Consider the following 142,066-nt stretch of genomic DNA (forward strand, 5'->3'; position numbering starts at 1 on the left):
AACCTGTTTCAGGAGAATGTCTTTGTCTCTCGTAAATCTTCACTAACGGGCATCGGCATTGACAGGGCATTGCACGCCATCCACGCCAGCAACGGAATTCCGCTTCGGCCGCGCGCAGCACAAGTCTTTCGAACATGCATGCAAAATGTTATTCATTTATTGCATTTAAAAACAAAAAACAATAGGATGAAATTTTTTTTTTTATATCAAGCCAAGCATTTTCTGTGGGAGGAGAGGTTCCGGAAAAGACTAACACACAGGCCTATAGCGCTGTGAACAACAGTCGTTGTGGAAGCAAACTGCAGTGTGTTGGCACAGGCACAGATAACCAGAAAATAAACAGTTGCTCTGTGAATCCATTTTCATTCTGCCAGAGCTGGCGATTCAAACGTTTTAATGAATTTGTGTTTTTTTTTTTTTTGTTTTTGTTTTTTTTTCCAAAAACCACTAAAAGCGGATACCCTGCTTGAGAGACTGGAAATCTCTCTCGATGGCTATCTGGATTCCATCTCTTTGTGTGATTAAGTGCGTGGTAATGTTAAAACCGAGTTTTATGCATTTATAGCGGTCTTTATTTCTATATAAGTAGTCCTTTTTTTGTTTCCTGTTTCTTCAGCGTCTTCTCTCTCTCTCTCTGTTAAACGTGGCAGGCCGTAGAGACAGTTACGTCTCACAAATTAGAAACAGTTTCCTGGTGAATGAGCTTTTTGGAGTTTATTAATGATTTTATGAGATGTGTCATCCATGTGTTTCATGCAAAGCCTGTGTATTATAATAATTATCTGATGTGCATAATTCATAGCATCCCCGAAGCAAAGGGTTTCAGCTGGCTTTTCAGGTCGCTTCGGGGCGGTAGTCCAAAGCGGGGTGGGGGGTTTTGGCAGGGGGGGGTTTTGAGGGGGGAATCACTTAGCTCGGCTCTTTAAACTCGTGCCCTTCAACCGCCACCACCCCCGCTCCCGCCCCAGTTTAACCCCTTCCCCAGCGCCCCTCCCTCTGTATCCCTAGCATGTCAAAATGGATGTGCATGAAAATCAGATTACAAGACAAATCAAAACATTGAAAAGACCTCTTATCATCCTACCTCACAAAACAGAATTACCCCTCCATGACTCCAGCCGAGCCGAATAAATCGCCTGAACCGACACCGGAGGGGGAAAAAAAACCAAACAAACAAAAAAAAAAACCTCGTTTTCGCTGGCAGTATTTACAGTAATAGGACAGTCGTTTGGACAGGGACTGAGGGAAAGCAAATATTTCCCTTTAAGAAAAAAAAATACTTGTTTCAGCTGTAATTGCTTACATATAATTGTGGCATTTGTACTAGAGATTAGCAATAAAAAAAAAAAGAAAGGAAAAAAAAAAGAAGCGTCATTAGAATGAACTGATCTCATTTATGGAAATGTGAGGCAGCGAGGGAGTCTGCAGCGGGCAAGGCTAAGGCTGTAATTTGTGTGAGAGTATTTCACGGTCAGGGGAAGAGAAGATTGCTTCATTAAGTTCCTGTTCTGATAACTGTTGCCATGCTGCTATAATGGAAAAAATCTTAACTGAATGAATATGCAATTAGGCAGAAGAGCTGGAGGGACACGGCTGGGGAAATGGAGAAACAACACGGAGAACTGTTTAAAAAAAACAAAACAAAAAAAAAGGCCCCCCCCCCCCCCTCTCACAGAAGAACATAAAATCACAAAGGCAAACAACGTCCCTTTACGAGAAAACGACAGGCCTGTGCTAACATTCCTATCCTAAGCACCGGGTTGATCAAAGTCTTACCTAACGTTGACTTTTCACGCCATTTTAAGTAGTTTGTCGACTCTTACAGACACCTGGCAAGGGTGAACGTCGTCAGATAAAACACTGGGTTTTCTGCCTTGGCATCCTGCTTTTTTTTTTTCTTAGTCATAAATATATTTCGAGCGAATTATTTTTGCGCGGTGACGGTTTTCCTGACCTCACCCCTCACGCACAGTTACGGCACGTTCGGCCTCCTTCAAAACAGTAAATTTGAAAAAAAGGTAGAACGAACCACTCGGATGAATTTGAATGAGACTTGCCATTTCTGAATGACGCTTTTTTTCCCCCAGTCGGGAACCGCTAGACTGTGTCTTCTGAACAAACGATTTCCTTACAGTACCGGACTTACAGCAGTCTCACCGTCTAAGTGTGGTGTATTTCATTGAGTTCCTGTCCAGCAGTGAATTACTCCTGTAATAATTGTTAGGGACAAACATAAAGTCAAGGTGCTTAAGATTTCAGTCGACTCTCTGTTCCTCCGTGGCCTTTGGAGCCACGCATTCGCAAATGTTTTGTTTTCACCCTTATTTTGTTAAGTCGGTTTTGTCGAGACGAGCTGCGTTTACTCGTGTCGTGCCTACATAGCCCGCATTGTACGTTATATAGTGTATTTGTTTAAAGAGGCCATCTGCTTTAACGCGGGGACATTAATGGCGCTCTCAGAGGACGGTTGATGGAGAAATCTCACAGACACCCACCCACTAATGCATCCCAGATTTTTTTTTTCCTTTTCTTTTTTCTTTCTTTTTTTTTTTTTTTTTTTGGAACAAACGAGTTGTGTTCTCCTTGTCTCCAAGACTCTGCTCTTCCAGCTTATGCACCATGAAAGCAAAATTTTTTTTTGTCTGAAATCGCAGTCACTCGCCACACTCCATGTCTGACATGATCAACTCTGCATTGATCTTTATGTTAAAACAAAGGGTTTTTTTTTTCTTTTTTTCTTTTTTAAGGCACAGGGAAGATGTGTGAAGGACCATTAAAAGCTTCTGGTCTCGGTGACTAATAGTCTGAGAATTGGAAGGAGTGGTGTGTTTGGCTTAAAGCAGTAAGAGACTGTAAAGACAGCAGCAAAAAACTCCAAAGACAGTCAGGGGCAGGCTGAGTTTCCCTCACATTCCGCACGATTACAGGATTCTGTCGGAAATAGAGGTGATGAAGTTTTCCTTCCTTCCTTCCTTTCTCTCTCTCTCTCTTTCTCTCTCTCTCTTTCTCTGCCAAAAAAAAAAAACAGTTTACAAGTTGCTGTCTGTGATTCTGCTCTGACAGCTCTGACGGTGCCGTTGAGTCGTTGCAAACGCCGCACACTCATTAGGAGACATTCCACTGTGTGTGTGTGTGTGTGTGCCCTTGTTTGTGTGAGTGCAAGATCTATAGCCAATCAGGTGAGGGTTTGGCCTCCTAGGGTCAGAGCAGACCTCCCAAGAAATTCTTCATCAACAGATTAAAACAAATGATTAATCCACAGGTCTGCTGTTTTTTTTTTTTGTTTTGTTTTGTTTTTTTCCCCCTCCTTCTTCTGTTTGTAGGTGGAGTTGACATAACTTATACTGGCATTATGCAGGCTATAAACTTCTCACATATACAAATACAAATAAATTTTGATTCTTGACATCCGTGTGTGTGTGTGTATATGTGTGTGTGTGTGTGTGTGTGTGTGTGTGTGGCGGGGCCGGGGGGGGGGGGGGGGGGGGGGGGCATTATTCATTAGCGAGTTAAACAAAAGGCGTACGCGTTTGCCTTGTGGGCAGTAGATCACTGTTTCTGGAGCCACAATAAATCCTTTTGTCTCTTGTGCATTATCGGCATAGCATAAAGTCTGTTTTTTGTGTGTGTGTGCTGATCGGAGGATGAAATCATAGTGTTTATTTAGTTATGACTGCCTAACTTTCCCTGTTTCTCCCTGTTCTCATTTGCATTACAGAAGTGAGGAAGTTGTGAAGCCTGTTTCGTAGAATAAGGACACAGTATTGGTCTCTGTGAGCCTTGTTACTGATGTGTGTTTTGCAGAGTTTGACTATGTTCAGAGTAAATTCTGTCTGCGTTCTTCAGAGGGCAATGAAGTCAAACAGATTTATGACGATACGTCTAGCATTTTAAACAATATTTTGCAGAGTTTAAGGATTGTGTGTGTGCGTGTGAACGTGTGTGTGTGTGTGTGTTCATCTGCCAGTTAATCTCAAGGGCTTTTTGACTCTGTCTCTTCACTTGATCTTCTTGAATGGGTAAATCTGTTGAGGGTGAGTAACTGTGTAGCTGCAGTCTCGGGAACAGTTTAAACTTCTTGCTTATGGGGGGGTAGGGGGAGTGGAAAGGGGGTGGAGGGGAGTTGCCAAGCAACAGCCAGTCCTGGCATGTACTTTAAACTATTGACTTAGCATTTACCCAGAGGTCAGTTCTTGTCAGATCTACATGCAGGCTTTGGGAAGATAGTCTTTTTCTCCTCTCTCTTCTGTCTTTTTAGATGTTGCCTTACCGTCGAACAACAATCCGTGCTAACTTCACGTGGACTTCAGCGCACCCACATAAATACGTGGAGTACTTTAAAGCTGATGGAAATTGCAAGTGACAAAATGCATATGTTGGGGGTGTTGACTCGAATCATATTTAATGCGTTTTAGCGTCATCGCCAATTGCCTAGATCGCGTCTCGCTAACGTTTTCATCTTTCTCATTTTTTTTGTAAACTAAGCCTCGACAGTCCACCCGTTTCCCCCACCTCCCCATAATCTCAGCGCAAATTTATCCTCGGCCGAATTTACGACTGCTACAGCACCTGTCCGTCTCCCGGCGTATAATTGGCCGTTAAACACTCAGCAGCTTTTCGATACCGTTGGAACTCGGTTGTCGGCTCACGTTGCCGTCCAGATGTTTTGCCGCTAATTTTACACAGAGCTGCGTTACCAATAGAACGCGACTGTGATCTTTTTTTTTTTTTTTGTCTCTCTCTCCATCGGAAAAGAAGCTGCTGGAAAGAAGAGCTCCCTGGAGAGACTGTGATAATAATCTTGATATGTAAAGTGAGGCCTAGAGGGGGTTCTCCTGAAGTCCTCTTACATTTATTCCAGCGCATGTTCAGAGATAAACTGAGGCGCCTTGCCACTCATTTGATGTTGACATATTTTATCTTTGATGCTACCGTGACTACAGATATTTGGAATGTAGCAACAAAGGCATAAAATTTCTAAGTGTGTGTGTGTGTGTCTGTGCATTTAGCACTCGAATGTAAAGAAAATCTAACCAGTCAGTTGGCATGTTCAGAATGCCCCATAATATATTCTAACAGAGCCCTGTGTTTTGTGTTGTGTTCTCTTCTCCTGGAGTGGCAATTTCTTTTGACAACCCCCTATTAACTGTGTTTTTGAAATAGAAAAATTCACGTTGTCAAACGCCGCGTTCGGGAGACATATTTATCAAACTCCCTGTTGCCTTTTGCTTCGCTTTAGCGCGGTAAAGCTTTGCTCCTTGAGGGAACGCGCAGTCCTCCTAATCTAACACACTTTACTTTACAATTCAGAGACTCATCAGGAGCCTGATGAGCTCAATCTTAGCGCTTGTGTAGAGTTAAAAAAAAAAAATCAGCACCTACACAATGTCTATTAACACCCCCCCCCCCCAAAAAAAAACGCTCAGTGGATTTTTTTTTTCCCTTTTTTTTTCCAACTGTAGTTCCCCAGCGGGGTTAAATCGTGAGGGAAGACGTTTCGGAACCTTTTCCTGAAAAAAGAAAAAAGAAAGTGTAGCACCATTCAGATCTGTCATTTGATTGATGTTTATTGTTGATTGATTTGTATATGAAGGCAGAAATTACAGCTAGACCACAGTCACTGTAGGCTGTAGTTTGGGTTTAGCCACATCTGATATGCTTTTTGTGTGTAGTCTGTCTGTGTGTACAATTGCCTGTCTGTGTTTCAGCCATGACAGCTTGTGTGTTAGTGTGTGTGTGTGTGTTTTTATGTGTGTTTGTGTGTGTTTTTATGTGTGTGTGTTCTGAAAATACCCAATAATTACATCAAATCCAGGGATTGTTTATTATCCCGGGCTTTCAGAACTGGATGTTGTCCCAAACCGCTCCTGGCAGTGGTCCAACAAGGACCTCATTGAAGGCAGCAGCGAACAAGGGGGCGGGGGAGTCCCATAAATCCCAGCTATCGCACTAAGCACGAGGGACTTCAGCAGATGTGACTGCCTTTTGATACCAAATAACCTTTTAACAGGAACCTTTTGAACAACAGTGCGCTCACATGTTTGTATTAGATTCTCTTGCTAATTCCTTCATCTGTCCAAGCCATTATTTTGGATATAGGACTAAATATAAACTTTTTTTATTTTAATTCTTGGTCCGTGTTTAAAAAAAAGAAAAAAAAAACGGCAGCTATACAATAGCTCATGTGATGAAGGCTAAGAGCTGGTTGTGTGCACAGGAGCAGTTTTGTTTTGCGGAGTTTAGGTGGTGAAATGAATCGCTTGATTTACCTCCTGCCACCGCCTGCCTAGTTCAACATGGATTAGATTGCTTTTGGGTCACTGGAACTTATGTTCTCTCTCTCTCTCTCTCTCTCTCTCTCTCTCTCACTCTCTCTCTCCCTCTCTCTCTTTCTTTCCTTCTCAGATATATCAACAGTCTATGTTTTGGCCTCATAAAGTTTTGTGTATGTTTAAGAATGGGATCTTGCATTCAGACAAAAATAAGTAACGTGACGCGTAGATAGACGTTAACATTTCCTGAAAGATGCCGTACTGCTATGTTCATGGCACGGCAGATTCTAATATGAGTTGTAGCCTTCTGCTACAGAGTAAGAATTAAACAAGTTCAAAGATTTTTCGAGCCGAGTTACTATCTCGTGTACATTTTGTACAAGCACGGGTTTGTACTCAGTAACATCTCATCTGTCCGACATAACCAATCCTGAAGGGCTTTGGTTATCTACCGAGTCTTCCTGGAATTACTTTTGGAATTTTTTTTTTCCCACTCACGTGCAGAAGTCTACCTCAGAAAAGTCCTGAGACTTCCTTACGTACACTGCACATTTTAGGTCTCTCCTCACATTTTCAGTAATATATCAAGTCTGTGAACTAGCACAAACTTTCCAAACCTATCATCATCTTTACCTGTCTGTAAATACACATGTATTTATAAGGGGGGGGGGGGGCGGCGTTGCTGAAATATACAAGCTCAGTCCAGCTTTGATTCTTTGACTCAAAGCGGGAAACAAACTTGTACGATTTCTCAGTATCTAGGCGAATCTGTACAGTATTTCCTGTTTCTCTGGCGGCCGCAGAGCCCGCAACACTGTCGATCCAGCCCCTCTGCTAAACGACAAGCACAGTGTTTGAAGGTTTTCTTTAGCATTTAGACTTTAAAAAAAAAAAGAAAAAGAAAAGAAAAAACCTCCGCAATTATGTGTATCGCTGTCTGAAGAACCCTGCATCGTGACGTTGTAAACAGTCACTCCGGTTTTGGCTGAACTTGTATGCTGGTCCTTTTGCATCCAGCCGCTGGCTCTGTTTCGCAGATCTGACTTTTTTTTTACCCCGATCTTTCACTGACATGACGGTTCTGTTTAATTGCTATCTCCTGACCACTTTTCTGACAGTTGAAATTGTTCGCTGAAGGCATCAAGAGAGTTGTCTCTGGCCTTCCAGTCAGTCATATGGCTTTTCAAGCTCTCAGACAACTGCCTAGAGAAACCCCAGGCAGTTAAAACAAGACAGGAGCCAAATTTTGACAGATTAGAAGGCATAAAACCACTTAACAGCTCAGCCCTGAAACTGTCTTCCTTGGATTAATCCCACTCTTAACAACTTCATCAGTTTTTAGGGTCTTAATAATTAACTTTTTAAAACGTAATGAGCAGTAATCTAGAAATTTGGCCAAACATTTACACTGCCAAATTTACTTCATTTCTTTTACTTCATTTGTAAAACTATTTATATATATATACGCATCTCTCTCTCTCTATATATATATATATATATACTTATTAAATATATAATTTTCAAAAATATATTTAAATGTCATTTTGCATTTTTAATTTACAATGGCCAAAGACCTATAGCATTGGGATACATGGTAAGAGATACATGGTAATGTTCATTTAGACATTTAGACAAGGCAGCCTAAATTTACTTCATATACCTCTTGTAAATTAGCAACACACTTACATATCAGAACTAACGTGATTCTGATGTGTCTTTTTTTTCTCATCAGCTTTTTAATGTGTTGGGTTTGGATATTTTTTTTTAAAATTGTGTTAAACAGAGCTCATTCTTTCAGTTAAAGACTACAGATCATAAACTCTTGAACTCAGGACATTTCTCTAAGGAGTTGGAGAGTCTTTCAGATATGAAGTGCTCTTACAACACCTCTGATGAATTCTTAATGGCAGCACTAACGATACAGCCTTCAGTAATGCACATTTCCACAACTAGACTCCAGACAACTCATTAGTGTGATATAACAACAAGGTCAGGTCTCAGCGGCCTGCTACTTATTGAGCCTATAACACTGTTAGTCCACACGTGCGTTACTGTTTTGTCCATCTTTAATGGTTTTTATCAGTCAAAGTGTCAGTGATGGTTATGGTTATTATCGGTCAAAGTGTCCCAGACCCCAGTCCTTCACTGTTAGGAACATAAATCTTAGTCGCCACTCATCCCTACCCAAGCAGTGTTTCTTAGTCATACATTAGGTCAGAGTCATTTTTCTGGCACAGCGTTCGTGCCAACGTGTCGAAGAACATTTTCATCACTGTATTTGTGGGAGCCATGTTAAATGCCATCAGACAATCTGAATCCCCGACTGATGCAACAAAGAGGCCTTGCTCACAACACAGAGCCGAAATTAAGAATTCGTAAGCCTGCCTGTGTCTGCTGGCCTGTTGACACCTGGAACGGATTTCACGAGCCTGTCCCCGCAGCCGACTGACATATCTTTAAGTTCAGCTCTGCATTTAGTCACTAGAAACAATCTAACTTGGCGTGTTTTTGCGATAATAAAACAACTGAGGTGTGCTGGATTACGAGAGAACACTCTAGAAGCTGTGTAATCGATGCCGTTTGGTCTGGTGGAAACAAACAGTCCTAGATCAATACACCTTGAGTTATATTCTGAGTGATTGCTCTGTTTGTCTGATTACTTATTAGATGTTTCTGTCTTACTTTCAGGGTCCAATATGTCTTTTGCCCTCTCTAACGCTGATCTGCAGTTACAGTAGTACATCAATTCATTTATTCACTTCTTCTGTCTTTCTTTTAATAACAGTGCCGGTCCAAAAGGAGACAACATCTACGAGTGGAGGTCAACGATTTTGGGACCACCTGGGTCTGTCTATGAAGGGGGGGTCTTTTTCCTCGACATCGCCTTCACGCCAGATTACCCATTCAAACCACCTAAAGTAAGACTTAAACCACTTCCGATTTTTCACATTTAAAATTCCTCATTCTTTTCAAGGTCCGTTTCCAAGGTCTATTAACTGTCAACCCCAAGCATATTGCAAAAAAAAAAAACGGTAATTATTTGCAAAATACCTGTCCTAAAATCTAAAACGATTATATCATGTATGGTTTTTTTTTTTTAAGCGCGAATATGTATCTTTTCTGCGTAAAAAGGCAGGGATTTGTGTGTTCAGATAGCAGATGCACGCGTCTGCCGTTCAGATGGCGTGAAGCTGGTTATCTGGCTCCTTTTATCCCTGCTCGGAGCACTGAGGGAGCAGTGTGAGGTGGAATAGAGTAGACCTCCTTGTTCTGTGTCTGGAATGAGCTTACGCTGCTGTTCTGTTCCTCCCTGGAGGCACACTCCTCGCCCTCCTCTCCTCTCCGCTTCTCCCCCCTCCCCTCCACTTTCTCTCTCTCTCTCTCTCTCTCTCTCTCTCTCTCTCTCTCTCTGCTTGGTGTGCTGCTGCAGCTCTTGTCAGCCCTGTGGACTGAAAACTGGCTCGCACACAAACAAAACCAGCAGGCTCCATCAACGCAGCCTCACTCAAGTGCCCCTGTGTTTTTTGGGGGGTTTTTTTTGTCCCTACCTCAGTCATCCTTCTCTCTCTCTCTCTCTCTCTCTCTCTCTCTCGCTCTCTCTCGCTCTCTCCCTCTCTCTCTCTGTCTCCCTCTCACTTTCTCTTGCTCTCTCTCTCTCTATTTCTTTCTTTCTCTCTCTCTCTCTCTCTCTCTCTCTCTATCTTGGGTTCCAGGGTAAGAGAAAAATGTGTGATTTCTGCAAACAGCTTGCCTTTAATCCTCATATTAGCGGGGAGAGATTGAGTCTTATTAGGCAGAGATGAAGAGAAGTCTATTCTGGTACCAATTACGTCCTCATATGTTTAATGAGTATGAAGAATGCCAAGGACCATTAAAGGCTTCCTCCCAAAGGTCGGGGTCAGGCTACCATGTTGGAGGAACCGGGGGAGGGCTTGGGCTTGGGGTGGGGGCTGGGGGCTGGTGGAGTGGGGGGGGGTGGGGTTCTGTGTGAGAGCTCTTGGTGAACAGCTTGCAAAAAGCTGTCTGCTTGATTCTTCCCTTGCTCTAAAAAGAAGATGTCCAGTCCTTTCCTCATGCGGAAGTTTGAAGCACAAGGAATGTTTTTCTTTTTTCTTTCTATTTTGCTTTTTTTTTTTTTTTTTTCTTTCGAGTGTAAAACCACCCCCTCTAGCTGCTGTCTGGCAAATGTCAACCAAATTGGAAAAAGGATTCCGTAATAAGAGGAGTATAAGAGACTGTTAGTTCTCATTCGAAAAGGAGGGAGGGGGGGGGGGGGATCAAAGCAGACACAAAACGGAATAGATTGATTAGTTCATTCTATCAAGAGCAGGTACTGAGGCCTTTGGTATCTGCAAACGGGGCGTTTTCACGTCAAAAGGGGTGGGGGGAAAAAACTAGATCGAGTTAAGAGGCGGCATCTCTTTTTTTTTTTTTTTTTTTTTCCCCCCCCAGGTAACGTTTCGTACAAGGATCTATCACTGTAACATAAACAGTCAGGGAGTGATCTGCCTGGACATCCTAAAGGACAACTGGAGCCCGGCTCTAACTATCTCCAAGGTCCTGCTGTCTATCTGCTCCCTCCTCACAGACTGTAACCCAGGTAAGACCCAGCTTACGTCACAACCAAAGCACTTCTATGTGTTTTTTTTTATCTCTATGTTGAAATTTTGTTTAATGAATCCGTCCAATGCGTACAGTTTGAAACATAAAAGATTGTTTTGACTCAGCGAAGCTCATCGTTATAGGCTTTACTGTGACATAATTCCTCAGGTGGTTTGATCTAATTGTAATTTAAGTGCAAAAGAGCAGTGAATTCACCTTCGGATATGGTTTGACGTTCATCACGCCATGCGCGACTGTTCCCGCAAAAAGAAAAACCTGTGGCACTGAGAACTGTAGGCACTTAAAACTGACTTATCTTTTTAGCTTTAAACATCGCTGTCAAATTCAACCGATCTCTCATCCACTTACCATAAATTCCTTCAGCAGCATCTAAAACCCTTACCTCTGGCTGGAACTGTCTTGTCTCTGAGTTCACTTCAGTTCACTTCGGAACTTCAATTCATTTCAGAGCTTCAGTTCACGTTAAAATGCACGAGGTTGACTAACCTGTCCTTTCACTTTATTCAGTTTTCAGTTAGGGACCGGGTTAAAAACAAAGCAGATTTTCCTAGAAGAGCTTTTAATGGTAAATGTTGAATTGAGTTGAAGATGTGACTGGAGTGTGCTTCTGTCCTGGGCCGGTTTGTTAAAGTGGCCAATCGCTGGGCTGAAATCCCAGGCCATGTTAGGACACAGCCATTCAGAGTCGAGGTGATGCCCAGAGGACACGTCAGGACTTGCCTCTGCCTTCTGTTTGAGACTTTGTCCTCACACTGGTTCAGTTTTTTTTTTTTTTTTCAATTGCTAAATGTTAAAAGAAACAAAAGGTTTACAACCTTTTAGCTGTAACTTGTTGGTGGCTGTGAATCATCCCTTCGAAAATACATGAAAATGAATGGCTTCACCCAAATATGTACAGTGAAATGTATACTGAAGCATCTGCAGGTACAACATAGAAGGAGTTTCCAATATTTAAAAATCTCGTGATGTGTTTTCTTTTTTTTTTTTTTACCGCTCTCTGTTACACCATGTATTTGTTCTGCTCCATGCCTTAGCTTTTTACAAACCTCACATACACACACACGTGCACACACACACACACACACACACATGCACACATATAGGGACGCTGACATGCATGTACTTGCGTGTATACACACATACACACACACACACAATTGTACGTATAAACGGTATGTATGAATGCACTGTATTAGTGTCTGTATTAGTTGTGTGTGATGTTTTCTCACAGTGCCTGTGCTCATTTATGCGTTTTTATCTCCGTTTACAGCTGACCCTCTGGTTGGGAGCATCGCCACGCAGTACTTGACAAACAGAACAGAACATGATAGAATAGCCAAACAGTGGACGAAAAGATACGCCACATAAAACCCACCCTCAGTGCCCCGCCCCTGCCCCCCGATCGCCCCGCCCACCTTCGCCAAGACCGCCCCCCCCCCCCCCAAAAAAACGACACTTCACCCCTCACACAACACCCCCTTTTCCTCAACCCGCCATACTTCTCTACCTCTCTTTCTCTCTGTCTCTCTCTCCGTCTCTCTCTCCACCCTGTCAAAGCACACTCACTCAAAGTGCAGCAGTCAAATCAGGCCCCCCACCCCCCCTCCCCCCCCATTCAAACCCTCTGTCCACCCTTTTTTCTGTAAGGAGACCTGTCCTTTGTTCCTTGTTGACTTGAAAGCTTCTTTTTTATACAAAGAGTAGATTGGGATTTTATTTTCCAATTATCTGAATGTTTGAATTATCCTAGGAGGTAAAAAAAATATGATTATTGCTATTATTGTTATAATTATTACTGTTGTTGTTATTATTATTATTATTATTATTATTATTATTGTCCTTCACCTAAATGTATGTATATCTTTACTTTTGAAGTGGCTACAGGAACAAATGCTGATTATATTATACCCTTTTATTCATCATAGTGTTTTGTTCTTTTTTTTTTACTTTTTAATTTTGATAGAAGTCAGTCATGTTATTTGCATGTAATAGGATGGAGGTTCGTCTCCATGGAAACCCAATATGCTCTACCCTCTTCTTTTCCTTTGTATGTATTTTTTAAACACACTGTTTTGAAAGCAGCCACTGGACAGAAAGGTCTGCATATAGATAGTACTGGTAAAAAAAGAAATACAGTTAAAAAAAAACAACAAAAAAACAAAAACAGACATGCCCATGAACTAGTTACTCACCACCTCTGACCCTGTGCGGAGTGGTTTTTGTTGTACACTTGCTTTGTGTAAAACACTTAATAATAAAAAAAAAACACTGTGGCTGAACTGTAAAAAAAAAAAAAAAAACCTGAAGTGTCTGATTCGTCTTCATAAATCAACTCTACGAGCGTTTTTTTTTTTTTTTTTTTCCGCTCGGTTCCTCTTTAAGTAAACATGCTTTTATCGCATGGGTAATCTCAATGCTTTTCACATCACAATCTGACCACTTCCTGACGTAGCTTCCTTCCCCCATTTACATACTACTGTGCATTACTTTTGTCTTCTAGATCTTCACACATGTTCGTGTATTCGTGCATGTGTTAAATGGACGTATAAAATTGAAATCCACATATGCTGTTTACAGCAGCAATGAGCTTTCCTGTGTGGAAGTATATTGGTTAATCAATTCTTTTAATGTGTGTCTCTGAGGCCCCGAGATAGTCGTCCCTCTTGGAAAAAAAAAAAAGGAACAGTGAATTACTCTTTGCATTGCAGCCAGTTCTAACAGAGAATAGGATTGTCCAGAGGGGGTCTTCTGTTAGGCTAGGACATGGATCCTGACTTGTATGGAGCTTCATCATTTTCCACAGAATAATGCATTAACCCCGAACGGGCTTTCTCCTAACGTTTCGCTTCCCTTGTGTGGGACGTGTGACTAGAAAACATGCACTGTTTTCTTATCTTGTTTTCCTTAGTACCAGATATATTCTGAAGTGCACAGACCTTATTAGAGGGTTTTTTGTTTGTTTGTTTGTTGTTTTTTCTGCCTTCTTTTGACTTTGCTTTTATGTACTCCAAGCCATTTCCCTGCTACACACTGCACAAGAACTTCCAAAACTGCCTGGAGGGGGGTAAGGATGACTCCAGGGGCCCAGCACTGACAGGGGACCCTCATAGAACACTATTATTATTATTATTATAAGTATATTATATTCTTTCATAGGGCCCAAGATTTCTAGCAGTGCCCCTGTGTGTGTGTGTGTGTGTGTGTGTGTGTGTGTGTGTGTGTGTGTGTGAGAGAGAGAGAGCAAGAGAGAGAGCAAGCTCGTAGATAAAACTGGTGACCTAGAGTGACTAATTCAGTCTCGGGTTGTTAAAGGTACATGTACAATCCGCATATCTGTGTACAAAATGACACCCATGTCAGCCGACAAATTACCTGAATGAGACATAAATGAAACAGTATTCCCTGGAAGAATTTAAATAAGCACAGTTTTTCATTCGTAATCGTAATAAATAATATGTCAGTAAAAAGCTACTGAATCACATTGTGGCATGACGCAAACGTCGGAATGCAAATTAAAAAGTTTTACCCCCCCCCCCCTTTTTTTTTTTTTTTTTTTGAAAGAGCAACACTGTTGCCTCGACATCAGCATTACTTCCGCTCAGTGCCTTGGCAGACAAAAACACCACGGCTGGCGAATTCTGGGGCTAGAATACGGTGACGTAAGCTGTTGAGGACAGATCTCCAGAGAACACGAAAGAAAATACGAGTTCAGTCCTTTTCTTCCATTGCATAGAATATCCGTCTAATTATACGGATCAAGGATGCCGGTTTTGGTAAATAAAGATGTATGAACCCTGTATGAATTTTGTTTGTGGATGTTACATTTAGCCTTCAAGTCTGTGTGGGCTTTGCACCATATTATTATTATTATTATTATTAAAACATACTCACTTCAGCCATGACCCCCGCAGATAAATGCTCCGATATCGCAGTCTGTTTAGTGTCCGTTGTGTCGCCTCCTGCACTGATATTCTAGTCTGTGATACACATATGTTACAGAAAACTAATGTGCGGTGTATATTACCATTTCTCAGTTCCCAAGACCTGAATACGTTTATTTTTGCACAAGTTTATTCATAATGAATAAAAAGAGATTGCAAGGTGTACGCTATAAGGGGGCTATTTGTGTTGGAAACTGGAACACTAGCTCTCTGTTATTTATTTATTTATTTATTTATTTATTTATTTATTTATTTAAACAAGCAATCTTAAACTATTTAAAAACACCATGCAAATCAATTTGTTCAGGCTACGCGGGTGTCCCTTGCAATTATAAATGAGCCCATGTATGCCGTCTGCTGGAATCAATTGTATATTTCCTCCGAAGGGACAAATCGAATCGCAGCAGACCTATACACAGTCAGAAGTTGGACAGAGAGATGAACTAATTTTTCATTTTCTTCGTCTCCTCATGACAGAAAACGTGGATACAAGGAGAAGACAACAAATTTATGGTACACTTATTACAGCTTCATTGCAACGCTGTGGAAATTTGTGGGGAATAAAAAAATAAATAAATACAAATTCGCTGGCTGGTATAGCAGTCGTCGTCATTTGACTGGTGTGTTTGACTTGGACCGTTTGGTTAATGTCTTCTGGCTGACATTTAGCGAATGACTGATGTGTTTGTATTATAACCTGTTTTCCTGCCTTTCTTGGGAAAACTAGGAAAAGTTGTTAAGAAAACTGAAATATCACAGTGTTTTTGAAGCCATGGTCACAGACAGCCACAAATACCACCTGTTGGTGGAGGTGGAGTGTCTCTTTTTTATTTTTGAAGTCTTTTCCCTTTTGAATGCCTTTATTATTATTATTTGTTTCTTTTTTTTGTTTGTTTGTTTTCAGCAGGATTGAGCGTCAGCCGATGTATTGCTCGACCCACACAAAATGCAGATGGCCTTTGTGATTTGGATTTAAATCTGTTCAGTGTAATTACCTTTTCCCAGTAAATTATAGTTTAGCTCATTCTAAACAGAAGTGCAATCCACTTTTTCCTTCAAGCCTTTTATTTTACCTACATTAAGTAACCATCTTCAGTACAATATACACCATGTTAGACGTTTTGACATATTCTATTTTTGGAATGATTAATGACTTGCTTGAAGCACAGTCTAAAAATTCGTTTTCCTCTTACCCATTACGGTTAAATTAGTTCCAGTGTCTAAACAGTATTTTTACTCACTTCACTGGCCCTGTGACCTCAAATGACCTCATCTCTTCAGTGCTAGTCCAAAAAGGAGAGTGACTGTGAATGAAGTTCGGCGATTTTGGGACTGTCTGTGAAAGAAGGGCTTTCCCCTCACACTCACCTTGATTACTCCTTCAACCCGCCAAAAAATCTGAATCATTTTTCAAATATTTTGCCGCAAAGAAAGGTACACGTGCCTTTCACCCAGGTAGCATTTACTGATATCTCCACTAGAGGGTAGTATTTCCCCCTTTACTCAACGTCACCAAATTGAGTACTCCGTTAACGACGGTACTAAAGCTATCTATAATAAAAGAGGGAATCTGTCAGCATTGCGGAAGGCTTTGTGATAAATAAGATCTTAGATGATATGGGTTTCAGGTCAGGTCATGATTCATGGAGGGATCAGATAAAACTATAACCCCAGTAGTCGTGGTGTATAGTGTCTAGATGAATCTGAAGAACGTGAGAAATCTGCCCCTAACAATTTCCATGGTTCTGCTGTGGATCTGTGCTTTACTTGGAGACTGGTTTCAGAGACTGAGCTAAAACAGAGCCTAAAAGAACACCACATTTCTGTCCTTCAAATAGAGTCTCTGTGGACTTTGCATATCCGGAATTCCTAAGGAACATATTAAGGGGGAAAAAACAGAGGCAAACAAATAAGTCCAAAGGTGATGAGAAAATAAAAAAAAAAAAATCTCTCAAGTGAATTTAACGTTCTAACTAAATGCACCGTTTTTACCGTTTGTGTGATATATAACATGCCTCAGTTACGAATAAGCAGGAGACTGATCTACAATTTGTCCATTCAGTCTCAGGTTTCTTAACTTAGCTTTATTTACCATCGGATGGAATGCCTTTCGTGCCATGCCATAGGGTCAATGTGACCCAGTTATTTTTGCGTGGTATTCTCAGAGGTCGTGCCAGTTTAGGGGATCGTCGATAAAAGCACGCACGTGCCACGAGAAGCAATGTAACGTGCATTGTCTTGTGTCAGCAGCAGAATGTATGAGAACGGAAACCACAGGGTACTGGCTGGGCATTGCAGTACAGAACTGCGGTATGTAGGCTTGTAAATGTCTTACTTGGCACATGACCTATATGACTGCTCCACTTAGCTGTTCTGTGGTTTCCCTGGCACTGCGAGAGACACCATAAAGATCTCAGAAGATATTCACAAATCTTACTGAAGTACCAATCAGGTCATGATTATGTGTGTAAACATGATTGTTGCTGTAAAATACTTGTATGAAAGGGCTCAGTGCGAGTACTGTGTGTCCTAACCTGACACTGGCAGTCGACCGACATTGCTCAACTTCATCTGCGCACCTTGTCTTAAACTTGGAATGAATACAAGAACATTGTGACAATGGAACATTTGACCATTGTTGATCTTTGAGTATGGCATCTCCTGTTCTTTTCTGACATCATTGCTCGTGAAACACCAGCTAAACAAGTTAATTTCAACACCTGCAGTCTTCTTGATGTTTCTCTCTTATGGCCATAAGATAATCAAAAACCAGATTAGACTAAACACGTAATTTTCTTCTCTAATCCTATATACGGTCTGGGATTTCACTGGCGTACTTTGTCTGTGCCTTAATGTGCCAAGTTGTCCCAGTGTCTCTGTACTCTACCTGTTAAAATTCAAATGGAGTCATTTTTCTCGAATATGGTTTTTATGCAAATTTTGCGATCGACCAGCAGATATGCACAATATATATATATTTACTCCTTGTTTGACTGTGCTCTTGTAGAAAGGAGGAGGGAAAGAAATGTTTTCCAGAGCACCTCTAATGAACTGGGACTTATCTCTTTGTTCCCCTCTCATCGTACCCCCTTGTTAAGAGCGTTGCGACCCAGCATACCACAAACAGAACAAAGCGTGACATGACCGCATGACCAAACAGAGAACCACACGTCATGTTATGAACCGTTACTTGAGTTAGGGGAATGGCTCTCCGGACTCCATTATTCTTAAGACTTACGGACAATATATCTTTCCGTTTTTCCCCTTTACTGTGAATGTACTGGCTATCGATGTCATAGTGTAAATAATATAAAATATATATATTAAAAAAATAAAAGTCAGTCATATTTTATTGTCAGGTGTGAACTGATAACTGGTAGTTGGCCTTGCTGATATCGCAATACTTTATCAATATTCAGCCACTGAACCGCTAAACTCCCTCCACCCTAGATTAAAAAAGGGGTGTTGATACGGGTTCAGTAATAAATTACATTTTCACGTTCAAAAGTTTGAGATCTGTTAAAGTCAAAGCCAAATCTCTCTATTGTCATGTATGCAGAGTTGCCTACAATGAAATTTATACTTATGTTTTTCCCACAGACTTGATTATAAACCAACAACAATAAACTCAAAACGAAACAACACTCAAAACAATAAAATGTCAATAAAATAAATAAATAAATAATAAACACAACCAAAACAATCGATCGTGAGCGTGACAATATAGCAGTAACAGTAGGTAGCATTCGTATATACTGTACATGCAGTAGCCTATATATGAACACATGCAGCTTGTTCAAATGGTAACCGTGATGAAATTAAATGACCAGCGACAAGATAGAGTGACAAGTGACTTACGAATAAAATTACCATTAGACAGGGGTATACAGACTGACACAGTATCTCTGTGGAAGCCACACAACCTGTTTTGTTTCGTTTTATTTACCTTTAAAGGTCTTTCTGGGTAACGGAACAAATACTTGTCATTGTCATAGTGTTGTGTTACGTTGGTCTATATACTCAGACTTTGGTGTCGGCCAAATCCAAAAACACTTGAGGAGGAATACAGAGAAAAACTTCATAGCTGACACCTTGCTACGTAATGCTATATCAGAATAACAAATATATATTGGAACCTGTGTGAATGTAAGCTCAAAGAAGAAGATTTTAGTTTCACATGTGGAAAAAGTGAAGAAATTAAACTGTGTAACCAGTGAATGATTTACTATATGAGAAAATCATTGTATGCGTTTGCAAAATTCATTATATAAAAACCTTTACTAGTACAATATAAACTAATATTAAGATTAACATTAACTAACTAGCCCTTTTGATAGGCCTATTGAAAATGTGACGTCGCTATACGTCGCATCTACAGTTACAGTATTACGGCAGGATTTTATTTCCTATTGTCTTTCTTTTTCAAGGGCATTTTCTCATGATTTAGGCCTACAAATCTATCTGACATTACTAAAGAAAAACCAGTGAAAAACGTGTTTTCTCTCATTGTTATTTCCAAAACGCTCACCAGTAATCAAAGTATTTAAATACTATGGATGTTCAAAGGCAGTAGATTTCACGTTGACTGCTACAACGTGACCACAAAAGGAACGTATCACTAAGTTGAAAACTCCGCCTCCGGTCTGTGAAAGTGTGTCACTGGGTTAAAGTGACTCAAGCTATGGGCCAGGGGAGGAGTGGCCGACAAATGGGTCACATGGTAACACACAACTTAGAACATTCAGTCCTGAACAGCCTCACGCAAGTAGGGAGTTCCGCTGTGGAACGACAATTGACTTGTCAGTAACAGTATATGATAGAGAATCGGACCCACGAACTATTCCAGTTGGTGGTAACCAAGGAGAAGCTGGACAAACGGAATTTTCCTCGGAACGTAGATGTCCTGAAGAGAGTACAGAGATTTCACTAACCGACGCGAAAATCTGCAACAATGTTTCGCCTCTTTTAAACTCGAGTAGCTCAGCTGAATTGACATCACCTGTACATTTAAACTGAATGTCTCTGCTGAGGCTAAGTAGTTAGATATCTTGCATACAGGAAATAGTGCGGTCAAACCAACGCCTTTGCTTTAAAGCATTATATTTGCAAGTTATCGTACTCTGTACGCTGCCACCAGTCTATTCCTTTAAAAGCAACTGAAGAAACATGGAATCAACAAAACCAGGTAAGATCATCATGTGTTGTGCTTTCCTATTAAATACAGAGTAGTACTTTCTAATATTTCGTTTATTTCCCAACAAAATGTTAGCTGAGTGATGACAGTTAATGTCGAGGGACATCTAAATGAATGTATGATTTGCTGTGGTACCCCTGTGGTGTCCTAACGTTACAATACGGTCTATGCTCCAAACAAATATGAATTAAAAGTTGTAAGCAGAATAAGGTATTTACTCTTTTTTTAACGATTGTGTATCCGCATGAAGGAACTCGGTGATTTTGGGGCGTGATTCTGCTATTTTCGTCAGAGAAATGTCCAGCCCCTATATGTGGGTTAGGAGTGCCTGTTGTGTTACGAACGTAGTGTACTTTTTAGTGTCTGGGTTCCTCAAACTCACATGGACTGGCCAGCCTAGCCACGTGCCTCTGTGTACACGCTTGCACTTTCTATTCTCTGATTGGCCGAAACGAGTCGTGACGTACCTATTACATAATGCTGCACGGTGTCCTGGCGAAGGGGCTGACTGCAGTACCACGTGAGGAGGACTCAGACAGTTGTGGTGACCTAGATTTTGTTCTCCGAGAAAACATGACAGATCCACGTGTGGGTGGGTCTGGGAATGGAACTCGTAGATTGTTAAGTAACCTCCTGTACGCTTTAAAGATTCATGACCTACCGAATGATTTTACATAGTTGAAAAATAGCAAACATTGGGTCTTGACCGAATGACCGAATGAATTAAATTTATTTAGCACTGCAATGAATGAATTAAGTTATTCAACAATATTTAGTTACTTACGTAGAAACTCTCAAACTAAAGACATAACTGGAATTAACACATATTTCACTGACACATCTAACAAAAACTGACAGCAAAGAAATGGGACCCTGTCCGTGTTTGAAAAAGTGAATGACCGAATCATAAACAAAGAGAGCGAAAATAGAAAAGAATAGAAAACAAACAATAAAACGAAACATGTGGCTCACATGTAAGGTACAAGTACAAGAACTGTCGAAGCAGGTGTCCAGCAGATTTTCTGTTACTCTGACCTCCATCCCCGGTTTGTTTACTGTATGAAACTTATGCCTAAGAGAGTCAGGGATGTGGAGCACCCACCTACTGAAAATGTGATTATATAATAACCTTATCTGTTATGGGAAGTAATGAATGAGGTCAGTCAGAGTGATGAAATGGGAAAAAGGCATGCAGCCTTACCCACTGTTAAGTAAGTAGCCTCGAAAGACCTAGTTATTCTATACCCTGTGGAAGGGAGCTCCATTGTTGTTAGTCTGCAGTTTCTCACAATTAAGCTATGTCTTAATCTGCACAATATAGGGAGGTAAAAGGGCACAGACCTTTTCATCAAGTTATGTATCTGTATGTTCATGTGTGTTTTTTTAATCGTCTGTGTCCTGTTTAAATCCTCTTAAAAATGTCGATCTAGTTATCGATTCAATAAATAGCACGGTGTTAGTTTCTCTCTCTCTCTAACTCTCAGAAATCCTTAGAGTACTCTGGTGAACACTATGTCCTATCTGGTTATCTTTTAGGGGGTGTAATAGCTTACATCTCAGGCCCTGCCTGCAGTCCCTCCTCCTGTTTGAGTGACAGCTCTAACAGCCGGAGTCCATCTTCATCCCCTCCTCTGTCCACCATCCAGAGCCGGAGGGCGGAGCTGCCGGCGGTTGGCCCTGTTCCTACGCCAAAACAGAGCCACCCTCGCGGCCACGCCTCCAACAGGACAGGCGCAGCTGTGCCCGCTGCCAAGAGTGGCATCACAAGTGAGTTTGGAAAAGATGTGCCTTTTACACTTTCATACAGATCAGGAAAGATAAAACGATAGATACATACGAAGCTGACCTACAACTTCAAACAAAGTTTATTTTAACCTGTAAATGGAAAAGACGATGTTGTGAAGCGTGAGTGATACTATGGCATTTTAGGCATATTAATCTCTTTAAATGTAGTGGGAAGTTGAATGAATATATGATACCAGTTTTGTTATCAGTTACCAATGCTGTTACTCACCGCCATGCAGAATAGGTGACAGTGATAATACACAGTGGCAGAACCAAGCCTAACGCAATTTGACATTTTCCAGAACTCAACGGAATGGTGCTGCTGTGTAAGGTGTGTGGAGACGTTGCATCGGGCTTCCACTACGGAGTTCACGCCTGTGAGGGCTGTAAGGTAAGAAAACCTCACATTTAAAAAACATATTCATAAACTTTCTTACGGCTCTGGATTCTTTTCCCCATGTCTGAAATTAACAGCTGCTTTACATAATAATATAAATGTTTTTTTTAGGGTTTCTTCAGGAGGAGCATCCAGCAGAACATTCAATATAAGAAGTGTCTGAAGACGGAGAGCTGTACCATTGTTCGCATTAACCGAAACCGATGTCAGCAGTGCAGGTTTAAGAAGTGTTTAGCCGTTGGCATGTCAAGAGATGGTGAGTTTCGCTCCTGATTCCTTCATTTTTATCATTTTATCATTTTTCATCGACTATACTGAGATGAAATGATTGCTCGACCTTTGTGCAAGCAATCCCAGGATAAAAGGCTAGGGAGCGTTTGAGACGTATTGGGGTTTCACCGAAATTGTTTCTTCCCTCAGCGGTCCGCTTCGGACGTATCCCGAAACGAGAGAAGCAGCGGATGCTTCTTGAGATGCAGACTGCCATGAACAACATGATGAACAACAGTCAGCTACAGCACATGCTCCATGGAAACCAGGCCACGCTACGTGCTGTCGAAACTATGTCCAATGACTCTAGCTCCTCCGCTTCCTCCACCTCCTCGGCTCCTTCTTCACCCCAGTGTCCTCAAGACCTCACCCAAGACTCTGAGTCGGTGGTTGCCATGGATACATCGATGAGCTCCGCCTCCTCTTGTTCATCGGATAGCGGAGAGGAGGACAGTCTTGGCAGCGCTACCCAGATGCGGCAGGAAACCTTCATGCACAGTCGGCCAGTGAGGTCACCCTCCGGAAGGTCGCTTTCTCCCGGGATCACAGAGCGGCTGAGCAGCAGCAGCATGGAAGACCAGCGAGAGAAATGGAACCACTGGAACGACAGCGCCATCGTCAGCGGTAACCAGCACTGCGTCCGTGACGGCAGTCAGCTAGTGACCGGTGAGCCATATAGGGAACAAGTGACTGGCTATCATCCAACCCAGCAGCTCAAAGGCTCACCAGTGGGTTACTATGTGGAACACACTGACAATGGACACAGCGTGAACCATCTGTCAACACCCGGAGGAAACAGAGGACACCTGGTGAGTGGAACCCACTGATCTCATACTGAAGGACAGGTCTCATACTGCAGGACAAGATTGTCTCTTAAAGGACATTTGAGTAAAGTTCTTCTGAAGGACCTTTGGACCTCCATTTTAGACTGAGAATAGAATATTTTGCTTCTTTCTTTTTAGGTTGAGTGTCTTGATCCCACTGTTTTTAATCTCTCCTTACAGGTGTGCCCAATGAACACCTCTCCCATTGTGGATCCAGGAAAACCCAGCCACGAGATATGGGAGGAGTTTTCCATGAGTTTCACTCCCGCCGTGAGGGAAGTTGTCGAGTTTGCCAAGCGGATCCCTGGATTTCAAGAGCTCTCACAGCATGATCAGGTCAACCTCCTGAAAGCAGGGACCTTTGAGGTAAGTGTCAAAACCACGAAAAAAAACCACATTTGATGTCAAACCGTGGAAGGATGGTCCTGTTCAGACTCGTTTGAGATATGCACATTTCAGACAAACTATTTCTTGACCAGTAGCGTAGCGTAGACTCTTTTGAAAGACACACTATCCCAAACAAGAGGCATAAGATCCTACGTCTTAAATGAACACGCCCTTAAATAAACTCACGTAATCCTCAACTTGTAGTGTTGTGGATGATTTCCACTTTGCATGTTACATAGCCTCTAACATGCTGGCTCATGTCCACCCAGGTGCTTATGGTGCGGTTCGCGTCACTTTTTGACGTGAAGGAGCGTACCGTGACTTTCCTGAGTGGGAAGAAATACAGCATGGAGACGCTGCGCTCCATGGGTGCTGGAGAACTCCTCACCTCCATGTTCGAGTTCAGCGAGAAGCTTAGCGCTCTGCAGCTGAGCGAGGAGGAGACGAGCCTCTTCACTGCCGTCGTCCTGGTCTCAGCCGGTAAGCCCCGGATATCTCCGAAAACCCCATAAGTTTGGTTTCGCGCTATAGTTTTTCGGGTTAAATTGGAATTTGAATAGTTCGGATTTAGAAACATCTTGACATGTGATCTCAGATGACGGCGTGCAAACCCAGAAATCAAATTCGGAGCACATTTATTGTTCGGAGTGAAATTGCCCTTATGGTACACCTTATCAGGATTTATACTCTCCTGTAATTATAGCAATAGGCAGTCAGGACACATGAATATATGTACCCATTTTTCTTTTATGAGGGGTGATAAAATGGCTGTGGGGATGTTGTATTCCGCTAATGTTTAACTAACCTAATGATCGTTTTGTGTGTTGGCAGACCGTTCTGGCATTGAGAACTTAAACTCTGTGGAAGCTTTGCAAGACTCTCTGATCAGAGCTCTTAGAAACCTCATCATGAAGAACCATTCCAACGAAGCGGCCGTCTTCACCAAGCTGCTGCTCAAGCTGGCAGACCTGCGTTCGCTCAACAACATGCACTCTGAGGAGCTGTTAGCATTTAAAGTGCACTAATGTGCCGGGACGCGGTTTTCCAGCTAACCTTGAGACTGACCAACCAAACTGTAAATTTCATTTGAATGTATTTACCATAATATGTTTCTTTTTTTTTTTTTTTACGTCTGTGTTTTTATAACCGTGGCGTGTGGAAAAATACTGTATTTTGTTGAGAGTTGTTGCGTTACACTGAGATGTTTGCGGTAATGCAAACGCAGAGGTTTAAGACACAGAGCGAGTAGCACGGAGCATTTTGAGTGATCCACCAAACCAGTTGGTATGTTATCATGGAGTATTACTCTTAACTGTGTATATGTAAGCTGCTTGCTCAAACCCTGTTTAAAAAAAAAAATCTTAAAAAAAAAAAAAAAAAAATGAAAGACTCGTATTTTACAGAGTCACTGCTAGTGCATGGCTATTGATATTATATCAATTTGATGCCACGGCATGTGTAACATCATGAGACATTATCCTGTTACACTCAGTCATTTTCCCGCCACTGGTCTGTGTCCCGTGTATAAAGTCTTTTATTTTTTTTTTTTTTAATTTCTGAATGTATGACGCTTGCTAGCGTTAGCTAGCAGCTCAGATGCACATTAGCATTGTTTTAACCTGCTTTCTTTCTTTCTTTTTTTTTTTTTTCTTAGATGGCACTACTTCTTTTTTGCACGTTTTTTTTTTTTTTTTTCTCGAGGGAGCAGCAAGCACAAACGTTAATGTTTTACACATGCCTTTGTGTATACCTATGTTTAACTCCAACGCCACCGCTGTAAAATGTAATGTGTTTTAAATGAAGTGACCTGTCTGACTGCAGTCAGAGAGAGAGAGAGAGGGAGACTCTGACCGGATGAAGACTAGTATTTATTACAGCACTGCCGTCGCGACGTAGAGTCTGAGGTGTCTTGACTCCTTGTAACTGTCTTCCACAACACAAACGCAAACGCAAGCAGACATTTCTTAAAGTACTGGACACAATGAACATTTGCACCTTTTGCCGGCATAAAGGGAAGAAGACGACGAAAAAAAAAAAAAAATGACGTGAATGAAAGTCTACGGACGGCCTTTCAGCCTTACATAAGAGTTACCCTGATGGACATGGAGACTGTTTGTTTGTTTGTTTTTGTTTTCAGTTTTTCTCTTTCTCGTTCGTCGCCAGGATAGTGGAGGCAGTGTTAGTTTAAAAAAAAAAAAAAAAAAAGAAACTTTTTTTTAAGAGGGACACTGTTTTCTGTCTCCACAATACTGGAACATTCTATGCAGAAAAAAAAAAAAAGCAGCTGGACAGGACAATTAAGTTTTTTTCTGTTCTTTATTCATGACAAAGACTCCATTGCTCTGATGTACAGTATCTTAGATCTTGTCTATGTTTCATTGGCAGCAGTGCAGTATGTATAGTTGTGTACATCTATTTCAAATATATATATATATATATATATAAATATATAAATATATGATAGAATACCAATAAATATATGCAACTCATTTTTTACACACTCTCTTTATTCTTGTATGTGACAGTTTCACAGAATGCCTCTATCAGCCATGTAAAAAGAAGCAGAGTGAAGGAAAGATAAAAGATTGACTGTCACACTCAAAGGATTATGCTGACTGTACACAGAATGGGAAAAAAAGCTCTTACTGTAGGCAACAGAGCTGGAGGCAGCAGGCAGAACCGTATTGCATGTCAGTTTCAATCAAATTAGTTGTCCCGTGTTGTCTAGGGCCTGTCTTTGAATTACAAAACTATGGCCAGAATATGCTAAAAGAAAACAGCATGGCATTCTTATGGATCTACAGTCTAGCCTGGCGGTGTGTTGACAGATTTAGGAACATGCTATACCAAATTGTCCACAAGGGGGAGCTGTCAACATATAACCAATCTCTGACTGGCCTCAAAAGAAGTTCAAAAGAAAGATCAAAGATTAAGAAAAAAAAATTAAACAACAGTTTGAAAACAAAAGGTATTGAAGTTCTGAGAGCATACTTTTTTTTCAGTGGATCTGAATTTTCCACCTGCATCAAAGCCACATAAAGTGCAAGTGCCGTAACATTTCTGAAAAAAAAAACACTCAAAGATCTGTTAAAAGTCCTAAAAATTACTCAGTAGATACATGTTGATATGCTTGTGCTTAACAGAAAGTGCTGAGGTCACCCTGAGGAGTGGGATAAAGATAAATTTGATTGAAAAACAAAAGACTCCCTGCGGGGCAAAATTACACCCCATTCCATCGACATTGAAAGAACACAATGTGCAGTGAACAACTTCAGACATACAGTCTTAAACAGAGGGAAAAAAACAACAACAACGTGACATACCGCAAAAGGAGCCCCCTGGGAAAATAAGCATGTTGAAAATGCAGACATCATGGGAGTGTTCATTATATCCCATAAAATGCCTTCCCGTAAAAAATTGCACACTGAGTTACACAGAGGTTAAAATAGGAGTCAAACAAGAGAGCAAAGAAGTACATTCAAAATCGCTTCATTCAGGGGTTGTTTGTTTGTTTGTTTGCTTGAAGGCATGTTTGTTTCTTTGTATTTGCTAGAGATAAGAAGTAGAATGCTTTTTGTTTACAGTTATAAACACACTTTAGCAGCACCCTTAGTGCTTCACCATATCCAGTTGTGTTTGTGTCTCCTTTGTCCCATCACACTGTTACACTCTATGTATCAGTATTCAGCACTCAGTACTGAGTATTCAGTATTCAGTAACTGTGAGTCCGGGTACAAGTGCAGAGTAACTACGAGCAGTTTGCTCATGATTACTCACCCAGACTATCTTTGTCAGACCTGAGCACAGGACCAATGAAACGTTTCCTATTTTTAACGATCAAAAATCATTAAAAATACATTTCAAACTGCTGCAATAGCGTAATGCTTATTATAAACCTGTTTGAGTAATTACAGCATTTATTACACTATACATATATCATAATATAATTTATCAAAACCATTACAAAGCACCTGGGGCACTGTAGGGTAAAATGAATGAAAATAAATGAATGGAGAAAGTTCCTGAGTCACTGGTATGGACCAGTGCATCTCTATTGTTCTAATAGTTACAAATGTGCATCTTTTCTTATGAAGTAGGCGGCCTACTGTGTCCTCCGGAGGCATCTTGTTCTTTCCTGAAATGTGTTTTAAGAGAGGCAGTGAAAGGAATGCTAATAAGAAATGTTAACAAAACCTTTTTTTTTGTTGTTGTTTTCTTCAGAATAGCCCAATGCCAAATGGTACCTGGCCAACGATGAGTCATAATATCCATGTTCTTCCAAAACTTCCTCTATCATTCCCTGAAATGGAAGGAAAAGAGACCAAACATTATTGGTCTGTTTGCAATCAAAGATCAAATCACCTGAGGTTTCATTCAGGGAATCAACTTTACAGGTACAGACCTGCATCTGCTCATACGTTATCCCCTCCTGCAGAGCTGAGTAACCAGAGTCACCTGTATAAAACGATACATTGGCACAAAATCAAATCCAGTTCAACTCCTGTGTTAGCTACATTATGGCACTGTTTTATATACTGCACGTAATATATCGCATATAACACTGTATGTGTGTATTGTATGTGTGTAATATATACTGTATGTATGTAATACATATTGTAAGTAATATCCTTTACTATGTATAACAACAGACTAAATGAAATATGACAATACCTGGCAACAGCACTGAATGTGTTAACATGCAAATACGCTTTTATGTTTTGGGACCTAACCAAACAGGGTCACAACTATGATGAAAAAACAAACAAACAAAAAAAATAACCCAAACAAACAAACAAACAAAAAAAATGTCACAGCTACTGAACCATGGTTCTCAGCGGAGCGGAGGTCTCCGCCGAAAGAATGGAGCAATGACCACCACTCTCTGCTCGAAGAGGCTGACTCCACCTGATCTACACTGCCCTGGAGCACCTGGACCAGACAGGTGGAGAGAAAGAAACAGAACGGGCTTGCGTGAATTTACTCAAACGGATTGGAATGGATTTCTGGGCAGCAAACACCGAAGAATGTTTTCCACTACATTGTGTGATAGTGCTGTTAAATTTAGTCCATCTGTTGGTTCATCAACTAACCATAAAACCTTATTGGATGGACATCTGTACCTCCTGAGCTAAGGGAAAAAATATTTAATTAAATTGGGTTAAAAAAGAAAAAAAAAAGCATCTACCCTCCCCACTGAACAGTTGATAGACACCCCCCCCTCAACACACACACAATTATCTTTCTTTTCTGACTTCCAGCTGAGTACAAATTTAAACCTGGACACAAGACTTACACGCTTACACCCTTACATACTGAGCATAGACACAAACCTTGTTCAGCTCCACTTTTAAATGAGACGGACTGCTTCCATAGTGGAAGAGAGCTTTCTTAAACCTTTCTATCGCACGACGTCTGACATCCTGATGAGGAGCAGGAGGAAGCTGATAAAAAAAAAAAAAAAGAAGTTGTTTGTAATGGCTTTAATGGCTTTAATTTAATAGTTGGCCCATAATCCAACTATTATTTATCCCTTTAAACTTGTCCCTCACTTTATCACGTTACGTTACGGTAATCATTTTTCCATTAGCAAGCATAACACGAGAGCACATTAACTCATTCCCCCCCCGTTTTGTTTCATTTTACTAACTGCTCGGGTGGTAACACATTAATCCAAATGGCTTATCTCGTTTAACTATTATGACCCCTGTTCTTACCTGGCATATGAAAAGAATTTTATGAAGCAGTCCCAAGAGTCTTTGGACTGGATCATCGATCTGTCGAACTTTCTTTTGGGATACGCAGATTCCAGCTGACGCTGTGGGACAGAGCGAGAGAAGAGCAAGCTGTAAAAATGCAGGGGTGGCCTGCAGCGTCTCCACCAACCCTAACTAACATGTCCAGAAACACATCAGACACCAGTCCTAAGCCAACAAGAGAAAAACCTCATAGTCTACACTACACCTGAAAACAGGCCGGTAAGGATGAATGTTTTTAAGTGGTGATTTTTTTTTTGTTGTTGTTGTTTTTGTTGTTGTCTGTAAACGACTTCAAAATTTTGGCCTTTACCTGGACGAGTTTTGGGCCTCTGAAAATCCCCACTTTGAAATAAGACAGAAGGTAGGAGCAGATTTATGTGAGAGTAAAAAAAAACCAGGATGAGTTAAGACCCAATTGCAAACATTTACCTTGAATCGCTTGAATCAATAACAGAACTGATCTACTTCCACTTCTGCATTTCCTCCACCTCTACATACTTAGTATTTGTTTGTTGTTCTCTGCATTTACAGGCATAACTCAGTAACATACACTGATATGGTATATGGTATTTCTGAAATGATCAATAACCATAAAACATTTCAGTCAGAGTCATTTGACTCTGACTGAACTCACCATGCTAAGTTTTGTTCACATTTCACAGAACAGTTAACAATGTTCTTGGCTGACCCTGAATATAAATGAGAAAAAAACAATACTGTGTGTTACTGACTGAAAGATACATTAATAATCAATGACAGATCAACATGAGCCTGTTTCATTATGGGTATGAGTTAATGGATAACTTACTGAGTTTGTTACATTGGTTGGGTTGAGCTGAAGCTGAGGTAATAGTTTCAAGAGAATCTGGATCATCGTCAAATTCAACATCTGCGCAAAAATAGCCGAAAAGTCAAGCTCCGATTGAAAAAAAGAAGAGAAAAAAAAAAAAGACAGTCTACAGGGGGTTGCAACACACACTTCGCACAATCAAATTCCACAACATGAAAGTGCAAGAAACCTGACTCGCATATCGGCACTGCATCAACGAGAGTACCTCCCTGTCAATCTGAAAACATATTCTCCACAAACAAAAGCAATACCCAAACAACCAAAGCACAAAAACATTCAAATCATGTCTCCTGCTGAATCTCTGTTATCTCCCATACTAAACTTGATGTTTTGATGTTACAGTTAATGGTTTTTTTTTTGTTTTCTTTTGTTTTTTACCGTCACCCACCGTCCATACTAAACTTGATGTTATATATGGGTTTTTTTGTTTGTTTGTTTGTTTGTTTTGCCATCGTTAGGTCTCTGAGCACCTCCGTCTGTCCCGGGGGTGGGAATGGCCTTCGAGCTGTGAGACGCGGTGCTTTCCGGAAGGGCGGCCTCGTGCTCTCTCACGCCCATTCCCTAAAGCAGAGCAACATATGTGAGAGTCCTTCTCGGCGCAAATTCAGAGCTATAGTAAATGCCGGGCTACTGTAAAACAGCTGCCTTTCAGAAACAGTACATCACTATAGCTGAGTGCCACACTTCAGCTTTTTTATGGAGCAAGTCTTAATGGATCTTTGATTTGCCCTTGACTCAAGTTCAGTGGGAGCATAGTCTAAGTGCAATGACAGTGGCTGAGTTATAAAAATATATTTTTGAAGTATTTATTTATACACGTATTTTTTCCAGAGAGGATGATGTCCCTACTTAACTGAAAAATAAAGGGGTAAGCAGATAATCGTCAACTATGGCGTTACTTACACACTTTGGTTAAAGAGTTGGTAATGAGTGGCCATTCTCTAACCATGATAGCCACGCTCACCTGAACTGTTACTGAGGAAGTCAGTCTGACCCTGTTGCTTTCCAGGAAGTACTTCTGTGCCCGTTTCCTGTCACGTTCTGCCCTTCGCTCCAGTGCATTCTGGGATGTGCACAGACTGTCCATGAACTTCATCATGATGTCAGAGATTTTAGAGCCAACCTCCACGATATCGGGGCGCTTGTCTGCCTCTGGGGTCAAACACCTGAAAAGGTCACGGCGGAACATCCGTGTCATTATTAAAACGTTTAAAATGTTTCCACCTCAGAGAAGAAGAAAAGCAAGTTCACAATCTCACCATCTAATCATATCAGTGACTCTCTGCGAGAAGTTGCCATCTTCCACCGGATCGTAAACAGCCTCCACAATCTATAATAACACCGTAAAGACCTTAACAATTCTGAGATTTAAAGAGAAACTGAAAAACTGAACAGGCAAGGCTAAGGAGTGAGAGTAACATATACAGGTCACATACTATTAATCACATTAAAAAGCGGTGTTATGTAAACCTGAAAAATGAGATTATTCAGGACTGTCAGCTATTGTTGACTGACGTGTTAGGAGACATTGATAGAGATCAGAGGAACAGAGACTGAAATGCGTACTGGAACCAAGACGTTTACAAAATAAGAGATGTGGCCAAAAGCAAAAGATTAGGACCTTAACGTGAGTGTTCGCCTCAGTGCAGATATCCATCCTCTGTCTTACCTTTGTGGCCAGAGAGAGCATGTTGGTGCTGTAGAAAGGCGGCCTGAGGGTGATCATCTGATAAAGGATGCAGCCAATGGCCCAGATGTCTGCCTTTTCCCCATACGGTTCACTCTTCACTATCTCTGGGCTGAGACAGACAAACCCATTTACAATCAGTTACAGTGATGACTACACATTCATTCAGTTCAGTTCAGTTCAGTGCAGTTCAGTGCAGTTCAATTCAATTCAATTCAATTCAATTCAATTCAGTTTAGTTTAGTTTAGTTTAGTTTAGTTTAGTTTAGTTTAGTTTAGTTTAGCTTAGTTCAGTTCAGTTCAGTCCAGTTCAGTTCAATTCAATTCAATTCAATTCAATTCAATTCAATTCAATTCAATTCAATTCAATTCAGTTCAATTCAATTCAATTCAATTCAATTCAATTCAATTCTACTGTTTGTAACAGCAGAAAATTTCACAACGTTTCTTTATACAATGTCCACTTCAGAGAACTAAAACATAACTATGCATGGTCTATTATCTTTATTATCTCTAATATCTATTTCAATATTTGGCCTGCACAATACTGATTAATTGTCAGTTAGATTTTAATGTCCCACTCAGAATACTACATGTCAGTATTTTCCTTTGTCTCTAATTTGATTTTTCCAGTAGTAGTATATCAAAAATTATCCAAAACAATACACACCAGGAATACAATATTGTTCCAACAACCGACATCAGCTTACTGTTCTCCTGTTTCTGTTTGGCAAGACCAAAATCCGCTGGGAAAAAAAGATACATTCGAGTTTCTTTATTTGAAAAGCCATGACAAGTAAACCAGATATAAATTTCATATGAGTTACTGGTAGTCAAAACATTGGCTCTTTGGAAGGACGACTGATAAGTTTACTGTTTTTATTATTAGGGAACGAGATGATGGAAATCATAAAAAGAGCGTGAGGAACCATTTCACTGACTGATTGTGACTTTATCTCTCTCTCCAAGCATGATATTGTTGGGCGTGAGATCTCGATGGATGATCCTTTTCTCCTTGTGCAGGTACCTCAGTGCAAGACAAACCTGCACAGGTATCAATTGTAACAACACTTAACACCGTCGTACAATGGTGGGCATTAAGCTGAGACTTTTTTTTAAAGTTCCCGTAGAGAATGCATGGCACTGTTATGTGATGTCACCTGTACGAATATGTTCCAGACTCTCTCCTCTGTGAATTGCTGCTGTTTTTCTCTGAGGGAATTAAAATGGTCGGCCAGTGTGGCTCCCTCTATAAGCTCCATGACGATATAAAGTCTGTCACCTGAAACAGAACGCATCCATACAGCCACAGAACCTCATCAAATCCATCGAACGGCTGACATTCATAGTTCTAATGGAACTCAAGACTAGACAAAGAGCTTACATTCTAAGAACGTCTTGAAGTACCTGACAATGTTTGGATGTGCCATCTGGAATGACAAAGCAGGGTCATTTAGAGGTCAAACGACAAAATTTCCTGCTATAATTTCTTTCATGCTATCAGTTATTAGTGCCTGAACTGATGTCAATGACCACATTAAGTAATAGTTTCACAGGACAAACATATTTTATAACTGTGTGATTCTGCATTAATGAAATTATATGATGTGACATATATTTAGGGTACAGCTAATGAAACCTTATCAGAGAGGCAAAACAATACATGAAAAGGTATGGTACCTGTTCCTTTATGATGGTGAGTTCGGAAACTATCCTCTCTACACTACTGTCTCTAGCCTTCTTATCTTTGCCAAAAGCCGGATTGTGAAGGTTCACCTCCTTCAGAGCCAGAAAGTTCTGCCCATTCTGCTTACGAACCTTTCAAAAAGACCCAGAGGAAGACAACAACCTTCTAATTTCACCTTTTCTTTAAATAGAAAGAGCTAAATAAAAGGAATGTAGGCCAAACGGAGGGACTCTACCTTGTACACACTACCAAAGGCACCACTGCCAAGATGGTCTAGAATGGCATAGCCGTTGATCAGTTTAAGAGGAGACCTGTTCTGGTTAACAGTCTCAATACCTTCCCTCAGACCGGCCAGTTCCTCGTCCTATGAAAAGACACATTTAGAGCTGCGAGAAGTCTTTCCTTTCCTATTTTCTGAGCTTTCTCTACCGTATAGGCCTGATATTCCCACGAATTAATCCATGTCTATGTAGCAGGTGAGGTAAAAGCATCAGAACAAGGTGAGGTAAAAGCATCAGAACACGGTAGAAAAAAAGTTCTTGAATTATGTTGTGATTTAGCATGTGCTACATTAACCAAATTCACATAGTAATCTTCTGTTCTTTATCACGTATGCTCATTTTCAATTGTTTTGCCAGACGTTTAGTTATATCTTCATCAGCTGAGTAATCAAATAGTTTAAATGTTGATAGAAGGAAACTGCCTGTTTATTTTAAGAATAACTAGCTCAACAATGGAGCAGTATTTCAAAGGAAAGTGTTTACTGTCGAGAAGAAAAGTCTAAAGTGTTGGAAAGACTCAAACTGAGGTCTGATTTACCGAGAGGAGAGACACTTTTTCCTGCAGTGCCTCATAAGCGGTGATGTCTCGAACGTAATGTCCCACATCGATAAACATCTCAAAGAGCTCTGTAGAAAACACTCTAAAGGAACAAGAACCAACTGTAAACTTTAAACATTCATTACATTGACATTTACACACTGTTGTTTACTGACAATATGATCAAAGAGGATCACGAAATATCCCACTCGTGTACCGTTTAAAAAGATGTCTGTTTCGTTCCATACTGAAAAGAAAGCGTAAGGTCCTGAAAGCATAACACTAAGAAAACGAAAAGAAAAAAAAGGTCCAGTTAAACTAAAATGAAAACACAACATGTCAGCGCATCAGTGTGTGACATTTATGTCTCAAACAATGTGATAACTACGTTATAACTACGTTATCAAATGTTCACAGATTAATATACCTGTAAAGATTTAGCTTTTGGTCCAGTATGTGAGCTTTGTGGCAAGACCAATTTTCCTATGATGTAGACCCCATTTTCCTTTGAGAAAAGGAGAGAGAGTCAATTTCAAGCAATTGTATCATGAACAGAACAGAATGAACAGAGAGACGTATAATTCTGTTAGAGGGCCAATCTTCAGGGCGAGAGCACAAAATGACGGACCTGAACCACATGATGTGCCGTGGTGTCATCAAGAACAAGCTCTGTTATTGCTGCACAGCACGCTGGGGGAAAAAAAAGTGAAGGACGTCGACAAAAATGAGAAGAAATTACAGGTAATTGAATGAGGTCAAAAACAGTCATATCAACCATGCATGGCATTCTAAGTGGCATTCAGATAGAAGGTACTTGAATTTTATCATATTCTGAATCTGCACTCATCTGTGCAGACTGATTTGCTTGTTATGTTCTGGTAATTGAATCACGGTGTATGTAATTGAAGGTAAGATTTTATGGGGGCGCCCACCAGCCTGTAATGACATCGTATCCTCCAGTTTATCCTGCAGGCTCACGTCCCCAGACACATGCTGTCTCTGCACGCGACCAGAAGCATTAGCACTCGAGAGTGTGTCGATGGAGGAGCGGTCGGACACGTACGCCCTCTCGCTGAAGAAAGTAAACACACACACACAAACACACACACACACACACACACACACACACACACAAGAGTATGAAGTCTTTCAAAAAACAGCCAAAAGGAAAAAAAAAAAAACTTAGGCTCTTGAGAATGAGCAAAATGTCTTCGTTTGACAAAAATCACAAGTGCATCACAATCACAAGTTGACGTTAAGAACTACTTCCCCTAGCAATTTTTTTTGCAGTTATCTTTGATAGCAAGCTGGTAGCACTGTGTTCTCAACTGTATAATCCTGAATTACAACTAAACCAAAATAATGTTCTTTTGGCTTGAGGTGGGGATTTAGTGCCGCATCTACAAAGCTTTCTTTAGACTATACTGTCATGCTTTATGACAGATGATCTTATAATGTAAAGGTCATCACCATAAAACTGCCAACATCTAGGACACACGAAATTAATCATAGCACCACCGTAGCCTTGTCTATTATCTATTAAACCGTGAGCATACATAAAGATGAACCCTGAGGAAAGCGAAACTGGTGTTGCAAACGACGGTGGGTGTAGACTCACGTGTGAAGGATGCGAAGGAGCTGTTGTACACCTCCCCAGGCCCGGATCTCGGAGCTGGTGTCCGGATCCTGACAGAGCTGAACCAAGACCCAAACGACGCTCCACAGCAGCTTCAGATGGTCCGCATGCAAGAGACTGAGCAACACTGGGACCCCGTCACATGCCCTCACCTGTTCCCGTACCTGCCGAACTGGACAGAGCAACCGCAGTAGCTCCGCACTTATCCTGATGAACACACACACACACACACACACACACACACAAGCACGAACACACACACACACACACACACACACACACACACACACAGAGTCGTGAATGAACATGAATCAAATGTAAATGATAACAAACACAATATACTAACATTTACTCTATCGCCAAATAAATGTGCCGTTTACCTCTTTGACAGCATATCATATTCCTGCAAGACGACAAGAAGACTTTCTACCACTGAAAGCTCTCCAATGCTCTCCTTACATTCTGGACTACAGAGATGAAACATGATTGTGACCTTCAGATCAAACGATTAAATAACCTGGACTGAATGATTGACCTTTTGGTTAAAATGGGAGACGTACCTCTCAGCCAGAGTGGTGAGGGCCAGGAGAGATCCTAACAGCACACTGCTGTCTCGTGTCGACAGGAGCCTCACCAGAGTCTGGGAGGAGAAGCAGGAGAAGCATATAGACATACTTATAAACACACTCACACACGGTCCTAGAGTTCATAGACAGAACTGCTCTAGGCCACTCAGTTGAAATGCTGCTGTTCCATGATAATGGCAAATAAACAACACTTTCATATTTATTTTTCATTTTGATTAAAACTCAGTATTGCAATGGGTATTGCAAATGAACACAAGCTGTAAATGTGATAAAATGCCTCTGTTTCTTTCACAGAGCCAATCATAAAAATAACAACAACAACAACAATGACAACAACAAAAACAACATAAAATTCCACCTTATGTGCTCCACATTCAATAACCCTCTGTCTCTGCTCCTCAACAGCAGATAATTTCTGAAACATATCTGTTGAGAGAAGTAATGAGAGTGTGATACAAGTCAGGCTTGATCACCCTAACTATAGTCACTATTTAAATCTAAATACAATGAAAACATACAATAAAGTGGGACTCACATGTCATTGTGACCAATTGTTCTGTTGCTAATGTTTGTTCTCCACATTCCAAGTACTGTTTGGAGACTTCACTCATGTACTGTGGGCAACAATAAATAAGGTTGAGAGCCATCAGATTAAATGTTGACTTTCTCTATAACTGAAAGTGAGCAGATATTTACCGTTGAGAGATGCTCAAAACCTCGAAGCTCATGGAAAACTTTCTGTAAAAATATTAAAACACAAAACGTAAAAAGACATACTATAATAGTAAATATTATAATATAATAAAATTATAATATAATGAATACAATTCATCATACTAATCCATGAAAAATGCAACCTATCCTTGACTGTTTTTCACTTTCAGCTTAACACATTCTTGAGTGAAAAGAAGGCAAAGAGGCCCTACTAAAAAAAGCTTACCTGATAAAGTGGTTCTCGTATTAACAACCGCAAACAGATAAGTATCCTTAGAATGTTCTCTGGTGAAGAATGTTCCATCCATTCACTGTCAGAAGGTTAAAATGACAAACAACATGGTTAAACAAACAAAAACAGTTCAGTCTTTGTGTGATTGTTCTGAGCATTCCATCACTGATTCTATCACTATTCACCTTTTACCTACCTTTGGCTAAGTCTGTTTCTTACTATACAAGTGAAGATGTCCAAGAAGAGCTTGTGATGAAGGTGATTGCTAAAACATCTCTGGTTTCTGTAGGTCACACTAAGATTTAACAAAAAAAGTGCGTTTCATACAGAGGACACAATGAACTGACACTCATAATGAACACAATGAACTGAAACTCATTATTTTCAGTAGATTTACTTATACAATACTTTACCTGAAATTCTCTAGTTCAGTGGCCTCTGTATCAATGTACCTCATAGTTTTTCTGCTGCTCTCATTTAAACTGAGGGGTTTCTGAGGCTTGTTTGCCTTGGATGGGCCAAGGACTGTAACCTTAAATAATAAAACAGACACCTGTAAATTATTACAGGCACCACGGAAACTCAGACATACCAGACTACCACAACAATCCTACACAGCTTTAAGCTTGGGTGTATAAAGAGTGTATGGAAAACTAGTTTGATTTTACCTGATGTGTGGACACAGGAGGTGTGATGAGGGACAAAAGTCTCCTAAGGTCCTGCATCTCCCTGAGAATATTAATTGAAAATCTATTTTATGTCCAAGCTACTGGTATACAGAGAGCTGACTTCATTGATAATTTAATTACTTTGTTCAAGATCTCCAGGAACAAACTTACTTGTCAGCTCCTTTTGGCTTAGGCGGTATTCGGTCCGTTCTTCTCACCTTTCTGTCAGGGTAGGGCATTGTAACAGCTTTCTTCTGTTGATATAGGTCATGCCTACAGACGTACAAATTAAGGAATTTCACTTAATGAAAAGTTTTCTTCTATCTAAATCCATGCTTAACAAAACTGACAACTATAATAAGAGCCCAAATTAAAAAAAAAAAAACAGGCGAGAACAAAAATAGGTCTAAATAATTTATGGCTGTTGTGGGCTATCGTTTCACGCTGGAAAGTTAATTACGTAAAGACAAATGGGTAACGAGCATGAAATTAGAAATTGAGCCATGTTTTACCGTACTTTCTTACCTTTTCTTGGCTAGAGGATGGATTCCTGCTCCTTCGTTATATGACCTCAGTGTTTCAGTTTTGGCCAAACATGAAAATGGTAAATTAGAGGGTTTGTCCGAATCAGAAAACGTTATGTAGAGGGCTGACATGAAATAAACCAATGGCAAGGGGAGTTGTTAATGTGCAACCAGTTACCATAGCTACGCTTGACGCTGGATTTTTGTCCGAAGGGGGTTCTAAAAAGTACCCAGTAAAATTGATTAAAAATTAATATGACCTAACATTGATGTAAATGATGGGTATAACTAAGAATAGCATGAATTTAGTTGAATATGAGTCGGTCGCAACCAGAGGGCTGATTGAACGAGAATGACTCCAAACCGTGGTCAAGAAATTTGGATTGGTTTGCTCATGAGTTTTCATTTAAATGTTGGATTATATGGACATAACATGACTTCACCATTCGCTCGAAACAATGAAAACGACACTGGTATCTTTGGGGTCAAGAAATTGTTATTTTAATTTTTATTTCACCGAACTTGTCCTGAGAAACGAGTCACTTTTGAAATATCGCGAGAGAAGTCTTTTTTAATTTGGTCATTCGCCAAACTTTCGAAACGCCGTTCACGCAGCTACCATCAATAGAACAGTACTCCTCTACGCTAACAACGCAGCAATTTTACGGAAGAGGTATCAAGGGGAATGTCGGGCAGTGAATGATCGGTTTCTGAAGCGGCTCAAACGTTAACAATATGGGTAAGTTTGTGATCAGTAATAGAAGTAATTCTGCTAAAATGTCGTTGGATGATTCCTTATTCTAGGTAACTAATGAGACGTACACGTAAACGAACAGAATCTGCCAACGCCCACTCGGTGTTTTTACACAAAATTTGCTACCGAGAGAGCGCGAGAGAGGCATTTCCTGTAGATTTTTTTCCTCATGTGTCATTGCTACCTGCACTTGACATGCATTTAGCTGGTTAAATCGCCGAAAAAGATTTAGATGCGATTTAAGAATGCTTGGCTATCGAAGAAGTAATCGACTATCGATAGGCAATCATCAGTTCCGTGTAACTCCAATAGCCAATGTACATTTTCCACTTTTAAGTAGCTAGCTCGTAGCTAGCTCTCAGTCATACACAAGTAGCCTGCTAGCAGGAAAGAGTTGTTATTTAGCTAGCAAGCTAGAAAATATAACCGGTTAAAGATTTTAGTCATTATCAGCTCATATTAACAACAGTTTTAGGAGCCATCTTTTGCCCCGTGCTTAGTTGACCATTCATTAGAGTGTACATTACTAAGCGAGAAAGAAGTTAGGAAACTAGGCTAGGTTGGTATGTCTAGCTGAACACTTAGGAAGCGTTTTTTTTCTGGTGGTATCAGTCGGCAATTTAACGTATTCTTTGTAAAAGTGTGAGCCGAACTTGATCACACTCTATACACTTTTTTATGTTATTTATGTTTGTATAGAGACATCATTCATTCAATGTAATAGGCTAGTTGTTCTAGACTAGGTTCTTATGTCACTCAACATAGTGGGGACACCTTAAATTAGTTTCGTCTAGAGCCGTGAAATTAGTCGAAGTAAACGGTCTAGATCAAATGCAGTGGACGTGCCGTTTTTAACTATGCGCAAATGTTCAGTGCATAAAAAGGAACATTAGATGTTTTGAAAGGTACAGTTAGTGGATTTGTCATGCGACAGTGATAGAAGCCATTTCAAAGGAAGAAGAACGGTCGTGTGTCCCCTGAAAAATGAGACAGAAAGCTACGCAAGCTATACAGTTTCATGGAAATCGCTTTAAACATAGTCTAAGTTGAACATTTAAGTGAGAATCGGCCACGATGGTTACGGTGAATTTCCAGTCCCCGCTTCAAAGCTCCTGGCAATGCAGAGCGGCGACAAAAAAATCTACCGTGCCTTGTAAAGCACTGCTGCTCTCATGACTTCGTGAGCAGAAACAGGACGCGTCGTTATGCATTGTATCTCCTAGTTTAGCTCATTTACATAAACAAGACGTCATTTCTCTTTTAGAGGTAATGGCTTGCAGACACGGCTTGTGCTTCTGTATTCATGTGACTTAAGCAAACATACCAGCATCTGCTGTGAATGAAGGAGCCAGCACGTAACCATATAGCAAAATATGTCACTTTTCCTGTGGGCTTGACATACAATTAAAGGCAGTTTTCTTATCCCAGTTCTGAGAGGAATGCAGAGTGCATCCCTGTCCACATTTTTTCTTAGGCTCATGTTTCATCTTCACAACCTTAGCAACTCGAAACACAGCACTAAATAGTCTGTGAAAAATGCATTAACCAGATTAAAGAGCTGTGGACTCCAAGTTAGCTGTTATTATAAATTATGCCTTTGACATTAAGGGAACAAATAGAGTGAAACAGAATTTGTTACTGTGCAGCAACCACCCTTTGTGAATGCATTCAGTCAGGCTTAACAGAGCCCCCATCTCAACCTCTCCAGCTTTTTCGTCACTCCCCATCCGTGTGCCTTTTAGAGGGTCCAGTGATGCTTGACTGCAGTGCCCAGAGCAATAGACAGCCTGGCTGTTTGTGCATGTGTCCTTACAGAGAGAGAGAGAGAGAGATTGGGGATATGCAGTGTCAGAAATCTTAGCATCGTGGTTTTGTTCAAGGGGTGGGGGGGGGGGGGGGGGGGGTTTGTTCTGAGAGGGCCAATAACTTTCGAATAGTGCAGTGATTTAACATTGCAAATAGAACTGCAAAATTTCATTTCACTTTTTGCATTTTCATTTCACTCTTTTGAGTCACCCAGACACGTGTGTACTCTTTATGATCTCATATACTGCTACAGTGTTGTTCCCAGCCCATATTAGACTCACAGACTCGAGCGCTGTTTGAACAAAACAGAACAGAGAACAGCTTTATACGTGCCAGTCCACTTGTCCTATCCTCTCTCTCTGTGTTTATGTTATTTATTAGTATTTCTGTCTTAAAATGTGTGGTGATTATTTATTTTTCTTTTTTTGCTGTGACAGTAACATGCAGTGACTTTGTTTCTAATATTCATTCTGTCTTTCTTTCACCTCTCTGGTAAATGCCACTGTTTCCTGCCCTGTTGACTGTGGGACCGGATCATCCCTCTATGTTTCTATTCATCCTGGTATCCATGCTGACCATCCCAACAAACAGCAGTAAGTATTTGGTCTCTTCAGGAGTATACGCAGTTAAACACACACTGTTCTTTTTTCCACTGAACTCTTTGTCTTGAAACGTATAGATACTTTATTGTTGCCAAAGAAAACTGAGAGTAGTGTTGTTGTGCATTGATTAAAATTACAGTGGGAGTACATATGGATGTCCTCAGTTGGGTTTTGTGTTATTCTTTCGCAGCAACAAAAGAATCTGGAGGGATACGTTGGCTTCGCAAGCCTTCCCAACCAAGTATACAGAAAGTCTGTGAAGCGCGGCTTCGAGTTCACCCTGATGGTCGTGGGTAAGAAAACACTGTCGTTACAGTTACTGGCACAGCTCCATCATAAACTGTGTTTGAGTCATCACACTTTCTCAAAAATATTCAGCAGGCTTTGTGTGTCTGTTTGTATGTGTATGTCTGTTTGTCTGTGTGTGTCAGCCTGTGTGTATGTGCATGAATGAGGTCTTGGAGTTCTACCAACTCCGGTCCATTCTTGGCTTTTTTTTTTTTTTTTGACTCTTCTCTTTGGATAACCACACGGGAAGCAGTGGTTAAAGAGCAGTGACCTCACATCCTGTCAGTACGCCGAAAAATGCAAAGAATTTCGAAAAGTGTCACACTTGGTCAGTGTTTGCCTCGTAACTTTAAAAAAAGGTCTCATAACGTTAAAAAGGTTAAACATGAGTCCAAAAAAACCCTCCTTAACCGTTTAAAAAAAGTCCACGTTTTTCAATGTTTTTTCATTGAAAACTTGGCCTTTGAGAAGTTCTGACGAAGTACTCAACTACGGTTGTGTCCTTTTTCACATCTTGGCATTGAGGAAGACCAGAGATCCTTTCAAAATCATATTGTTTCAATGAAGCAGGACCGAAGATATTTTCATGTGGTTTTTAAAACTATTCAAAGTTCCGTTCTAAAGCTTCATTGTGAAGCTGATGTGCTACATCAAAAGAACGCTCTGTCCTCTAAGTTTCTGGTATTATCCCTGCGGTCGGCCAAGCTAAACTTATGTTTTATGAGCACAAAGACTCTATTTATTTCAACTTCTCTTGATGTAGCCGTTGAGATCTCTTTGACTCTCGGCTTAGCCCGGACATCTCCGAATGCGATCCCTCCAGTGTATTTTAACTCATTGTGGAAGATTGACGATTTGAATCGCCTGGTAAAAATGTCCTTTAAATGAATGGTGCCGGCTGCAGAGCTAGTGGCTCGGGGAAAGCTTAAGAGTACCATTAGGCCAGAGTCTGAGCAGTTTCATCCTTAAGCCTTAACCAGCTTTAACATAATAAAGACATAAATTTTGATTTTTATAAGATATAATGACAAAGTAGTGGTCTAATTTCCTCATGTTAAGACGATGTAGCCGGTCACGTGGGAGATGTCGTCCCTTTGAAGTAGAGTAGAGAGGAACGGAAGGTCTCTCCTTCGTTTATGAGCGCGTTTAAATAAAATAAGTTCTTAACCTAAAAACTTCTTTAAGAGCGCTTTAAAAAAACGGCCCTTTCCTTTGTGTGGTTTGTGGCTTCACCCAGGAGTGAATCTGCTCTTGGCTGGTCTGGAGGAAATAGGCTTAGAGTGCGTGAGGACTTGACCCAGTTGCTCTGAGCTTTAGTGTCTGGCGCTGTTTCTCGGTCCAGGCCGCGTCTGTAACTCGGGGCATGTCAGCCCAGCCCTCTCATTCAACCGGGGACCATTCATCGTCCTCACTTGCTTGTATCCCGGGTTGAGACCACACTTTGAGACAGGGCTTTGATCGTTTTGTCTTCACTTCACGCCCAGTTTCTGTCTTCTCTAGCTCTGTTACTCTGCCTGACATTTGGAAATCGATGTAAAGTTAGTTAAGAAACATGCTAATGAGTTTGATGTTGTTTTTCGCAGTTAGGCGATGACCTGTTTATGGGCTCCTGGTTAAATGGCAAATCTGAATGAAACTTGAAGTTACGCACCATGCAAATTTACCTCAAAATGTAATTTGCTCTGGGGGCGAGCTCTCACTTTGGAAGTGTTTATGTGCACAGAAGTGTACGTGCGTGTGTGTATCATTATACACACACGAACATTCCATCCCAAACTAACTTGCTGACCATCTGCAAACAGGACAGACAGTTTAAGATGTTGGCTGCTCATGAAAAGCCCAGACAAAGCTTGCGAGTGCCGTGCTTTCACAGTTCTCCTTTCTCTGACGCTAACTGCTGAAGAGCGAATCACAGCCCTTTCCAGACATTATGAAGGCACCGTTCACTGGCTAGCCATAGATAAACGCCTGTTCTCTCTCACCCCTGTACCCACACACAAGTCATCACCTATATCTCTCCAACAGAACAAGACTTGTCCTTTGGCTTACACTAAAAAGATGGTTCTTAGATTGCATTAAATCGAAACCTTGTGATTAGTCCCCATATCAGCGAAGTCAGAATCTGTTCATTGTTTTAGCCTTAACCTTTCGCGGTTAGAGGAATGCGAGGTTTTTTGTTTTGTTTTTGTTTTTGTTTTTTTTTTGCCTGTCTTGTTTTGACGTCTCTTTTTCTCTCTTCTTCTTCTGTGTTTTTCTCCAGGCGAATCAGGATTGGGCAAATCGACGCTGATCAACTCTCTGTTCCTCACAGACCTGTACTCAGCCGAGCACCCTGGGCCTTCTCATAGGGTCAAGAAGACTGTGCAGGTAATAAACACCATTAATTCTCTCCCGTCTGTCTGTGTGAGGGATATAAGACTCTCTGTCATTGGCTGGAAAAAAAACAGGCAGCAAATCAAACTACAACGTCACTCTGCTTTCTGTGAGGAAATTAACAGATTGACCTCTGTCACATCCTGCAACGTGATAGTTTAGTCATATTTAAATGACTGGTTTCATTTCCACAGGGGCTCACTGGGTTACAGCCCTACAGCAGCACCTCCGCATCTGTTTTCTGCATCTAACAAGTAACTCAGAAAATTTGAGTGTTTCAGGCAGGGTTTTTGTTAGTGAAAACGACAACAAAAACAAATGTGGAGAAACCTGGGATTACCTCAGAGAAACCTCCACGATACCAGTTCTAAAGTTTCAAACTCACAAAAACAACCCTCGGCTGTCAGACCGTTTCAACCACTGTGCAGTATTAGCATACTTAAGTAATAGCACGGTGCCAAAATCGGCATGTCCCCACTTGCAGCTCCAAAGGTGAGCGTCGCTTTTTCCATACTTGGATCCATCAGCACGGCTGTTATGATCTTGCTGGGCCCCTGAACGAGGTTAATTATGAAATTTTCGCTGTCTGTTAAGAGACAGGATTTAATGGATCACGGTTTAATTAATTAATATTTGTCTTGTCCTAACATAACCTACACTGTTTTTTTGTTGTTGTTTTTTTTTAAAAAAAGGGGAATCGTCCACATTGTTAAAAATGGCAGTTTTTTTTTTTTTTAAACAAATGGAAGTTTTGGTGTGTGTGTGTGTGTGTGTGTGTGTGTGTTTAGGGGAGGGCACTGTGTGAAATCTGTGTCTGTCGATTTTGTGTTGTGCAGGTAGAGCAGACCAAAGTCTTAGTTAAGGAAGGAGGAGTCCAGCTGCTTCTCACTGTTGTGGACACACCGGGTTTCGGTGATGCCGTTGACAACAGTAACTGGTAAGCGCACGTGAATGGTCTTTCCGTCTAATTTTGTGACCACCCAGCCCCCCTCACACTCCATGTTTGACCAGTGTTAAATACACACACACTAAAAAGATGGTTCTTAGATTGCAGACCTGTCTCTCTAGGTGGACTTGGTCACTTTTTGAATGAATTTCCTTCATTGCTAATGTATGTATGGTTTGGTTCCCCCCTCTGTTCAGTTCGATTCTCGCTTCCTTTTCTCAGTGAACCGTTGCAGTCTATGTTTCGCAGTCGTGCCAGATATATATATTTTTTTTCGTTCTCTCTGCGTAAACGCGGTGCCTGGAGTGTGTGTATGAAGCTGATCCGCTGTGTTACTGATCTGTTCCAGCTGGCAGCCGGTCATTGATCATATTGACAGCAAGTTTGAGGATTACCTGAACGCCGAGTCGCGTGTGAACAGACGCCAGATGCCTGACAGCAGAGTACACTGCTGCCTGTACTTCATCGCCCCCTCAGGACACGGGTAAGTGAGAGAGAGAGAGAGAGAGAGAAAGCACAACGGAGAGGGGTGGATCGGCGCCGTTATGTGTGCTATCTGAAAAACCACAGCATTCCCAGAATGTCTTGGAACTCGTTCTTTAAGTTAACGTTTCGCTCTTGTGGTGTAAAATGCAAACGAGAGGACAGGTGTGTAAGCTAGCCGGATTTGTTCTCCCCGATCTCAGGGACCCGTTAATGTTTGTTTATTTGAAAGCCAATCAGAAATATCCATTTTATTTTTTTTTTTTTTAGTTTTTGCATGACCAAACCCATTGTGAACAATAGGAGCTTATTATATCAGCATGAACCCTGCTGCCCATTCACAGTAACAGGGCTGAATCAGTCCTTCAGTCAGTGGTGAATTTGTTAGTGTATATGATGATACTGGTGTTCACTGGTTTCACACCAAAAGATGTGTCTCACTAATCAGGTCTATGGGCTGCTGTTGTCCTCACAATACAGCTTATTGTTCGTTTGTGTGTGTGTGTGTGTGTGTGTGTGTGTGTGTGTGTGTGCATGTCCTCACTTGTCACTCAACGCTCCAAATTGAAACTGATGCTTTTCCAACAGCTATCAAAACATACAACAGGCTTCAGGCATCATAAACATATCCACATTAGGTTTAAAGGTCACCTCAATGTAGTGCTAAACCTAACAGCTTAGATTGGTTTAACACCACTCGCGGTTAGCATAACACCAGTAATCAAGCGGCTTGCTTTCTACAGTGACTGTTTTCATGGTCCTTTTCTGTGTTTTTTGTCTGTAGGGCTTGAATGTTTTTCTTTCTCTGAGGAGTAATGAAAACACATTAGTTGTAGAGTCAGGTATCTCAGATGGGCGAGTCAACGAGGGCTTATTGGTCCTCTTGTGACCATTGAGCTGCTGTTGAATGGAGCTAACTGAAAATATCCCTCAGTCAGTTTTGTCTCGAGTTCAACAACCAGAATGGAAAAATGACAAGACGAGAAAAACTGTAAACTACTTAAAAAAAAACAAAAACAGTAAAACAAACAAACCAAAAAACCACGAGATAATCGTGAAAGCCCCTGCTTAGATAAATAATCAAAAATTCTGCCAAAGACAAAAAAAAATCCCCCAAAAAAACCCCCAAAAACTTTCCTGCTGAGTTGCAAAGTTTTGTCTGTACTGTGAAGCCTAAACCATGACTCTGTGTTCCCTCCAGTCTGAAGCCATTGGATATTGAGTTCATGAAACGGTTGCATGAGAAAGTGAACATCATTCCCCTGATCGCCAAAGCAGATACACTGACTCCTGAAGAGTGCCAGCAGTTCAAGAAACAGGTCAGGACCCGCCGTACTTTCCCATGCATGCGTCTCCGCTGAACCGCGACCGGGACGCAACCAGGGCGGCGTTCTCGGCCGCGAGGCCTCCTCTCTGTCCTTGGCTTCTTTTAAAACCTCCCTGATTAGCATGAAGGAAAAAGAGGAGGGCATTACGGCAGTCTTGCGGTGCTTTTAGAGTTTTGCCATCTGTCAGAGATTTAGCCCAGCAGGACAGGAAGGGTTGGAGGGGGAGAGAGAGAGAGAGAGAGACAGAAAGAGTAAATCCTTTTATACTCTCTAGTGACAGGACAGGATAAATAAAACCATTTGCACACATGTAGCATCAAATAAACAAAGATAAGCCTTTCCAGCCTATGTGTTCCGTTGCCGTGGCAATTAGATTGTTTCGCCCCCTCAAGGATATGATTCGCTGTCAGAGGGAGTCATAGCAGTTAGAGTCAGAGGAAGCCTGTGAGCGAGTCATAGACGGTAATAGTAAGTGTAAAAGGCTGTCGATGCAGTGTGTCAGCTGAATGAATACGTGCTGATGGGTAGTGTGACTTACTCCTGACTCTGTCGTTCCTCACAGATCATGCGTGAGATTCAGGAGCACAAAATCAAAATCTACGAGTTCCCTGATACAGATGACGACGAGGAAGAGAAGTTGGTGAAAAAGATCAAAGTATGCTTTTGTTTGGTCGTATTATTTAGTCGTATATAAAAGTATATCGATGTGTGTGTGTATCTTTTTATGTATTTATATCTTTTTATATGCTTTTATTTTTTTATTTATCAATGTCGTATCTTTTTTTTTTTTTTTAATTAACAGCATTGAAGCAGGAATGTCTGTCCAATACAAAAGCATGTGAATTGTGGTCAGACCAAGTGCTGAATTTTGCAATGTGAGAGATTGTTTAATGTGTGTGTGTGTGTGTGTGTGTGTGTGCAGGACTGCCTGCCTCTGGCTGTGGTGGGAAGCAATACCATCATTGAAGCGAATGGAAAGAGGGTCAGAGGAAGGCAGTACCCGTGGGGCGTGGCAGAAGGTTAGCAAACAGGACGCTTAATGTCGGCCTCTGATTTCAAATTCCACTTCACCTCTTAGCTGTTTAACAGCTGAATATAAATGGCACCTTGGAACATCCACTGAAACGCCAAATTTGTTGAGCTCATTGAAGGAAATGAACCTAGATTACATGTTAGCTTAGTTGTAGGTAAATTTGAATGCTAATATGTGACGTGTCTGATGACGTAGTCTTTTAACACCGCTGTCTTGTATCCTTTCTTCCCCGCAGTTGAAAATTCTGACCACTGCGACTTCACAATCCTACGGAACATGCTTATCAGGTACGAAACACCTTTTAACGACCCACAAAGGCCAAAGTTTGTTTGAAAAATGCACAGACTGCACACTAAAATCAGTGATAGAAAGGAAAACAGATTTGTTTTGCTTTAAAACACTTTGAAATGACCGCTTCGGTCCGCGTGCCGCTCTTAAAAGTGATTTGGACCGTCAGCGGTAGACGTTTGCACGAACGACTCACGAATCCTTCCCGTTCACCGACAGGACCCACATGCAGGACCTGAAGGACGTGACCAACAACGTCCATTACGAGAATTACAGGAGCAGGAAGCTGGCGGCCGTTACCTGTAACGGGGTGGATAACAACAGGACCAAGGGCCAGCTCACCAAGTGAGTCCTAAACCTTTTCTTACCCCACTGACACTCCCCCCACTCATGTGCTGGTGGTACTGCGGTGAGAAACACTTGCCCGCTATGGTGAGGGGATGAACCTATTACTTGTGGGGCAAATGTCATTACTTTGTGAGTCAGTTCCGCTGTAACTGAGCGACGGGTTGATGGCGTAAGTTGTTTGTCAGGGAGTACACAGATTCATAAATGCATTTTGGTGTGTTATTTGCCTAAATGCCTTGAGTTATGCATTTTTAAATGGAGTGGAGTGGTTCCATTTGTCTTGTTTGGAGTTGTTTTTGTTTTTTTTATTACAACCGACCGAAACGCAACGAATCTACGAAGGCATACGTTTACAGTAAAGTGTGTAACTCAACTGGGAATTCAAATCAGGATTTGTTATTACCAAACCTGAGAACACTGCTTCATCGTTAAGCCTAGCACTTATGCTTTTAACCATCCATTTGCTTAACTAAAGCAAAATGAAAATAACACACCTACGTGCAAACACACACACATACACACACTTCTTCTGAATTTACGAAAAAGCCACGGAATTGCGTAGTCAGCTGGCACTGCTAACTACTTCCACATTCTTTGCACCCCAGATAAAATCAAGGTCGAAAAAAATTTCAACTAATTTAGCTACTTTCTTTTTTGGTTGTATAGTTTTTATTTATTTATTTATTTTTAAAGTAATATGTGTATATATATATTTGTATGCAAATAGATCTGGGTTTGTTTGTTTTTTTTTACTTTTTTTGGGCATGAATGTGATTTGAGCATGCTGAGTTTGTCTTTCTGTTTTTTTAGACTTGACACGGTTGAAGGCATGTAAGTGGTCATTTATTGCTCTTTCAAACCCTTGTGCTTTTTATCCACTCCTGGTGCGTCTCTTTCCCAGTATGAACTCTAGATGAAGTTCCCTCCTTTTCTCCCCCTTTTATCACCGAGGGTCCACATTCCTGTAATACACTCCGAGAGGAAATACATCCACCACCCCCCCCCAACCCCCAGTTTATTTTTTTAAAAATGGATTTCCTCCTCCTTCGGTTTCTACCAGTTTCCAGCATTAGCATTTGGTGTTTCCTCAGACTTAACCAGGACAAAAGAATATTTCCAGTTCTGTATTTCTTTTTTTTTTTTCCCTTGCTTTTTTTCTTTTCTTTTTTATTCTTCTCAAACCCACTCCACATCTGTTGGTCGCCTGTGCACGTCGGACCAGCAGACGTCCGCTCTAAGCTCCGCTCACTAACATTTGTCAGATGAGCTTTGGCCACTAACTCAGTCGTGGGCTGCTGCCTTTTTTTTTTTTTTTTTGCCGCGTCTCTCTCTGTTTCGAGATCTAGGAGCTTTAAGACCTAGAGATGTCCTCTTCCCCTCTTTTTCATTTTTAGCAGGGCTACCCTGATTTTGGTCTTAAGCAAGCTACTCTTCCAGAAGGTTCCTCAGCTCCCCGGGATCTTGGGCCGGGAGGCCGGTAGGTGAATGAGCGACCGGAGTTTTCCCGGAACAGTCTGTGTGGAGTAGCTGTGAATGACCAGGAGGGGGCAGTCCTGCCTTCAGGCTGGTGAATGGTGACACAGTGCTTCCGCTTCCAATCTGCCCCCCCCCCCCCCCCCTCTCCCCCTGTGTCCCCATGGGAAGGTGATGAGATCCTCTCCTAATGAGAGACATCACTGAGGTGGATCCCCCGAGGGGTTAGCCTGGGTCGTGGAGCTTAAATTTATGAGCGGGGATCTCCATGTGATTTTTTTTTTTTTTTTTAAGGAGCCCTCTTGCCCAGATGGAGGAGGAGAGGAGGGAGCACGTGGCCAAGATGAAAAAGATGGAGATGGAAATGGAACAGGTCTTCGAGATGAAGGTTAAGGAGAAGGTTCAAAAACTGAGAGACTCAGAGGCTGAGGTAAGAGGTCTCACTCTAATTCTTTTTTTTTTCTTTCACTCAAAAGTTCCGGATCATTTTGTCATGTTCTCCTAGATTTTAGAGTAGGCAGTAGTATTCTTCTGGAACTTCATGGTTTACAGGAACTCATAACCAGGGCATGGGACCAGTATTGTTCAGTTGTAATTGTAAAACACTTTGGCAAAATGTTAGTAGCCTTAGCGCGTTTGGGTTTCATAGACACTCTCAGGGAGAAAAAAAAAACTCCCCTTTTTTAAAACCAGTAAGTAGCGCCCTCTTGTGGAGAGTATGGGCTCCTGGAAACATCAACAAACATTAAAATATCATTTTCCGGAATTTAAAAAAGGCATCAGGTCCATTTATAAGAGAGAATTTCAGAAGAGTCATGGACATTAATTAATTTTCTTATTCAATCCAGTCGAATAGTTGTATGCTTTTTGTTACATCTGCTTTTTCAAATGGATTCATCCCAGATGTTTGGTAAAATTCAGTAACAGTGATTAGAACTAGACCCACTCCCAGTTTATATCATGCGTAAACTGTTGGCAGCAGTAAATGCTCTAAGAAAATTCTGAGGTGCGGCGAATTTAAAACCCTCTTTTCCGCTTTGCTCTCACAGCTACAGAGACGTCACGAGCAGATGAAGAAGAACCTGGAGGCCCAGCATAAGGAGCTGGAGGAGAAGAGACGCCAGTTTGAGGAGGACCGAGCCCACTGGGAGGCCCAGCAGCGTCTGGTGGAGCAGCAGAAACTCGACGCCTCCAGGTACGTCACCTCCCCTGACTTTCACCCGCTTGCTTACACCTCTTTAAGGCCTGGATTGTACTGACTTATTACATGGGCTGGTTATTACATTACGGAAGTGATGCAGAGACATAAAATCTGAAATGTACTAACTTATGACATTATGGGCTGGTTATTACATTATTGACTGTGGTGAGTGTGGAGGTGCAAAATATAGAAAAGACCCAAAATGTAATAACCACCAAAATCTAATGAAACATACTGTTATAAAGCCAGTAATGTATTAATTGGTCAGTAATGTTAGGACATTTAGGCAATCATAGAAACATGACTGGCAGGTTGTTATGTTATTAGCTTCGTGACCAGTTTTAAATGAATAATGTAATAACGCAAAGCCGTAATGTAGTAACACAGGTAAAGCAGTGTTGTTCACTTTGTGTTGTATAGACCCATTCAAAAAAATGTGTTTTTTAAAAGCTCTATTCAATTTTATTTTTCAAAATGTTAATTTAAGATCCTTAAATTGAACGAGGGTGTCAGGAAATCTCTTTTCTCCGCACAGGACCTTGGAAAAGAACAAGAAGAAAGGGAAGATATTTTAAAGAAAAAACAAAAAAAGCCGTTTCCAAGACTACGGGGTTGTCATTGTTGCCAATATTCCAGCGAGTATATTTGCGTGGCTTTAGATCCAAGTCACACATGCACGGCTCAGTACTGCCTGGATGTGCTTTAGGAGGGACGGAACAGCTGTTTATGGACTTCAAAATAAAAGGGGTTTGTTTACCTTGATAAAAAAAAACCCCCTGTCTTAGACAGGCCAAACCCATATATCCTGGATTCGATCATCTTAAAGGTTTTCTTTTTTTTTTTCTTCTTCTTTTTCTTCTTTTTTAAATTTTTCTCTGTTTTTCACTTAACAACTGAAGTCTACAGTTATGTGCAGAGAGAGGTCTAACTGTTGTGCAATCATGTTTTGGTGGTCAGTTGTTTACCCATTTAAAAAAAGAGAGAGAGAGAGAAAGAGTACATAACCTTAACTTCCATGATGTTTAAAGAAAGTGTACCTGAGGTGGGGAAAAATGTGTTAGATGATATCTTTCTTGGGGGGGGGGGGGGGGGGGAGTTGTTTTGTTTATTTTTTTGTGTTTAATATGCAATGTGTAAACCTCAGTTCTTCCCATTTAAAAACTGTCAACGGTAAACTCAAAGGTCTTACATGGAGTAATATACAAACTTCAAACTTTTTTTTTTTTTCTTTTGCTCCAAAGGCTTTGTGTGTGTTTTCATTGCTGAAGCGTTTCCCAACATGCAATGCTCTCTCTCTGTGACGTCACTAGCCTTGGACCACTGCATATATCGTCATTAATATTATATTTCAGTTAGTTTATTTTTATATATAAATATATATATAAATATGTATGTATGTATCGAGCCAGCTTAAATCATATTTTTTTGTGTCTGTTAGAACATTCTGCAGAGGTTTGGCCCACGTCGTTAAGTTGATTGACAGGTTCAAACATATTTCCTGGGCAGTTTCTGTGGTTGATGGAAGACTTGAGGCGGAGGAGGAAGTCTAACAGTTTTACATGTCCTGTGTAACACATGATGCACAAGTTGGCAAAACTTGAGTCGGCAGCATTGTTTTTTGTTTTGATTTGTTTGTTTGTTTGTTCGTTTTGTTTTTTTTTCCTTTGCGGGCTATGTACTCCGTCTCTGTATTTTTATTTTGCATTTTTATTGTACAGTCACTTAATAAACGTGTGAAGATTAAGGCTGAAGTGATGAGGTGATAATGGGTTTTGTGGGGGGGGGGGGGGTGTCTTTTTTTTTTTTTTTTTTTTTTTTTTTAGGATTACAAAATCACGAGAGAGCGGTGTGCGCTGGTTTTTCTTTTATCCTTTTCAACTTCATTTTGCCCTCTTGTCAATTCTTAAAATATCTAACAATTTACCATTTTAGGAACGACCGGTTCTTTTTCAGTTTTTGGCTTTTCACATTGGAGAAAAAAAGGTGTTTGACTGTAACAGGTGGAACACAGTCATCAGAACCAAATCAATATATTTATATTAACATACATTTTATAAACCTGTGCCAAAGTAAGGTCGTCGACACAGCAGCTTTTGAAACAAGATGCATGTTGGAACAAATTGCATGACCTTAACACCGGGGAAAAAAATCATACGTGTATTGGTTTATTTTTATTCAATGTTGAACACATTGTTTTGCTGAACACCAGATTTAATCTCCAGTGGAATTTATGTTCTACTGAAATTATTATCATTTTGTTGTTGTTGCTGTAGTGTGGTTTTTTTTTTTTTTTTTTCCAACTGATGTGTATACAAACACACAAAAAAAAATCTATATTACTACCGTTGGTGCCCTTTTGCACAAAGCTCCATTAGAGGGAACCTGCAATAAGAAAATATCAGTAAGTATCAACGCAATCGATTTTGGACAGACCAAGGATTTCATTCGCACAACGTAAATGACCATTATGTCTGAATCCGCATGATAAAGTAACATGTTTGTGGAGAAGATTGAAAACCGTCGGTGCATGACTGCTAATATATTTATCCAAAAGAAAATCAAGTTTTCAATGATACATCAAGTTGAGGAACTGTTAACGTCTTCACCGAGCTGACTCTTAAGCATAGACATTTGAAACTGGGAACTAAAAAAAGAAGAAAAAAAAAAGAAAAAACCCAAAGAGAAGGGGTGGGGCGGATTGAAAAAAAATGAAATGAATTTAGTTGGGAAGTACCGTAAAGTCTGAGCGTTTATTAGTGTTAGGAACACATGAGTAAAAGGACGGGAGGAAAAAAAAGGAAAAAAAAGTGAACGGACCTACCGAGCCGATCTGCGTTTCGCTTCCCCATTAGACCGACAAAAGCCTGAAACTTGTGTCCTGTGAACAGGGATGGAAGGGCTCAGAAGAATTTATTTTTTTGATTGATTTTTTTTGTTTGTTTGTTTTGTTATATTGGAATATATCTTGTGTGATACAATTTCCTTAATGTAGCTCCAAAAAAAAAAAAAAAAGATAAAAAGCCTAGTTGGTTTAAATGGGACAAGATTCATCAAAAAAAAATTCTTTTGGATGACAAAAGTGTAACATAGAATTGTTTGCTTTGAACTAGGAATAACAAAGTCAAATTCTTCATGATCACAATCGATTGCTGTCCTTCAACGTCTGAGAATAAGTAGCCAGTGATTTGAGACCTGTATAATTCCAGAGAATGATAAAAGGATATGTCCCATTTAAATCATTCAAACACTGACTCATGGACTTCAGCTGGAATGACAAGCTAATGTGTTGTCATCCAGTACTGTGTTGAATGAGAACTGTACCCGAGTTCCTCCATCTACTTGTGTCATGCAAAGCATTTCAGCTCTCTCTTGTAACCAGCTCCAACAGAAAATATGAAACCTTGTTTCTCTTTAAATCAAAGCTCAAAGCCATGCACATAGGACAGTGACAAATGCTGTTTGTAATCTTGATAAAAAAAAATAAACAAACAATTAAACAAAAAAAACTGTATCTCCTGAGATGAGAATGGAACCACAATCTTCACATACCAGGAAAACATTCCACTTACTTTTCCGAGTTATTTGGGACTTTGCTACAAGGAGAGCAGTAGAGATGGGTTCTGCATTAATGTTTAAATTAAACTGCTGGAGATTTGCATCAACATATTTTGATCAACAGATGTCAATTCACTCATACAAAAAAAAAAAAAAAATTCCCAACCAACAACTGTCACTGTCATTTAGACACATGATGTACACAAAAAGACATATAACTGAAATGAATGACTGCATATTGATCATTTGTGATTTGATTTTGGCTTACCAGATGTTCGTTTCCCCATGAGCCCAAAAAATTGTTGTGGACCAGGTTTTCGTGTGATTCTTTTCAGTACTGTGTTAAATGGTTCAGGATCAAACCATTTTACCTTAAATTAATTTTAAAAGGAAACATTTTAGAATAAAGAAAAGCATGACGAAGGTTAAGATATAAATCTTACACAGAGAGTCTAAAACAGTGGTCCATGAGTAGAATAGAATAGAATAGAACAGAATAGAATAGAATAGAACAGAATGGAATACGTTAGAGAGAGAATTGGAGTAAACTCTCAAAATACTTACCTCTATTTGATGTCTGTCCTTCACCCAGTTCCCTTCATCAGGATTAAATTCTTGGCAAATCACATCTGGCAAACAAGAGAATATCACAAGGATCCAAAGAAGGAATTTCATTGTGTCCCGTGATACAAGCACTGTGTGATGTCTTTGAGCTGAAGCGTCGTTCTCACAGTTAGGCTACACTCAGACTACAAGTGACAACCTAGCTGGATTCCAAGATGTTTCTGCCCCTCAGATTATGGGAAAATGATTCTTCTCTCGTAGTCTCAAAAACCAGTTAGTGAGAAGGGGGCTGAATCTATGCTATACCATTCTGCCAAGAACGCTTAACATACAACATTGCCAAGAACGACATGGATGCTTCTCAGTAATGCCCACAAATGTGAATGTTGCTTAAGTAGTGCTAATTAGACAACCACGCCTCTATAAATAAATAAACAAATAAATGGATAGACAGACAGACAGACAGACAGACAGACAGACAGACAAACAGACAGACAGACAGATAGATAGATAGATAGATAGATAGATAGATAGATAGATAGATAGATAGATAGATTCACAGCATACTCCTAATGCCTGACATGTTTTTTATTTAGACATTTTAAGCTTATCAAGACGGGGAGAACATAACTGTTACGTTATACATTACTGTTGTGTTGAAGTTTGAAAGTCAGCCAACTGCTTTGCTTATCTGTGCATTTAACCTTTTGCAGCTTTGGGGCTACCGTAGGACACGCCCATAATGTTATCCAAATGAGGAAGTAACGTGCTTCTTAAATGTTGCAAATTTTCAGTGGTTAAAATGTGGCCGGGAATTGCTCTACATAGTCAGGCTATCAAGATTTTGGCGGCTTGGTTGTGAAATTCAGTCCTGAGGTGCTGGGGACGATCTGGACTTTGAATTATGGCAAGTTTTCTTTCCAGAGCTGTGGCGCTTTATGTCATATGTTTGTATTTATCAGAATTTCTAATTGTTGCGGCAGTTCGTGAAGGAAATGCGAAATTCTTAAGCAATTTAAAATCTAAGGTGCGAACACCTTTGACATTTGACCACAGCACCGTTAACTTGAAAATGAAAAGAAATCCTACACAAACGACAGGATTTGAACCGGGGGATCTCGCGCAAGCTTTCCACGTAAAAACTTTAGACGGGGAATTCATCTATCCATTACCGTCAGATACGAATTCTTCGGTGGTCATCCATGCGTTCACCAACAAATCGGGCTTTTTGGAATGCCTTTGGACATCCGAAGCGTCCCTTTCGGATTTGGTGGACTACTTGCCCGCCACTGCACAAGTTTTGTTCTTGTCTCTGGACGACTCCGCAGCGCGCGATGCGCTCTGGATGAGAGAGCAGGTGCACAGCGTAGCTGCACGAAGGTCTGATTACTCACACACGATAATTGTCTCAGATTAGTTTGGTATTATGCCTATAGAGTGGGGAAACGCGCATCCTGTTCCAAAATAAGGTCAAATTCACACTTATTTATGATGACAGTCTTACCGTAATAAGATTACTGATACCAGGAACAGCTCACTCAAAAACAAACAAACCAACAAGAAGAAGAAAAAACCCCAGCTCACTCATTCTTTTGAAATTATCTTTAGGAGAAAAGAGGTCTTGTCGAGGCTACATTTCTCACCTGTCCCCGTCTACGCTCTGGGCAACTGGATCCCTGGCGTCCTCTACTCATGGGGTTGCAACGGGCACAACTATGGCCTCGCGCAAGTCTTGTTCTCCTCTCCAGGTTTGCCTGAATGTTGTAAGCTAAATGGCGCGGTGGTGACATATCGCATGTGAAACCTGACGTTGTTTATGGTATTTTAGAAATGCAGCGTAACAGCACCATATCATATTCGGTAAAAAAAAATATTTTTTTTAAATGTAGCTTCTTTGAACTGGTGTCATTTTTCATTGACTATTTTCAGAGTGGGCCATATCTGTGGTTGCCAAACGACTAGATGCTAGATATGACTGGTTGTTTGGACACTGGTCTCAGGGCCCATACAGGCTTGCCGATGCAGGGAATGGATGTGAACCATCTCCTTCAGTTGCCGGAGCTGTTGCTTGGATATCTGAGGACGGCTGCTCGTTTTTCAAAAAGGTTAAACATACAGCGTATCAGACAGATTTAATAACCACACATAAAACAAGTATGAAATTTTATGCTGCAGTTTCCTTCCGCTTTTTTTTTTTATCTCTCTGTTTCATTTTGCTTTTTCACTTCAACAAACTGGTTTTATTTCCTCAGTCTTAGAATACCTATTGTCCATGTACTATTAACAGTGATGCGTTGTAGCAGTTCCAGAGAAGAACAGAAGTACTATGGAAAGAAGAAACTTTAAATCATTTCACTGAAATCATTTTAATTCTCTCTCTCTCTCTCTCTCTCTCTCTCTCTCTCTCTCTCTCAGGTTAAAAGCATGGCTGATTCTAAAGCTGCGGGGGTTTTGGTATACGCACTGCCAGGCAACCCCATCAAGGACATGAACTGCCAAGAAGATGAGTGTTACACTCAACTGAGCATCCCTGCCGCTATGACGCATTTTGACGCCGGCGTTTTACGCGCCCTGCTGTAAGGACTTCACTCTTCCAGGGCTTGGTGTTCTCACAGGGCCAAACCGGCTCAGCTGAATCACAAAGGGTCAAACTCAATTACAGTTGTAATTTTCATTCATTTAGCTGATGCTCTTTTTGAGAGTGACTCATAATAATTACACGTGACCAGAGTTCAATTGTCTCTGGAGCAACCTCAGGTACCTTGTACAGGGTCAAGTAAGCAGAGGTGTCATGTTTTACGTTTCAAACCACCACAATTATTATGCCAGTTACCTTATCCCAAGGTCATTACCATCAAGGGTCAGAAGATCCTTAGAAGACCCATTTTAATTAAAGCTACAATGAATGGTATAGCCTAAGGCTTTGAACTGGAACGTGCTCAGGACCAGTTAAAGCGTTGAGTGGATTTTTGTGAAGGTGTAGTTTAACAAAAAAGGTGGTCCACATGTGACCTTGACAGAGCTCTTGCTTTATCATGTGTTATCACTCATGGCAGCTGTAATTGGTCTGTTTCCTTCCTGCCCTGGGGTCAGGTTTCCTCTAATGGTGTGAAATCGGATGTCACATCATCGCTGTCCTTTAAGTCCTTTATTTATTTATTTATCTTTTTTTTTTTAATCTTGTGTTTGTAGAGCTGGGAAGCCAGTGAATGTGTCGTTCCAAATCACTCCCTCTCCAAGCTTCTTTTTTGGGATAGACCAGAAGGGGGCGCTGTCAGAGATGGGCTGGTTCCTTTACCCCTCTTTCCGATTCGTAGCCTGGCAGGCACAGTGGTATGTTTACAGAGTGAAATCAGCCTCTGTCATCTTATACACATCAGGTCGTTAACGTCTCAAAATAAACAGCTTTCTTTTCTCTAGCATGCCCAAATCAAGGGAGGGCAGATGACAGAAAATCATTCAGAAATAGCAGTTAAACTGCTTTAAAAGTATTCATCGTTTAGAAGAGCAACCAGCAGCTTAATCAGCAGCTGAACAGAATAACATGACTCATCGATTAGTCCACCAGTTAGGAACATGTCTGTCGTTAATGCGCATTAACAATATGTAGAACTCTGTTTGTGATGGATTTGGCATCCATGTTTGGATAACTCATTTGAGTCACTTAACACTCCGTCGCTGACGTGCACACATTTACCTGTCAGTGTGTTGATGAGCCCCATTGAGTGAAAGTCTTGTTCCGTTACCGGACAGGTTTGACTTTCATCGAGGTCTGCAGGAGCATGTGAGCAAGCCAGCCACGGTGGTGTCTGTGTTCGATCACCTGCAGATGCAAGGGGAGGATGGCGCTCAGGCTGTTGTGGATCTTCCTCCAGGTTTGGAAATTAATGGCCCTTAATGCACACATCTGCTCAGCCTACATAAATAAATAAACACCAGTTATGGGTTTTTGTTTTTTTTTTTTTTAAATCTGTTTATCTAATTTCTTCTTTGATAGCGAGGTCACCGTCAGATGGCAGTGGCATGGAATGTATTACATGCAAGTCGCAAAAAGTGCTCACAAAAAAATTAACAGGCTTCAGAGAGAAAAAAAAAAAAGAAATAGGGAAAGGCTTTGTGGTGTTCTTATGTAAGAAACTGAGAAATGTGAATCATTTTTTTTTTTTTTTGAAACGTGTAACCACGTCTGACTGTTTCGTTTACCAGATGTACTGGAATACGATGTGCTTGAACTGGAGGCGGCCCTGACCTGCCCGGGCCGTCAGGACGAGACGTGCGCTCACTGGGACCACACGGTACAGCTCTTTGTGTGCTGCCAACAATTCAGTCCCTACTGCAACATGGAACTCGGTCGCTGGATCACGGCGTTCCGCAGGTACGGCCCCTAACTTAGAAACGTCTGTCTGAATGTCTCTGCGGGTTACGCTAAGGTTGATGCCGATAAATTGCCGTGTCCCGTGTTCTGCTTTCCAGAGGAACAGGCCATTGGGTGACCGACGTCTCCCCTCTTATTCCTTTGTTGAATCATGAGAGATGTGCGTTCACCATGAAGACGGTGCCGTGGGCCATGCCGTGGGTTACGTCCCTTAACCTACGTTTCAGTCAGAGCAACCACACAGGTTAGCAAAGAACGCTAACGCAGCACTGTTTATCCGAAGTGAAAGTTCATTTAAATTCTCACCTACAAATGCTAGCCAAACAACAAATACAGTAACCACACGTTCATCGCGACGAACAGTAGGCGATTTGTAGGGGGATGAAGGGCGATGCCTCTAGGGTCGTGTCAGTGACCACTGGGCCATCCCCCCTGTTGGCCATTGGGCCACCCCCCTGTTGAAAACTAACAAATAACCTACTGACTATGAAGATGGCCGTGCTGCTTTAAAGGAATATAAAGTTTTGTGTATATCACAGTGATTCTAAATCTGTGCATTTAGGATAGGCAGATCTTTTCTATTCCTCAGTGCACTGCGACTATATGAAGGTATACAGCTCATATCTTCCTTTCGCGATTCCTTTTTTTTTTTTTTAAGTTTATTGTGCTTTTTGGCTAAATGAGATGTGAATTAGATCTCTTTTTTTTTTTTTGGTCCATCAACCCATGACAAAGATACGGGTTCATAGAGAAGAGAAAGAGAGCTCACAACTCGTAATGTATGTTCCAGGAAAACCGCAGGGGTTTCGCTGGTTGAGAAAAAGAGATGGAGCAAAAATGGCTCATCTGCTGCAATTCTCAGCCTTTTACATTTCGCTGAGAGAGAGAGAGAGAGAGAGACAGAGAGCTGGGAAAGCAGCTTTTTTTTTTTTTTTTTCCCCTGCTTGTTCGAGGGACGCAACAGAACTCAATAAGTACCAGCTGTTCTCCCTTTGGTGCTCACAAACATTTTGTTTGGGTTTTCGTCACTGGCTTGAAAATAGACTCCACCCTAAATCATTGTCATCAGTGTCCTGTCACAAAGCAAAAGTAGCTTTTTAATTCAAAAGTAAAACCATTTTTCGGTCTAATAAGGTGGTCAACGCATGATAGATATTTACACTGCGTGAAAAGTGGTGTATTCGGAAATATCCGGACAAAGTAAACTTCCGCTAAACCTGCTGTTTTCCGGAGGTATTCGGATGCCCGCAGAACTTTGTCATGCGGACCTGAAAACTCCCACAAATGTCCGAATACAGCTGTTAGACGGCAGTTTTCGGGCATCCGTGTGACCACAGTCGTTAGCTGATGGCTTGGTCTTTCAAATGCTAATAACAGTCAGTGGTCTAGGTGGGACTGGGTATAGAAGCCTGCCCCCCTTCCTCACTGTAACTTTCTATCAGTTAGCCTATATGTAATATTTAGCCGATATTTTGATAACCACACAAACTTCTTAGGTGTTGCATGGTGTATAATACAGCAGTGGTAGGCCCATATAGCCTTTAATGTCATTGCTCTGTCGTGCAGCTAAATTACAATGGACACCTCAAATGGAGCATACAAAAACACACTGAAAACATAATTTAAAAAAAGTCTAAATGAGAGATTCATTTATTACATATTTGGTGGTTATGCAACTGTCCTCTACTTGGGGCCAAAGGTACAGGGTGACCAGATGCAAACAGACCAAATGGGGGACAAGTAGTAAGTTTGTGTGGGACAATATGGGACATGTTACTAATGCTGAGAGATGATGTAAAACTTAGATATAATGTCAGTCTAACTGTATAAGAAACACTTGTATTGATAGACATCCAACATGCATTGGCCATTACAGGCCCATCAAAGGCAACTGTACTTAAGCAAAGCAGCAGGCATCATACAGCTCAAGTCTTTCAAGTTAAACCCCTGACCAAATCCAACTATAAGAATAAATAAGGCTCAAAATAAAATATTACATAAAATAAAACAATTTCAATGCAAATCTTTATATCAAGCCAAAATCTCTATTGGATGAGAAGCATGGTCAGAAGGGATAAAAGAACTTTTTCCTTTCTTTTTGACCATGATGTCGGCTGACAGCGTTTATCTTCATATCTGTAAAGTTTTACTAAGTTTGGTTTTTGTGACGTAGCAAAGAAATTTGTCGGCCCCACAGCTGCACAGTTTGATTGACGGCCGCCACAGACTCTTGATGACCGCCCTCAACGCTCTTCTCTCAGCCATTTGGTGAAAGCAAGGCTTTTAAAAAAACTCGCCTATGTTGCATTTTTACTGCTTTTGACATAGCGCTATTAAATAGATTAGAAACTATGCTCATGTGCGGGCGGGTAAAATAATGGATCCATATTTTTTTTATTTCTGACAGTTAAAAACCAAACGACCAGCGAAAATGCGGGACATTATCTCAGTATGAGGGATGCGGGACAAAGGATACAGGACTTTAAAAAAAAAAGTTTACAGGGCATAGGAGTTTTTGTTGTTGATTCTCGCTTGTTTGTTCAGAATGTTTCTCCTCAGTACGAGGACGCGCCCCGTTTTCAAACCACCCACTTAGAATCTAAGGTTGAGTCCTGTCCAATCAGTTTTCTGTGCGTGCATGGCGTAGGGTGACAGTAACCAATAGCATTGTGTGCAACTGCAGCGCGAAATTTGCTTTGGGCAAGGGGTTACCTGTAGTAAGGTAAGGAGAAGCGAGTCACTGAAAGATTACAGAAGTTGTACTCCGTATTCTGTCGATAGTGTGCATTTTGAAGATGACTTGCAAAAGAACACTTGAGTTTTCGAACGGACAGCGGAGTGGAGAGGCTACTCGTGCGTCGGGAATATCCAATTTTTCCAACGCCAAGTCCGAACGAAAACAAACAACTGGTGTCCCCGTTAAATGCATTTTTAAGAAGATGTCTGAACAGCAGTAAACGTTCATGGAGAATGTTATTCGGCGGTTGGACAGGATGGAGTCCCATCAAAGAGGCGCAAGAAGAGTCTGCCCGAGAAAAGAAGACGAGCGGGGAATAACTCTGTTTCGGTAAGTTTATTTCTGTAGCCTTCTGGCTTTCGTCTTTGACTGCCGCGCATTCTGATACGTTCACATTTCTTTATCTGCTTTATCCCTTAATGTGGTTGAATTTAACTCTTGTATTAATTTTGCTTCTACAGGAAGCTGTGCGGATAATGCATAATGCTGAAAACAACACGCACAGATATGATCTGCGGACAAGGTAGGACAGCGTGTTTTGTTGGTAGACTATATCGTCGCGATTGTTTCATAGCAGTGCTTGGAATTCTAAACGAACTTTTATTCAATCTTCCTTTCTTCTCCGTTTTTTTTTCTCTCTAGCATCCTGAAAGACCGATTGAGACTATTCGAAAGAGTTACCGGGTGAATTCAGAGAACAAAGAGGGGGGCAGGATCGCCACTCGAACGAGGCAAAGGAGGAGAAGAGTAAGTCAAAACATCATTTCCCTAGTAGTTCTTAGACTTTTTCTCCATTTGCTATTTTCAGTGATCTAATTTATATTTTCACTGTGTTTTGCATCTGCTCAAGGCCAGAGCTAGTGTTCTTTAAACTGAGGAAGAGGCTGCCATATGGAGGACCGCATCAGTAGATATAATTTCTGAAAGGGACGCCGCCATCTTGGATGGAAGGCCAGCGTGGGTCCTCCCGCCTAGCACAGAGTTGTCTGCACTGTGTGGGGTGCTACAGAATAGAGACCACGGAAGCTGGGTTGTTCTTGGGAATGCTCAACATTTAGAGTTTCATTTATGTTCCCAAAAGCATTTGTATTATATGCTATGATATTACAGTATATTCTGTTCTGATGTATTCTATTCTGATGTATTATATATTGTACATTGATTTTATATATATATATATATATATATATATATATATAAATTGTCAATTTATATGCCTTATATTATACTGTATTTGCTTTATTTATAATAAAATTTGTGTAATTTATTTTTGTTTGCCAGACTATCTATACAATCTACCTATGAACATAAAACAACAACACCACCAATAATAATAATAATATTAATAATAATAATAATTATTATTATTATTATATAAACCATATGAATTCATTTCTGGGGACCCACAATGGACCAATGGGGAAGGGTTTTAGAGGAGGGGCAAGACATTGCTCCACCAATCCAAAGAAAGACTTTTGACCAATTGCAGGATACCTGGTGGCCCAAGGTGTGAAGTGCAAATGTTCCCTTCCAAGCACCCCCAAGGGATTATTCACCATGGCAACTAAGGGCTCTAGGCAGACCCCAAAACACGGTACATATTCAGGAGTATTCCATGCCGCGTAACAGAGCTGCAAACTGCCGGATACAGCCGATAATCTGTGGAGTATCCAGGAATATACGGGAGTATTCCATGCCGAATACACCTCTTTTCACGCAGTGTGTGTTTTAATGTTTCTGCATGTGTTTGTCACTTGTGTTTTGGTATAAAGACAGATTCCGTTTAGGCCTCCTGAATTGCTGAGAGCCTTCAGTACATGAGGAGAAGGGTCCTCTATCTTAAACACATTCAGCAATCTTGTGTCAACACCTAACCGGATTGAGTTTTGTGTGTGTGTGTGTGTGTGTGTGTGTGTGTGGTGTACTCCATAGCTTTACTATATGTGGTGTTTACTCTGTTCAAATGCAGATGTGTTCTGAGAGCTGGAGCTGGTCCGGGTAACGCAGGTCTCATTCTTTTTGTTTGACAGGGAATTATTCAGAGACATTGCATCCATTTAATCTCATTTTGCTATATAATGGTGGAAAATTTGACAAGGATTACAACACCAGATACAAAGAAATCCAGTTTAAAGTGCCAGCATCAACCAAAAAGGTGACATTCATTAGCGTACTATTTAGCAGATTAACGAAAATCTAAAGTAAAACATTTTTTTTTAAAAAATCATTACTTTTCTGATTTATTTAGTATTTTGGATGGTTTTGTTTTTGAATGGCAGGTGGAACTGTATGCTGTAATCTCCGGTCATGGGAGCGACGAGTACGGCTGCTGTGAGTTCTGTGTAACTTCACATCACTTCGTCGTCAACCGCAAGTTCAACAACTCTCTTGTGTTTGACACGGCAGGTGAGACGCAAGCTTAAGACGGGTATCAGCTTTCAGGATTTGGTTTCATCTTTTTAGTCAGTCTTACTAACATAGTTAAACATTTCAGTTTCGTGTCCAGAGATGTGTTGTTTTCTGTCACTACTCGAGACTAAATGTTTCTCTGCGTGTTGTGGAGCACAGAAAATTGCTGGCAAAGGTGTACAGAATACAAAATAGAGAACACGAATCTCACAGCCGCTAACTTATGTCGGCCTGTTGGCTCGCGTTTGTTTCGCTCTGGGGGTTTGCCTGCAGGGACTGCTCTGGGCTGTACGCTGCGCGTGGTGGAAGGGGCCGTCCCTAACGAACACGGCACATGGCTGTACGGACGGGGGGGCTGGTGTGACGGACAGCAGGTCAACCCGTGGAGGACTGACATCACTAGCCAGGTGAGAGAGAAACTACTTATTAAAGCTCTTGCTGGTGATGCATACATTAAAAGAAGATTATTCTTATAGAGGTTATAATTTTAGATGAACCTGTACGTCCGCTCGTCATGTATCTTTTTATGTGTTTATTTGAAATGTTGTCTTCGTTAAATTACTCTTAGGTTAGCGTTTTATACATATTTAATGTGTTTGAAGTTCAGTCGGTTTTGCCCTTACTGCACCACAAATGAGCAGGCACAAAGCTTTGCCCACGTATTTTAATCATGTGATCTCAAGTGCTCTCGTTGGTTGAAGAGGAGAATATGAGTCAATGTGTAGGCACACAAGTCATCATAGAGACACTTCTAACCACCTCTTGGCTCTGTTTAAGACAAAAGGAAAAGTGCTTGGGTGAAGCTGTTCCCTGGAGACTAGCTTTTTTTGTGTGCGTACGACTGACTTCACATGCATGTGGCTGGTGCCTATTTTAGACCTGACACATTATGCAAACACCTCTTTGGCATTCAGTTTACAAAGTGACTTTGCAGATAAAGATTTGGATGTTAAAAAAAAGATGTGCACCAGTCAGGGTGCATCCAAGAGAAAAGCAAAATGTAGCACATTAGTATTGTTTGTTAGTGATATAATAGCCATGCTATTGTGACCAGGGGCATAACGAACCAACACCGGGCCCCAACGCAGGATGGTCAAGGCGGGCCCCCAACCCATCTCACTTAACCAGAATGGTGACGTAATGTCAATAGCAAATGGGAGAAGTATTTTGAAGCACACAGCTTTAAAATGACCGGCAACAGCAAAATGCACTGCACAGTTGATGCCACAATTATATCATTAGGCCACTAGTAATACAGTAGGTAACAGACTACCGTACATTATAGGAAAGGAGAGAAAATGGATAAGTAGCCCATGCTCACGGGCCCCCAATTGTCACGGGCCCCGATGCAACCGCATTACCTGCTTATTGCTAGTTACGCCCCTGACTGTGACCTAAAATGTTAGTGATGTCTCTCATGCGAAACTGTAATTTTAGCTGCGAGGTTTAAATATGAATAATTCACAAACAACCTTCAAATTCATTTGACTGAAGAGCTTTTTCAAGCTCGTTGTTTTTATTCTGTTGGCAGTGTCATTCAGTAACAAAGTTGTGTCCAGATGTTTGAGTTCATACCAAAGAACTGAATCATTGCAGTCAGCTCTCCATAAATTATTTCAAATATTTCTGCTTTATTTTTGCAGGTGCATATAGGGGAATCAAGTTCTATTATATACTTCGGACTCTTTGATGGTCGAGACCCAAATCCGCAAAAAGAACCTGGCTATATTATAATGTACTCTTATCTTGTGTTTTACAAATGATGTCCAAGAGATTGAATCCTTTTTTTGGTTTGTTTTTTTGTTTTTGTTTTGTTTCCTCTTTCAATGCAAATTAAATCATTATTTTTAAAAAAGCTATGCTGAGTGTTCTTATTGCTACAGAAAACTGGGTCATCGCTGTACCATAAAATGATTAATTGTAGAAACTTTCCACATCTGCTCTTTTTCCGCACGTGGCTGTCTACGAAGAATATCGCTAACTTTATTACACCTAGGAGAACGATCACCGCCAAGTTCAGAGTTTTCGCAAGAAGTCATTTCAGCACAGAGGACGCAAAGATTTTAAGGATTTGATGGTCAAGTTTTGCCATTGTTGCACTTGAAAATCTTCAGTGTTCCTCAAATGGATTTCTTGTCCACTCTTTCCCTTTTTTTTTTTTCATCCAATCTGTGAAAAGGGACGACGGCAGAAGTGCAACAGTTACTTTGATTCAAGATGAAGTGAAGTAATCATTCCTCTGAAGCCTGTCACAGAAGTAGCTCATTTACTCTTAATGTAAATGATGGGGCAGTAAGAATTATGCAGATGTAGAAAGTCATTTTCAAAAGCAATTTTGTGCAATTACATTGTCTTGTCTCATTCTTTTCAAGTTGAGATGTTGGGATAAAGGAGGCTCTTGAATGGTTTCACGAAAATTGCCTTCCATCTTCCAAGGAGCGCTCTTTGCCCATTCTTGATTCAGAAGTTGTCCAAAAGTGAACTGCAAGTGAATCATACATAATAGTACAGTTTATCCAAGCTAATGGATGTTACAAAGGTACCGCAAAGCAAAAGACTGTTAAGTGTTTGCCATTCAAAAAAAAAAAAAAGGCCTGGTAGCCAAAGAACGTATTCGTGGTTCCGGATCTTCGGAACCTGTTGAGGCCTAGCACCTCTGAATTGTATGTTTAGGTATGAGCAGTAAGTGATTTCTTACCGTTTAATAGGGAGAGAAGGGGGGAGGGGCCAGCCCAATGGTCACTGACCCTACTCTGTAGAGTATGTAGGGGGGATGACAGGACCGGTTAACAAGGGAGATGATTCTTGGTGATTTTGCTAGCACGGGGATGGCATCCCCCTCGTCCCCCTACAAATCGCCTGCTGGAAATGAGCACTAAAACAGAGTTCGGTAAAAGTATTTAAACGTTAGCGCAATATGGGTCACTGCACGTGTAACGATAACTTTCTAATACCGGTATGTCATGGAACTGCCGGTGTGAACCTAACGATGTTTAGTGTACTATGGCAATTTAATTGTCGCGATTAGGAACGTTCTATGACAGTGTGTCAAGCGCATAAATGCATAACACTCTTGGCAAATGCTTGCAGAGCACAGCTGAATGCATTAAACGTTCTCACGGGCTCACCCGGTAGGCCTGCCGTAAATGTAAATGAACGAGGAGGTATTTTTAATATCACGTGATAATGCGTTTGTTTTCACTGGTCTATTTTCTTTTTCTGTTTTGCGGGGGGTTCTTTCGGTATCCACTAAAATGATCGTATTTTGAGGAATATTATCGTGCGCGAGTCATGACCAAGAGAACAAACAGGTGTAGGTGTGTAATTTCAGAAAACACGTATTTATTGAGACCAACGTCATCACATTATAAATATCTTAGCCTGTTGAAGAGAATGTGCTGAGCTTCACTCAGGCATACACAGATTTTTCCAGGCCCACCCATCAGTGACTTTCTATATCCGCCACTACTCAACAATGTTTTCCCTGAAAGCTGTAGAGTTCTAAAGACAGGTATCCCTGTAATTACACTACAGCAGAATACATATAACAACCCAATCCCTCTAAAAAGCAATGATACTCTTATACTGTGTGATAAAGTGTACTTCTTTTAGCAGAGAACCATTTCCTTCCGAAAGACGTCTTCGTGATTTCCATAAGATCGCCAGAATCAATATTTGCTCCAGTGATGAGCATTCGTAACGAATTTACATCTGCCTTTGTTAAACAGAATTTGGATTGTGTAGGAATCATCTTCTGTGGTCTGCTGTCAAACTGTCTCTATATGCTATCCTCTCCTGAGAGGGTTAGTTAGCTGTTAGGATAATATTTAACATGTTTAACTGGAGGTCCTAATTCTTCTTTCAAGAAGGTAGGAGATATGAAACAGCTGCTTTCAAAAGTAGTGTACAATTATATGCGTATTCGATTTTTTATGTGTAAAATTCTTAATCGAGCTTTTACGCAAAGGTTAATTTCCTTCAAACGTTGTAATGGTCAAGAGTGCGTTATCATGTCCAGTTTAATACATAACATTGTTTCCCAGCCATTACTACTATAATTTGTTACTGTTACTTTATTACTAGCCTATTATTTATTTGTATTTACTTAAGTTACTTATTTATTTACTAACACCTCTCAGAGATTGGTGCTGACAGTATGTCCACTGACACGTTTTCAGATGTGCAAGCATGCACCGTTCATCATTGGAGCACTCTTTGGTTTTGCCCTTCGCCATCTCTTTTGGGGCTCTTGTCGAAAAATTACGCAATCTCGAGAATCCCAGCCGGGGGAGCATTACTCTATTTCTGCGCTCGTGGAACTCCGGACAAAACATGAAGCCTGCGACTTTACAGATGTATTTATTTTGTACATTGTTAATGTGACTTTGGATAATTTGTTTCAGTTCTAAGCTCGAGTAACTAATTGTTGATTAATTTATTTAGATGTGGCATATCTTGTTGACAAAAAACATTTTTCCTGTTTTTAGACGTGGTAGAAAAGCACCTTCACTCAAACGTTCGCGTGCTATGCTGCTATCATGACCAGTCCGCAGAACCTGGAGAGGAGAGCGCGGCATGTTCGCGCCACGTGGACCAAGAACTGCAACAAGGTTCTGTACATGAGCTCTGCTTCTACATACCTCCCCAGCGATGGGCTCAATGTTAGTGAGGGCCGAAGCCAGATTTACTGGAAGACTATCCGTGCTCTCTAGTACGTCCATAGACATCATCTGCATGACACTGAGTGGTTTCTTAAAGCCAACGATGACACCTTTGTGGTAACTGAGAACCTGCGGTACTTCCTATTCAGGCACAACACGACACGACCCATTTATTTTGGATACAAGTTCAGGTCATTTGTTAATCAAGGCTACATGAGTTGCGGGCAGGCTATGTTGTGAGCAGAAAAGCGCTCGAGAGATTTGTTCAAGGTTTTTGAAAAGGCAAATGTACTCACTTTAGCCCCGTGGAGGACATGGCCTAGGGCAAGTGCATGGAGACCATGGGGGTGAATATCGTAGAGAGAATTTTCATCCATACTATCCAGAATATCACCTCGCCAAATCGAACGGCGAAAGGAATTGCTCAGCAAAGCCTTACTACCCTGCTAAAAAGGTTTGTAACCGACTATCTGAAAATCTGTCTCTTCCAAAATCGTTTTCTGTTCTGTTTACTCCATTTGAAATAGCCTGTAGACTTAAATTGATGTGTTAATGAAAGCAGTGACGACAGTGAAACGTCAGTGACAAGTCATAATTATTAAACGATTTGGGTTGGACAGTACAACTAACCCATTTTCTGCGTAGGGCCCTGACTGCTGTTCAGATTTCACTGTGTGCTTTCACTATGCATCTCCAATTCAAATGTATTAACTGCAATACCTAACTCATCACCTGCGTGCCTATGGTTACAAGTACCGACTCAGCCCGGATTTTCCTAGCTCGTAAAGGCAGTATGGTGATATCCATACAAAAAAAAAAAAAAATAGTTTAAAGGATGCCAGTTGGCGCAAGGGAAGCAGAACAATAAGAAGTTGTCTTTATTGAAAGTTCCCAGGAAACATACATTTATTATAATCTTTTCTTGTAAGGCATTTAGTAATACATGATATTTGTAACTACATTAAAGAACATACATATAACAAAAAAACATAAGTCATTTTGGTCTGGAATTAAAATGGCTTACTCATCTCATTTCATTGCACTGTCTCATATTTCTCCACAGACAATGTGAGAAGCAGAGAATTAGACTGCATCCGTCCGCATCCACATAGATACAAGCACATGTGGGAAAACCTAGATTTCCCCTTTGTTAACTCTTCCACCAAAGACTCCTCAGTAATGTCATCAAGGATTGGAAGCAAGGGGAAGAATAAAAATAATTTTAGTGTTTCAGTGACATTTTCCACATAACGCTTTGTCAGATATATATGTATTGTTTTTTCTGTTTGAAAGAAACTACACATATGTTTAAAAAACAAAACATGAAATGAAATTGAATTTTAATCTTAAAACATGTGTCTTAAGCATTACTTTAGTCTTCTTAGTTTATGACAATTACATTAATTGAATACAGACAAAGATACTGAGTAGTGAGTTTTGGTGGTGTTTCAGTTCTTTAAAACAAATTACACAAATCACATTTTACCCAATGTGATGATACCTTCCTTTGGTCCTATCAAATCCATCCAGGAAAGGTGGGGGGGGGGGGCACCAGTGATCATTTGGGAAATCATTTGCAGTTTGAAACATTTAAGCTTTGCAATTGTAAGAATAGTGGTACGGGTTGTGCTCACTTGCTCACTGTTACAAACTGTAATTGCATGTGCCATTTTGAAGCAATTGGTGGACCTAGTTTATTCAGGAAGTTTATGATATCTCCCCTCATACAACTTTTTGTTTTCAGATACCAAACCAAGAAATGTTTAATGTTGTCAGATATCCAGTCCATTGAAGTGATATTGATGGCCTTCTGTTGTGTTTTAACCTCGGGGATTTGACATGTTTCATTGTTTGGTGTCATACTCCTGAACAAATAAAAAATGGATTTTTATCTCGTTTCATCAAGTTCTGCTGCAAATATATAAATGAAACTGGTTTGTCTGAATTTCCATTTCCATCATAAGTGCATTTCTTTTATGCCATGTTTTGTACTAAAAATGTTACTCTGAGAAATATCATAGTCACAGCTGAACTATTATGCTATTCTAGATTTGTGTGTTAACATAGAACATGTCTAATATGTTTTTGAAGTTACAGAGGTATTTGTTGCTAAATGGAAAAACTGATGTCTTAAATGTTTAAATGAAAAAAGGCACTACATTTTTCCAGTTGCTTTGGACTAGTAAATAGTAGTATTGTATCTACTACTAGTCTAGTAGTAGATTTTGTTTTCTATGAGAATTTTCTCTTGAATGCTATGTAATGGGTCTACTGATAGTGGAAAACTATCACATGTTACAGTTTCACACAAGTTTTTTGGCAGATTTTTTCAGTGTCAAAACGATTCCGGTTTCCTTGGCAGCCTCCGTACCAGAACTGGGCACATGCGTTAGCTTTGAAATCATAGTACCACTTCACCACATATGCCCGACAAGGACCCGGATCCAGGGGTTGCTGACATCCCTTTTCTGAAAAGAACAACAATTAGGTATCAGTTAATATAAGTTATAATATTACCGAAGTATGACGAACGACTATGGGCAAGTCATTATCCATATTCACAGAACCTTCAACAAGTGGGTTTCTAAAAGGTATAATAAAATGACTGAACACCATTTGTTATCAAACCCAGAGTACATGTTTGAAACAGAATAATGGCGTTTTTAACTGACCTTACATGTTTCATTAACCCTGACAGTCAGAGTGACCGAGCAGCATAATGTTACCTAAAATGACATCATCTTGCATTGGAGGTACGGGTCCCTGGGTTGTTGTCATGGGAAACGGCCTTAGGGTGGGACTACGAAGGTCTGTTCTGTTCTGTCTGTCCAAGGAAGGGAGGGGGAGATCTGTCAAGAGTTTCATTATGTCGCCATTAAAATATGGTGCCCTGGTGATCTCTCCTTCCTCAATTTCTTCCGGTTCAGGTTCAAAGAAAGGGAACATGTCTCTCTCTCCAGGTGGGCCTGGCTGATTTACCCAAAAATAACAAAGATTAATTTTTTATACATGTAGGCAGTGATTATAGCTTTATGAGGGGACAAAAGCAAAATTTCTGATATGTTGAGGCTTTTTCTGGGAAATTCGTCATTTGTGTGGATGAAATATCTGCTTCAATACACAGCATTTGCATTTACCTCCTTGTGTGTTCTCCTGAATTGTTCATTGAAAGTAGGTGTGTCTGTCCTCACAGGTGGTTTCCCAACACGGGTGGGTTTCCCAGCGGTGCCAGGAGGCAGATGACCACCAGGAATGGCACTGAAGAGGGTATTGTCATCTTCACTCTCGCAAATCCTGCTCAGCAGCTTACTCTCTAAAACTTATTTGTTAGACAGACAGACACATTCCGTAGCTTAGAGTCTGCTGTATAATATATGTATGTGTGTATATATATGGACTGCTCCTTCGTGATTTTTCTCATATGTGCAAGAAGCTATGACTTACTGGGTAGATTTCTGAAGTCATTTATCAGGTAAACGTGTTCCCTGGCAGGTCGAGAGGCTATCATGTCCAGTTCTTTTTTAAAATCTGGGAAGAATGGGTCGCTCTGGTTCACCACGCCAATGACAAACATCTCAGTGCTTGCCGAATGAGCCTCTCGAACAGCGTCTTCCAGTCTAATGACATCCCGTTCATCTGCCTGTCCGTCTGTTATGACCACGCCGACTTTTCGCACCCCTGAGCGAGCTTCCCGGAAGATCTGATTGGCCTGATTGATGGCACTTCCTGTGTAAGTCCCCTCCCCTAAGTAGGGCATTCTACGCACGGCTGCCTTGACCTCATCCCGACCCATCTGCTGGACCAGAGTGGTCACCACAAAGTTGATGTGGCTATAGAGGACCACGCCCACGTGTGTCACCTCGGGACTGACTGAGACGCGGTCGATAAGTGCGTTCACAAAGTCTTTCACGATATCAAAGTTCTCTGGGCCCACGCTCTCTGAGCTGTCGATAACAAAGACAAGTTCTAGAGGACTCTCCCTACATTTTATCCCACAGCCTGCAGAGAAGAAAAGATTTTATTTTTTACTATATAAGCACTAAAGCCACAGTCTCCAAAGAATCAACATACACTACTACATGTAGTGAGTGTGTAGAGAGTTTCAGAGAACAGAATAAGCCTTGTTTTCTCAGGTGGGTGGCTGACTGTCCTTCTCCTCAGTGTGGGAGGGTCATAGTCAATTGAGCTGGAATTAAGTGGAAGTAATTATACTGCTCTCCTCTACATGTTGCCACATGTCACTTCATATTACTACAGAGTTTGCTGTGTGAAAAGACAGGGAGACTTTAATTACATGTCTGCTAGTCCACACTGAAGTAGACTGAGACAGCTGTTGTGTAATAGGGAGTCCAAAGAGACCACAATTAAGAGAGAATTTCAAATTAGGCAAAAATGGAAATAAAATAAAATTTAAAAATTGAATTGATGGATACTCACCACAAATTGACTTGACTATTTTGATAACTTCGTCTCTCTGTGGGACGTGAGGGAGTGTTGTATTGTTATTTTAAGAAAAGTAAACCCATCCACCATATTTCCTGCCCATGATACTTGGCCAAACATTTCCTTCTTAGAACACAAGTTTGTCAAAGTTATTGAATTATTTCACTTACTGTGAGACCAGGCTCTCCCTTTTGCCCTAATTGGCCCTGTAAGATGAAGACATAACATTCATATTTTCTGCCTTTCAAAGGGTGGATATCAAATATTACAACTATTCCTATAATTACAATAACCAGAGTCCACAGCTTTAGCATTAATTCAAGGTGGTAAATAAGGAACTCGTGGTCAGATCTGATTAGTTTGAGCTCAGAGCAAGCCCTGTGTTAGCTAAATACAGGACATAACCAATTCAGTGTGGTCCCTGGCACTGACCTCCAGAGACCCTTATGTTACTTCAGTACTTAAAAAATTGTCACATCACCGTTTGGTTTCTGATACCATTTTATGTTAACAAGAAATGAGTTTCTCAAAGTACCATTTAAGTCATTGCTCATGCCATGTTAACCCATTACTCATGCAATTTTTCCTCTTGTCTTGTGGGGCTTACCGTTGATCCAGGTGCCCCTGGTTCTCCTTGTCCTCCCTTGTCCCCTTTCCTCCCACGTTCACCAGTGAACCCACGATCACCCTGCAGCATTTCCACAGCATTAGATATGTTGTTTGGGTCGTAAGACACTGGATACAGAGCAGAAAACTGTCCTCACCTTTTGTCCTGGCAGACCCTCTCCTGGGGGGCCCCTAGGTCCTGGTAAACCTTGGAAACCAGTATCACCCTAGAAATAACAACAGGGATTGTATGTGTTTAAGTATGGTCCAGAATAAGATGTGTCAATTCAAGAAACATGGCTAGGTAGCCAGTTAGTTTGTTTGATTGTACCGGGCTGCATTCATCCCATTATACCTTTGCCCCTTGGATACCTTCCCCTGGTAATCCTGGTGGACCAGGTAGACCGGTTTGACCAGTGGCACCCTGCCATATCGGAAAATAATGGTCATTAAAATGTAAAATCCAGTAAAGCACTTCTCAATCTTCTTCTTACAGACTACCAACTGTTTCCCGTATTTCTTGTTGCTGTATGATAACCTGACTGGTTATAATAATCATGGTCTGGTTGGTCAAGTAAAAACTGACTCAGGTGTGTTGTTGTGTTTTTCAGTGGGAATAACTAGCCTTTGGACCAGTCAGTCCAGTCCCTGGTGGTCCAATAGGTCCTGGAGGGCCTGGGATTCCTCGATCTCCCTGTTGAACAACAGCATCCTTTAAACATCTTTGCCGTCAGAGTGTATTTATTTGTTCAACCATCCCTGGGTAATGCAACTTACCTTTGGTCCAGGTAAACCTTTTCCTTCTGGTCCCATTTCTCCTATAAGTCCTGGTAACCCTGGAGGTCCCTGAGTATAATTCACATAAGACCATGATAAAGTGCATTACTAATGACCAGTGTGTCTCAGACCTTGCTCCAAGTACCCATTTCATAGATCTGCTTGTTTCACAACACAGATTCTTCTGATCATGGTAACTGACCCTTAAACTTATACCAGAGCTTTATTTGAGCAAGTGCTGAAATGCCCTAATGTTCCTGATTTGGAGACATTAATAACATGACATGAATTATAACATAGTGTTACAAATATTTATAAATCTTTCTAAAATGTAATAACTCCACCGGTTCCAACAGCAAATAAAATACAAAAATGACAAAGATGAAACATATTTATGCGTAGGTATTGGTTGTGTAATATAAAATAATGATGATGAATATTAACTGGTGGTCCAGGGTAGCCATCCCCTTTCAGTCCAGGTGGTCCAACTGGTCCTGGTAATCCTCTGTCACCCTTAAGGTCAGAGAAAAACAGTGTCATGAATTAAGTGAAAAGTAATGTTTCCTGCATTGCAAGAACATTCAGCAAAACTCAATGGTGCACCTAATAAACACAGGAGTGTGAGACCAATAAACATACCCTCTACTTACCTCCCTAAAAAGTGTTCTGTGATATTGAATAAAAAAAAAAGAAATAAGAAAAAACTGAACTCTTTTGGGAGAAGTGAAAATGAGCGTGTGAATGCTTGCTTTATTTAATTTACCTTTGGCCCTGGAATCCCTATACCTGGCTCCCCAACTGGTCCTGTTGTTCCTGCTGGACCAGGGTCACCCTGCAAACAAACAAACAAATAAACAAACAAACTGACAACCTTATTTCAAGAATTTGTTGTCTCATAGAATTATCGGGTAAACTCATTATGTGCCTCTTAACTGAACCAGCCTTTTTGTTTTTTCAAATTGTACTGCACTTCTTAGTTTTCTTCTCTGGTTAATATTTCCAATATTTGAGTGGCTTTCACAAAAAAAAGTTGTTAACTGCTAAACCAACCGTATAAAATTCAAATTGTATCACGCCTCAAACAGCATGACACATCTTAACATAATTTATTCAAAGTTGAGTTGTGTCTGGTGATGGACTGGTGACTTGTCCAGGGTGTTTCCCTGCCTTTTGCCCAATGAATGCTGGGATAGGCTCCAGCACCCCCTGCAACCCTAATTAGGATAAATGGCCTAGATAATGAGTGAGAGAGAATGAGAGAGTTGTGTCTTGACCAGTAGAATCAACAGAGGTTCCACCTTGACCTTAGGTAAAACAACAACAACAACAACAACAACAACAACAGCAAAAACCTGGAAAGCAAACTTGTCTTACCTTAGCGCCAGGTATACCTCTTCCTGGTGGTCCAGGTATACCAGCTGGTCCTGGACTCCCTGGTCTCCCCTAATTGAGTGAAAATAAACACAAAAATGTACAGCCTTGGAGGACATCTTCTGGAATGGTTTCAGGATTAAATTATCTATCTATCTATCTATCTATCTATCTATCTATCTATCTATCTATCTGTGTGTGTGTGTGTGTGTTCTGAGGACTAAAGCATTTTGTTTTTGTCTACCTTGGCTCCTGTTGGGCCTGGAGCCCCTGGTGGCCCTGATTGACCTCTGAGACCCCTCACCCCTGGATCCCCCTGAAAGAGTCACACATCACTAATTACATAACAAGCTCTTATAAGGAGAATATTGGTATAAGTGCATTGACATAATGTTTCTTTATTCCCTGTTTATTAAAGCCATTTATCTTGGAAAGTACCCAAGGTTTATTCTTAACGTGAATGAGATATGAAACCTTTTCTCCCGGAGTGCCAGTCCCTGGTACCCCATCTTGGCCTTTAGGTCCAGGTGGGCCCCTCTCACCCTATAGTTTGACCATGATATTACAGAACAATACAAATATAGAAGGTCTTCTTAACATCAAACAGCAAATCTGATCAAATCTCTCCAGGATTCATCCAGAGAGTTTCTCATATGTGTTTTATGTGAGAAAGGAACAGTACTAGTGCAGAGTTTCTGTACAAAATTAAAATGTTCAGCTTGAAGTGTGAATAGCAAAAAATCTCATCTGGAATACAGTCTATCTCTACTTATTATGATTTAGGTTCCCACATCTTTGTGTTTATTTTGTGGCGTTTTACAGTGAGACTGTGTGGGTGTTTAGAATCACAGGCGCAAACTGGTGAATTATGGCAATCATTTCATGCCCATTCATTTTTATCAGTTAGGTTATATTGTAATGGTCGAATAACCAATGAAATTTTACAGTTTAACTGAGTGAGCAGGTTTTCAAAACTTGCTGTTAAACCAACATTCTCTGTGCTATGCAACAGACAGTTAAAAGAGCGGAGAGTCGGTCAGTTGCAGTAAGAATGTCAACCTTTGGTCCCACTGCTCCATCTTCTCCTAGAACACCTGGAGCACCTGTTGCCCCTGGAGCTCCAGGATCACCCTGAGGTATGTAAAACAGTGAAGAATTCTTGTTATAGTACAATAACCTGGGAATAAGTGCTAGACTATGTCACTGTGAAAATGTTATCATGTTGCCTTGTGATCAGACAACTGCTCTGTGATTAAAGGGAATAACTCACTTTTGGGCCTTGCTCTCCAACACCCCTCTCACCAGGGGGTCCAGGCTCACCGGAGAACCCCTGATCTCCCTGCAAAACAAAATAAAACAAAACAAAAACAAAACACGGTACCTGCTTAGATGGTTTCATTTTAAGATCTCATAAAAAACTAAGTAAATCCTTAAGTCCCAGCCACAAAATGTATATATAGACACTCATCTACTGTAAAGAACTAAAGACTGCCCTTCAGGCTCATTCATTATAAATATGTAAGCCAAAGTTTTATTGGAATCCCTGTGTGACTCTAATACTATATACACCACCTTTTTTATTTATCAGTCCCAGTCCATAATGCCCACCTGCCCTACACATCTTTTGAATCAGCTTTAGCTTGTTACCTTTTATTCAACTGATCAACTAATGATCTAATGTGGGATCCGCTATATCATATGCTACTGCAAGGCAAAAACAAAATAAGCAGAAGAGTGATTTTGGGTTGAGAAACGCAGCTCTACACCTTATTAACGTCACATTAATTCTTATTGGTAGAGCATCTGTCCAGAGTAGTGTTCACCAAGTCTCTGTTCAGCTTCTGTTTTGCTTTCTGTTGTCAGTGTTTATGGATGTTTCATCCCGCAATCTCACCTTTGGACCCATCAGTCCTATCCCTGGTACCCCTCTGGGACCAGGAGGGCCTATTGGCCCTTGGCTCCCCTACAGACAGGAGGATACACGGATAGAAAAGAATAGGTTGTAATAGCATAGAAGTAAGCTGCAGTTATAACATCAGAAATAAAACTGAGCATATAGTAACTGTGTTATAAATATGTTAGGAGAAAACAAACAGAACAAATTTTACTTCTGGATGAGCACCTTCTCTCCTTGAATTCCTTTCCCAGGAAAACCCACAGGTCCAGGTTGTCCTGGGAGGCCAACATCGCCCTAAGTCGGCACAAAAGAGGAGGAGATTCACTAGGTCGTGTAAACACTTAGAACACTACAAGCCACTTAAAGTGCCATTGTCCCTCATCTATTTTAAGAGAGGAAAGAAGTCTGCCTCACCTTGTCACCCTTTATCCCTACACCTGGAGGTCCACGCCCACCCTTTGGACCATCATATCCTCGATCGCCCTGAGAAACAGATGCACAGTTTAAGCCAAAATATCACAATAAATGCATATACATGTTGTTCTCTTCCTTATCCTTTCCCCCAGCACTTATCACAACACTTTCCTGATTTTCCCTAATTCAAATGTAGCAGTATTAATGCTGTAGCTTCATTTCCAAATAACTGATTGTTCAGTTTGAGTGAGTGTACAATTAGTAAGTCAGCTTGACTGGTTAAGAGCTCTAGTTGAAGCTATGACATGGATTTTACAGAGATTCTACACAGAATAGGTGGTACAGATTCTCACATAACATGCCTTTAATAGGACAGACCAGATTACTGCCGTCTAGAATCACTCCTGGAGAGTTGGCATATATGCAGGGTTAATAAGCAAGTTACTGATCTGAGAGTGCTTTTGATGCGTTGATTTCTAGGATACTGAAAGATTAACCCAAACAACTGTATACAAAGCAGATGTTCAGAAGTGTAGTCCCATACTGGAGAGAGAAATCGTTTTTGGTAGTAGTTTTTGGCTCAAAATCCACATACTCACCTTAGGTCCTGGTAAACCCTCACCCGGAAGACCTGGATTCCCCTGGGCTCCTGGAGGCCCTGGAGCTCCCTTTTTGTGAAGTACAATACCATGAATATTTTTTACTTGCAACACTGTTAGAGGCAGTGTAACAAATTTTGATACTAACATAAATTCCAAGGAATTTGAAGTTGTATTGGAAGTTCTAGAAAACAGACCATTGGCGTCTACTTACAGGCTTGCCAGGCTCCCCTATTCCAGCTGGGCCAAGAGGTCCTGGCCTCCCCTGGTTGCCTTTGTCACCCTGGAAATATATAAACTTGTTTTGAGCAGTGAAAAACAAGGCAAAACAATATGTGTTTTGATCAAAGTGAAGATACAGACTTAGTGGTTAGAGTGTAATGGGAAACACCACTTTTTTCCCACACGTTGACAAAGGGCACAATAGCATATAGCATCACAATAAGAGTTCAGTGGTAGATTGACTTAAACTGGTTGGTCTTCTTACTCAGTGTGGTGCTAATGTAATTTTTAAAATCTGTAATCTTTAAACAGTAATAAAACACATTACCTTAGGACCAGGAAATCCAATGCCAACATCCCCTGGAGGTCCACCGGGACCGATTGGTCCACGGTCTCCCTGCAGACGAAGGTGTGCAATTCCAGGTCACAATGTTATTTTGTGAATCAGAATCTCTGATTGCATTAAGTTTTCTCTCGGAGACATGTACTTTCACTTATTACTGTTATTATGCTTTTGTCTTACAAACTATACTGTGCATTAACTCCTCCCATACGAGAGTGAAATTTCTGCATGCCGGCTAGAGCAGATCTCTTTGGAATCATTTTCTGTACGATCATTGTTCAGATGACTGCTGGACAAAACTGCATGTTGAATTGAGAATCCGAATTAATAATGCAATTTAGACACCAGTCTGGTCACAATGCAGGTCTAAGAAAACATTTTCTTTTCTAATGTATCAAACAGAAATTTAGATAAGGACATCACACTAAATATTGAATAATACATATTTCACAGATTGAAATTTGGTATTGCCGCATCTCCAGTTCTCAAGACCTGATGATTCCTATATAAGATCTATAAGGACCTCAATGTGATTCATGGTTATGGTGAAGGAACCTATAAAACTCATAAACGGTGTGTGATTTCTGAAGAACACAGGCATTACTTGTTTCTTTAACAATATCAAGTCTTCAAAGAGCCTGAATAGGCAGTAAATTCGCAATAGATTTCAATGGTTTTCAAGGCTCTCTTTGTTTGGAATGCTCCAGCCCACACACAGCACTGAAGTCCAGCTTTTCCATTAACACGGAAAAGATGCTCAGAAACATGCTAAAATGGTCAGTTCTCAGACTCTCTGTGAGATTCAAGGAATGGTGTGAATACAGATTTTTCCATCTTGCATTAATTCATGTCAAGGGGACTTTTCAGTTTTACAAGCAATAATGGTCTTACTTTGGGTCCTATTGGCCCCTCTGGTCCTTGGTCCCCTGGTGGCCCAGTTGGACCCTGTTACAAAAATTGGGAAAAAGATATTTGTTTCTGCTTGTGTTTTATGTTTCAGTTAACCTTATCACAGCTGGTCTTTCGACATTACACCTTAGCAGTTACACAATAGGACAATCAATGTAAGTGTCATAAAAAGATTTTTCTAAACATGAAAAAAAAAAACAATGCCTAGAGGTCCTGACTGAAGTCAAACTGAACAATTCTGTCTCTTCCCTTAATCCCATGGCACAAAGTCTGCGGCTGCAGAAGAACAATATTCTGCAAGCCTGGATTCACAGCTCTGGATATACACATTAGCGCTAGGGGTTGTGAGTAATCCAGAAATCACATTCCATAAGTGCAAGGGTGAGGAAAAGTCATTGTCAGTGGACAATATGACATGTTTGTATTGGTCATGTTCCAAGCAGGTAACTAGCTGTGCCTCCTTTTCACATTATATACATTACAAAGAGTATGAATTCTTCAAAGATTTTCTTTCTACATAAGTCAAGAATATACTGCAAACCCTTACAATGAATATATCTTTCATTATATAATTCTTAAATGATACATTTCTCATGGAAAATGCATCAAGACATTTAAAATGCTGTGAACCAAATGTTAGTAATAAATTGTGTGAGTAGAAGAAAGTCACTAAATCAGGAAATGATGAATACTTGTTCAGTTAAAATGAAAAATGTTTCTATTCACTTAAAAACTAACTTGTGAGCTGTTTGCCTTGGAGTGTAAATAGATGTGTGAATTAATTGTGAAATAAATGGATAAACTGCAATGCTATGCCTGTTCTCCTTTGGGTCCACGTGGTCCTGGAGGTCCCTGTGGGCCCTGTTAAAAACATCATTGTGATTTACTCATCCAACACAGAGCGGAACATAAAAAGTAAAAAACGTCTGTAGGAAGCAGGTAGTGGATTAACTTACTTCATCCCCTTTTTCTCCAGCAGCACCACAGTCACCCCTCTCTCCCTGCAACATAACCCAAAACGTGTCTCATTCTGTCTCTAACCACCGCACATCAAAGCCTTTCAGGGACCAATATAAGCGCATACGCTGAAAACGAAACGTTACACCTTCCCGCCATTCATGCGCAACTGAAGTGTTGGATGGACAGACACTAATGGCATGACCAATGTGTGAGGTAAAGCAATTTCATTTACAATAAAAGATGAATTCTGGTCTTGTGAATCTTGATGCAGAAGTCATAAGACACATTCAGTAGCTCACCTTATCCCCTTTAAATCCAGTTCTTCCCTATGGATGATTAGTAAACAAAATTAATTGCTGAACATGTGTATGATTATATATGATTTCATAATTGAGTCTTATGATCATCATAAGGAATGAATCAACAGGCAATTGGAGCTTTATTAGGAACATATATAGATGGAATAAACCAATTTTAATCAAACCAAACTAAATAGCACATACTTCAACTCCTTCAATCCCAGGAGGGCCCATTGGTCCAGGTTCTCCCTAGCAATGAAATCAAGGTTTCCGTTAGAAATTGATTCTGATTCTTATTTATACACATGGTGATTTTTTCCTACTCACCCTTGAACCTTTTGGACCTGGGGATCCTTCATACCCAGGATCCCCCTTTTTACCCTGGAGAACAAAGATGATTGATGATTGAAACGTCTGACCTGCTTGTGTAAAACTGCATCAAATATTTATAGTGTAAGCATTGGTGCACTTACTGGACTTCCAGGAGGGCCTCTCTCTCCTTTTTCACACAAACATGGTTTGGGTTGAGGACACTATAGCATAAAATAGAAATAAACAGCAAAGATAGGAAACTGTGCCTCTGCAAAAACAATACCGATCGTGTTTTCGTGAGAATACTTACTCCTTCATTTGCAACTGTAGTCTGGAAGTGGGGGAAAAAAAAGAAAAAGAAGAATTAGACCAGAGTGGGAAAAAATGTTTCCATTGCCTGACATATACTCGGCGGACAATGCACATGCTGGTGAAAAGGAAACTGACGATACTGTCTGAGTTCCTTCTCCTCTAAAGACCCCACTGGCAAGGGGTGCAGACAGTGGGAAATATCATGATGCACTTATAGAATACAGCACAATCCAAGCCATTGTTTGACCATAGACGGGACTTGACCTTTTATGGACGGCAGACATGTCTGTGTGTATTTGGAAAATCCTCCAAGCATACTGACACAATTCAGCCAGTGATGTGTGAACTGCGTTTCAGGACATTGGGATTAAGTTTGGCACTGAAACTGCACTACCCAGTGACATTGTGATAAATTCAAATAGGACACTTACGACAAAGTACAAAATATTCACATTAAACATGCAGCAGCTTAATTTATGGATGCTAACTCCATAGTCTGCAGATTCTGTAGACTTTGATTTGCTAGATTACAAGAAATTCCATCAAATGGCATAGACTGTACCTTATTCTCTCTTCATTTATTAACAACGTCTGTGGCACGAAGAGAAATGGTATAGTCTAAACCAGCGACAAAGTCTTCATCAAAGAGTGTGGAGAAAGTGTACGGCAAAAAAGAAGTCAACCAGACAACTCACAAGTTGCTGAAGCAACCTCTCCTCTAGATGGGGGTCAGTGAGGCTGTGCACGTATTGTGGGCTGCTTGCCACGGCACGGAGCTTGGCACTGTTCTGGCTGCCCCGTGCCAAGTCCGATAATCCTATTGTGAAAAGCTTGATGTTGCGGCCCTTCGCCTCCGCGGCCGTGCTGATGATATCTGGGCTCCGGGGATGATCCACTCCGTCGGTCATCAACAACGCGACCCTCACGTTCTCGTCTTTGGTTTCACGGGTGAAGATCTGAGTGGCGTTTGAGATGGCGTAGGATGAGTATGTGCCCTGGCCGATGTAAGCCATGGCATCTATGCGGCTCAGGAACACGTCCAGGTCCTGCCAGTCCATGAAATTGTGGTCAATGGACACGGTGCTGCTGTACTGTATGGCAGCTAAGCGGATCTTCAGCTGCCAGCCGGTCACCTGCATCTTCAGGAGCCGGGTGCTGAAGGAACGCACGAAAGCCTTCTGCTTTTCAAACAGGGGCGTCTTAGCACTCTCAGAACTGTCTAAAATGAACGCGATATCCAATGGGCAACTCAGGCCTAGGAGGCGGGAAAAACAAAAGACAGTCAACGTGCCTCATGAGCTAACCATTCAAGAGCAAATGTGTTCGTTGACTAGGAAGAAAAATGGGAGGTCTTTGAGAGACATGTACACTACACATGAACTAGTGTGAAATTAAGTCTAAAAGTGTATATATAAATCCATGAGGACTCATGTATACACTCTGACTGTTAAGACTCTCAGTGTCAATTAAACACTGGTGAATTAGCTATATAGCCTACTGTATATATACTGTATGAAAAAAGTGGCTATACACATATAGTAGTTCCTTATACCATTGTCTCCGTCTTGAAGATAGCTTGGCCGGTATCCAGGCTTTCTTCTTCTTTGACCTCTGACCTCAGGTAAAAGCAGCAACAGTAGAAGACAGGGCAGAATGCCCTGTGTCATGGTCTTCATGTCTAGCCTACAAGAGGATGCAACTCTCAAATACCGATATCTTTTATTTTTTGCTTTACCAAAATATAAGGTCACCAGTGTTGACCCACTAAAATGAATAATTCATAATAATTAGATCTCTTACTTAAGCAGAGAGAAACCAGACCATGCAGTTATGAGTCAAAACTTACTAACCAAACTCTACCCAAAATGATACCACTATACAGTTGACGAGTGACAAATAAATTATCTATGAATTTTCTAAACAAGAGCTCTCTGTTGAGAATTAGTTCCATAACACTGCTACTCAATTCCATGTTGTCAGATAAATTTATCATTACATAATATATATTACAACCTTTTCATCATAAAATGAACAGTATGTGGAAAAAAAAAACAGTCTGTAATAATAAAAAAGTTTTTTTAAAAATCAGCTTGGTTTAAGTCTTGTCCAGATAGGTGTTATTATTATTATTGTTGTGGTTGTTGTTATTATTATTAAAGAAGAATCAATAAACAGAAGTTTTATGTTTCAAACCCAAAGCTTTGAACCTTTTTAATCTTAAACGTTCAGGAACCGTGGAGAGTTGAAGAGAAAATCCTAAATGATGCCCAGTGAAAAGGGATAAAATTTTTAATACTGAGTGCACCAAACAATTCTATGATATTCTTACCTTGAGTTTCATGTAACTTGAAAAAATGTCCACATAAAAGTTCTCTCTTCATGCTCAAAGCGCGTGCTTTCTCTCTCGATGGTCCAGAACACACAGCACTCCCACACACAAACTGAGTTGGCGTTTAGGAATCCCTGTTAACTCCCGCAACGAAGTCATCCGTAGAATTAATTATGCATCCGCTTGTGTCGATAGAGGAACTGCTGAGATCGGTTTTGATGCTGATTAAAAATTTTTTGTCCCGGAAAGTGGTCTTCGCGAGATTTTGTTTTGGGCGGGCATATTAGATATTCATTAAAAAACCAAACTGTCAGACAAAATCGACCCATTTTGCAATCAGAGAAAGATATCAGTCTTTTCCCAAACGTTTTATTGATGGAAGAACGAACAAACACCTGTAAGATGCTTATAACAACAGATACATATTATGATACAGGAACACAGAAATAATAATAAAAAAAGAGGAAAATAGAGAGAAACAGAGCTATATTATAATGTCGTTTCTAATTTGACACTGTTGAAGTAACATGCACTTAGAGATTGTTTGGCAGGTAAACACTGGGGTCCCGAAGCTGTGTTGCTATGACTACCTTCCAATAAAATACAGGCGCCCCCACAAATGTAAAAACCATTTGTGTTTTTCGTACATGGAGTCCCTCTTTGGTTAACATCGCTAAATGGATGTTTCCTGTCTGAACAAATGTAGGCCTACAGAACACACCCACTAAAGACATGGGTGATCTAAAGTTAATTAATCATAGTATCCTAATTATTATGTTTTTTAAACGCTCCATAAACCCTAACAATTTGTTTAGGATTGTTTTATATTTACATATCTTACAGACATCCCAGCTGTGCCGTTTATAAATTATCGGCAATACTTGGAACGCATAACCTACTTCTTTCATCAGCCAAGCACAGCAGATGGCGATGTTGAGAGATGTCCACAAAAAGCCCAATGAGCAAAGGTAACGCCTGATGTTGAGGAGCCACCGCCTGAATTGTCATAATAGACTCAAACTAAGAGTACAGTGCTCTGGATCTTTTTTTTTTTCCATCATTATTAATAAATGTTTTGTTTCCACGTGGATGGGTCCATCTCATGTCAGTATATCTCCTCTTTGTATTTCGTAGGTTTTGAAACTGTTGAGTGAGGTTAAACATTAAAACATTCAGGTATGAAGTCATTGTGAGTTTCTCCTATTAAAACTCTGAATGCGGCAGAGGACTGTTTTTAACAGAAAAATTGCTGTCTGATTTTACAAAAAGCGTGATTCGTCCTTCGATGGTTCTTTAGTTTTTATGTATAACCACTTGAAAACTTTGGAATTAGGGGACCTTTATATTTGCATTCATTTGAAAACGGAAATGGCTTCAATGTGTGATCCAAGTGACCAGAAGCATTTAGCCAGATGATGTGTGTTATAGCTAGCTAGCTATAGACTGTGCTGTACCGGACGTATCCTAGATAACCAGAGCGATAGCCTACCAAGCAGCTGCACACAGCAAATTCAAGAATTTCGTCGAGGCAAAGTAGTAAGCAGCCAACTATCAAGGAAAGGAGTAGTGCGTTTGTAACTTTTGTGACTACTTTTTCTGCGCACAATTCAAACAGGTAGGTTTTATGTGGTCTGAGGTCTCTGATAATTATTTAAATTATCAAGTCTCTACTGTTAGAGTTCAGTTCTTGGTAGCGAGCTAGCTATTGTACTCAGCTGACTAGTAAACTGCTATCCATCTGCACAGTGTGGTATTTTTAGCCAGCTGGCTAGATAGCTAAGCCTGCTGCTGTCTTGGCATGGATTGTGCATAGCTATCCATACTCGTTAGTGGTATTTAATATGTAGCACTTTGGTGGAGATGAACATGTTCTTAAAAGTTTGTTACGTCCTGATGTTGAGTTTATGACAGCGAGTTTCTCTTAGCTACCGTTGTCGCTAACGTTAGCCAGATTAAGGTTGGCTAAATATGGTGACCAGTCGGCGAACCAGCTGGCTAGCTACACAAGGTACTGGGGGAATTTTTCTCTGTCCGATGCTATCACATATTTCACTCGCGGTAAGATTCACCAGCTGTATCTAAACCGCTGTGTATCGCACATGTAATTCAGCTAACAAAATATGAAAAAGTTGAAGAACGTTGGTATTTTTTTTTAGCATAGCTAATTAACAGACATTCGTTTAATTTGTTTCTGGAGTAGCTTGCTAACCGCTCCGTTAACATGTCTGCCCTTTGAGGCGATTTTGCGCTAAGAAAAGAGATTACTCTGGCAATTTTTCTCAACCACTTAGTAATTTCTTTTTCTATCTCGACGTTACCAGGTCTTGACTGACCCTCAACTTTAAACTCTTTTTTCCATGCTTCTGTTGACACTCTACATGCATCTCTCCTTGCATAGCTAACTGTTTAGGTCTAGCCGGTAACAGTGTTGCCCTACACTCTGCAATGTTATAGGAAATAACACGCTATTACAAATCCTGCTATTACTTCAGTAAAAATGAAGGGACTAGCACCTAATCGGCACTACAATATATCAAACGAGGAATGACATATGTAACTACGCCTCTAGAAAGCGATTGCAAATGTGGTAAAGAGTTTCTTCTCTGTCTTTTTGTGTCTCTTGGGTCTGCTCTCCATTAAGTAATTGTCTGACTTTGCCTGTCAGAGTAGCTTTACATATTCTGTTTTCTTATGGGACTTAATTACACTTTTGTGTTATAAAATTTTGCTTTCAAAACATCCAGTTTGTTATAAAATACAGCTCTTTATTTTTAAGAAAAGTCTGTTTTCAGTGAAGGCAAAGGGTTCCATGTTTCCATCTGCAATCATTGACAGACTTCTGGTCCCACGTATTGAGAATTTACATAGCCAATTTTCCTAATTCTCTCTCTCTCTTTCTCTGTCCCTCACACACATGCACACACACAATCCCAGAGCTGCCAGTCTGGCAACAGAAATATGCAAACTCTCTAAGCATGTTCATGATGTCACATGTCTTAGGGCATGTCACAGTCCATTGGAATGAAAGCAGAAGCTGTGTTTGATGTTCTTCTTGGAATTTGTCACATCAGTGCTGTTGTGTAACATCAGGTGAAAGACAAATGCCAGTATGTTTCCATTATATATGTTCTCATTGTTTTGTAGCTGAGGTCCTTCATTCTAACGGCAGCAACATTTTCAGGTTCAAGTGGCTGGAGCGTAACATATTTTCCAAGCTCGACATGTTAATGATGAGGAAAGGACAAAAAATGTCGACCTAAATGTCATCAAATAAATCACAGACCACATTTGTCTTTAGACTACATAAGAGGCCGTTTAACTGGTCATGAACTTTTTTAAAAAAATACTAAACCAAAATGTGACCGCTGTTAATTTATATACTACAAGTAATCTCCTGAATGCCTGTGCAGCCTGATTTGTAGTTCATAAACAGAACTAAGTAACCTAAAGGATAATCTTAAAAGGACAACCTTTCATTCCATTCAGCAAATTTAACTCAGATTTCCTAATTAGGGGAACTGGTGTGGGGCTGTGGGTGCATGGGTGGGCTGGGCGTGGTAAGCCTCCCCTATTCCGTCTGTGATGACGTCCTGAGTGTTTGAGATGATTTTTGCCTTCTCTGTAGATTGGTGAGCAATCATGGCTCGTGGACACCAGAAGATCCAGTCTCAGCAGAAGAATGCCAAAAAGCAGGCAGAGGCCAAGAAGAGCAAGGGTCACGACCAGAAAGCAGCGGCCAAGGCTGCCCTCGTGTACACCTGCTCAGTCTGTCGTGTAAGGGATTTCAAAACTTTGTTTGGACTGCAGAATTTTCTCAGTTATGTGTTTACTGCAACTGGTGTTAGTTTCATGGTTAAGTTTCTCCCACAAGGCTTTATCAGGCAGACATCACGTGCTGTCATCGCAAAGTCCTGTTGTTATATTTCAAATAAGGCCACTTCACATTGTCTGCCCACTAAAGGGCCTTCTGTGATTGCAAACAAACTGTCTGTTTTTTGCTTTGCCTTTATTTTGGCATTCCCGTCAAACCAGCGTTACATAAGAAGCGTTCATGTCGTGCCAGAAGAATGCACTGGGTTTCCTTCAAATGTGTTACGAGAGGTGTAACAATCCACTGTGTTTCCTTCAAATGCATAACAAAGGTTGTAGTCATAATTGGATGTTATTTAACTCTAGTGTTACTTCAGTATTAGAGTTGGTTTTGCTCTTCATGGTGAAAACAGCTACTGGACAGCTGGGGTCTGATGAGAAATTCAGTTAAGTTTTCATACGACTCTGCAATAATCATTGTCCTCCTCCTAATTTGCACCCGAAGGTGGTGTAAAACACGTCTGTCATTCCATTTCACTATGTCCCTTGACATAATAAACAGAGAGAGATCTAAGGAGTACTTGAAATAACAACTTTGTGTGTGTGTGCTCGTGTTTTAGACTCAAATGCCTGACCCGAAGACTTTCAAGCAACATTTCGAGAGCAAACACCCCAAGTCTCCTTTGCCACCTGAACTTGTTGGTGTTGAAGCCTGAGAGGAGATCCACAGCCCCCACCCCTCCCCCTGGGAGCTCCACCTGTGTGCAGACTGCCTCTGGTTCCCTACAGGACACAGACCTTCAGCATGGCTTTGGTTGAGTTCCCGACTGTTTCAGGACTACTGCTGCTGTCGCCATCTCAGGCATTTCAGTCGCAGAGTTAGCCAACAAACTGCTCAGAAAGATCCAGTGAAAATCACAGAAATGCTTCTCTCACGTTTAGAGTAAAATCACCCCCTACTCAAGTTTTGCTGTACAATAAAAGGGGTCATTTAGAGGATGAAAGTGTCAGGAATTGATTTCAGGCGTCACATCAATTTGTCTTGTTTAATGCGAAATCATCAACTGATTAAACCTGAAGTGAATTAATTATAGTTTTATTTTGAAGAGCATAGTGTAAACTTTCTCTGCTGAACAAACATTATTGCACTGTCTGTTTTTCCCCCCCCTCTTGATTTTTTTTTTTACTTTTTCTGAGTCGCTTTTTTCGTGGAAATTGTCTGAATTAATACAGTTGTGCTTAAAGTCATGTGCTGTGTGAATTGAATTTTAAAAATTGGACCTAAACAAAATACATTGCTTCACCTGTTTGCATTAATGCCTTGTCTGAATGACGGCAGAGTAAGTATGAGGTATTACCTACCCCCGGTTATTGTGGTAGAAAGTTTTGAAGGGAATTTGCTCACAGTTGAGAACAATGCAGAGAATAGAGCTGTAGGTCAGATCAGTAGTACCATTAAACCACATACCTCTCCTGTCAACCAGCCACTGTCCCTACAGAGATAGAGAAAGATTGTGAGTATTATTGACTATGGTGTAAAAGATGCACTGATTAATTGCAGCTAAATTTGTTTCATTGTCACTGTGGTGGGTTTTTTTTTTTTTTTTTTTTTTTTAACGTCTTCACTTTATTTACTCCCCTTGTCAAATCAAACATAATGCAAAACAGCCTCACTGACAGCTCAGTTTATATGGGAGCACTGGTTCTGTCCCCACAATAACTGTTTTTGACAATATGATACCTCTCATTTTTAAAACTGGGTACATTATGTCAGTCCTCTAAAGTATGAAATGACGCAATGGGTAGACGTGTTTTAGGATACTGACCCTCCACTGCAAAAATGTTCAAAGAGGTTTTACAGTTTGGTAATGGCAAAGGTCATCTCAGTGCATTTTACCATGTAGAGTCATCATTGTGAAGCAACGCTGGAATTTTTCCTCGGACTGTGGTTTGGTTTTTTTTTTCCTGCCGCAATAAACATCCTGTATGTCTAACTGTGCTCCCACAATGTAAAATAACATTTTAATAAAGCATTATCTTTTGGTTAATAATCTCTTAGCTTGTTTCCGTATTCAAACTCAAGGGAGATTTTTTTTTTTTTTTTTAAATCTCTCAGTATGCAAGTGCCTAGAGGTTTAGCCCTCACATTATGCATCAGGTTTTATATCTTTCTCTAAAAGTCCACTGGACATTTAGAGCTTACCGTGCGTTTAACTGTTCTGTATGAATTTTTGCAGTCTGTCTCTTTGTGTCAAGTTCAGTAATACTGTGTCTAATCTGCTGTGCATCATGACCTATGTTTTTAGGAAAAGAGTAATATAATGGGAGACTGTGTGTGCTTGATTTCTGCCATGTCATTTAGACATATTTAGTTGTAACAGAGCAGAGACCATTTAAGAACATAGTGGTGGGTTGTTGCCGTAAACAGTGATGGACTGTGTTATCACGCACGTTCCCAGTGGATGGACCATTCCAACCCTGACACCAGCTGTAACGAGTTGCTGCTTGGCGGTTGAACAGTGAATCTTTGTCTAAGCCGGTTTCACTGTATATTTCATGGCAAATAACTGTCAGCGAGAAATGAGTTATGGCTGATCTGAATAGATCTATTCATTCTTACATCTGAAGGAAGGTTTTGCAAAGCTTTTAAATGTATTGTACGAAGTTTTGTAAAGAGCCTGTTCACCCATAATACGTCTTTCACAGATACTGCCTTATGACCAAACAAGCTCGACCTCAGACCCATAAGTACAACTGGCACTGAATGGCACTTGGGTGTTTCCCGAAGCCATTACGGTTAAACCCACCCTTACCCCAAAAGAAAGCCTCTCACGGAAGCCTTTCATGTCATGACAGATGCAATAAGTATCTCTTTAGTGTTTTTTTTTTTTTAAGTTGTAGTAACGTACATTAACCAGAGGTAGGCACTGCTCTGACAGACATTCATTGATTTTCAAAGTCATTAATCCTCATTGGGGTGGTGAGAGTCGCTGGAGCCTATTCCAGCACTCATTGGGCAAAAGACAGGGAAACACCCTGAACAGGTTGCCAGTCCATCGCACAGACAAACACACTCAACACCTAAGGGCAAAACGAAACGAAGTGCTCTTTTGGATTTCTCAGCGAGGGGAGACATTCTCACAAGAATCTCATAAGCTCAGAAGAAATCAATAATAACCTACACATACATCTGAGTACCAGAGGGTGACATTTGATAAGCCAGCCTTTTTGAAGTCAATCTGAAAATGTCTTAACGAGGGATTTAATGCATCTTGCAATCAAGTGGCGTGATGTAATTTTCTCTGTTGATGAACTATGCAGCGACTGTAGCTTTTGCCAAAGTACTGCTTGTGTTGGATGTTCACCAAAGTAGAACTCTGGAGCAAGCGTCAGCTTTGATCATCTGGGAGAATTACAGGTTGAAGCAAAAGACGCAACAACGACAACAAAAATAATTTAATTTGTTATGCTTCAGCATGGCGTGTTGGCAGTGTGTTATGACATGTTTCCAGGCACACTCCATATGAAGCCTGACTATGACTAAGACACATGCACAAAAAAACACTCCTGAAGCTTTCCTCTCTTCAATGACAATCAGAGAGAGAACGAGGAGGAAGCAGATAGCGAGTACAGCAAAGTGACACAGACTAACAAGTTTTTTCAGAGGTGTCAGGTGTTCCTGTTTAGACACACATTAACTCTCTCATCTGTCTAGCGTGTATGTTGTGTAATCAGCGTTACAGCCTGTAAGCTTGAGTTATGAAAATCATAAATATGAATTATGCTTTGATTTTGCTTTGGTTCCTTCTGAGGAAACGTCCTGTGCATTTTCATGCCTGTCAAACGTTCATGTTAACATATTACTTTTTTTTTTTTTCACAAATATGTCGCGTTGAATTTCGCATATCAAAGGTCTTTATTGCCTTTTTTGAATAGCTGTTAAAATATTTTTGAAACATTGAGATTGTGAATATATCTCCTAGTTTTGCTGTTTTTTTTTTATTAGCATGCTGATGCACACAGTGATTTTGCCCTGATCTTTTCCTTTCCTCTGGTTAAACTACTGACTTAAGGTGCAACACCTCAGCTCTAGAATAAACCAGGGCACTCCAATGTTACCTTCATGTACTCTGTGTCTTCCATGAGTAACGCTCTCTGCAAAGAAATGCCCAAGGGAAATAACATTAATCTTGGGGTTGTGTGTGTGATGTGAGTGTATGTGTGTGTGTGTGTGTGTGTGTGTGTGTGTGTGCGTGGGGGGGGGTTATTCATGTACAAGCATGCACGTTTCCCCTTTTTAAATGACTACTACATTACAAGACTGTGTCAAACATATTCCTTACCACATGTTTGCTTCTCTCTGGTCTTGCATTTCAGTGCCAGGACAAGATGAATCAGCATTCACTGGTCACAGCTAAACTCAAGAATTATCTCAGAGAATTGCTGTCAGATTAGTCAGAGCTTCCCTACCACTGAACACTGTACTTCTGGGTGTGGCAGTCAAAAAAAAAAAGGAAAAAAAAAAAGAATTGCCTTTCCAGTCAAACAACAAAATACACACAAGGCGCAAGAGTGAGTGTGTGAGAAAAGGACGGATAAAAAGCAATCTTTTCATGTTCAGTTGTAACTCTTTTCAGCTGATATTAGAGTGAATCCCCCCAAACCCTCTCTAATTGTTAAAACACTTTGCTGGACCTGTGCAGCTCATGTTAGATTCATCACACAGGGCTAACATCACACTCACCAATGTTAAATAGTTTTGCTCAGAAATAGGTTACTGACTTTGTATCTGATGGGAGAACATGTGACACTGTAAAAAATAGACCCATGTTCCCCATGGAAACGAACTGAAGGAGATCAAAAATAGCTCTTTTTCTGTGAGGCAAGAACTGTGACTCCCGCGTTCCACTTAATATCCTTGCTTGAAAGAGGAGCGTTATTATATACTTTTCGCAAGTCTGAATGTTAAGGGATATTTTTAGTGACAACAGATATTACATATAGCAAACTGTCGAACTGTAATTCATGGATTTATGAAAAATGCGCACGTTACGATCAAATTTCCTCTCAGTACATAAAAATACGATGATTTTCGATATAAACAGAGGCTTAGCCTCGTATGACATGTAATTTGAAATGTTATATACGATCGAAAACATAGATCTCTCTCTCTCTCTCTCTCACACACACACACACACACACACACACATTTAAGCTGCACTCTTGTGTTTCCGTGTTGCGGTTACACTAAAATAATAAGAGACGGTATATTTCCGCGTGCAGTAAGCGTTTTGATTCTATTCATCTGCTCCACACGACAAGTACCAGAAATAGCCTATAAGGAACGGGGGGTGAGAGCTCAGATCTAGAATGGATAAAAAATGTTATAAAAAGTCTTCCTTTAAGGTTTCTCTTTTAGGCATCACCAGGATTTGTTTGGATATTCTTACAATGTCGTACAAGGCTTACGTGCCTTGTATCTGTGAGCAGATCGTGGTCTGATGATGCTGCTTTGGTCTCTTTTGCCAAACTTGTTCTTGCATTCCCGGACTGCATAAACGTGCGTCTATCTCACAGACTCACACAGATTATAGAGTGAAACAAAGTAAAAGTAGAATTACTCTTGCTATAAGACTACTCTGCGTAGAGTTAAAATATCTCTCCTGAAACATACTTAAGAGTAAAGTAGTTACTCATTTACAATTTACAAAAACGGTTGTCAGTTTAACTCAGAGCACTTTTTTTTTAGCAAGAGTACTTCTACTTTTACTTTTTCCACCCCTGCAGAGTGCCGTCAACCTATCGCTTTACTCAGTCAGTAAATGAGATGTTTTATAGAAGTAAGATATCAGGGCGAGTCTTTCAGTTTAATGTGTTGCCAGAATGCTCTAAATGTCAAAGTAAAGACTAAAGCCACTGACTTGGTCAATTAGGCGTGGGTCACGTCATTACAATATCCTTTGGTTTGTGTTTCTGTCACCAGTTTTCCAGGGTTTTGTTGCGTTCTGACAGTTCTGCTGGCAGACTAAGGACCGGACAACTGCTAATTGAACATCCTATACAGCTAAATCGTTCAAGACAAGTATGTGACATATTTAATGCGATGAAATTACATCTTGATGAAAATTACATTTAGATGATCTGTAGCATCATAGAGCCTTCTAGACACTAGACATTTTCTCTTTAGAAGGCCATCACTGAGATTTGAGAATGTTTTGTGTTGAACATGTAACAAAATCGTCTAGTCAGATATTGATTCTTAAAAAGCGTGAGGGGCTTACGGCAGCACATGGAGCAATCCATCTCCCCCTGGATGCTAATATGAGTGAAATTAAAACGTGTGGAGAATAAAATATTTGTGTTCGACAGAAGATAGGTTGAGCGAATAGACTGCTTGGAAGCAGACGAGGAAATTGGAGGGAAAATCGCACGCTACACGAAGCACTCCTCAGTGAAGTATCAGGCAACGGAAAGCCTACAGTTGCCATGGTTACGTTTGACGTCACATCGCCCAGCCCTGTCTCAGCTCCTGGGACTGGTCTGATTGGAGGGAAACCCCGTGGATTAGCCTGGCCGCCTGTGAGAATCAGCTGTGGAGCGTAGTTAGCTTAGCTCTACTAGGAACAGCATTATTCCCGAAACTCAGGTAAGGACCAGTTTATCCTTATCATGATTTCCCTCCGAAATGAATAAATATCAGATTTCCACTTGCATGATGTAACATATGTTCTTATGATGTGCACTGAAATAAATTCGCAGTGGCTGGTAATATGTTTGTGCTGTGGTTCTCTAGGCAGGCATTTAGCCTCCTGTCCAAGTAGAAGGTTTTCTCTCTATTGAAGTTGCTAGGATAGCTAGAACAATAAGGGTTGAATGCACTGGGGTGGCTGAGGCCAGGCTTTGTATTTCTGCTACTCTTGTAGACAGCTTTGTGAATTCTCTCTTGAACCGTATAGTAATTGCCAGTTAAAGACACTGTCTAGCCTGACGTCTTTGCCTCTAGTTTGCAGTATTTGGGAGTTTCTACACCCTCAACATGCTACCAGTTCTTTCATAAACTGCTAGCGAAATTAGCTTGTTAGCTGTCCGTGAACATGGGGGCTTGTCATGTAGCGGTTAGGCTAAACAGTTAGCCTACCCTCTCCCTAGCTGCTTCAAGTTACTACACTTTGGGCACGGCGCGATCATAATAACCCTCCAGCTTCCGAACTTACTCATCACCCCCTTGCTGTAGCTCTTCGGTTTAATCGCTCGGAACGTAGCCGTTTGCGTAGACATATTCAAAATTAGAATGCCACAGAAAGGCGACTAGCATGCATTAGCTCTAGTGACAGTAAGCGGTAGTTGTAGGCGAAGTCTGGGTTTGTAAAATCTAGACAGATTTCGGATAACTGGCCCCATACAGCTGAGTTGGAGATAGTGATTGGCGTGTGTTATTAAACGCACAAACATTCACACACTGAAGTAAATTGAGTGGGACAGTTCATTTTAGTTAAATTTAGTTAACATCATGTAAGACTTGGTTGATTCATCAGCATAATTTGTATTAGAAAAACATCGTAGAGTTCTTGTGTTGCGTGGCCACGTGGATACTGCAGTGGTATTTTGTTTATTGTAAAATTGGTGTTATTATTTTCAAAGTAGTTCCGTCAGTGTTTTAAATAAACCATAAATAGCTTTCTGTCACTTGCATCGTTTCAGCCCGACATTTAGCTAACAGGCTAAATCATTTAGCTGACTGATGAATTCCGTAATAATTTTGCAAAACAATGATACCGGGTGATATCGACCAGCGTCCGTGAGTTCGGGACAGTGGTTTCGTTATTTGGATTGTTCGCAGGGTTAGTTTCTTATGCAAACTCAACAGTTTCCTTTGGCCATAGAAACGGTATAGAGATCATAAACTTGCCAACAGGTAGCTATGGGAATTGGGTGTGGTTGGGAAAAGGATATATCCGCATTTTTTTTCTCGTACGGTAGTACTACCCTAGACAAATTGAACTCATAGAATAGATAGATAGTGTTTAGCTAATGACATGCAAGATTGTCAGAGTTCTTCGACACCTTGGTAACACTTAATGTGCACTAGCGACGGTTGTTATAAAACTAAGACACTTGAAACATGTTATTTAGCTTAAGATGTTGTATTAAAGAACTGAAAACTGTTTGGAATCAGTGTTCCAAATAGCTACTAAATATGATGGTTCTTATTTCAGAACGTGTTTCTCACATATGTTTTGTTTCCTCATTCTTTTTTTTTCACGTGGATTTACTTAGGAATGCTACTGTCTTTTTGCATGTTATGTAAATTCTTGTAGTCTGAGTAATGGAAAATTGATTGAGCGTAATAGATTAGCGCGGCTAGGGGTTGTGACAAGTGCCGTGGGCCACTGTGCATGAAACAGACGCATGAAAAGTTCATTGATTCATTGAAGCGGGCGTTTTTCTCACTTCCGCTTTGACGATCACCCGGTTTATGTTTGCCTGTATATTGTTTATGTTACATTTAATCAATAGGCCCCTTCTATACAGAGACGCGTGAGATCACATGAAAGTCCACAGGGGGGATTTGGCAGTTTGCATTTACCAATACCATTACAAGTTATGGTCCATACATAGAGGTAGCGGTATCCATATGAGATAAATGACCTACCTCTCATTTAAAACTTGTTATTAAAATGTGTGTAATAGCGCATGTAATCCGGCAGTGTCAATAATATTATGTGCAAGTTCATTGTTTTGAATGTCTTGGGAAGAAAGTGTGTTATTTTGGACAGAGACAGAGAATATGAGGGTTTGAATGTTTACCAACAGAGAATTTCTTTTCTTAAACTCAGATTTAGGAAATAAGTTACTGGTAACTTCCTGAGCTGAAAAAAAAAAGTTAATAAAAAAATGATGCAACTAACCACGTCCGTTTTGCATTGCGAGTTTGACTACGCTGTTACGAAAATCTTGTGCATGTGCTCAAGAAAATGCTTTCACTTTCATTTTCTCACCAAATGAAAAAATTAGTATAAGGCATTTGACTTTGATATTGTTTTAGCTGAACTGTATTTGTTTCAGGAATAGTGAATGTCATACAGCTGTAGTGCATAGCCTAATCTTCATAATCTAGTCCATTGTCATTAGTTTGTCATTAGCAGGCCCAGAGTAGGTTTCTGTTAAACCACAGAACAGAGTTTGTTCTATTTCTTATTTTTTTGATGCATTCTTTCAGGATCTCCGTGGTGGTTTCCTCGTTGTGTATTTGAGTCAAGAGCCTTATCCTGTTATTCAGGGATATGATTGCAAAGTGACCTTGATTTGCCCAGTAATCTGTGATAGATTCCCTCTTTATTGTTGTCTGTTATCCAGGGCAAAGACATTTAGAGTGTATTAAGTTATTAAGAGTGAAAGACCATAACAGAAGACATGCTAGAAGCCACGAAAGCTTTTCTCTTTTACTTTTTCTTGTGAAGATCAACGTTAAGCTCACGCCGTCTTGAACACGAATCGTGCTGTTTTTTGCTGTTACTGCTGTGTTGACCTTTCACCCTTGACCTTTGCCCTTTGCCCCTTACAGTACTGAGCAGCCATGGACAAGAGCGAGCTGGTGCAGAAAGCCAAACTGGCCGAACAGGCGGAGCGCTACGACGACATGGCCGCCTCCATGAAGGCCGTGACGGAGGGCGGCGGTGAGCTGTCCAATGAGGAGCGCAACCTGCTTTCAGTCGCTTACAAGAACGTGGTGGGGGCCCGTCGCTCCTCCTGGAGAGTGGTGTCCAGCATCGAACAGAAGACAGAGGGCAGCGACAAAAAACAGCAAATGGCCAAGGAGTACCGGGAAAAAATCGAGAAGGAGCTGAAGGAGATCTGCAATGATGTACTGGTAAGTCCATAATCAGTCGACTGTTTCCTTTTACAGTCATAACAAGAATAATAACAGTGGAAAAAAAACAAGGTTATTTGTTGGTGTGTACAGCAGTGATTCCTTGGTTGTTCCACGAGTGTTGGAGCTCTGTGACTGATTTCTGCTCACTGCCTTAAGGAGTTTGAGCAGAAATCCCATACCCACTCATATGAGTTTTTTTTTGGGGGGGGGGGGGGGGGGGTTTGGCATCACACTGTCACAATACAGTATGTCTGAGGATTTGACGTAAGGAACCTTACTGACAAAAAGTAGGACATTCGTAGGTTTTACCAGCTGTTTAACCTGCATCACATCTGATACTGTTTCTTAAAGAGATGACTGCAGAGGGTACTTGGTGATCTGCCATGATAACGATTGCTTTTATAAAGTCTGGAAGAACATTACTCTGCTGACCCCATTTATCCTGACTTTAAGCATCCCATGTTGTCTTACGAGGTGAAGACAGAGGGGCCTTTGTTTGTTAAAAGTGCTGGTGACAAAATCTGCCCCCTTCCAGACGGGTTTCAACTTTAGTCAAAAAAAAAAAAATCCCATTCATTTTATCTTTCCTTACCAAGGTGTCATTAAAGTGCATTGACAGTAATCCTGGTAAGTCTCCCCTGCTCCCTGGCCTCTTCCAGCCCAAGCTTATAAGTACATTCCTGATCTCATTTATATCAGGGTAGTCACAGGCACTGTCCTCTCTCTGAGACACGTCATCATGGATGAGAACCATCTTCATACGATGACACGGACAGCCAGTCAGGATCGGGCAGGACCCAGATGGCTGATGGTGCCAAAAAAAAAAAAGAGACACTGATTGAAAGTTGGAGGCTAGTCTGAGATCTCTAGAAGATTTTACCTACTGCTCTGTCTTCCGCCAGATCAGTCAAAACGTATTTTTAACACTGTTACAACAGTAAATTCACTCGTTCATTGCTCATAAAGGACCGGGAAAGGGCCCGTGCCCGATGGTAACTTGGAATGATGCACACAAACCACATCTTATGGGATCTCGGATTTGAATCAAAAGCCTTACGCCCTCACAAAGAATTCAGTTGACCAGACAGTGAGTCTGACTTATTCTGAACTGGACAAATCCTGTTCTGACCAGATAACCACTGAATCTTCCACGATTTTTTTCAATGAGGATTTTTTTTTATTTCCAGTTCTCTCTTGTCTGTTTCACTCTGTATCAGAGGAAAAAAATCTCACTGAGACATTGGAGTCATGTGTTCCTTTCCAGGGCCTAGAGTTTGGTCGTGAGTGTGCCTGAGGTGATAGAAGGTAAGGAGCTTTCCTCAGCTCCTCTCTAATCAGAATTCGGCTAAAATGAGCAATGGGGGCGTCGGAAAGGCTTCGAGTTCTCGCTAGCGATGGATTTCTGTATGTCATTCTCGTAAAGAAGCATTGTGGCATTTTGGCAAAAACACCACAAAAATCGAGGAATTCCAAATCAAAGAAGTAATGCAAAACACAACTTTGAATGTTTTGGTGTCCAGTGGTTTTTTTTTTTTTTTTGGTATCCAGCTCCTGTCGTGTTTCAAACAAAGCCTCAGCATTTCACATTTCCTGACTTCCACCCACCCAGCCACCCACCCACCAGTTTTTGGAAATGTTATTGTCTGAAGGGACACTGGGCTTCTCCATACGCCACCCAGGATGAACCGTTTCACTGCTTAATTCTGACTGTTATTACAGGTGTAAGAGTCAGTGCGTCGTTCCCACACTAGGCTGAGTCTGAATCATACCAGAGGTGACTCAGTCCATGTTTGCTCAACGTTGAATGGATTTGAATTCCAATCTGAGATGTAACCTGCATTTCGCTTGTCCAAGGAAACTCGACTAAACTCAGTTCAAATCTCCCAAACCTTCCGTTGGGCTCATGAATTTTTTGTTTTCTCCCATTTAGTTTTGATTGAAGGTCATCAGTTTTGGGTAAATGTTCATTGAATCGTGGTACCTCAGACCCCCCTCTCTGAAATGAAGGTAGACTGCGAACCAAGGGACAGACTTATTCCGCCCCCCCACCCGTCTCCCTGAGCCTGTAATAGTCCTCGGGGTGCAATCGAAGCTCCACAGCTCGCCATGGTAGAGCATAGAAGTGACCAAAGCAACCTGAGCTGAGCACTGTGTGTGACTGAAAAAGGAGTAGGTTTACAGCACAGAGTAGCCCCTGGCCATGGAGGGCAAGGTATAGTCGCACAGGCTGAGTCACCGCCCTCTAATCCTGTAACGGTCAGCAGAAGCTGAGGCCCTGTTCTAGGCCGCTGACCTCTGTAACCCCGCTGAGGAGAAGTTGGGAGACAACGACAATCTCACTCTTCGGAGTGTGTCTCCGTCGTTTTGTTCTGCCAGTCGTTCGTGCGGACAGGAACCTTATCTTCCTCGTTGAAGGAAGGAAGCCGTGGGGTGTTTTTTTTCTCTCTCTCTCTCTCTCTCTCTTTTTTCTTTTTTAAGCTTTTAACACTACTTTCCCGAAAGCCATTGCTCAACACAATGGCATTCTTTCTGGCATTACGTAAGTAGTTTCAGTCAGGATATTGTGTCGTGACTGACACTTTACTACGATTTTGACGGATTGGGATAGATTTATTTCTGAATATCCTGGAAGTTAGATTAATTGTCCTTGCTCCCTGGCAACACATATTCAACAAACAGTACGGATAAAAAAAAAAACAAAAAACTACTCAGTTTGAAGTTTGAAGTCAAACACCGTGTCTTGTGTTGTCCCACAACTGAAGGTTGGGGATATTCAAGCCCGAAATGGACTTTATTTAGAAACAGGATGCATTTGATAGAATAGTGCATTTTGTGCAGCCCATGGTATATCAAGTGTAGGGAAGGCAAATGGGTCATTGGTTCATCTCATTTCACCAAGGTGTTAGGAACTCATTATATGTCTTTGCCTTCCATCACTCATTGTTGGGATCCAACAGGGATTTCTCATCCTTCCTGTGCCTTTACTAAGCCCCAGTTCCCTCAGATTCCAGACATATCCTTATGGACAAATACATGGGGCAAGTAAAACAAGTCCAGCCATGTCATTCATTAACTTGCACGTCAGATAGTAACTATTGTTTTTTGTTTTTGGTTTGTTTTGTTTTGTTTGTTTTTGGTTTGTTTTGTTTTGTTTGTTTTTAAGAATCATTGTGCAGTTTGGTAAAGAGTGTTCCCCTAAAAGAAACAATCAGTAAGAGAGAGACCAGACCTCACTCTGGATGGGTTTGCAGCCCCTACTCCCCCCCCCCCCCTCCCCCCCCACCTCCCTGCCGGTGATGATGCATCCTCAGCTCCGTGGTGCTTTGTACTGTGGCGGCAATCAGGCCAGTGGAGCTGTGAACGAACCCGGCGAGCTCGCTGACCTACTTCCACCGCACTCACAGGAACTTCAGTCCCTTCTCCCTCCCTCCCTCCCTGCGTGAAAGCAGGTCTCCGGAGCAGCTCGGCCCCACACCAAGGGCAGTCCGGGGTTGTTTGTTTTTTGTTGTTGTTGTTTTTGTTTTGTTTGTTTTTATTAACGACATCTCAGATGTTGTGAGGAAAGTTTTTATTCGGAAAGTTAATTATGTTTACGTGAAGTTATGTTAATGTGACATGTCTTATCTTTTTGAGGGCAGGGTTGATCTGTTCCCCCCCCCCCCCCCCCCTCTAAACACAGTGATACTCACTCTTGTCTGTCTATCATCACATGTGGCCAAACTAGTTCTGCTAAGTCTTACCACCTCACCTCTTTATCTCTCATGCAACTATTTGCTTTTTTTCCCCCCATCTCTTATCATCTTTCCCTTCTTCACCTCACTGGACTCGACAGTTTTTGTTCTCATGAAAATATCATGCCTTACCAATTCCACTTTGTGTACTTAACTGGTTCTTACATTCAGCCTTCTCTTTTCTTTGTTTAAATTGCAGGCTCTCCTGGACAAGTTCCTCATTCCCAATGCGACTCCGGCCGAAAGCAAAGTCTTCTACCTGAAAATGAAAGGAGATTACTTCCGCTACTTAGCAGAGGTGGCTGTTGGAGAGGAGAAAACCGGTAAGCCACTCAGTCACTCCATAATATCCTCCAGTCAGTTGGGAGGGGAGAATCAAGCCATGTTTGTATGTCTGGGTGACTTGGAGAGCTACAAGAGTTTGTCCCGTAATCTGGACGTACCTTAGTCATAATTCGGTTTAGTCAGCTGGGCCAGCATCTCCTCTTCAGTGAAGAGAATCTGAAGGGGTTTTGCTTTGTTGAGTTGTACAGTATGACTTTTTTTTTTTAAAGTAGAAACATAACAGGGAGAGGAGCCGACACCAGCTTAAGGGACCACAGCTGTTTGTGTTACCCATGACTTTTGGCGGTAGTCATCAAAAGTGGTTTAAACCATGTACCGCAGATGTGACAACGCACTCTCATGAGAGAGAACGTTTGACCTGGGTGTGTGAGTCAGGAGCCCACGAGAAAATTAACCAATTTGATTTTAATCAGAAACGCTTCAGGAAGGAAATAAAAAAAAAAAGCCGCCTTCACGATTTGCTCAATCTGTACGATTGCGCACTCTTTACACGCAGCTGTTGCCATAACAAATCAAGCGTTCAGAATCCAATTACTTCTCAAAACTGACTCTTTTTCTTTTCTGTAAAAAAAAAAAAAAAGCAGCTCTGTTCTTTGTGTTTGACTCAACTCTTACAGTTGACCCTTATGTAATGCCTTTGTGTCACATGGTCCCAGTGGCTATGGTCATAAAACAGGCTGTACACAGCTGAAAAAAGGAAACATTTCCCTTCTCTTCAAAATGTTGATCTGAAGCCAGACAAGACAGGAAGTCACCGGACGGAAACTCAAAAGGAGGCTCTTTTTTTTTTTTTTTTTTTGCAGAAGTTGAGACCCATTCATAAAATCCAAGGAGAAATTTGTCAATGAGCAGCAAGTATAGCAGTGTCTGAATACTGCTTTGTTATTAAGTATTTTGTCAGTGTATTTGTATGAAGGGTTTTTTTTTTTTTTTAACCTTTCCCCTTTCTTCTTTGTGTATTAAGAGGAAGAAAGATTGTTAGTGGTGACCACAGAAAGTGGTTTACAGGGTGGGTATGAGGCGCCACTGGCAGTGTGTGTTTCAGTGAAGTAATAGTTCATTCCGCTTAAGTGGGGCTCGCGTGACACGGCCGAGTCCGTACTTCCTTAGCAGGGAGCCTCAGGAGGAATGGGGTAACAGTATACCTCACGGGAAGCGGTATTGGATGACCTTCTCGAATCGGAAGGCGAGGGAGTCGAAGGGCGCGGCGGCCGTGGGCGCGTACGGTGAGGCGGCGTGAAACGCGAGCGAAGGAGTGAGCGAGCGAGCGGGTGGGTGGACGGGCGTGGTGCCTCAGCTTCCTTCCTGTGTTGGAGCAGGTGCAGACTTGTGCGTCTGCCCACCTGAGTGAATGAATGGGAGTGTGAACACTCCCTGTTCACGTGGGCAGAACTTAAATCACTCAAGTGGAAGTCTCTCTCTCTCTCTCTCTCTCTCTCACCCCCTGTGTGTGTGCGTGTTTATCCTCCACGCTGCGGTTGATGTTCAATGGAAGTGTCTCTCTGCTTTACAGAGAAACTGTTAGAAGCTGCTGCTGTTCTGTGTCCAGGTGTGCCTCCTTCTGTCTCTGATGGAGAATTTGGGAGTAGGCGTGCGTCCTCTTTTTAATAAAGGAGGCTGAGAGGAAGTGCTCCTCCTCTTTTTAATGAAAGAGATTTAGAGGCGGCGTACTGCTGCAGCTGGCGGATGATCAGTCCTCCCTCACACCAAGTCTTTTAGGTCGTGTGGACTAACTTCTTCCTTGAGTCACACCCATGTTTGTGAATGGTGCTCACCATCGCCCCCTGGTGGTTAGTCATCTTACCTGAGCCCACCGGCAGTTCTGCTTTATATATCTGATATTCCTGAGAGCCGCTTGTGATAAACTTGTCTTTGAAGGACTCTCTGAATGAGAATGCATTTCACAGGGCGTGCCGTTTCACAGAATTCCACTGAGGCTGGTGGTGACCCCACACTACAAAGAGTGGTCAACCACAGAGAGCATGTGGATTTTGGCAGAACAAAAAAACTTCTCGTTTTCTGACGTCGTCTCTCACGGTTTTCCACGATGTGAAAAGAGGAAGAGCTCACTGTCATACTCTCACACACCTGCTGGACTCGTACGGAGAATAACCGTACTGAAGATGTAGAGGAACTCCTATACAGTGATGCACTGAGGTTTTATTCATCCAGTAGTGATTACTGTAATGGTTTTTGTACTGAAACCACATTTGTTTTGGAAGCCACAGATTGATGACACGTGTGCTTGCGGTGAGATGTGATTCATTTTCATTTTCACAGCTAAGCCATTTGAGGGTGAAGTCATAGTTTTGTTTTTTTTTTGTTTTTTTAATGAATCCTCTTTTAGTTTATTATTGTCATTTGTGTTTTTGTGGTGTCAGACATTACATTTTTTCCGTTTGTAATTGCCAATGAATTTTTTTTTTTTTTTATATTTGTGTTATTCGTTGTTTGATTAAATCTCGATGAATTTCATGAACGCACGTCCCGAAAGAGACAACTTGGTGTCTCCTTTTCAAACAAAAGAGAGGAAGAAACTAGACAACACATTTGCTTTAGCGCTAAATCTTCTAGCTCTGACCCATGACTCCTTTATATGTCGATGACCTTTAACGTGCTAACCCCGTGTACAATTTGCTACTGGACAAAAAAAGTCCTACAGATATGTGTTAGAAAAAAACCTCGATACAATGCAGAATTGTTTGTTTCACCCTTTTTTCAGTTTTGCTTTTAATGTCAAAGTAAGCTCTTTTAAGTAAGGTGGGTTAAAAGGTTCTCTCTCTCTCTCTCTCTCTCAGCAATCATTGAAAACTCACAGGATGCCTACAAGGCGGCTTTTGACATCAGCAAGAGCGAGATGCAGCCCACGCACCCCATTCGCCTCGGACTGGCTCTCAACTTCTCCGTCTTTTACTACGAGATCCTCAACTCGCCCGAGCAGGCCTGCAAGCTGGCCAAAACGGTTAGGTCATACGTACACACTCACACGCGCAGCTTAATTTGCACTCTGCAAATACAAGCCTACCATCTCACTGCCTTAGAGTTCAATGCACAAATTGTGCTCACAGCAACAAACTAGACTTATGCTGCACTTAATCACACACACACACACACATACATATACACAAAATGTACTCACTCACTGAGTGTCAGTAAGTTGAGTCATTTCAGTGATAACCAGTGTGAGTGCATCTTTCCCTTTGCCTTCTCTTTGCTCACTCCTCCCCCTTGTTGTCATAACTGTGGTTTCTCTGATTGGTTCCTTTTGGGCACACAGGCGTTCGACGAGGCCATTGCAGAGCTCGACTCACTGAATGAAGAATCTTACAAAGACAGCACATTGATCATGCAGCTACTGCGGGACAACTTGACAGTATGTCTCTTTTTTTTCCCCCCCTCTGCGAGTGTCATGTTTTCTTAACTTACCTGCAGATTAAGGCTCTAAAGAAGAACAGCAGGGCAACTGTAGCATGACTGTATACGTGCAGTTTAGAATAGGACCGTGCAGCAAAACAGTGTTTCTCCATTCTAGCGGCTGGCAGCTACTGAATAGCTCCTTATCAGTCTTATCCATCTTAACTGTCTTCTCTGCCGGTTGTAAGGATACTCTTGTTTGCTCTACGTTATCACTTTCACATGTAATGACTTGAATGACTTTATTATATAGGGTATAGGGTATCTACGGGGTGTGATTTTGTGTTAAGGTGAAGGAGCTAGTCGTGCCTAAAAGACTCTAACTCGTGGCCCCTCTGCCTGCTTCTCTAGCTGTGGACCTCAGACAACCAGGGAGATGGGGAGGACACCGAGGAAGGCCGGGAAAACTGAAGCCCACCGTACCTTACCCCATCACCCCGACCCCCCCCAACCTCTGACCCCCGGCCATCCGCCCGTCATGGTCCCAGCTCTCCAACATCGACACCACCTCATCATCTGGCTTCTGTCTGTTTTTTAATTCTCTCTCTCTCTCTCTCTCTCTCTCTCTCCCCCTCCCGCTCTCTTTCCTTCTCTCTCTCTTTCTTTGTCACTGTAGATTATTTTTCTCCTTTCCTGGGGTTCTTTCTGTATGGGAGGAGGTGGGCAGTGCGGGGTGGGGGTTGGAGGTGGGGTGGAACGGTGTGACGGGGTACCGTAAGATGTTGTCTGGGGTGGAGGTGGGGGTGGGTGGGTGGAGGTGGCCTGGTTAGTCTGCTGTTAGCCTTGTTTGTTGTATCCGGACCTCTAGGTTTGTCACATTAGTTTTGGAAGAACGCGGGTGAGGGCAGGTTCTCAACTCATGCAAAAGTCTCAAGTTCGTTTCTCTCAGTCGACGTTCTGTGCTGAACTTATGTCTTGTGTGTGTGTGTTAGGGACTTGAAGGACATGCTGGGACCAATATGTATATCTGAGAACTACTTTACTAAAATGGACTCTGCCCTAAATGGGAGTAAGATTGAACGTAATACATCTGTAGCCAGTAAAGAGACTGCATCAAGGCATCTCACAGCAGTTGAACGGTCTATGAGAAAGCACATAGCTCTAACTTTTATGCCAGTCAAAAGAAAAAAAAAAAAAAAAGTTGTTACATTCCGTTTTCTGTCACTTGTTAAAGTTCTTCTTCTTATTCTTCTTGGTTGACTTGCTAATGCCATTTTCTTTTTATGCTGTTTTGATTATTGATAACGAGGTATTGGAGACCCCTAAGAAAAAAAAAAAACCCACAAAGGAAAAAAAAAACAAACAAACACACACACCCGTCAAAAGTTTAATGCTGTTACTGTAACGATGTACAAGTGGATCGGTAAGAATTTCCCATGTACTTATCCAGTTACTGCTTTTCCAGTTAAGATACTGTTGTTTTGTTGTTGTTTGTTTTATTTTATTTTATTTTTTTTTAACTCTCCTGTTATTTCTTTTGATACTTGCCTAAATTGCATGTGGCTATGAAGTAGTTCTGTGGGGAGGAAAGGGAGGTTTCTGTCAATCTGACCAGCAGCTTTGTTTCATGTCTTTGGAATTTTCATACAAAACACCCGAGCATAAAATGTTATTTGGAGGGAAAATATGTACTTTCATGTAAGTGGAATAAAAAAAAATGTAATTTAAAACTTGATTGCATTTTCTTTTTTGTCCTCTGCTCTTTGGAGTTGCTTCCGGATGAGTTTGATCACATTTCAACTCACTGATGTTTGGTGTGTTGTCCAGTGCTTTTTGAATTCAGTGTTCTGTGTAGTAAACACTTCAGTTTGCTTTCTAACTGTCTGAACTGATTTTTATATCTCTGTGATGTTCAGTGATTTTATCTGTACAAGCTGTTCAGTGCTTTTTGACTGTCTAAGCTGTTCAGTGCTTTTTATTTCTCTGCATTGTTCAGTGATTTTTAATTGTCTGAGCTGTTCAGTGCTCTTCAACTGTCTGAACTGTTCAGTTCTCTTTAACTGTCTGAACTCTTCAGTGCTTTTTAACTGACTGTGCTGTTCAGTCAGTGGTGGTGTTTTCAGAGCATCAGAAGTCAATCAGGCTGATGCTACTAGTTTGACACATGACTCTCACATTTGACATATCTAACAAAGGCCCGATTCAAAGGAAGGAATACACGCGGTGTCTGGTCTTTGTATTTTTTTTAGGGCACTAAGGTACAGCAGAATTTTTCATCACAAATGTAGCCTCAATTAGCCACTGGATGCCACTCAAATCCTCTTGGAACGTCACATGAACTTGTGACGGATTATTTTGTCCATGAGAACAGACTTGCATTTGCCGTAAGATAAGCCTAGATGCACTTGGTTCTTGTACAGAAATGTTCTTAACTTCAAAACAAAACCATCATGTCTTGAGAGTGTTTATGGAAAACGTTCTAATCAAATAGAATACAGTATTTCCAGCTGCAGGCCACCACTGGGACATAATGCAACCCAGGAAACCGTGGCGAGTTTCTGCCCATTCCCAGTTTTGAAGTTTTTATTTATTTTACGTGAACGCAGTGTTCATGAGAGAATATTGAAGTGTAATGTTACTGAACCACTTGAAATGTTTTTTTGGGTTGAAGCTCTGTTAATTATCTACAAAGGTAAGTTGTTAAACGTTACTGTATAAAATGAGATAAGAGAGGAGTGTTCGGAGGGCGTTAAACCAATTTTACGTCAGCAGCCCCCCTTTACAAAAAAAAACCCACCTCGAGAATATATATATACAGTAAAAAAAAAAAAAAAAAAATATATATATATATATATATATGTGTGTGTACTTGAAATGTGCACCGTGCAACTGTGTTATCTATGAAAATACAAGTATCGGATCGGGAGTCATTTAATATTGAGTATCTGCCGATACCAAGTCCCGATCCGATACTTGTATTTTCCTAGATAACACAATCGCACAGTACACATTTCAAGTACATTAAAGTCATCACAACCAATTCAATGTATATGCTTCACACCTGAATAGCGAATGCACTAAGAAAAAAATACCTGCGGCCAAAACTTGCTTTTTCTTTTTTAACCTACAACTTTTTTTATTTTACAAAATAACAAACCTTGTAAAGCTCCGGTAGAGCAGTGTCTGAAATGTGGTGTCGAGGGGGTAAGGCGTGCTGTGGGAGTTATACCAGAAAATATACGTAAGTGTTCGATGTTATTTAATCTTACAATTATTCAAGTGGTTAGACTGTCTAACTGTCAGTTACGCTGATACTTTTTCTGAAAGCCTCTTTTTTTGTATGCTGTCGTTATCAATCCTTAGCGCTAGTTTAGCGACTGTATTGCTCCCCGCGGTCGTTCGTTTAGGCTAACTCGCATGCATCACATTCAGCTAAAGCGTTAGGTGTCTCAATTTTGAAATGATACCCTGGTTTTTATTAGTAACCTTGAGGATTAATGTCGTTGGAGTATGCTGACCTAAAAAACTTTTAAATTTAAAAGTTAAAAGAAAACCCGTTCGCCTGGAACGTTCGCCTCAATTTGCCGAATTTGAACGTGACTCGGTATTCCCTACCACATGAGCTCGTCATCCAAAGCGATTAATTCAATTACCTTCTCGGTTATCTTTCTGGCCTTTTCGCTGTCTCCTGGAAATTTCTCTCTCCTTGCAAAAGTATATCATCAAACTTGTGTTGCTTTGGAGCAGCCTTTGCCAGTGATGCCTGAGTGAACTCACTGTATTCCGCTGAGTTTTTATTTTTTAGGTGCCGTATCAAAGCGGTAGTAGCCTGTGTTACCGCCTCGCGAAATGCTCGCATTGCAAACATTACAAGTGACTTTTGGACTGCTTTCGTTTCCCAGTTTAAAACGTATCCATACTGCAAACATTTTAGTCGTCTCCTGCCACAAAGTATGCTCTCTGTTTACGACACCTGTGTGACAGCCGACATAAAACAAAGGATCGGGCTTAGGGTCGGGCTCTATAAAGCCATACCGGTCAGTTAAAGGGATCGGGACATCGCTAATATAAACGTGCACTAATATTTTTATAAGGTGCAATAGCATTTGGTACAATGTGCAATAGTATAACGTGCAGTTTTTATTGTCAGTTTTTATTGTTCATCTGTATGGGCAAGTGTGTTTATGTGTGGGTGTGTGTACATGTGCAGTTGTGGAATGTTAAATGAACCGTTTCAGGAGCTGCCCAGCGAATTTCGTTGTATGACAATGTGCAATGACGAATGCATTCTATTCTATTCTATTCTATTCTATTTTTTTTTAATGAATAGGTTTTTATTTATTTATTGAGGAACATTATGATGTCACTTGATTTACTTTTTGGCTGAAACAAAAGAGACTTGAAATGTCTAATGTGTGGTACGGAAACTATTTTTTTTCACTCAGACTAAAAAAAAGCAAATCTCCACACACGACAGAAAACCCCCCCCACCAACAGTTCAGTAATAAGCAAACGAGATCAAACATATCGTTCAGATTCTTGATAAATTCTACTTTTATCCATGAAATTAACTGATTTTCCAGTCCGATCATAATGAACCTCAGCCAAATTTTCTGCGCCTAAATGTAACAGTAGTGAAGAATGCCACCTCAGGTAGTTAGCCACGCGCATTATGGTCTGTTTGTTACTCTGATAAACGGTTCCTGTAACATTTCTGAGCACTTGTTATGTCCTGTTAATGTAGCCACGGCTGAGATGAAATTTCACACTGACATTGTCAGAGGTCAAAGTTCTGGGGTACATTTGTTTTCGGATATGTGGGTCTGACCAGTTTTTCTACCTTTTCCCAGCAGAATGAACGCATGAACCTTGGGGCACAAAATTTCTTTGAACATTCAAGTGAAGATCAGATCAAATGGCCCTTTTGCCCTCCTTTTTTTGTATTTAACAGACAGTTTAGATTACAAGCCTTCGCCATCTGATTCGGAGAAAGTTACATGTTCTCTCAACAAGTTTCTAGCTCATGTTTGTACAACAATATAAGTCTTTTCTTTACAGCTGTGAGGACAGATAGGCGGGGTGGACATGATCATGGATTAGGTTCACTTCATTACATGGGAGTCGTTCGTCTCAGTGACGCTCCGGAGGCTATTAAAGTTGTTTTACACCCTCTCCATAATTATATCTGATACATATTATTTCAAAGTACAAGCAGTATTCTCTCTTTTTTTTATTGATCTAAATGGATGTCATACACTTTCAGTTCATTTGTTTCAGTCACTCCACTATGAGTAAGTTTTGTTACTGTTTTATATTTATATACTGTTATATTTACTGTTTAATAACTATATCCAGTAATTCTGTAACCTCAAAACATCTTTGACCTCCCCAGCCACCCTCCCTAACAAACACCCAGGCCAAAGAGATCAGCCTTAACAGTAGGCATGTAATGTAATTCTTTCTCAGAGTAAAGAAGGTAGACTGACTTGGATTGAAGGCAATGAAACCTTATAAGTCAGTACAGGGGGAAAAAATGAGAATAAAAGACTGGGAAAATAGAAGGCTGTGGAAAAAAGGGGGGCATTAACTCAGTGGACGAGTAAGATCAAAGAAAAAATCCCAGACAAGAGGAGTAAATGTTCCACAGTTCTCGTGGCACCATTACACAGGTTCCCTCTGCAGCACGTAAAATCCACCACCATATTCAGCTGGCTGATGTGAGGCGACAGGTCGGTCTTACAGAAGGTTCTGGAAGCGCATCCCCTCAGGGTCATTCTCTGGCCATCAGAAACAACTGAAATTGGTAAAAACAAAGAAAGCAATTTGCACACAAGTTGAAAAGCTAACTGAATTTTACACAATGTTACAAATATCCACTTTGTGAATATTTAAGACTGAAATTTTGAAAATGGAGTGAAATGTATCCCCTGTCTGGTGTGTTTTCCCCCATATGTCTCTCTGTCTCTTTAATGTGTTCATTCGCAGGTGGCGATTGGGGATTGGCCCTCAGCCTGACTGCGCCGTTTTAAAAAGACTGCCTCCAGATGCTGGTCGCCTCCGATTTTCTGGCCAACTTGACCGTGCCTTTTCGCTGTGTTTGATAACTTCTTGTGTGTATTTTTCTGAGAGATATTGTTGATATTCGTTGTGTACAGGGTCTCATAGATGTTCGTTGTATATATTGTAAATAATTTTTTGTGTGAACAGTCCAGGTAGTGTTAGTGGGTGTGGAGCCGTTTTTGTTCGTTTTTCTTTTCTCCTGTTTTTTTCGTTAGAGAGGTAGGGCAGTAATCTGTATTTTCTTTTTCTTTATTTTGGGAATTAGGTTATTTAGTTTGTAAATTATAGATTGTTTTGGTTGTTGCGCTCACCCCCGACGCTCTTCACTACCACCTCTTTGTAAATAAATCACTTTTCGGACTGCATTCTTTGGCACAGGTCATCACTGGGAGTAGAGAAAAGGGGAGTCACTTTTATGTTATGCTCAGTAACCCCTTGGCTGGGCATAACAAGTAGGGGCTCGTCCGGGATAAAAAATGTATTTAAAAACACATTTTGGTTGACATTGCGGGGTTTTTTTTGGGTGGCACAATGGAGTTTGATTTAGACACATTCACAAGGAATCCCACATTGCCACATTTAAACCCTCTCATGAAATCCCAACCCTTTTCTCTTTTACCTTTTGTGTTCCTCTGTGCTAGACATAATATCATATTGATGGCATATTTGTACAGCATATATGTTTAAATGCAGAGCCTTTCTCTAAGAGTGACCTGTTTAGTTTTTTGGTTATTTAATCATATATGAAATTATTACATAGAGTTTTTCAAATGTTTGAGTCTTGTAACTGCAATCCTAGCCTTTTTTTGGACCTTAACAGCAAAATGACCTTAACAGTCGTCACACACCTGTGGTCTTTATACAATGATCCTCATCTCCCATGCAAGTAAGAGTTGACAAACAGTTTTCTCCATTGCAGGTGAAACACTTCCTACCATTTGGGGTGTTATTGGAAAGCTCTTGTAGAAAATGTAAAAAACAAACAAACAAATAAAAAACCACAACATTAAAATCAACAAGTATTCTGCGTAACCACGGATATTCTCTAGACATTTGGTTTTGATCATGTAATGTTATATCTAAGAAAAGATGATGAGTCCCTTAAAGACACAACTGTAATATTTCATAGACAGTCTAGGAATATGAGACGTTCTCCTTTTAAACTCGTGAAATATTCTTCCATTTAAAGCATTTAATAATCATTAAAAATATCAGTTTTTACTCATAAATAACTGATATAATTGCAAAACCAAGGAACCAAGAATCTCTCTTAGATAGGATAAAATGTAGTGAGAGACACTTGACTAATATGGAAATTCATTGTTGAATTTAGGCCTAAATTTGTCAGTTATCTCTTTGAGTTTCAAAACGCTGTGACACTCCATTCGAGCGAGCAACAAGTGTACCAGAAATGGTGACTGTTTCTATTCGTTAGAATATATCAAAAACAATATACGTAACAATGTGAATATAGAAGCCATAATTGCTTAAGATCGATTACCTGATACACTTTGATTATTGCATAGATTGGTGTTACAGCACCGACGGCTGATGACTGTTCGCGTAATTCCAAAGTTGACTGACGCAGTAAAACAATCGCTCGGCATCGTGCAGTTTTTCATTAACATGTCAACTGATTTCGTGCCACCTAAAATAAATAAACAGGGAGGATGAACGACAGGAAGACTTACACTTAAACAGAGTAGTTTTCCGTCGTTCAATTTATCAAAGTCCGTACCGACATATGATGTTGTTCTCAAACTGCCGCATTGGCCAGTGGGACACTCGGTCTGTGTTTCGGTGCAATTTAATGATGCCTCTGGTACGCACTTGTAACAGGTAAGGGAATCCACTGAAGAATCAACAAAACTGATTAATGACGAAAAAGAAAAAAAAGAGGCCATATCTTTGCATTCTATGATAGTTGGATGTTTAGGTGTTCGGCAAATGAATGCACGATTTTAATCTTTTCACCGTTACAGAATGTCTATAAACAGAAATTTGTCTTAGGCCTCCATTATGTGATTCTATTTTAACTTTGGTGCTAGACTGAAATGTTGCCCCACTTAGTTCTCATCACAAGTTCTCTCAAGTCCTAAATTTTCTACAGTTAGACATAAATTTCTACTATTACCACTACTTTTGCCGCCATGTAGGCTACTTAACATTTTTAAGAGGCGCAAAATATTATACTTTAAAACAGTATAATATATATAAAACAGTATAACAGCCTAGCGAATGTCATAATCAGTTAGTAAACCTGTGTAGGCTAATGCCTTTTCAGTCTTATCAAGGGACAACCGTACTTATCTGGACGATCTGTAAAGAGCTTTAAAGTAAAAATGACTTACCTTTACAGTAAAACAAACTCATAAGAAAAATGATATCTTGTAGTGTCATCCTGAATAGAGTTTAGAGAGCTGAAGTCGGGAGAAGGCGAGTTTAGCTTGTTATAAGGTCTGTAGGAGTGGCTGCCCGAAATGAATGAGATGAAATTGAGACGATGAAATGTATAGGCTACCCAAAACGTCATGAAACTGCAAGCTTTTTTCCCTTTATTTCCTTTTTCCTTTTTCTTTTTTGTAAGCGATACTCCTCAAAGGACAGGAAAAGTCAGTTAAGAAATATTTAAATAAAATTGTTTGAAAATTACTGGTGACCTGAGCAGTTCTTAACCTGCTCTGAAAGTTCACGGAGCATCTTGCACGTGTGTCTATTAACATTGATTTTGTTTACTTTTATTCTTCTGTTTTGCCCTTTTACTTTTGTCAAGTAAAACACATTATTCACAGTTAAGTTTTTCACCATGTTTTATTGTTCATTTCAGTGCAAATACCAAGGCAACCATCATTCATTTATCGGTTATAAATAGTTAGATCAACAGTTCGTGACTGTAAAAAAAAAAGACTCATGAATCGAAAAATATAGATTTAATGAACCATAATTACATCCTTCTGGTAATTCTTTATTCCTCTGTGAAGTCTGTTTGTTTATTTGAATTCGACGTGACAAACAGGGTGTTTTAATGGAAGAGAATGACAGAGGACAGAGAGGCTATGAGCAGGAGTAAGCTCTGACTGATGGCCTTGGCGCTGTTGCACAGGTCCCCCTTACAGCACTGTATTTTTGTGGTTGCCTTTTGGCCCAGTGCTTCCCTGGCATATCCGTCACACGCACTTTTGGTGCTACATCCTTTAGCAGTTGCCTCCAAGGAGCCTTCAGTGACTAACAAGAGGAAGAAATGACAAAGAAAGATATGTGTTAGGCTATGTGATCGGGAAAGACTCTGAACATAATTAAAGCATTTTTAATTAAATATAAATCAATCAATAAATAAATAATCGAAGAGGGATGTTTGACAATCAACACTCTTTAAAATAGAAAGTAACTTATGAGAAAGATCGGATTTTTACAGTGCTGGACCAAAACCATGGAGCGGTATCAAAAGGACGTCACACCTGTTTCACGTACGTCATTGTACGCAAAACCCGATACTTCTGACTGTTCTCTCACCTGTTAGCGTTAAACAGTGGTCCTCTTCTCCCTCGCAATTCAAAGTGTCTCTGCAGTTCACGCCATTACAAGTGTAACACTTTCTGCCATTCGGACTGCTTCTAGGCAGATCTATCAAAAATCAATAGAATATACACAGGCATACACACACATTACATACATGTACATATAAGCATATTCCAATGTAAATACAGCCTGTCAAGAAATCTTTATTAAAAGAACCTGATACATGGAGGTAAAACTTCTACAACTTGGTTTCTCAAACCGTCTCAAAAACCGATTAAAACGCAACCCCCTCTCCCCCCAAAAAACTTTTTACATTTTTTAAATTAAGAATGACTAAGTTGACTGACATGTACACAGTGGATGAAATTTTACCTGGAACGGTCTGACTATTGCACAAGTCAGTGTTGCAACAATGGGTGTTGGTAGTTGCTCTTGAAACACCAGCGTTCACGGAACCATTTACGCAATAATGCGGGGTTGAACAAGTCCAGTCCCTGGATCTTTGTACGGAACCCTCTAATGGATGAAAAAACAGCAAAAATAATTAATAGCAGTTTTATGTTAAAGTCGGATATTAAGTGAGCCACATAATCTTTACTCGAAAAGGATAAGTAGGAAGAACTGTCTGTAAATGTTTTTTTTTTCTCTAAGAATTTTTAAAGAGTTAGTTTTAAAAAGTTATTATAGATCTCTTGAAGGGGACATTTGGTTTTCGTGGTAATATCTCTTCAAAATAAAATTAGAGAGCAATAAAGCGCTGATCAACAGTTTTAAATCAAATTGTAAATTTTAACATAAATCCAGCATGTATGGCAAACATAGGCTTTAACCAGAGTGTATATTTAAGAGCAGTCGCCATCTGAGATAAGATATTGGTAAAGGTTTGTAAGATGTAATAGGCTATTGTTTTAATATATTCTTTTCTCACGTGCATATGTAGTTACTGTCCTGCTCAAGCACCGGGTCATGCTGGTTGGACAGGTGACCTGACTGGTGCATTCGTAGCCCGAGCACTGGTAACAGCGAAGTGAGTTTGCTGAAATTGAGAAAATGTAGGTAGGGGGTTAAAATAACGAGCCCATGAATAAAAAAATAGTGACATCTTGAAGTTGCAATACAAATATCAAAACTTGTCTTTGATATGTAGTATGAAAATACTAATTCAAAATATAGAATGTGCTACCTGTGCTGAGGACAGAGAATGCAAAGACGAGTACAAGTTTCAGCTCCATCCTTCAGTTTGGAGTTTGATGCTGCCTGTTGCGAGGAGATGAGGAGACAAGCAGCTCTAGGCACATGGTTGAGCGTTTTTATAATCTTAATTACGTGGAGGCATGGCCAGCTTCATAGTTGCGAGAATTTCAGATAAACGAAAACGAAATGCAGATTTACTACAATGTAGATTATTAACATTTTATTGACCCCCTCAGGTTCCTTGTGCAGTAATAAAAATACTAGTCTGATAAAATACTGACAATATAGCAACTGTGTTTTATGTACCTATGCACCTACACCCCCCCCCCCCCCCCCCAAAAAAAAAATCTGGTAAGGTATGTGACAGAATGTAACCTGAATAAAAAAGAACTGATTTTAATGGATACAGATTTTTAAGTGAAATATCTGTGTTTAGATAAATTAATCATACGCTGGCATGCCTTTGATATTATTGATCATAAAACAGTGTCGCTGTCCTCAGTGCCAGTTGTTCGGAGATGCTATTTCGTATAGAAACCTGGTTAAATATTCTGCGTGTTATGACCCTGAGTCATAAGAGGGTATTATTTTGTGTGCTGTTGTTTTTCTCCCCCTGCCTGTGTGTGGTGCTGTTTCCTCCCCTGTCGGGTGTGTTTCCCCGTATGTCTCTCTGTCTCTTTAATGTGTTGCTTTGCAGGTGGCGATCTTTTTAAACTAAAAATTTATGAATAATGACTTTTGGATTAAGTAGCCTAATATGAACTCCAGATCGCTATCAGCTCTTTTCCACTAGGACGGTGGTGGTGACCGTGCCGGTGCAGAGCCAGTGTGCTGCCTTGGTGCCTTTTGAGAACCGGCACGCATTTCCACAGGTTTGGGAACCGAACACTACGTAGCGAATGCTTGGGTAATTTCCGTGGGGAAAAATAATGTCGGTCAGAGCGCATCTGCTTGCTTTTTATAAATTTACTTTTACGCTAGGCTACTACACAGCGAAACACCTCACGAATTTTACCCTAAAACCTTTTGCCCTGGGGGCGAAATTCATGAAAATAGTAAGCCTGTCACCTCGCTCAAAAGTTTAAATGAGCGTTTAAATGAAGGTCTGCACTGGTCTATTTGCACCAGCCAGAGCCGAGAGAGAGAGAGAGATTTTTCTACCGCTCTGGGTCCGACTACGTTCGTGTAACATGTTAACAACAGCCCGTGTTGATGTTGACACAAATTGTTGCCCATACATCTTTTAATCATGTACATATTTTCACCACAGAATTGCTGGTCCTAAAAGTTGGAACCGCTGACGTCAGCGGTACATAGGACCAGCAATTCTGCGGTGCCTGCCGGTGCCAGGTTTTTGGCACCAGCACCAGTATTTTTTCAGTGGAAAAGCGCGGCCCCGGTGCTCGATTATGCTTACATTCGCCTATACATTAAACCTAGCAAACTTTCAACAGCGACTGAAAAGTTATTAAAAAAGAGAACGGTCACTACAGTCTTCATTACATTGCATTTGGTGCAGTGCTTGGCTGACAAGCCAATGGTGCGATGCTACCATCTGTGAGATCATGACTGAACGCCTCTAACTAAGAATCTCACAGAAGTGATGAAGTGTGAAATTAAGAAGATATTTGTAGGTAACCTTATCACCATGAGTGGATTGGAGGGAGAGGAGTAGGTGTGGAAATTCAGAAGAATTGCTGGAACTAGGATGATATTTTTCTGTGTTGCTACCATGTATTTTTAAACTGGTTATGCAAAGTGAATCGGTGCAAGGTAGTTGATCAGATGAAAATGATTGATCACACAAGTGAACGAGATTTTGCAATACTCAACTTTATTAAGTATTCCCAACAAATATTTTTCAGTTCTGCATCACTTATCCATAACAAGTTAATTTACTTAGTTGGGGGGGGGGGGGGGGGGGGTCAAAGGAGATAAAATTTTTGCTCCCTCAGTTTTAACGGTAGCACAATCTTAATATGAACCTTCGTAACATTGTCCTAAAACCTCACATGCATGGTTCTGTACTTTGTGAAATAAACTGTTGCAAGGTCAGATCAGCGGTATCTTTTTTTTTTATCACGGGTGTGGTTCTTAAATAGGCTTAGTCGTAAATTTTTATCAACATTTTGATCATTTGTGGACTGAACTTTTGAACTAAGCTTTTGAAACGTTTTGTCTCGGTGTGAGTAAGGTTGCATTTTATGGGAAACGAAACATACCTTCATGTTACGTTATCTCAGATGAAATTTACCAATTTGTAAAAAACAGTAAAATTTCTCTGTGGAATTACATCTTCTACCTTCTGTTACTATATGCATATATGTTGTCATTTGATCATAAGTCCAAATTTTTGTTTTTGCAAAGATGTTCCAGTGTCTCCTGGCATGTATATAGAGTTTTTTTTTTTCTTTTTAGTAGAACAAGTTCAATGAACCAGAGGAGCAGCAGAAGTTTAGGTTAAAACTTGAGTGATGTGTATGAACTGAGAATACAAATTCACAAGTTGAAAATAAGACCGTTCACAGACACGTTTCTTGGCCTTTTTCTTAATTGTGAAGACAGTCCTTACTTTATATGGTCTACTATTTCAGATATATTATCAGTGTATTACATCGAATTCACTGCCAGGATCTTGCCTGGCAAGGAAATAGGTTGTAAAGCTGTTATCTAATCATTTAGTCTTTAAAGGTTACTGAAAGCTGACTAAGAGTGACAATGTATTATTCATGTATTCTATTTCTCAGGTGTGTTTTCTGCTTTTACTGATTGTACAATTCAGCTGGAATGTTTGTAGGACATGCTGAGACTTGAACGAAGGAAGCACAAATTTTCAAAATATTTCAGCGGGATTTTACTAATTAACATTTTTTATGCCCATTTAGTGTGGTTGTGTGTGTGTGTGTGTGTGTGTGATGATTAGCATAATATGAGGTACCCATCTAAAAATCACTCAAGCAGTACTTAATTAAATGCTCATTTAGATCCTACTAAGCTTTTACCAGAAGAGAAAAACATCTCCCAGCAAAGTCCACAGAATAATATTTTGCATTTATGGTTTTTCCATAGAGTATGCTCTTACTCAAAGCAAGTCACATCAACTAAGTTTTAAATGGCAAAATACAGTGTCTGCAGGGTTTAATATAACCAGATTATACAACATAATTACTACTTGCCAAAGACTAATAGGAGGATCTCAACAAACAATATTTATTTCTCTCAGTAGTCATTAGAGATGACATAAAAATGCATCTCATAAGAAAATGATGATGAAGGCAACAGACATCGTGAGGAGCTGGAGACTCTGTTGTAGAATCATGTCACTGTTACACAAGTTCCCTTCACAGCAGGTTAGACCGGTTCCCTTGACTGCCCCAAGGTGTGTGGATAGACCACCCTCACAAAGACTTCCTGATGCACATCCTTTCATGGTCAATGACTGGCCCGCCACATAGACTAACACGACGCGAGGGAGAAAGATGCAAAGGAGAGAAACAGCGTGACAAAGTAAAACCTCTGACACTCACAAGGTAGAAATCAAAAGCTTTGTGATATTAAGTCTTATTAATCGAACTGATGTACTGTGACTCTTACATGTTGTTGTAAAGCACTTATGTTCACTCTCCACACAATTCAGTTTTAATGAGCAGTCTCCCACAGCACAGCTGAAACACCTCTTCCCATTCAGGCTGCTGTTTGCTGATTCTTGAGAGAAAAAACAAGACTCTTATTTAAAAAACAAACAAACAATGAAACAAACAAACAAGCAAACAAACAGAAACAGGTACAGACATGCTTACCCAACCAACCAACCAACCAACCAACCAACCAACCAACCAACCAACTAACAAACAAACATAAATGCTGCATGACTTTGTTAATTTGACAAGAAAAAACAATAATCTACTCTTTTAGCTGTAAACATTACAATACTAATTTAACCGCTGCAGTGCTGATCATGTAAAGGACTATTTATGCAAGGTTTGGAAAAAAAGAAAAAAAATGCTACAGTTGGTAGGGAAGTGCAAATTCTTGGCAAATAACTCTACATTGCATGTGGGATGAGGCTACCATGGATTTGATTATTAATATTTACCATAGGGAGTGTCAGAATTGCAGAAATCAACGCCACAGCATTGGCTGTGGATGACGGTCCTGGAGACTCCAAAATTAATTGACCCGGTACCACATTGTTCAGGAGCGGCACAAGTTTTCTCAAGGTCGTCGTTAATTTTATCGTTACCTACAATTTAGGGATACCATTACAAGCGGGCGGCACTTGTATCAAACAGTTTACGCAATGTTTTATGGTATAAAGTGATCACTCATGAGGCAAACGGCAAAACATGGACGTTACAGATATGCGACATCTGACATCTCCGAGTACCTGTGTATTTTGTCACTCTCACGCTGCTGCAAAGGTTAGGACATTCTTCATGCAAGTCCGGGCAAGCAACGGGCTCATCACGGTTGCACTGATAACACTGAAGTGAATGTGCTACAGACATAGCAAAGCATGAATAAATTAGACAGACGTTTAGTTGAACTTTATAAAAACACATGAAACAAAAATAGTTGTTTTGCAAATGAAACAGACGAATCTATACTTCGTTTACATTCTTCTTTATAGATTAAACACCTACTGCCTTAATTCCTGAACTGTATCCTACAGGTACACTAAAATCAATACTTGAGGGAGATATTGTACAGAACGAACGGTAGCTAGTTTCCACCAAAACCTTACAAAATTATAAAAAGAACAAAACAAACAAACAAACAAGCATGCAACCGAGCAAATAAATTAAGAAACAAAAAATAAATATTAATCATGCGAAACTACTGTTTAGGGTTAGGCGCGAGAGCGGCTATAGGCAGTAGGGAACTGCAAAAATAATTCAAGGGAAAACACTCTTACCGTGAAAATGTTAGAACACTAGGAAAAAATCTCTAATTAAACAACGAAGCAACCAATTGTTTATACATCGCATCAGTTCGGAATACCTTTGTGGAAAATACAACTCACGACGAAGATGACATGCCATTCCATTTCGAAATGATGATGAGGCACACAATTCCCAAGGGAGGGGTTACCTCAAAACAGTTTAGAGAATGTTCACGTAACTGAAAAATAGTCACAAAATGCCCGTGAGGTTTAATCTAGATCACAGCAGGGCACTGATCTATTTTATGCTTTATCAGATAAACACATAAATAACATAAATGCAAACATGTGTGTAACAGAATTTAGGTTGTTTTCTTTTATCAATACACTATTTTGTTAAACCTAAATAAATGTAAATTTGAAAGGCTTAATCTAGATCACAGCAGGGCACTGATCTATTTTATGTTTTATCAGATAAACACATAAATAACATAAATGCAAACATGTGTGTAACAGAACGTAGGTTGTTTTCTTTTATCAATACACTATTTTGTTAAACCTAAATACATGTAAATTTGAAAAGAAACATTGAATAATGATATGATGAAACAAGCAAACTAGCAGACTAGTAAAAGGTATAAGCAAAGTAGGCCAGTGCAGAAATTTATTCTGGTGCCCCCTGCCCCTACTGGAACAAATGGGAACGAAAAGAGACAAAGCAATAGATACAAATATCAGCAAACACTCAAGAAACCTGCACAAATTAGCTTACATGCCGTACCTATTGGCGTCACTGGCTAACTCCCTCCCAGTCTCACACTAGCCTACTGTAGCTGTAGACCGTCTAGACCACAGAATCATGGTTAAGGTGGGTCCTATGCAAACCACATGTGCTACGTGAGTCACACAGGGATGTAGTGTCCATTTCAGAGGTGATAAAGTAATTGTAGTTAAGAAGTATTCTGAGGTTCCTCTTCTAGAAAACATCATTTTTCATGAAAGCAAATTTCTCTCTGTCTTTATACTACTTCACATGCCATCACACCAACTTTATATGACCACTCAGGTCAAAGATTTAAGCACAAAAACAATCTTGCTGTTCTCTAACCAGCAAAGATGAGCAGTTTCGGCTGGAAAGCCGGGTATGTGGCTAGACCATTTGCAATTGTTTGATTTGTATTATAACTCTGAACACACGGTAGATGTACAAAACTTCACAGGGCTGTTGTATGTTGGTTTGAGTCTTTTGAAAACATTTTGTGGCAGAAAGAGTCCAACTGCCACCACTATTTTACTCAAGACAATCACCTTCCACTTACTAAACACAAATTTATCTCTCCAATCAATGTAATTTTGCTTTGGTCTTTGCTGATAAAATAAGGAACTCCCTGAGTTTTGTGACAAAGAACATGCTGATTAACAGGGTTGTGACATATGAGATGACACTGTGGGCTGATATCAGATGTGACTGAATGTGTGTAAAGTCATCTATATAAACACTCATCTGAGTGGATGTGGCTACATTCGATAATCTGTTCAAGATAATAAACATTTTTAACCATTAGTTCATTTCTTACTACCATGATACTAGCACCTTTTCTTTTATTCTTGAGAAAAATTCTTCATGTCCTTGGCACCAGATTGAAATAGAGAGTCATGTGAAAGGTCTGAGCATTGTGTTGACTACCATTTCACCTGCATCCAGTAGCAACCATTGTCACGGGACCTGCCAGGGACTGGCATCAGTCAACCAGCTGCAACTGGTTCAAGCTTCTGCTTTTACCGACAAGTCTGCATTATGGATCCCCATAAAACAGAGAGATAAAGATAAAAACACGTGTGGGGCGGAGTGAGGTGGAGTTAAATAGGTGACAGGCACTTTTGGCAGACACTGTGATCTACAGTTGGCCATGCAGATTTGTGCTCCTGCCAATTTCTCTCTTTTTTTTGGTTCCTGTGTTTTTGATTGAATTTTCAGAGGATTCTCTGCCAAGCCCATATTAATCTTGCCACAGTCGACAGACCAGACCAAACCAAACCAAAGCAATCCAACCCTACCCAAGCCAAGCAAAGCCAAGCCAGTCCAACTCAATCCAACCCAAACCAAACATTTCTATTGACCTTGGTACTTAAAATAAATCATCTTTCTGCTGTTGTCTTTCAACTTTGACACGCTGCATGTGACAACAAACTGATTTATTATGCTTTGAAAGCAATTAAAGCAAAGGTGTTACACTAGTACTTTAGCAGGGTTAGTGACAAACAAATGAATGATTGCCAGATGTGTTACTGTTTGTCAAAATCAAACTTTAACTGAACTTGTTGGCGGCTACACCTCTTACAGAGACCGAAGTGCCCTAATGTGCATTCCACAAAATGTAGACTACAACTACCTCTGTAGTACAATCATAACATAGCAGTTATGTTTTCATACTTATACCGAGGGTAAATTTAACCAGAGGTCAAACATGTTGTTGCTGCTAAACTGCACGTGAACATACACGTTAAGTTACACACATCATATTAGCGTGTGGGCACGTAGTTCCGTTGGTCAGTATTTGGCAACTTGAAATAGTGCCGTCATGAATGACATTTTCATGTATATAACACAAGCTTTACCATTCAGATATTGATACTGATTATCTAAATGACTTTTAAACCACCTAAGAGGGGCAGACAAGGACTTTTAAAAAATATAAGTGCTTTTTTTTTTTAACTGCATCCGTGGCACCATCTAGTGGTACAAATCTGCACTTACATAAAACCATTAACAATGCATGATCAACTTTTCACTGATAGAGGGAGCCCTTGTTCAAACCAGGAAATGCTTACTTTCGATTTTGCCACGGCTGCTTATCGAAGATCTGAACGGTAGAGGGCAGTCACTCCCAATTATGCTTAAATACTACGACATGTGGTCTTTGAAAATTCTTCATTGTTCAATAACAAATTGCCTTGGTTTCTTACAAAGTGTGTGCAGATTGGTTTAAATTTGCAGTGAATGATGCTTTGAATGTTTTTCCTGTAATTTGCAGTGGTGTTTGCATGCTGTGCGAAGTACATCTTTTATTCAGAATAGAAGTTTTATACAAAATAGAACTTTTATGTTTGACAAGTATGTAAGTGTATTTGCATGTTCTCAGACAATCTGTGTAAGTTTTAAAAGAACCATTCTGATGTTTAATGCATACTGTACTTTGACTTCATCTTCTTTACTCACGCTATCAACCTTGGCCTTAGAACGGGTGACCTACTTTGAAGTAATAATGGGATATAGGCTGTTTATTAAGGGCAATGTATCATTATTGCCTGAGTTGCTCTAGAATACTGTTTTCATCATGTCATTCTTATTAAGGGGAAATAAGCCCTAACTTTAGAATTGGGAACCTGTGCTGGATCAGTAATGACATAATTCATAGGCGTTAATGATAGTAATGTGCTTGTTGCCACTGAACCAATTTCCACTTTAGAACAGGGAACCCATCTCCTGGATGAAAAGGGCTGCACACTGAAATATAGCAATGAAGTTTGTCAGTATGAATACTTATTTTACACTTATTCTGGCACTATAAGTAACATATTCAGACAGTATATTAGGAGGCTATAAGTGGTCTGTTTTGATACTTACTATGTATCAGTAAGTTAAGATTGATACCTATTAGTCTGTTATTAAGGATATATCAAGAATAAAGGGCTTATTAAGGATAAGAGATCAATAAAAGCCCACCTAATAAATGATTAATGATGCTTAACACATACCTTATTGGACACTAATACAGGCATTTATTAGTAATGTGTTTACGGCTAACATGTGAACCTTAAAATAAAGTGTTACCCAAAAATTACATCAGATAGAAAAGTGACATTTTTACCTAAAAAAAAATACTTTTGCTGATAACTTTCTCTGAGAATTTCAAATGTGGCTCCTTTTTTGTAGGCAAGAAGGCAATCTAACAGAGCATATGCAGAGTGAGTGTAATCACTGTAGCTTGTTTCTGATTGGAGAAATTCATGGTGTTACAACCATCCCTTATTGCAACTGTCCCTTGTCTCCCTTATTTTCTCTCGCGCAGTTTCGACTTTCATTTCAACCGGTTTACTATACTGTAACCCACGCAGTATTTGAAGAAAGAGAAGGTGACCGGATCCCTTTTCACTTTTCAAGACTTCGACGAACTTTAATTAAGACTCCTTCAAAGATCGTCGGACCACCGACGGACCACCGACAGACCACCAAGGATCTTCAGCTGACGAGCTGTGAAAGGAAAAGAACTATTCGCCCTAGACCCGCGTTCCACGCTGTTCACCGGACAACAGAAGTCGCCCCTTCGGTCGCCACGAAAGTGTGATCTCAAGTAAGGCTGGCATGTGGGCAAGTTTTAGTCCCACTTAATGCCACGGGTCACAATAGTGGCCATAAAAAAACCTTCAGTTACAAGACTCAAAAAATGTTACTGAATGTTGTATAAATGCATTTCCAGCTAATATTGAAATAATAAAAGGTCTCAATGAAATATGTGCAGTATCACATTTAGTGTGAATTCTCACATAACCAGAGCTGTTTACTTCCTGGTTGCACCATGAGAAGAGGGTTTTTGCATCAAAGCTCCCAAACAAAAGACTATTAAAATAGGTTAACATAAAGATGGGACAAAGATTTTGATACCCATCATCTGTAAGGTGTCTAGTATTGATATAGGCATTTGCAATAATTCAACTTTGTTCAGTGTAGTCATAGAATGAGTAAACACATTGATGGCAACAATAGTGGCTGGTGGGATAACACAGTATGTCTACAGTAGGTATACACATACTTATACACATACATATTTCTTGTTCTATCTCACTTTCTACTCTGTTCTTCTTTTAGTTTCACTTTGAGTCAAGTTCTGGATATGACCTAGGTCACCACTCAGACAAGGCACGTAACATTGCATAGGTATCAGTACTATCAGTAAGGTCACTAGGTTTCAGTTATATCATTAGTTTCAGCAACGTACATAATATCAGTGGGTGCCAGTGATATCAGCAATGTCAGTAAGTGTCAGTAATATCAGTAATGTCAGTAATATCAGGGGGTGTCAGTGACATCAGTAATGTCAGTAATATTAGTAGGTGTCAGAAATTTCAGTAATGCCAGTAATATCAGAGGCGTCAGTAATGTCAGAAATATCTGTAATATTAGTAGGTGTCAGTAATTTCAGTAATATTACTAGGTAACAGTAATTCCAGTAATATCAGTAATGTCAGTAAAATCAGTAATGTCAGTAGGTGTCAGTAACATCATTAATGTCAGTAGGTGTCAGTAATATCTGTAATGTCAGTAGGTGTCAGTAATATCAGTAATGTCAGTAGGTGTCAGTAAAATCAGTAATGTCAGTAGGTGTCACTAACATCAGTAATGCCAGTAGGTGTCAGTAATATCCGTATTCTCAGTAATGTCAGTAGGTTTCAGTATTATCCCCCGCTAGCGCTGGGCAAAATATCGAAAATATTGATATATTCAATACTGTTTTATAGAGGATATAAGAAATGACCATAAGTTCGAAAACAATGGAGGAAAACGAAGCCAATGGTGAAGATTTAATTCCTAACTCTTTCCAGAGGGAAAAGGTGGCAAGAAATAACAGCTGCAGTGACATACTTTGCTAAGGTTTTCATCGTATTGTATCGTATATCGCCATTTCTCTTAAGCATATCGAGATACGAGTTTTTTTAGCCATGTCGTCCAGCCCTATCCCTACCTCTGGGTGGGGTTAACTGCTGTCTGAGAGTTTTGAGCTGAAGAAAGCTAATAAAAGAAAAATAGAAAAGTCAATAAAGGGTGAAGAGAAGCAGTACAACGGACAGTAGGAAGAAAAGAAAAGTCGACAAAAAGGAAAAAGACAATCAAAATGACAGAAATGTTTTGGAAAAGAAAGTCAATTGTTTCAAAACACAATGCAGGATCCAACATATCCAGAACCTGACTCAAAGTGAAACTAAAGTAAAGAACAGAGTAGAAAGTTAGGTAGAACAAGAACTATGTTTGTATGAATATGTGTATACATAGATGCACGCACCAGTCACATGACCGAACATAAAACACACGTTTCACCTACTTTTCCATAAAAATTTCAAAAAACAATGATTGATTATTTCAAAGGGTTGCTACTGACACATGATATTGACATTTTCATGTCTGGGAATAAGGTTGTGTTTGGGAATAAGGTTGTGTTTAGGTAACGTAAGGAAAGTGTTGTTATTTGAATTCACTGGTGGTTTAGATGTACACGCTGTAATTCACGTGAAATTCGGTCTTAGACCGTGTTTTGTTTTTCCTTGTTTATTATCTGTGTTAGAAAGACCGTGCATGCTTTCCTTCTCTCTCTCTCTCTAACTCCCTCCATCACAACATACTCTTCAACATTAGGATTTCAGTGTTAGCTGAGGGTTGGGTAGATGTTTTGGTTGGAGATCCTTTGTTTCTCTCTCTAACACGTGCTTCTTGTTGCCCATCTCCACTCTTGTTGGTGCCTAACACAGACACTTGCATGCTACACTCACATACCACACACATACCTCTTCCCTGTGTGCCTGCACACAGCCTCTCTCCCTCGCTCCTCCTTCTCTCTTCAGTGTGCAGCTGCACACATGCCTTACACACATGCATGCTCTCTCTCTTTCTCACACACACACACACACACACACACACACACACACACACACACACACACACACACACACACACACACACACACACTAACACATGCATCTTTGCTTTTACATTCAGTTTTACAATGAATACCTGTACATAGCCTTATTACCATCATATTCATTTGTGCCTTGATCATTCTATTTGTCTATTTGCTGCTGATTATTGATTGTACCATAGCTGTATTAGTTGATAAGCAGTGTTTATTATTTTAATAAATGGTATTTTTGGAATAAACTGTTGCCCTGTCTGTTTTTGCTGCAATATTCACTGAATGCCATCCTCTGCCATCAAAGTACTCCAGTTGCCCTCATCAACCTTGTTGCTTATGAATGTTATAGATTTAGCAGTGTAATTGCATACATTAGTTCTGTGATCCTCACTAAGACTGTAGCACAGTGCGACAACTAGATTATTCTATTAATTTTAGTAGTTTAATTATGAAGTATTAAATACCAAAATCAATAGTTAATAATTGGCATGTTCTGAGTGTTACAGAGATCAGTACTGCAACATTTGGTTTTGATGGTGGTCTTTGTTATCCCAAAGTTCAGTGACCCACTGACGCAATTTTCAGGCAAAACACGAGACTTTTCAACAAATCTTTTTTGACCATCTGTAATGTGAAGACATACGTATGTAGAACAAGTATACAGGTATAGTTCAGTGAGAGTTTTACAAGTCAACAATATCTATTAATATTTACCCTTAAAGTCAACCACAGTTATACTGCTGCACTGGGAATTACAGTTCACTTTAGAGAATATGCATGCTCCAGGGGCATCTGATTCACATCGATAACACTGGAGTGCATGTCCTGACCAATGACAAGTGATTCAGTCATGAAGAAGAAACAGACATAAATGACATGAGTGGAATAACGACAAATATGTCCTGTCCATTTCACATTTCACAAAAGCACATTATCATGACATTATTAAAAAACAGACAAACAAATAAACCAGGAAACAAAGCAATATGAGAACAACACATGTTTCAACCATCAAATGCCAGGACATAAGGAAAAGCCTACAATAAATAACATTACATTATAGTCCCTCAAGAGAGTATATAAGCTATTTTGTACTTTCAAAGTCTCAATGGATTTTGTCTTTGAATTTAGCTTTGTTTAAATCCACAGTACACTCATTAATACAATTACTGACTGATAAATATTTTAATTTAAAAAAAAAAAAGAATGATAGACTACTACATACCTTTGAAGACAAAAATGCTGATCAGTAGAAATGTGACCTGAAGTTCCATTGTTTCGTTTGAGAGACTTGTGAAGCACATGGAAACTTATAATGGAGTGATTTCAGAAGGTGCGGCCCAATGAAAACTCACACAAACACAGAACAAAAGAAGAAAAAAAACCCCTCTAAAATTATTGAAACTAACTTTGCATTTCATATTACTGGAGTCATATCTAGATGGTAACCATCTATGTTATGATCTCCAGGAAAAAGTAAATCAAACATACACTGCTCTTCTGGATTATGCGATGGGAAAAGGATACTAACGCTGCTATTTCTTACCATGCCAAAAGCCATGAATTTTACTTTTACATGAATGTGACCCCAAATGTCCCTAAAAGGGGATAAGTGAAGCTTGTTTTCTCTTGTTGCAAGTGGTTCCATGGCAACACAGTGTAACTTGGAAGGGTGGCAGTAGTTCACTGTGACACATTATCACCCTCCCCTATATACTACAGTTAATGCAATACAAAACCCTTGTAACTTTAAAACTGCTCAAAAAGACTATTCTGCATTGCACAGGGTAAACACAAAGATACATTTCAATCAGTGCCTCATAATTTTAACCTTTGCTATTTGTCTGTTTGTATTACAGTCATTGGTAAGGAAGTCATCAAGTGCCCTGAAAACCTGCTACTCTCCAGTCAGCTACCAATGTCTTATCAGTTTCATATATAGACAATGCATTTCATCAGTTAATCTAAAGTTCCCATATTCTGTCTGAACTCTCTAAAGAAGCAGCACTCTTAAGTTCTCCACAACCACGCTGCAGAGGGTCTTATAGAGTATATCTCCTTATATCACCCCTATATTAACCTTTTATTGTTCTTCATTATTATTATTATTTAACTGCTACACTTTGCAAGTTGAGCTGGCCCCGAGCCCAAGAATTTCATTGCTGATAATGATGTCCACATTGTTATCTAGTAAATGACAATAAAACTTGAAACTTGAAACCTTGTCTTCTCTTCTCTCCGGTTCAACCACTCATCTCTCACTGTCGTGGGTCTACTGATCACCTATCTGTTCATGACAATAGTTCAAAGGTCATTTGAACCCCGTTTAATTTTTTATCACACATTTGTAAGAGACTCACACAACAGCAACAGCATTGTGGTTTCTGTTAAAAGACCACTAAATCATCTTTTGTCCAAGTGTACCCCTAACCTTTTGTGATTTCTACAATTCTATTTTCCTCATGTGTTCTTCTTTTCAGATATGAAATACCTTGAAGGTACTGCACTGGGAGAAGTATTTGATAATCTCTGCATTTAACTCGTTGTTACAGGGGCTTTAGGAAACAAGAGTCAGACAGACATGAGAGTATGCAGTCTTTCCACACGATTATTCTCTGGGTCTCAAAATGAGGCCTTCAAAGAAAGGAATACCTTCTCTACAGTGAAACACTACTAGAACCCTCCACTCTACGACCTCTGGTCAGCTGAAGGTCCCCTCACTTCGGGAACCCGGCAGCCGCTCCTTCCGACCACGCCTCTTCTCCGCCATTGCCCCTCAGTGGTGGAACGACCTCCCTCATACAGTTAGGACTGCGGAATCCCTCATCATCTTCCGCAAGAAACTAAACCCACCTCTTCAGAACCCACCTATCCCCCTAAGCCTAACCCCCTTTCCTAAAAAAAAAAAAAAAGGTTTGTCTAAGAATTCCAGGACGCAATACGAAGGAGTAAATTGACGCTCAGTCTTTTTAGCGATGTATGCTTATGAGGTATTAGGAATCCGACTGATGCACTGATTGTAAGTCGCTTTGGTTAAAAGCGTCTGCTAAATGCTAAATTGTAAATTGTAAATTGAAACATAAAGGGTTTTCTGTGATGTTTTTTGGATTGCTTTGCTGCCATTGGCACTGGGTGCCTCGAACATGTGTAGGGCATCATGAAATCAGGAGAATACCAAAATATTTTGAAGCACAGTATCATAGATGCTATTATAATGCCACGTAAAGTGTGCTGGAAAGCATTGTGGGTAAATTATTGCCTTCTCCACCCTCAAACGATAGCTCTCATCACACCTGTGGAGAACGGGTTTGTTTAGTCAAAAAAAAAAAAAGAATGAAAGAAAGAAAAAAACCCTGCACACTTTTTCAGATTTTTTTTTACATAGTACCATTTTCTTTTGCCCTGGGTTTGTCTGAATAACTTCTTACATTTGTATTTTTAATTTCTAGCAATTTCAGCTTTCATTGCTGAAGTGTCACTATTGTGTTCAAATATGTTGTGTATGTGTAGTAGCAATGATCCTGCATTTGTTGTCTCTGTGGTCATTAGACAAAGCTAGTTGGTTAAACCCTCTGTGAACAGAAGTGAAAATACCTGCTTGTGCAGAGAATCATGTGATGAAGAATGGCTTAAGTGTGTAAACGAAAACATGGTTTTTGTCACAGTTTGTTGAAGAGGCTGGATGTTTATGCAGGGTTCTCTCAGTTTTATTAGAACAAAACATGAAACAAAGGCTTCTTAGAAGATTCAGGCATCAGATGTACACAACAGATTGCCAATGTAACTAAACTCTATTTCACACAAACACAGACAAGAAAACAGGTAGAATCAATGGTGAAACTAACAAGTGGAAACAAAGGAAGCTAGGAAGTAACATGAACCTAGCCTGAAACTGACTAGTGGAGGGGGAGAGAGAAAAAAATCACCAGGGCGTGACTAGAAAAAAAAATCATATTAAAAAAGAAAAAAAATACCCTCTTTGAAAATTTTCTTGTTTTCCATCATTATAATTCTGCCAGAAAACAAAGAAAGAAAGCAAGCAAGAAACAAAGAAACAAACAAACATCAACACTGACAAAAAAACATACAAAACAAACAAGACAAAACAAAAAAAAGTTACCATTTGGATTTGGAGCCTCTGGAGGCAATGCTATGAGTTGGACTCTTTCACTATCTGATTGTCATCCTCGAATATGTGCCATCAGGAAAAAAAAATCCATTGATGGGATAACCTGGTCATTTTATTACCACATAATGTTGCTGAGCCTGGACCTGACCAACTGAAAAAAATTCAGGGGGCATGAGGAATCATTTTCACACATGAATTGGCCATCACAGAGTCCTGACCTGTTGCGCCAATGGTATGAGGAAATTCTGGTTAATGGTTCACTGTGAGTATTAGACTTAATACTAATATCACTTGGCTGTAACCATAACCTTATTTTGGAACCTGAACCCAGTGAAATTACAGATCTAAAGGTTAGAGAACCGGGCTTGTGACTGGAGGGTTGCCGGTTCGATTCCCAGGCCCAACATCCATGGCTGTGTGCCCTTGAGCAAGGCACTTAACCCTAATGCTCCCCGGGCGCAGAGGAGTGCTGCCCACTGCTCCTGCATCTGTTGTGTGTTCACTACCAGTGTGTTGGATGGGTTAAATGCAGAGGACAAATTCACTGTTCACAGTGTGTGTGTGCAATCACTGAAACGTAAAAACTTAAAAAACTTAGATATTCTGAGAGACTCTATTTATAACTCAGCGCTCTGAACACTGAATCTAGAAATTATTCAGAATAACTCTTCATTACATGTACATATAATAAATAACAGCATTAAAGTAGCAGGTACAGTAATGCTCTTTGAATTCAATACTTCCAGCTAACTAAGTTCCTGGATCACCACATTCAGTAACTTGGAAATAACTTGTCATGTACTCAAAGAGTAGGAATACGAATATACACGTTTATTACGACGATAAAATTCAAACGGTACAGAATGAATCTGGTACCAGTTTACAATAAGACTACCCTTATAAAGGGTTTGTGAATGCTTTATAATTAGATTATTAATTAGGTTGTGAACACTTTATAAATCATTAATAAGCTGTTATAAACCGTTAGTTAAAAAGTGCAACAGTGACCTATTGCTTGCCAAATAGTGATTTATGTGTACTCTTAAGCCTCCTATCTCATTGGTTACTTACCTTACTGTGCCTTCTCCATCAGCCAGCATTTATACCTCTCAGCCCCGTCAGATATTTGCTAATAAGTTACTAGCATTTAACCACCATTAGTATATCTTAATAGTCAAAAATTTTCATTTGGCATAAAAAATTATTGCATACACAAGTCATACACTAAGGCTGCAATATTGTTTACCTTGACATTTTAACCATGCTATCAGCAGCCGTCCTCATTATTATCACAGGGGTTGATATGACGCATGCTATCATATTAAAGTGGTATCTTGTGATGTGTGTGGGGGCAGATGGGTGGAGCTTCCCAGCATGCCTTGGGGCCATGGACTGTTCTTTAACCCCAGTTCGCTATTGTGCAGTTTATGTTTCCTGTTGTGGCTAGTAGAAGTGTATGCGTATTGTTCATCATGTAGTCTTTGTGTTGTGTTGTCAACTTTTGTTATAGTTTAATGTAATCTGTGTTCCGTAAATTTAATTGTCTGCGTGAATGATGTACGGCCCTCCTACTGTGTTAGTATTATGTTACTTCCTGGTTTGTACTGTTGCAAAATAAAAGGCACTGTCTTCGCTCTAGAGAAAATTCAGTCACTCATTAGCAAATCGCGATGTGTTTTATACTTTACAGTAAGGCTCCCTTTTGGCTGTTATAAATGTTACTAACTCATTAGTAAATGGTGATGTGTTTTACACTTTACAATAAGGCTCCCTTTTTCCAGTTAAAAATGTTAGTAACTCATTAGTAAATGGTGATGTGTTTTACACTTTACAGTAAGGCTCCCTTTTGGCAGTTAATAAATGTTAGTAACTAATTAATTAATAGTCATAAAAATGAGATGAAGCTGACAGTTTAACATGCTCACTTATAAAAGGAGAACATAAAGTAAGCTAAGCAACCAGCAAGATCTGAGATTTAACAGAACAGGTAGATGAAAAGTGCAGCAATAACTTTATCTTGCCAAATAGTGAGCCTGCATCGATGTATGAAAACTGAGTTATAACTTGTTTATAATTGCTTATTAATGATTTGTAAAGTGTGTACAACTTAATTAATAACCTAATTGTGAACCATTTATGAATCCTTTATGAGGGTAGTCTTATTGTAAAGTGGTACCGCAGTTTCAATAGTAATAATAATAATAATAATAATAATAATAATAATAATAATAATAACAACAACAACAAACACTACAGTAATAATAAAAGTGAAAAATTCTAACAGTTACAACAGGTGCCTGCAGGTACAACAGGCAGTATTTGTGCTACAATACCAGAGGTGCATTTTGCAATGTGTGTATTGGATGGCTTTTTAACTCTACTGTGCTTTGTGGATTGCATATTTAAAATTTTATCTGTAATTAATTAACATACAAAGTGTGATCTAAATGTGATCCTACTTAAACAACTTTGGTACAGCTTTGGAAAATGGTTGACAACAAAACACAGGATTTTTCATATGTGGGCTGAAATGTATAGCATTTTTGACAATGATCAAATGTGTGGTTTGTTTTTCCTCTTTAGATGCTGTCATCACCAGTGGGAAAGACCCACTTTTTTAAGGGTTTAAAGATCCATATTTCAGGAGTGGACATTTTCTTTGTTTCGTTATGTTTATTTTCCATGAAGTTGGATGTTTCCTGATTTAAATCCACCAAAAGGTCATTCCATGACATTGAGGTGTATGTGGATATTTTGTTTTTACATTGAGAGAGAGACTCAGGCTCAGGATGGCACATCAAGTTCAGGGCTGCTAGACCTAGCAGTTCTGAATAATAATAATGATAAAAAAAAAGATTATTATTTTATTGTCACAATTTCAACGTTGATTTGATTTTCAAAATCAATACTTAATTCAAATTCAGTTCAACATTGATGCAAGACCTTAATTCACCCATGTTGAAAAGTAAGACATTGAAGCAAGGTCACAATATCAACGTTGATTCGATTTTCAAAATCGAAGCAAAACACAATGGTGATTCAACGTTGACGCAAGACCTTAAAGCAAAACATTGAAACAATGTCTGCTCTTTCAGAGTCTGTGAGTTTAACACTTGAGGTGCTGACTGTAATTCATGTGTTTCAGCGGCACATTATTTAATTGTTTAGAGTTGTTTACCGAGCTTTTTATGACAGTAATATATTTGCACTTAGTTTGTAGTCTTTTCTTATGCCTGGTGCTGTTGAGGCTAGTTTTACGGCTAATTACTCAGTGAAAATACTCGCAGATTTTGCTACAGCCAAAATTTCATACATAGTGCGCTTTTCAGCACTTTAGTGTCTGACGTCATCTTGGCCGTTTTGGCATCTTGGTCGTTTTTATTTGAAAGATAAAGAACGGACCCTCATCCCCATGCATGGTATCCTTTTGGGTTGTTTGTTTTCAGCACAGCCTCAGCCATAAGTTTGACTCTGACCCATCATTCTGTCAAGACACTATATAACTGTAAACAGCACAAGATACCAGGGAAAATGCAAAAAACCCCCAAACAAACAAAAAAACAAACAAACAAACGAAAAGCTATTCTTTCAAAAGTCGGGGTTTTCCGCATGTCTTCAGCTGTATCTCTGCAAAAAAGGCGGACGTACGGCGAAAAATGTAACAGAAATCGAATAAAGATTTTATTCCCAGCAATATTGCAACTCCGCTTCTGGCTGGTCCAGCAACATAAGTAGGTAACGTTGGAAATTCCCAAGCCTGCTTGCAGGGCTGAATTATTTCTGCAAAATTAAGATACGTTGCTTGTCATCATCGGCGATGACGCCAACTTCATAGGGTTAATGTGGCGGGTACTTTCAAAGGATTTTGGTGCCACATTGTGTCCTGACCTGATAGTTTCCCCTTTATTAGTAAGTTGTGGCTGCACATAGCGTGGTAAATTGGCATGCCACATTTTATTACCACTACATTAAAGATGAAAAAGGTGAAAATTTGGGATCCATTAGGTTGAGAGACACCAACTTTTAAGGCAGATGAATATCTTGAAAAGGCTGAGTGTGAACACTATGATTTTTTCCTCATAGTTGTATCAGAATATTTCAAAAGTAGGAACATTCAGTTGGCTGAAGAACTTTAACAAAGATTCCAATCTTTGTTATTCAAATAAAACAATTGTTTGGTACATAATTCTTATGATCTGCTGTTTAAAATGAAGTGTTAAGTTATAACTAGAGTATCGTGGACCTTGCTCCACTGCTGTCTACCTGATATCTACCCAGTCGGCATTTCAACGTTTATTCAAGTTTGAGTCAACATCATGGACCAAGGCTGAATGACCGCAGAATTTTGTTTCGATTTTGAAAATCGAACCAACGTTGATATCGCGACTTTGTTTCAACGTCTTACTTTTCAGCATTGGTAAATATAAGGTCTTGCGTCGACGCTGTATTAACGTTAAATTAAGTACTGATTTTGAAAATCGAATAAACGCTGATATCGCGGCGTTGTTTCAACGTCTTTCTATAAGGCATTAATTATACTAGAGATTGAATTTTGTTTTCGTTCTGCATTGAACTTACTTGTATATTAAATTACACTGTAGTGTGATACATACTCTGAGAAACCATATGACAATATAGAATTCAAGGAACGGCATTTTATTTAACAGTCAACTGTTGCATTTTAAAACAGGACAACCAGCCTGATACCTCTGGCTACACTTCACCAAATTACTATCTGTAACATAATAACTTAAAACATAGAGACAGATATCCCAAAAACACCAGTAAACATCCCCCAACACTCCCCCCCCCAACCGACTCTACATTATTATAACCTAGTTTGCATTTAGATCAACATGGCAATACTGTCTGAATCAGGAATTTACTGTACATGTTATATGTTTTAAATGCAATTGTTATATTTAATGCAACTTGCTGTGCATAACTTGCAATATTACTATCCCTATACTTTAAACACAAAAATAAACAAATCTAAATAAGTCAATAGTAAAGCTTGAATGTGATCAACTGAGACTCCCTGGAAAAAGATATTATGGCACTTTCCTGAATAAATATGAGGGAAAGCAGCTGTTACAATTTTCTTTTGCTTGTTGTTGAAGACATTCAACGTACAGATCTTTCAATGTCGAAATTTCAATGTTGACTTATAAGTATTGTGTCAACATTTTTACAACCATTAGCATTAAATGTTGTTTCAACATTTTTTCAACGTTGAAACAACAACTGACATTACTGCAAACACATTTCAATGTTGAAGGTCGGTCACGTGCCAGTTAGGTATCTAGGAGTTTACAGCTGCTCTCAGTACCCAATTCAGCTTTTTGAAGATACACAAGAGAAAAAAAGAGATTCTGGAAGTTAGCATGTGAAAGTTAGCTCTACTGTCTGGTGCTGTGGCAGTAGTTCCCATTCCAGGCTTCTCATTTTGTGTGGATGAGTGCAGTTTGGTTTAACTTGATCAGTCTTAGCTAGTGTCACTCCAGTTAACTTGTCTCTTTTCCTTTTACCACCAGGAGTGTTGCTTTATGTCCTTGACTGCTGCATGTCCTCTAGAGCCCTTATAAATGGCACTGACGCACCAGAGTATGACCTCAGTTTTATGCTTGTCAGTGTGAGGTGTTTGTTGGGCTTCAGTACCTCAGGCCACCTCAGCACAGCACTTTTTAGCGACAAAGTTAAAACTAATGATATGAGGACTAATGTCACTAATTTTACACGCTGCACCTGGGTACAGTATATGCAGAACATTATGCAACATCTCAAAATATGCGACAAAAAAAAAAAGTCTCCAGTCTCCCTCAGTTTGTGACAGGTAGACTAAAGTATTAGAACAGCATACAATACAATATCGAACCATGATCATGAGGGCACATAATTATGGCATCAACACAGCATGTGACTCATGGGCGTGTTTTCTTCCATAGAAATAGCCATCCCTCACTTGGTCATTCACTCATAAGTAGAGTGAGGAGTGCTGTGAGTGACTTACAAGTGTCTGTGAGAAACTGCCAAATACATAAAGGTGAGTGGTTTTCTTACATGCATTTCCACATCCTTAGTGTAATGTCTTTAAAATATTGTATCTTCAGAGCTGGCTATCAAATTAAGCAATGTTATAAAGAATGGAATTTGATTATAAATTCGTATACCTGTAAATTTTATCAATTAACTGGAAATGATTTTTAAATTTTTTATATATATATATATATATATATATATTTGCACTAATTTGGGGGCTGATTGCAAAGGTAAGGGACTGGAATCTTAAAAAATATCATGTCAAAGATGGTTCATGGCTTTAAATTCCAATAATTTCAGAAATCTGATTTGCTTCATAAAATTCTTGCTTTTTTTTTTTCCTCAACAAATATATTATCTAATACAAGCCGTACAGATGTAGACTTTACAAATTCTGTATTTTATAGGCTTATATTCTTAATAGGAAATGTCACTGTAGCTCACAGTATCTGTTACATGATATATAAAAACCAATGGTGTGTTGCAGATAATCTTTGATTTCTTTTTTGTGTCAACTGACCTGGTATGTGACCCATCCAAAATTTGTAAAGATTGTAACACCGATTGACTTGTAAACGGTTCGTGATATGACACGCGAGACATGTCTTCATTACAGAGCAATACTAAATGTTTCAATAATAAACGTTGATCTTGACAGCTCTGATAGCTAATCATTCACTCTCTTGACATGTTACACAAGGACCAGCCTGCGTCGAAGAGGAAAGGTCACATTTACAACACCAAACAAAAAAACTGAGAGGACAGACAGGCTTTTCCAAAAGCTGTTTCAACTAGACAGTATTGGACAGGTGAGGGCAGTTTTTTTTTCATACTGATTCCATTCAGAAAAACGTAGACAGGGGAACTCATATCTTGTATTACTTTTTCCATTTACCATTTACCTCTTATCTAAAAGCTTTGATTTCACCATACTAAATTCATATTCACAAGAATTTACTTTTTTTCTCCCTCTCTGTAGTCTTCACAAATAAATGGAGCTCAAACCAGTGCTAGCGAAGCTTGGCTCATTTGTGAGAGCTTTTTTCACGTTTCTCTTTGCTCTGCTCATACTGGGAGTGATGATTTGGGCCTATGCAGATGGCTTCACTATTGTCCAGTCCCCCTTTGGCATCATCTCCTTTGGTTTCTATGGACTGCTGCTTTCCATCCACCTTCTTATCCAGAGCCTATTTGCCTTCATCGAGCACCGGCGTATGCGTTCACAAAATACATTGTGCTCTTACACAAAGACCATTGGCTTCACAATTTCAGCCTTCCAGGAAGACCCAGAATACTTGCGTGAGTGCCTCCAATCTGTACGGGGCCTCATCTACCCAGCCGAGCTACTCCGCATTGTCATGGTGGTGGATGGTAACTCAGACAGTGACCGATACATGATGGACATGTTCAAAGAGGTCTTTGCTGACCAGGACCCTGGCTGTTATGTGTGGGAGAACAATTATCACTCATGGGCTCCAAATCTGGCTGGCTCAGCAGGAAATCCTGAAATGTGGTTTGAAGACCTGCAAAGAAGGCAAGTGGAGGAGCTGATCAGGAACAAGAGGTGCGTGTGCATTATGCAGAAGTGGGGAGGAAAGAGGGAGGTGATGTACACGGCATTTAAAGCTCTGGGATCATTAGTGGACTACATACAGGTGAGCAATGAACTAGAGAAGCTGTGAAAAAGTTTTGTCACAAATGTGTTAACATTTTAGTAAAATTGGGTCTAAAAATGAATGTTCATGTCATATGGAATTTCAGGTGATACTGGCAATACACATAGCATGCTCTATAGGCTACACCCAGTATTGCAAAACTTGAAAAAACAATATTTTCTATTCTTTCTTTACTCCCTTATCCCCACAGGTGTGTGACTCAGACACTAAATTAGACCCATTTGCCACAGTGGAGCTGTGTAAGGTTCTGGAGAGTAATCCGAAATATGGGGCGGTGGGTGGAGACGTCATGATCCTCAATCTGAATGATTCCTATATTAGCTTCATGAGCAGTCTGAGATACTGGATAGCTTTTAACATCGAGAGAGCCTGCCAGTCTTTCTTCAACTGCGTCTCCTGTATCAGTGGACCGTTAGGTAAGAGAAGGAACTATAAAGAAGCTCACCTTTGTGTAAGAGATTACATAATTTATGAGAGAAGAGTATTACTCTCTTTTATGATGCTATGCTATGTCAGTACACTATGCACATAGTATAACTACTCTTAAACAGTGTAAACATTGAAGTTGTAATGTATCTCATGTAGGAGCATCACCATCTCTGGAATATATTTTTCCTGTTGCATTGTGAATGATCTGATACTTGTTGAAATGTCAATAACTTCGCTGATTTCTATTCTTTTCCTCAGGTCTTTACAGAAATGACCTCCTGCAGGACTTTCTGGAGCCCTGGTATAACCAGACGTTTCTCGGTGCACACTGCACCTTGGGAGATGACCGCCATCTCACCAACCGTGTGCTGAGTATGGGCTACGCTACCAAGCAAGTACCTTTTTCTTTATTCATTTATATGTGTCTATAGCGCCTGGTGGTGACGTAGCTTCCTCCTGTCATCCCTG

At 40.2% G+C, this 142,066-nt stretch overlaps 9 protein-coding genes and 1 pseudogene across 10 annotated transcripts in view; 8 read left to right on the forward strand and 2 right to left on the reverse strand.

Moving 5' to 3' along the window:
- Positions 1–12,263, forward strand: part of ube2e2 (ubiquitin-conjugating enzyme E2E 2) — an 18,946-nt gene extending 6,683 nt beyond the window's left edge. Inside the window, exons 4-6 of the mRNA XM_030783934.1 lie at positions 9,058–9,190; positions 10,725–10,872; positions 12,166–12,263. Of these exons, the coding sequence (XP_030639794.1) occupies positions 9,058–9,190; positions 10,725–10,872; positions 12,166–12,263 (379 nt within the window). The remainder of the gene's footprint in view (positions 1–9,057; positions 9,191–10,724; positions 10,873–12,165) is intronic.
- A 7,341-nt stretch (positions 12,264–19,604) lies between these two features.
- nr1d2a (nuclear receptor subfamily 1, group D, member 2a) lies at positions 19,605–25,714 on the forward strand. Its single transcript, XM_030783562.1, has 8 exons — positions 19,605–20,021; positions 21,567–21,797; positions 22,118–22,206; positions 22,324–22,468; positions 22,633–23,291; positions 23,487–23,672; positions 23,963–24,173; positions 24,525–25,714. The coding sequence occupies exons 1-8, from the start codon at positions 20,003–20,005 to the stop codon at positions 24,716–24,718; spliced, it is 1,734 nt and encodes a 577-aa protein (XP_030639422.1). The 5' UTR covers positions 19,605–20,002; the 3' UTR covers positions 24,719–25,714.
- Positions 25,715–27,864: 2,150 nt separating this feature from the next.
- Positions 27,865–38,386, reverse strand: nek10 (NIMA-related kinase 10). The gene is made up of 32 exons (XM_030785344.1): positions 38,330–38,386; positions 38,075–38,193; positions 37,858–37,956; positions 37,656–37,740; positions 37,412–37,453; positions 37,251–37,329; positions 37,074–37,141; positions 36,689–36,768; positions 36,509–36,595; positions 36,111–36,335; positions 35,425–35,564; positions 35,121–35,182; positions 34,920–34,997; positions 34,710–34,774; positions 34,493–34,595; positions 33,909–34,037; positions 33,667–33,804; positions 33,371–33,416; positions 33,147–33,268; positions 32,928–33,030; positions 32,657–32,732; positions 31,969–32,098; positions 31,559–31,629; positions 31,264–31,465; positions 30,770–30,860; positions 30,084–30,138; positions 29,760–29,791; positions 29,408–29,508; positions 29,024–29,134; positions 28,517–28,622; positions 28,096–28,148; positions 27,865–27,993 (listed from the first exon to the last, which is right to left on the reverse strand). Exons 1-32 carry the CDS (start codon positions 38,384–38,386, stop codon positions 27,865–27,867), a joined length of 3,084 nt encoding a protein of 1,027 aa, XP_030641204.1.
- Positions 38,387–39,535: 1,149 nt separating this feature from the next.
- Positions 39,536–52,862, forward strand: LOC115820263 (septin-7). 2 transcript variants are annotated; one of them, XM_030783769.1, is made up of 15 exons: positions 39,536–39,592; positions 42,005–42,006; positions 42,206–42,308; positions 44,564–44,670; positions 45,513–45,613; positions 45,972–46,106; positions 47,307–47,424; positions 47,996–48,088; positions 48,356–48,452; positions 48,702–48,753; positions 48,974–49,099; positions 49,913–49,933; positions 50,870–51,005; positions 51,625–51,770; positions 52,312–52,862. In XM_030783769.1, exons 1-15 carry the CDS (start codon positions 39,589–39,591, stop codon positions 52,349–52,351), a joined length of 1,281 nt encoding a protein of 426 aa, XP_030639629.1. In that variant the 5' UTR covers positions 39,536–39,588; the 3' UTR covers positions 52,352–52,862. The 2 variants fall into 2 exon arrangements, with proteins under 2 accessions (XP_030639629.1, XP_030639630.1); XM_030783770.1 differs by lacking the exon at positions 49,913–49,933.
- A 3,836-nt stretch (positions 52,863–56,698) lies between these two features.
- On the forward strand, positions 56,699–67,201 carry LOC115820930 (uncharacterized). The gene is made up of 12 exons (XM_030784642.1): positions 56,699–57,275; positions 57,504–57,643; positions 57,825–58,000; positions 58,311–58,471; positions 59,088–59,228; positions 59,649–59,770; positions 60,102–60,270; positions 60,369–60,514; positions 65,038–65,162; positions 65,287–65,413; positions 65,690–65,823; positions 67,060–67,201. The coding sequence occupies exons 1-12, from the start codon at positions 56,800–56,802 to the stop codon at positions 67,177–67,179; spliced, it is 2,037 nt and encodes a 678-aa protein (XP_030640502.1). The 5' UTR covers positions 56,699–56,799; the 3' UTR covers positions 67,180–67,201.
- Positions 67,202–69,920: 2,719 nt separating this feature from the next.
- LOC115821524 (glycoprotein-N-acetylgalactosamine 3-beta-galactosyltransferase 1-like) lies at positions 69,921–70,863 on the forward strand (annotated as a pseudogene).
- Positions 70,864–72,372: 1,509 nt separating this feature from the next.
- On the reverse strand, positions 72,373–85,208 carry col28a1b (collagen, type XXVIII, alpha 1b). Its single transcript, XM_030785345.1, has 34 exons — positions 85,094–85,208; positions 84,237–84,796; positions 83,540–83,560; positions 83,391–83,450; positions 83,245–83,298; positions 83,122–83,166; positions 82,918–82,944; positions 82,615–82,659; positions 82,475–82,519; positions 81,641–81,694; positions 80,735–80,803; positions 80,399–80,467; positions 80,185–80,253; positions 79,586–79,654; positions 79,397–79,465; positions 79,169–79,237; positions 78,545–78,613; positions 78,334–78,405; positions 77,749–77,817; positions 77,519–77,590; positions 77,278–77,346; positions 76,667–76,735; positions 76,348–76,416; positions 75,904–75,972; positions 75,752–75,820; positions 75,482–75,550; positions 75,285–75,353; positions 75,128–75,208; positions 74,691–74,726; positions 74,515–74,551; positions 73,522–74,076; positions 73,269–73,396; positions 72,804–73,047; positions 72,373–72,545 (listed from the first exon to the last, which is right to left on the reverse strand). Exons 1-34 carry the CDS (start codon positions 85,206–85,208, stop codon positions 72,373–72,375), a joined length of 3,459 nt encoding a protein of 1,152 aa, XP_030641205.1.
- Positions 85,209–87,343: 2,135 nt separating this feature from the next.
- LOC115820749 (zinc finger protein 706) lies at positions 87,344–91,674 on the forward strand. The gene is made up of 3 exons (XM_030784406.1): positions 87,344–87,485; positions 89,496–89,644; positions 90,301–91,674. Exons 2-3 carry the CDS (start codon positions 89,510–89,512, stop codon positions 90,394–90,396), a joined length of 231 nt encoding a protein of 76 aa, XP_030640266.1. The 5' UTR covers positions 87,344–87,485; positions 89,496–89,509; the 3' UTR covers positions 90,397–91,674.
- Positions 91,675–96,245: 4,571 nt separating this feature from the next.
- On the forward strand, positions 96,246–107,758 carry ywhabl (tyrosine 3-monooxygenase/tryptophan 5-monooxygenase activation protein, beta polypeptide like). The gene is made up of 6 exons (XM_030784022.1): positions 96,246–96,326; positions 99,246–99,551; positions 103,485–103,608; positions 106,429–106,592; positions 106,908–107,003; positions 107,396–107,758. Exons 2-6 carry the CDS (start codon positions 99,258–99,260, stop codon positions 107,453–107,455), a joined length of 738 nt encoding a protein of 245 aa, XP_030639882.1. The 5' UTR covers positions 96,246–96,326; positions 99,246–99,257; the 3' UTR covers positions 107,456–107,758.
- A 32,727-nt stretch (positions 107,759–140,485) lies between these two features.
- Positions 140,486–142,066, forward strand: part of LOC115821004 (hyaluronan synthase 1-like) — a 2,354-nt gene continuing 773 nt past the window's right edge. Inside the window, exons 1-3 of the mRNA XM_030784742.1 lie at positions 140,486–141,148; positions 141,360–141,585; positions 141,857–141,989. Of these exons, the coding sequence (XP_030640602.1) occupies positions 140,486–141,148; positions 141,360–141,585; positions 141,857–141,989 (1,022 nt within the window). The remainder of the gene's footprint in view (positions 141,149–141,359; positions 141,586–141,856; positions 141,990–142,066) is intronic.

Source organism: Chanos chanos, chromosome 9, assembly GCF_902362185.1.
Source record: "Chanos chanos chromosome 9, fChaCha1.1, whole genome shotgun sequence".
Taxonomy (NCBI): Eukaryota; Metazoa; Chordata; class Actinopteri; order Gonorynchiformes; family Chanidae; genus Chanos; species Chanos chanos.

What these genes read in the sequence shown, in the direction of transcription:
- nr1d2a (XM_030783562.1), top strand. An exon ending in TGCCAAGAGTGGCATCACAA is followed by an intron (nt 21,798 to 22,117) that starts GTGAGTTTGGAA and finishes GACATTTTCCAG; the next exon opens with AACTCAACGGAATGGTGCTG. An exon ending in ACGCCTGTGAGGGCTGTAAG is followed by an intron (nt 22,207 to 22,323) that starts GTAAGAAAACCT and finishes TGTTTTTTTTAG; the next exon opens with GGTTTCTTCAGGAGGAGCAT.
- nek10 (XM_030785344.1), bottom strand. Translation starts at nt 38,386, where the DNA reads ATGCAGGACCTTAGGAGACTTTTGTCCCTCATCACACCTCCTGTGTCC. An exon ending in TACGATGTCATTACAGGCTG is followed by an intron (nt 35,183 to 35,424) that starts GTGGGCGCCCCC and finishes TTTTTCCCCCAG; the next exon opens with CGTGCTGTGCAGCAATAACA. An exon ending in GTCACTGATATGATTAGATG is followed by an intron (nt 31,466 to 31,558) that starts GTGAGATTGTGA and finishes TGACCTTTTCAG; the next exon opens with GTGTTTGACCCCAGAGGCAG.
- LOC115820263 (XM_030783769.1), top strand. An exon ending in GTTCACCCTGATGGTCGTGG is followed by an intron (nt 42,309 to 44,563) that starts GTAAGAAAACAC and finishes GTTTTTCTCCAG; the next exon opens with GCGAATCAGGATTGGGCAAA. An exon ending in GCCAGCAGTTCAAGAAACAG is followed by an intron (nt 47,425 to 47,995) that starts GTCAGGACCCGC and finishes CGTTCCTCACAG; the next exon opens with ATCATGCGTGAGATTCAGGA.
- LOC115820930 (XM_030784642.1), top strand. Translation starts at nt 56,800, where the DNA reads ATGGCAAGTTTTCTTTCCAGAGCTGTGGCGCTTTATGTCATATGTTTG. An exon ending in GTAGCCTGGCAGGCACAGTG is followed by an intron (nt 59,229 to 59,648) that starts GTATGTTTACAG and finishes GTTACCGGACAG; the next exon opens with GTTTGACTTTCATCGAGGTC. An exon ending in GGACTGACATCACTAGCCAG is followed by an intron (nt 65,824 to 67,059) that starts GTGAGAGAGAAA and finishes TTATTTTTGCAG; the next exon opens with GTGCATATAGGGGAATCAAG.
- col28a1b (XM_030785345.1), bottom strand. Translation starts at nt 85,208, where the DNA reads ATGACACAGGGCATTCTGCCCTGTCTTCTACTGTTGCTGCTTTTACCT. An exon ending in CTACAGTTGCAAATGAAGGA is followed by an intron (nt 83,451 to 83,539) that starts GTAAGTATTCTC and finishes TTTATGCTATAG; the next exon opens with TGTCCTCAACCCAAACCATG. An exon ending in CTGGATTTAAAGGGGATAAG is followed by an intron (nt 82,660 to 82,917) that starts GTGAGCTACTGA and finishes GTTATGTTGCAG; the next exon opens with GGAGAGAGGGGTGACTGTGG.
- LOC115820749 (XM_030784406.1), top strand. Translation starts at nt 89,510, where the DNA reads ATGGCTCGTGGACACCAGAAGATCCAGTCTCAGCAGAAGAATGCCAAA. An exon ending in ACACCTGCTCAGTCTGTCGT is followed by an intron (nt 89,645 to 90,300) that starts GTAAGGGATTTC and finishes CTCGTGTTTTAG; the next exon opens with ACTCAAATGCCTGACCCGAA.
- ywhabl (XM_030784022.1), top strand. Translation starts at nt 99,258, where the DNA reads ATGGACAAGAGCGAGCTGGTGCAGAAAGCCAAACTGGCCGAACAGGCG. An exon ending in TGTTGGAGAGGAGAAAACCG is followed by an intron (nt 103,609 to 106,428) that starts GTAAGCCACTCA and finishes TCTCTCTCTCAG; the next exon opens with CAATCATTGAAAACTCACAG. An exon ending in TACTGCGGGACAACTTGACA is followed by an intron (nt 107,004 to 107,395) that starts GTATGTCTCTTT and finishes CTGCTTCTCTAG; the next exon opens with CTGTGGACCTCAGACAACCA.